Raw genomic sequence first — 137,408 nt, forward strand, 5'->3', positions numbered from 1 at the left:
AGTCTTTATTGTTTTATCACACAAGATGCCTGAATAGATCCTGCAGCCTCCTTACTATGCTTCAGCTGTAAGGAAATAGTCATATAAATGATTTAAAAATTAATTAATGGGGCCAGCAACTCGATAAAACGACAATTCTAACACAAACTGAGGGCACAAAATTTCAACACTGTATTCCACCAAAAGGACTTCCATCGCTCCTGAACATGTATTTACGTGCAGAAACACCCCCCTTTCTCTTAGCATTCAGGTACGGAGCTTCAAAGGATCTTTCAGTTTATGTAAAATGTCTATGTGAACAAAGTGAATTTACCATGAAACTAAAGCAAGTCTCAGTGGTAGACTGTTTTCACATGTCAAGACAGACGACTATGAACTTTAAAACCTCCCTCTTCTGCTTTATTGACAGGTAAATTGTTCAAAAATGTTCTCACAATTCAATAATTACAAAGACTTAGACTTACATTAAAAAAGTAAAAACCAGAAAACCCCCAAAGCAGTAGTGTCCAGCTCTAACTGAGCCCCTTTATCAAGAATCTGAGAAAAAGAGCAAGTACTGTCAAACACTTAACGTAACAGGATTAAATGTTGACTAGAACACTCAGTTTAAACTAAAGATAAGTGCACGTCCTATACAGTGTTTCAGAAAAGAACATTAGCCATTGGTATATCATTAGCCTATTTAAACCAAATTTTAAATAAGTGACATCCAACTGTCATAAAATTGGCACAGAAGGCACACTAGTGTGACAATGACAAACTGGATATGCCAGCCACTGAATTAATTACAAGCTTTTAATGAAACATGGTCACAAATCTTTGATTACTAAATGTATAATACATGGAAGCATGAGATTAAATATACACGCAAAACATCACCACTGCACGTGGGCCATAGCAAAATATACAGGAGTGTGTTGTGCATTTTTCTACATGATCAATACTTGATTAATAATCATGGGGTCTTCATGCAGGTGAGGCTACAATTAATGAGAAAAGCAGCACCCCCAGTTACACATCCTTCACGTTCCACTTTGGTAACCGATAAAACAGACTGATGTTTTAGTGCGATATAGTCCCTTAGATCAAGCAGACTTCGAGGGCAACGCGTCCACGAGAGGCTTGCTAGCTAAACAATGTAGTGTGTCCTTACACCAAAAAACCCAGGAGAAACAACTTCTCAGAAGGAGATAGGCAGGAACGAGGAGTAAAATTTTTTTCACAGCAGTAATTACCAGTATTTTAAAAGCCCTGACTAATGACTGATTGATGAGGACTAAAAAGCAGGGTATGGGTAAAAGATAACCGGCAGTAGTCCTATGTACAAGACTAAAAAGTTGATAGAAAGATAGAAAGACAGTTATGCAGCTGTATATGTAATGGCTAAATGAATTAAAAGGCCACAAAACTATAACCAACTTTTATTTGACTTCCTGGTGATTCTATTGATGTTGGAAACAACCTACAGCTTCCTAGCATTCTCCTTAAGATTTAGGAAACAAACAGTTATGGGAGAAAGGGAAAAGTGTATTCATCTGAGGATGTAACTAGACCTGCTCACATTTCCTATTTAGAGGTCCAAATTGTGTCTAAAAGGATTTCCTGCTAATGAGACATTACATCATTCTATAGAAAAATAATATTCCTGATATTGTAGCAATATTATCAGTATCTCTCTCTATTTCTTTTTCAGCATAAGAATAAGACTATTTACTGGTGGCCTTAAATGCTCCTATGCAATAAAACTGTGTCACAGCTGTGCAGAGAGGAATCAACCGTAACTGAACAGTGAACAATTCTGCATAAAAAGCTTGATCGTTATTTAGTAAAGAATTTTCTTCATTTCAATAGTTTGTATCTACAATCTGGATATATAATTATTCTTGTACAACACTAGAGATTCAGTGTCAGTCTTGGCACTAGCATCTGAGACAGCTTTGCCCTGCTCTTGAATACTCCATGGAGTAGTGGATGATCGAAGACAAAATGGTGAGAGCGGCAGTGTTATGCGTCACAGGTTGACTGGTCCAGTCCATCTAGTGTAAGCTGATTCCTATGAGGAGAGTTGGGACTTGGGGGCCCACTTGGATTTGAGCTGTTGGATGGAGTAGAGTGTTTGGTGGAGTCTGAATCAGGCTGTTAATGAGAGACATTAAAAAAAAAAATTATGCTTACTTAAAATCAATTCTTTACACTCAAATGCTTTCAAAGGCACTCAAGAATTAGGGTGAACAACACCTATGAAGCAGTGTGTATTAGATCATTTCATAGCTAAATATTCATGCAAATACTTCCATCATTGTCAACAGGCTGGAGTGCAGTCCTGAAGGCGACCTTCTGATGTAACAGGAATTATGGGAAAGGAAATTGCTACATCTCACACTCCTCTCCTTTAGCCACTGCAAAGCCTTCCTGATGGAATGCATCTATCTGTCCACTGTTGTTCTGGATTTACCAGCCTGCGTTTTTCAAGCAATTTTTATAGCCCAGGAGTAGATTTATCTGCCCATATAAACACGTAAACCATTATGGTCAAATCATCTTCAGTTTGGTGAGAAGGAAGGAAACAAACGTATGAACTGTTTACAAAACAGCAACAGTGACAAGCATGTGAAGTGCCTGACAAAAGAGTGAAGGTTGCCAAGTATCGGGCTGGACATCTGGAAACAGAATATATTTACTGGAGACACCCCACATCAATATCTAATAAAGACAGTCTATCCACAGTTACTTCCCCAGCATTAGACTGGTTGTTGGATATTTGCTCTCACAGACTGGTCTCACTTCAACAGGATGGCTGGCAAGTTTCCCACTATTTTGGTGAGTTACAACCCTGAGCACTGCACACATTCACAGCTAATGAAATACTGCACAGGAAAAAATGGTACCATCACAATAAGTTATTTTCAAGAAAGGGAATATATATTTAGCAGATAGATTGAAAGGTAACATCCTTCAAGAATACCGTTCACAAGGTTTTGCATGGCTCAAACAATAATAAGATCATCTATAACAAGATTATTCTAACACGATCCAGTTCATGCTGTGATAAAGCTAAAAGCCATGGGAAAAATAGTATAAAGCCAAAAGGTGTTAAAGCCTCCTTTTTCAAGTTTCAAACTACTTTTTTTTTTTTTTAATTTAAGAAGTCATTAGAAATTGTAAAATCCACCAAAAAAGAAAACATTGTAAAAACCTTAGAATCCATCACTACTTGCGCCTACAAACAGCAATTATCGTTGGAGCATGAATGGAATTTGGAAAGGATGCTGCAGAATAACTAAGTCAACTGACATAGTCTGTCATCAGCACCTTTGAAAATCAAGACCATTTCAAAGATACTGTGTTTAGAGATCTCTGTTTTCACATGCTGCTAATGGCTTCCTCAAGGTGACAAAGGAAGTCGGAGTGTGGCTGGGATCAGAACTCTGGACAAATGCTTTGACTTGGGGCGTACTAAAGCATCCTGCAAAGGTCTGGCTTTAGGAAAACACCCTTCAAAATACAGAAAATTACATGGGCCCATAGGTGGGTACCAAAAAGTGCTAAAAAGATGCAAAGATCTTGATCTAGGAGTTCGCCTCCCAGGAATAATTTCTAACACTTTCCTTGCACAGGCAGTACTTAAGCAAAGCTTGGAAGAAGCTATACCTATGACAAATAAAGGAAACAAGAAACATACATCTTCTCTCCTTAGATTCAGGGACACCAGCTTTGTATAGCCAGGACATTTTCAGTTTGGTGACTACTGGCACATATGTAAAATTTCTTTTAGCAAGACTAAAAGTATTTTAAAATATGACCCCTTCTCAAGTTACATGACAAAAATTCTTCCTTAAGGCAGCACAGAAAATTACTTAACTAGTCGTATTACTTTGCTATTCTACGCTAATAGCCCAGGAACATTTTTAGGAGCTCTGAGGACATTTCATCAATTAGTCAAATTTCCCTTGTCTACAAAGCTTAATCCAAGACATAATACTTCTTAAAATACCACCATAAAAAGATCTTTCCACAGCTTTGCTTTTGTGCTGGCATATCTAACTTGCAATCATATATTACAGGCTGCAGGAAACATTTGTGAAAGGAAAACATCTTCAGAAAGAACATAGCCTTTATGAAGTATTTCCTCAGAAATTTAATTTATTGGAAAAAGAAAACAATCTATGGCAACAGGATATCATCAGTCTCCATTTAATAAAAGCCACTTTACCTCTTTGTCAAACTCCTGGTCAGGATCGGACATACTTCGGGAAGGCATGGCTCCTCCCACATCACTGCCACCTGTAGAGAAAGAGAGAAAAAAGGCAGGTTTACACCTCTTGAAGTCATAAATTACAGCTCAGAACTGACAAGCTTGCTTCCAGCCTTACTTGATGAGGGCCATGAAATATAGGTTTTGTTTCTCTGCTGTTGCTGCTGCCGTGAGAGGTTAGCCGTAGACGGACATGGTTTTTCATCCTGTGCAGCAGGTAGGACACTCTACAGTTGAAATGAAACACCTTGTTAGTCAGCAACAAAAGCTATCCAACTAGGAGTTGTTACTCATGAAAACTTTACTGTGCTTTTGAAGCTATTACAACCCAGTGTTGGTAGAAAAACTCTGAACTTACTTGACCACATCCACATATTTTCAGTAACAGACACAAACCCTGAGAAAGACAGAGAAAGAACTAAGCCCCATAGCAGCCACTGGAACCTGTCAGCCAGCAAACCCTCTATGAAGGGGCAGGGACTGTACCAACAGCTCTGTTTTCCTTCCTCCTCCTGCTGAAAGGACAAATGCATTACTCTCATCTGGGCTAGCTGAGAAGGATAAGAGAAAGCCTGACTAGCAGCTATAAAACGAACATAAAAGTGTACCTTCACACCTTCCTCTTGTGGATTTAGCACTAAAATAGCTCACAAAATGCTGCATTTGTTAAATACAAAATAAAAATAATGCTATAAAGCACTGCAACTTGCATGCATTTTAGTTACCTCCACAGCATTAGTTTTTTCACCCCTTGTTTTAGTCATAGAATTGGCAAAGTGCCACAAGCACACCATTCCAGTTCCTAACAGTTTGCAGCTACTCCTACCCTTGCTAAGGAAGCAGAGAGACAGGAAGAGGAAGAAAGCAGAGGGGAGCCTTGCAGTGAGGAATGGTCACTCTGGAGAAAGATTTCAGCAGAGATAGGGCTCATGTGATAGATGTGCTCAAAGCCTGTTGGAGGTGATATCAGAGCAGAATGTCGAGAGGATGAGGAGGAAGGAAATTCATTCTGTTATTTTAAGAAGACAAACAAGAAAAAGGAAGGAGGAGAGACTGATCATTTACAAAACTACTACAAGATCCTGGCAGTGATATCCATTTCTTTCATTGTCTCATTCACAAGTCAGCTAACAGTATTTCCTTGCACAGGATTTAGAAGCAATGTGCATCAGGAAGGTTCACCTTTCTCAAAATGATTGAAAGAAGAATTTGGTACAAAGATAATAGTTGAACTCCATACAGCTCATCTTCACAGTTTTTCTGAGCAAGAACAAATGCACATATATCTCCCTCCCTTTTAAATGTATTTTACCAGTGGGAGGTCCATGAGAACCTGCATTCCATCTCCTGGTCCCATATGAGCCACGTGGTTGAAATTTGTTGGGTTAGAAATCATCTTTGACCTTAGCTCAGGGTCTCTAAGCATTTCCCTAAAAGAACAGAGTGATTTTTACTATTAGCATTCCCAGTCTCTGCATGTCATCATGTATATTAAGTCACATACCACAGTTAAATTCTTACCGCCTTTGTTGTAATCGCTCTTCCTCGGGAACCTTAAATACAAATCTTCTTTTGCTCCTAGTTCGAAGCATTTGCTTCTTGCTATTGTCAGATGTTTCTGGTACACTGAGGACAGCTCCTGCTGTAATATCACAATGCAATTTCACATACATAGGTACACGCTGACCCAGACGCATCCAACACAAGTTTCATCTCATGCAAAGGTAACACTGCTTAAAATTATTCACTTTGTATCATTTTCCCATTTCTCCCCTTGCTCAGTACTCACCTGCAAATTTGTTTTTGAAATATATTAGTCTCGGTGGTTCACAGTTCAGGAGATTCAGCGTGCCATCCGTGTTCAATGGTCTGATCTGTTTTGAGGAAGGAGGCAGAGAATTAATTCAAGCCTAGCATACACTGTGAAGAAACATCTCATTTGGCATTAGCCAATCAAGTTCTATATTCAAAGAAAATTACTTACCCTTCTCAGGCCAATAGTCTGGACCCATTCCATAGTGTTAACATCAAATACATCAACACCATACTCACTATACACTGTTACGTATGAAGAATTGCAACCTGCATAGATTAAAAACAAACAGAAAACCCTAATGTGGTTTCAGTAGTCCAGAATTGACATATATTTGAGCAAATTTCAATAGTTACAAGTTTTCCACTATGTGCAAGATACATTCTAAACTACATTTTCCCAGCTCCACTTTCAAGCAGATATTTTTGTGATAACAGATTTGCTAATGACAACTACCAGCATCATGGAAAGATTTAAAATTGACCCTTTCAGTATTTTTAAACTTCAAATTATGATCTCATGAAACTGCAAAATGGCATCTGAAGTTTTCAGATGCATGCAAATTTGCTACTTTGGAGGAACTGAGCAGTTAGCTTTTCTACAGATGCAGATTACTTCATTTCAGAAGCAGCAAACTAACTATACATCTGCTGTGTGCAGGGGAAAAGAGAGGGCCACCATCTGTGAGGTGGGTCATGAAGTCACGATGCGGATCTGTTCTCAATTTCCTTCCTCTTTTGCTAACAATTATCTAGCATTAGATATTCATGGATGGGTTGCTTTCATCAGGTTAACAGAAAAATGTCACAATGCTTAAAAAGCCCACAACCCATTTTCTCTTTTCAACTTTTTTTTTTCAAAAACCATAAAAGGCATCAGCAGACAAGTTTATTTTAGGTCAAATGAAAAGCAGAAATCCCTAGAGCTTCATATCAACATGCTTCTGTTCACGTAAAGACTGTCCTGATGTAAAAAACAGTTACTAGAAATTTATGGGATTTAATAGAGAGAAGAGCTGCTTCAATAAACAAAAGGAAAATAACCCAGTAGGACACTAAACACATCACAGAATCCTCTTAGAAGAACTGAAGTAAGGTTGTGGTGTTATTTTTCAAATTCATTCACAGAAGGCCTTGGATAGCTATCATAAATACGTATCCCAGCAGTGACTTATGGTGAAGTATTTATTATGTGGTGTCATGGTTGGCTTGGATGTCCAAGTCAAGGGAGACCACTGAGCACCAGACAGAAACACCAACTGCTTTTGCCTGGCCAGATTGTAGCCCAGGTCAGCACTTACCAGTCAGAGCTGATGAGCTTGTTCAAATCTCAACTGGTTCCTAGAGACACATCAGTGTCTGCACTGGGCTTGCCCACGTTACAGCTTTGAGACCTGCTGCCTCCAAGTCTCTGCACTGCACCCTACCCAGGCTAAGCAGCCCCACGACGCCTACACTGACTCAGCACAGAACCAGCACATTCAGCTGGTTTAACTGCAACCTAGATGGGCTGGGCCACCCGAGACAACAGAGCTGACTGTGCTAACATGAGAGGACTGAATGCCCTAGAGAAATTCTCCATCCTATCCTAAAACCTCTCTACAACATGGTCCTTTACCACAGCACAAACTGCAACGGGGAAGAACCATTTCCACTTTGATGATCTCCTGATGGGACAGTTAAGAAAAGCCACCATCACTAGTGACAGACACCAGGACTGAGGAAGGAGGACAAGGCTAATGGAAAGGGAAGCAATCCAGTTTCCTCTGACAGTGGAAAAAGTTGCTCTTTCTACAAAAACAACCCTAAGCCAACACCACTCAGGACTGCACATACAAGAATGCTATAAAATAGTTTACAGCAAGAACAGCATCTAATAATAACAGACAAAACCATTAACTAGCAAGTCTAGTTTGCTGAAATGCAAAAAACTGTAAAGCTGATAAAGGAAAAGGAAACATTAGATTTGGATAATTGTGTTTTAAAGTAAATTTGCAACTACATTGTTTCCTTGGGCCTTTGCTTCAGACTTCTGTACAGAAGTAGGTCAGAGTAAAGCAAGCAAACAATTTCAGTTCAAGACAATTAAAATTAAACAAACTGCTATTAGGGCCTGGCCTGATCAAACCAACGTGCACCTAACTGCTCACTGTACTATTTAAACACAAAGCTATTTCTTGCCTTCAATCATTCAAAACATTTTAATTACTATTTAAGCTTCAAACAAAAATCCCAGTTTTATCATGACTGCCTTTGACTACCGAATACTGAAAAATGCTCTGCATGTGCTTCTAGCCTAATGAGCTGATAAACCAGTGCTCCTGAAATGACCAGAGTGGTTGAAAAATTACCTTCCACCTGCCTATATTTTTTTGGAAATTCTCCCCATAAAAATAAAACCAAAAGGAGAAAAATTGCTGCCAGTTCTGCCTAAAGCAGTATTTTTACCTCCTATTTTGTTATCTTTATGAACCTTTAGAGTCACAGTTACATTTCTTCTTCAACTTTCTACAGTACCTTGAGTACGGGACACAGAAGACATCCTACAGACAACTAGACATTTATACTCTCTAAGGGAGCAAAAATCTTTACAGAATTTCACAGACCAGTAGTCTTGCACTGTCCTGCATCCAGAACTACTCTCTGTAAAAGTTATTTTGCATTCCATTATTCGTTCTTCTGTGTTCTGTAACAAGACAGAGCTTCTTTTCCTGCAGCATCCAGGATTTCACCCCAGGAGATCGCCAAGTCCAAAACTACCATCAGGAATAACTATGTATCCTGTTAACTCATCAAAACTTAAACTGTAGATATTGAAAGACAAACCGAAGCAAACTAGAATACAATGCTGATTATTTTTAGACAAGTAAAGCAGCAACAGGGATATGGCAACAGAAAAACATATACATACTACAGGCAACAGGAGTTGCAGGCCACATTAGTTCCTGCATGCGTGACCTTCGACCTTGCGAATCGACGTATACTCCCATATGGCTGAAGCAAAGCAGGTATTCCTCATTACTGAGCTCCACAGCACAAAGGGCATCAAAAGACTGCTGTGAGAGGAAGATAAGCGAGGGGTCATTAGGATTTACCAGGTTTATAGATTGTCCATCTCCCTGGATGGTCAACAGAGAGAACCCAGACTGGTAGCCAACACAGAGCTTGTCCTTGAACACTGTCATCCACTGTACAGTTCCTGGAGCCTGAATTTCACTGAATTTTTTATGGAAAGGTTTAGTTCTGTGAATTTCATAGCAAAAAACCTGTCGTTTGACAGCCACAAACAAACAAGTTGAAGAACTCTTCTTTAGTGTTCCAGTCGTAATCAATTGGCAGCCTTTAGTTTCTGCAAGCTTAATGTCAAAGTTTCCTTCCGACCCATCCAGAGAGGCCCAGGGGTAAAGGTGAACGTGATGGTTCCGACCGCAGACAAGGATGATAATTTTCTCCTTGGGAGCAAGCTCTATCTGGTACACCTTCTTGCAGTCAGCAGCTCGGACTATCACTGCAAAGGAAACAAGAGCTGCCGTAAGTTAAGTAAGAAAACCATCAGGCCTGGAAACATTACCTACTGATGTCTGAAAATGAATCTAAACACAAGACACATACCAGGTAAGAAAGAGCACTCATAACACATGTTCAAAGCTCCATTATTAATTCTCAGAACAATGAAACAAAGCATTCCCATAACTCTCTCTATTGATAAAAGGTCTCAATGCCACTTTGCAGGAAAAGGCTGCTTAACATCTGGGATAAACGGAGAAAAATTTTTATATCATAATATCTGTACTATCTATACACTGCAAGATGCTGTATCTTCTGAAACAGATCCCACCTTCAGGAAAATGTCAGCATCTTCAGTAAAATATGGAAGACCACAAAATTAGCAGAACACACAAGAAATAAAAAGTATTTGATGCTGATAACTGAGGATACAAAATGCTGTACTGCTGGCAAATATCTCAGACAAATACAAAAGCAGTACAGTAAGTGGGTGTTAAATACCTATATGGAAAGGCAAAAAATGCAGGTGTGTGATGGGGAAAGAAGAAATGGGCTTAAGCTGTAGGAAGAGAGGTTTAGGACAGGCACCAGGAAAAGCCTTCTTACAGTAAGGACTAGTTAAGCTACCCATGGAAACTGAGTAGTTTCACTGTTTCAAGGGTTTTTTAAAACTGGATTAGAGGCAGCTAAGGGGTTTTGGTACAATGTGTTCTGCTTTTGGGATTGTAGGTATACAGGCACGGTCAAGGAAGTAGTGAGTATTTCATGGGGTACAAACAGAAGAGACTAAGCAATTCCAAACTAGGAAACATAATACACATTAGCCAATTATATTTAAATGTCACTTTCATTTTTTCTGTTAGCTGAATGCATTCAAAATATTTGTGAATTAAAAAAAAAAAAATTAACTGGAAATTATATGCAATTTTTTCAGTAGTAGTTCAGTAACCTAACCAAGTTACCAAATTCTATAAACAAGACTTCGGCTGTTTAGATCACAAAGCCAAGTGCTTCTGTGGTGTCCCCTCACTTGCGCAAATAGATGATATGTCTGAAGAAACATGCTATGAAATAACCAGCTGTTGGAACTCTGCCACAGAGAAAAGATCGTTTTATTTTTTTCCTCTAGCTCCAACTCCAGCTTACAGTTTAGTTTATTTGTCAAGAACTAAGTGATATTCTGACCACAGACCTTTGACATAAGCAGCTGGCAGTTAATTAACACTGAAAATTACAACTGCCATAAAATGAAAAAAAATTACGATTTATGAAAGTGCTGTTAACACACAGGAACTGGCCATAGAAAACTCCTGCAAAACATCATTACCAAAACTGATAATTCATTTTCACATTTACATATGACACGGTGATGCAGATAACCATTCCTTTATGAAATGACCTTTCAAATTAAATGAACAATTTTCTTTTATGCAAGAAGCTGTACTGGAATCTCTGGAATTATTTGCATCTAAAGTTATGTTTATATCTAAGTACTTACTGAATGGTGACCACTGGAAGTTTACTCAAAGGAATGGCATTTATTACTGCTAAAATGAATTTCAAATATCTGCTGTCTCCACGTATAAAGCAGTTTCTCCTGGAATTGGGCAATGGCTTATTCTAAGCAAGAAGCAGCAATAACATTTTGCTTTTTGCCCCAAAACCACATCCCTGACTTCATTTGTTTTTGAAAGTCAAATCTTTAAAAACCTGCATTCATTGCTTTATTTTACATTGAAATGCAAGTTTTAGCATGACTTGCAATCCAACTTTCAAACAGGCACAAACTAAATTGCATTGAAAAAGGAAATTCAAATTCTTCCACAAAGGTTAAATTTAAAGAAATATCTTTTTCGAAATTTGAATGACAATGACTAAAAACAGTCAAAGGGATATTTCAGGAGTGTCTCAGTGATTTTTCCAAAGTCAGGAAAGGCACCTTTTAATTTCACAAATCTGTTATCACTGACCTCAACACCCTCAACTCCCAGATAGCTAAAGACACCAGAACAACCTAAGCTCAGAGGTTATAAATACAGGTGAAGAAAGCATTAGGCATTTTGTTAGAAACAATCCTATCAAAGAGCCAAAGCTGTTAGCTCTTATACCACAGAATGTATGGATTTAGAGTGCTGTCTAAATTTAGAGTGGCTCAGGAGTTATAAGAAAGCGTGGATTTCACAAGGCATGTTTGCTGCTTTTAAAGTCAAAGAAAAAGAAGTAACTAATATTTTCTATGGTAACCTGGAAAAGGATAAATAGTAATAGATTACTGTATTTTAAATCTGCGTTGCTTCTTAGAAATATATTACTTCTATAAATTCAGTTTAACTCAATTCAGGGTTTTTTTTGTTTTGTTGGTTTTGGGTTTGTTTTTTTTGTTTTTGTTAATTTGTGCATTCAGAATAAGAGTATCTTATTTTGGAAGCAGAGTGAAAAATTAACCAGACTTGTTCTTTGCTTTTCCATGTTTAAAATTGCATTTTGTATGGATTGATCCCAATCTATCCCCATGCTCATGTGCTAGTAATCCTCTTGGTCTCCCATGCTTTCCCTACCATTCCAAGGCATGTCTCCCATCGTTATTTGTGTTTGTGCTCAGATATTAGGTTAAAGAGAAAAATGCTTCCCTTACTCCCTAGCTGTGATGTCCAGTAATTCAGTGATAGAGGGATATGCCTGTGCTGCCCAGTGACTATGCAGCATACACTTTGCTGTGGTACCTGGAACATGCTCTTTGTGAATTTCTGGAATGGACATGGCAAGTCTTCAGAAAGAACAAGCTAAACTGATCCCACTTTTCTCAAAGCAGAGGGCAGACTGCATTATCAACAGGAAAGAAAAAGCAAGTTCAGGAGGAAGCATGGGGTCATGGAAATAAAGAGATAATGGAAAGGGGGAAGCAAGGCATTTGTCTGAAACAGAGTGTGAGTGGTTGTCAAATTTCTGGAAGAAACAGACAACAATATATGGCAGCTTTAATGGAAAGTCCACAAACTCTTGTGTTGCTTTCACTGGCTATCTAACTTCTAATTCATGGATGTTTAAGTTCTCTGATGGTGCAGGTTGGAACAAGTCTGTTTCCATGTCAAATTTCTCCTCACTCAATTCAAGTTCTATTTAGTAAGGGCCTGATAATTCACTGTGCATCAACCACTGCTGTGTGCCCTGTATGTGCTCTGTGTGCTGAAGCATTTTGCTATCTGCTATGGGAACACAGTTAAGTTGAGAACATGTCAGAATATGCCCAGCAACTCATCCCTTTAATTTCAGCCAGTCAACTGAATGTAACGATAATGATCAAATTAGTGCACTTATATCTCACATTCACTTTTCCTTCTCATCAATTAATCGAGTGCTTAATACTTACTATACATGAAGGGCTGTTGTGTAATCTATATTATAACAGCACTAAAAGTTATGGAGCTCATTATTCTGTATGTAATTACTGCATGCATTATGGCCTAACTTACCGTCACGGGTCACCTCTATCACATACAGTCCTTCTTCTGAACCAATTGCTATTCTATCTCGATCTAAACCAGGAAGGAAAAAAAAAGACTATTAATTCAGCTACACTTAATCTTATCTTTAAAACAGATTGTTTGCTTTGAACAGCTGGAAAAATTTCTGGACAAACAGATTTTCAACAGCAAATCAATTTTGCTTAAGTTCATGCAATCTGTCAAAAGCATGCTATATACCATATTGTTAAACAACTAAACAGTATTATTTACTCCAAGTGGTTGAAGAAATTTGAATATCAATGCAAGATTAGCATTTTCCCCCCATTAATAAATTCCTGTGAAGGAATTCAGCTGAGGAATTTATTTCAAGGCGTCAGTGCTCTCATTACAGAAGCCCATCTAAAAGCTCCAACAACCCTCACACACTTCTAAAAGTTAAAACAAACATACCTACAATAGCAGCAGCTAAACTTGCTTTAATAAGAGGCAGTGTACTGTCATAGGCTTCTTGTGGAATATGCACAACTTGGTTTTTCAGTCTGTTTTTGTGCAGGATAGACTGCAACCCTTCTAGGATTCCAACCCACTTTCTCTTTTCATTCTCATTTTCTGTCAGAATCAGTAGAGAACAAGACTTTGAAGGCAAACCTAAGAGAGAAGCTGTCACCTTTTAACAGACAGAGAAAGTGAAATTAATAAGCATAATAAAAGCCCTTTTTGTCAGTATTATATACTTCACAGAACTGTGAAAGTAAAATACACTTTTTCATAACAATGCAATGATGTACCTGAGGGGTATGCAACACAGCATGCAGCTAATATGGCCACATTGCTTCGAAAAAAAAAACACTCATAAGCCACAGTGGTTTTGTTTAAAAATACTCAGCCTTGATTATTCATTCTGAACCCTAAAATACGGACAAGGAACACTACATTCCTTTCCTACAATAATCAATACACGGCATTAAAATCTTCCTGCCCTGAACTGGAATCTCAGTAGCGTGTCATAATTTGTCCTGATCCCTCCCCCCACCATCTTTTAATAACTTATTTAAAAGTGACACGCATGCTGAGTCAGATGCATTTAAATCCAATGCCATTGCTATGATCAGTTCTGGATTTTGATTTTGCTACTTAATTTTCAATATATTTGTCCAGGAGGAAGAGCACGTCATATCTGCATTATAAACTCTGGAGGAAAGCAATGTTCTGATACTGAAGTACTGCATTCTCCCACTTCCCCACATTAAAAGAAAATAACTATGGCAAAAATAACTATGGCTTCACATAATTTTCAGGTAAATCATCCTACAGATCTCAAAGTAGAATGTACTCTGAATAGAAAAACTATCCAGGAACTTTCTATTGCCCAAAGTATGCACTTACTAATTCTTAATACTAGTTTTGTGTCCTATATGAAGAGATTGAGGGGTCTGTGAGATCATGGGAAATATGCCTTCAGGCACAGACAAACAGGCCATCAGCCAGTATCAGCCCTCACGACAGACTTTTAGAATAACAGTAGTTAAACAGAAAACAAAGCAGCAAAAGGTGCAAAAGGGCAAAACTGAAGGCTGTAACTATTCATACATGGAATATATGCCTTGATAAGAAAATCACCATGAAGATGGATGATGTGGTTATGCAACATACACTTCCTGAAGGAGTGAATGAAGCAACAACATTCATCTTAAAGACAAAATATATCTGAAAGTAAACTTGGGACAATAGGATGTCAAAGACAGAACTCCAGAAGTAAGATGAAAGTGAAGAGCAGTAGGAAAAGAATGGAATAGTTTGCAATTGCTCATAACTCTTATTATTCTGCATCAGGCTTTGTTCATGTCTGAACTGTAACTAAGCATTAATATTTTAAAGATGGATGGAGGCATAATGGATAATATTTCTAAATTTGAAAACCAAACAAAACCAAATCAGACTTCAGCTGTGGTTTTCCCTTTGAAGTATCACCATGTATTAGTCCTCAGTCTTTTGAAGGTGGCATTTTACATGCAGTCAAATGCAGAAAAAGTGGGAGAAATTGGTCATAATATACCTAGCATTATTCATCATATAAATATCCAGTATTTGCTATGAAACTTGAGGCTTCTCAACTCAAACTGCTAAGCTGTGGAAAGACTCCACTACAGACACTCTTACAGTATTATTAAAAATGTATTGATGGCAGCACTTCAACTGCAGTGTCTGGATGCCAGGATGGCCTAACATCCAGCTTTAAAAATTGGTTACCAAGGAGAGATGTTGGAGTCTGAGACAAGTTCTTCCTCTTCTTGGTATCACTGGGGGTCAGAGGTGGCAATATTTTAATGTTTGGCAGCATTCTGGTATTGCTTTCTACTGGTGGAAGATCCAAAAGAAATGAAAATCTGTCTTTGGTGGGTAACCAATATCATCAGGTGTTAGGTGAAATAACACGTATGAAAGAAGGACCACATTTTTATGCAGATGATGTGAAGTAACAGTTTTAACCGTTGTGTAGAAGCCACTCTATGTCATTATGTCAGCAAGATGCAAATCTAGAATTGAGAAAATAAGACTCTCTTGCATCAGATATTACTGGTTTACAGTTTTGGAAATAATCCTTCTTTTGATGGAAGACATAAAACTGAGAGAAGAGGTGGACTTTGGCAGCATCTTCTCTGGTTCCTGTCAATCAGGTATTCAAATGGATATACTCACAAACTAGGCTTCTAGTTAATTCATCAGATCACTTTAGTAGGGGATAATCTGATGACACCATGGAGAGATGATGTCATGTCTATCCATATAAGTATATTCTTAATGGGGATATTTGACAAGTTTTTTTTTCAGCTACCCTGAAAAAGTTAAGAAAAAAGTTAAAAAAACCCTGCAGATAGAAATTACAGCAGCAAGTCAGGTGGGCTAAACTGTATGGATGCCTTGTTCTTAAAAGAATCAATCAACATTCTGCATAGCTCATTTTCTTTCCTCAGAAGTCTTTCCCACAGTATTTGCTAACTTGAGAAGAGAGCAGCCAGATGGGAATAAAAAACCCCAAACATTTAGAAACAAGAGGAAAATGAAGGTAAAAGTAGTACTAAACTAAAGGATGAAAATGCACTGCAAAAAATTTCTACAAAAAAGCAGAAAAGCAAAGCCACATAAGCATTCCAGTTGCCAAGACATTTCCTAAGTAAAAGCCTAAAGGACCAAATGATTGGGACTGCATGGGACTGTCAGTTCTCTGGCTGCCATGTTCCACTGACTTGATTCTAAGTGGCTGAGGATCAGAGATGCTGAAAACAGTGAATTTCTGTATTCAAATGCAAGGAATTAGAGAAGCATACGTTAGTAGCCAATATTTATATTTTAAAATTCCACATTAAATATATTTCACATAAAACCTAGGAAAGAAGTTCCTGTCAAAAACTAAATACAGCATCAGATATAATATCCTCTTTGATGTATGTTCTAAGTAGAGTGAATTATTTTATCTTATTTTAAATTTTTTCTACTATACTTAAATGTGAAATTAAGGAAACTGAAATTTCAAATTTTTTTTTTTAAATACATGACAAGCTAGAATCAGTGAGCATAACCAAGCTTCAGCCTACTCTGTTACAGCATCAGTTCCTAAAGCAAGAGTCCTCCAAAGCTAAGAAACTAAAACCAGCATCTGGTAATACCAATGGAAGAGGAGACAAAAATATACTGAATTATAATCAAGAAAATAAAAAAGCCAAACTTTATATACAAGGAAGCAGCAAAAGGAGAACTTTACTCTTTACAGTTCAATTATAAGAGGACTATCACATTGTTCTACACATTTCAGCACCTCTTGTAAATTCTTATACTTCTTCATAACTTAATAGACATTAAATATGGAAAACATATTTCACTATCAAAACAAACACTAGTATTTAACTTGTATTTTCTTTAAAGTAAATTGGTAGCCATACCCTGAATATACAAGGGACGTCTTTACGAGTTGCATGTATTACATCCGATGCTAGGACAGAGCTCACACAAAAATCTTCATCTCTAGTAAGAAAGAGAGAAAGAGAATCACATATATGCATATACTAACATTATTCAGTGAAATCTAATTGATACCACAACTGTTTCAATAAGCTTCAATCTCCTAACACCACACAGAGGTAAAAACTGCCATCACTGCTTTGTTATGCTCTAACCATCCTTGGCCCAAACAATTCACAAGCTATGTTTCTACAGCACTCAGTACGTGCAACTCAGTTCACCTGAAGTTAAGTGGAGCGGCTTTGTGTAGTTTTGGTTTACTGACCACACCTATTCTACAATTAGCAGCAAGAATATGGCTCTTCCAGCCCAGCAGACACATTAGAAATGAATAATTCATACCTCAATGTGTAGCAAGAGAGAGGGGCCTTTGGAAAAAAAGAAAAATCACATAAAAAGCTCTTGGCAACGTAACTATAGTTTGTGGGATTCAAATAAGGGTTTTCAAAACAGCTAGATTTTATTCTCTATTACAGTAAAATAAACAGACATCAGAACAACTTTTGCATTTCAGAGTGCTCCACTCCAGAGGGCTTGTCTACACAAGCTTTTTTAAACTGAATTTGACCAAGTTGATCACCATAATTGCCAATTTTAGTGTAAAGATGACACTAATGCCTGAAACTTGCCCACGCTAGAATTTATAGCTGTGGTGGTTAACATCTACCAAAACATCTAAGAATCCTCAGAAGACAGACTCAAAGAGGCAGCTACAATAGCAGATAAAGCATGGGACAGTTGGTATAATATCTGACTGAGTTGCTTCAAGCAATGTACTGATATGAATGCCGTTATTTGCAATACTTCCACACTTCTGCTCCTGCTGCCAGCATGCCAGAGAGCTGACACTGATCGTTCTCAGAGAATAAATGTGAGAACAGAACAGCAGTACTGGTGCAACCCCACGATACTACTGTCTGGAAAAAATATAAATCAAGGTGGCTGATAATGCAAACTTCACATTCAGAGATAGAAGGTGCTGTAACATTAAAAGGTATTATACTTCCTTGACATTTCCATAAATTGAAATAAAAAAACCTTCTTGGTTTACTGAAAAACCTTCTTTACTTACTTTACCTTACTCTGATCAATGTAAGTTGCAGACCTTGTGTAGAGAGTGTTCAGTGGTTCAAATGGTTCACCATGAAAAAAACAACTCCTGTGAGAACGCAGGGTCAGAGCCACTTGCATTGTAAATTCTGAATTTACAATGCTTTTCTGAAGACTACTTCAGTTTTTTAATGTTCCTGAAATTACTGGCTATGGGGATGATTTGTGACTCAATGTTAAGGTCAGAATGCAGGGGAAAAACAGATCTACCAAAGTCTATTTGTTTTCCATGTATGCATATGGAATTCTAGGAAGAAGTATGCTAATACTGTAAATATTAGTGATTGTAGTATAGGTGACAATAAAGTCACTTAAGCAACTTGTTGAGCCAACTCGTTCAGCCTAAACTTAGCTGCAGTCTACATATGGAGCACATGGGTCTTCTCAGACCAGAGTTCTCATGATCTTAAAGGTTCTTGTGTACTATAAATAAATATTCCTGTTAGGAAAAAAATACAGAGGATTTCTACTCTGTTATAATAATACAAACCTGAGATCCAAGACTTGACTTGCAACAACTCCAGGCTGGGTGGACTTTCCTTCAGGCACATCATATAAGAACAATTTACAGTCACAGACAACTGCATAAGCCCTCTGCCACCCTTTCTTAACTCCTGTAGGCTTTGGGACCTGTGTATAAATAACTGATTGCTTATTAAATGTAAGCACATGTAGTAGACACAGAAAGCAGGGACATTTAGAAAAGCTTATACTTAGATCAACAGAATTAGAACACATTCTACTTGCCCTTCAAAACAGAGTGAAAAATGTCAAGTAATCAAGCAATCATTTTCCCTCCCTTAAGTTCAACCATTCTCTGTTACAGTTTAATAAATACATTGGGTAGTATTAGGACAAACAATGGGGCTTGTATATTCCACAAATGCCAAAATGGTAGGACAGTTTACCTTTTATATTATGCTTACATCAACAACGACAGAAATTCTTCCTTAAAGCATGCTTTTTTCCCCCCCTGCTGCTTATGAACATTGTAGCTACTAATCTACTAACCTTTAGCTCTTGTAGTAAAACCAACTGTTTCTCCCACATCTAAAGCAACGAAGGTTAAATAAGTTACGTAAATGGCACACAAAGCCTTAAGGCCTTAACACAATTTAGGAGATCGGTTTAAACATACTTAGAGGTTCCAAACTGCATAGCTGTAAGTCAAGTTTAGTACTCTTCTCTTGTCCAAGAACAAAAGACTATTACCTTGACATAACCTTTATAGGCGGTTCCTATTCCTCTTTGCACATCTACTCCAAGAGGCCTTTTGGCTTGCTCAGGAGGTATGGGGCAGACCTGAGGTGCGCTATCCTTGCAGGAAACATGGCATGCAAATGAACACACTGAGTACAAAAGAGAAAATTCACAGTGAAATGCACGTATAAGTCAATTACAACAGGACATTAACATAGTCTACCCTTACGTTGAGCAAATTAATCAATCACGCTGAAACTGGCAGTCAAATATTGCAATAGCCAACTATGCTAAAGGAGTGAACACACCTAGATATTGCATGAGACTCCAAAGTGCTTTTATTTTCTTTTTTAAGGCTATTACTTCCATAAAGGGCAGGAACTGAGTCCACATTTCAAGGCAACTTATGAAAGCATTTTCCAGAAGGAAGAGGAGTTGGTCAGCCTCACTGGTGTTAAGCAGCAATTAACCCAGTCACAGAAGAGGGAAAAGTAAAAAAAGGATAAAGGAGGAATAAAAATTACAGAGCAGTCACAGGAGACAAGATAAACATAGTAGGTGTTTAATTTGATCCAAGTATGCAAGAATACTGCAAAGACAAAGTAAAACTAAACTGACAAAAAAACCCCAGAAAGGATTAAACTATTAAACACAGGCAACAGACTTGAAACCAGGGGACAAGGACTGAAATGCTGTGTGGTGAAAGGGGCATGTATATATCTCAGAGTTCAAATAAGGAGCAAACATCTATACTAATCGTTGCATCCTTTCTTACCATTTACACCACACTGTACCACTTTGTGCTGCACCAGCAAGGCACAGAGGTCTCTAGGTCTCTTGTCTATAGAGCACTGCACACAGAAGCACTACACAGAAAAAAACTCAGAATATATGTCACTTCACATGAGATAGACTACAAAAACTGTGGAATGAACTAACATGTTGTATCGAGGCATTCAACCCACAGGTTATGGGCCAGATCTTTCCACAGATATTTGTTCTAGCTACCCTGTTTCTACCAGTAGGCTTGAGAAGGCAGTGGGAGAGTGGCATGGCACTGTGATCTATTCTGTCCCTCCTCCTAACCATATTCTCAGAAGTGGGCGTCTGGCAGATACCCTATGCACATCTAGTCCTGTAATTACAGAGGGTCAAAGGATTCCAGAGAACCTGGAAACAGCCTGCTTCTGCTACAGCCACAGACTGGGCTACAAACCGCCTCCTCACAATGCCCAAGGGAACAGCCAGCAGAGAGGGCTGCCCAGAGCAGGCTGCCAGCCTCGTTCTTTGAGCTCTTGTCTGCTCTCAAGAGGACAGGGGTTACCAAAAGTCATGGATGCAAAGTACTACAGGTGCTCCCCAAGACCTGATAATAAATTCAGCTCTTTCAGGAGGCATCATAATTATTTAGGACTGTGGATATCAAGGCACACTGGTTTCAGAATGGGGGAAAATCCACAGGTCAGTTCCACAGGCCTCTGGAAGTGCAGCTGTATTTTACCATAGTCTCCAGCATTACAAACAGTAGGAATTGGGAAAAGCAAGTGATTTGCAGTGGAACATGGCAAAGTTTTGTTCTACTGGAGTCATCTCTATTCTTATGTCAATGTGATTCTAGTTTTTTCTGTAGCTCTCAAGATATGGAGTAGAAGCGGCAAACTGGAAAGCTAATGATGCAGAGCTTAAACAAAATACATGAAGAGAAAAAAAAAGACGCAAAGTTGATAGCTACACCAAGGGAAAAAGACAGTTTCAAACTTGCAGGAAGAGATGCAAACCAAGAGTTCAGAACTGTCAGCAACAGGAGACAAAAGGCAGCCCCGGGGCAAGTGCTGGCAGAGCTCTAGGTGCTCCTGGGGAAACGCTACCACCAGAATATCTGTCAGGAGAAGCACCCTGAAGGGCAGATGAGGCAATCTGAACATGATACTGAAGGTGCCAGTAGGGAGGGTGTCACTAGCAAGAACTAAGCTGGGCACAGAAATACAATAACGTTATTTATACTGCTGAGTCTTTAACAGATTTGTGGAGTACGTACTGAATTCATGTGTCTAATCAAGATACAGGTAAGTATTTTCAAACAAAAATACCTCCACATACTCAAATATGGAATTCAATAATGACACATGCACCAGAGAAAGCATTTTAAATAAAACTAATGGAAGCAAGATGGCTACAGGCCAAAAAACCTAGCAAATGGTCCTCCCAACACATGGGGCTTATGATGAGGATAGCACAAAATAGACAGATTCATGTTACAAGAGCATTCCTGTAGTCTTCTCCACTACAGAAACAGAAAACAGTCCTGCCTTCCCCATCTCCCCCCGCAACTCGCACTGTAACACCACTAATGTTAGCAGAATAGTAATATGAAAGGGAACCATGAGGGCTTATATTAAATCTATTACTTTAGAAGTCTGGTGATGATGCAAAAGAAAGGAGAACATTCAGTGGCAGCCATCCCTCTCTTTCATTCCCTCCCCAAAGAATGGTTGTCTTAAAATACATTAGCGTTTTTAGATTATTTTTTCAGGGACTTGCTGAAAATATAAAAAGTTTAACTGACTCACCGTCACAGGCATAACCTTGTCGAAGTAATCCCACCATAAGAGAGGTGCAATGACTACACTGAGTAGGGCTCGTGAATGACTTGATACTGAGCTGGTGAGCTTTAGGCTGAAAGATACATTTGGGATAAAAAAATACTTTTCACTTTCTGTACCTATATAATGCAAGCATTTCCCTTCACCACCCTCCAGTATATCAGAGTGTACATTATGAAACCTGGGCTTCTTTTAAGTAAGTGCAGCTTGTAAAAGGTGCTGCAAGACAATGGTAACAATTTTACTTCCAACTGCATATGCCACTCAAACCCAAACCTGTAACCAACTATTTTTTGTCATCCCTTCTGAGGAATCAAACCCCATCAACTTGCATTTGGAAACAAAGATTAAAAACACAGACCTAACAAACACAGGACAAAACCCAAACAGGACGAGAACAAACATGGAGGGCTAATTTATAACTGTTATTTTTTCCTTTGTTCTTTAGAATAAGGTTAGCACAGTCCCCCTACCTTTGGTACAGCTAGAGAAATGGATTGAATGGTGGGGGAAGGAGCAGCAGGCATCCTCTGAAGCCGAATTGGTTCCTGAATCACAAAAAACTGTAATTGAGCAAAATGAGGCTTCAAGAATTTGTTTCAAGATCGGGGTGGCAAAGCTTATTGTTTTCTGATTTCTTTTTTCTTTTTTTTTGAAAATTATCAAAAATTTAATTGTCATAAACATTCTGATTTAACAGAAACAGATTGTGTTTTAAAGCACTCACAGGAAAGCCTGCACACTAACAAACAAGCAGCAATACAGAAAACATATGAAAATGAGGTGCATCAACATAAACAGAGCCAGCAAAAAGGTTTCATTTGCAACTGTTCTCAAAGCATGTGCAATTAACACTGATACATTGCAAATAAGCAACATTCAATCCTGCTTCTTCATAATGAATGCTGCAATATGTATTTATCATGAACAAGACAGAGAGACTTTCTAGTGAATTACTCTTCAGGGTAAAATAATGGCTCTCTTACTTCTTGTTGTTGCTCTGCAGTTGCCACTGAAGTGGATGGTGAAACTTCTGACTTGGGACCCTGCGCTTCCTGCTCACTAATAGAACTGGTCTGCAAAAGTGACAGCAAACATATTAGATTAGATACCACAGATCTGATGAAGTGTTCTCACATCAACAAAATGGAAACTAAAAGCAGTGCTGATTTCTATACGCAGTACACACACATCTAACAACTTTTCACTCTGAAAAAAAGTTTTCCTCAGAACAAACTCTGCCACCTGATGGAAAATCTATAAAGCTGGAAGTACTAAAATGCAAAACCTCATAGTAGGCAGTATAAATGCTTAACAGTCACCTTCTCCCAGTAAGGCTGTGTCTAATCTCTTGCATACAGGTATGGAAAGATGTCTGAGAAGTTTGGCAATCATCCATAAAATAGCTTAGTTCTTATGGCAGCTTACTACATTAGGATTTTTCTAGCACACAGCAGCCAGCAATTCTGCCACAAGAAAAATTCTTAAAGTAGTACTACACGATCTAGAAAAAAAATGGTTGGCCTCTGACATTAAAAGAATCAGGTCTACTTAATCACATTGTCTTACATTTCACTAAAATTTAAGACTAGCATCCATTACAAGCCTTCTACTAATTTCACTCTTAAATTAGCAACTACTAATTGCCAGCACAAGGGGGAAGTATGTTACAATTCCAAAGCTAAAGAAGCTGGGTGTGGAAGTAGGACACTGTATTACTGTACTCTGAGGACATGATGAAAATAATGATTAACAAACATCAGATTAGACTTCACATCAATGATGTAATTAGCACTAAAGGCAACAAGTAATGAATCATTCACTTCCCAGCCAGTTTAGAGAGGAAGATGGCTCAAGTTCCGTTAGCTCACTAAATATGTTCAGATAGTTGTTAATTTTTTTGTTATTAATTGATTGGTAGGGCTGGGCCATTTAAGATCAAATTGTACCATTATGTAATACGAAGTATTTAAAAATGCTTTAGCCATATAGATACTCAAAATATAAAATACTAAGCCTGTAAAGAGGTATTAAAAGAAAACTAAACTAGCTCTATTTAGTGGATTAAGTTATAGAGAAGCTGAGGAAGCAAAATACCTAGTTTTAGAAGGCCAATTTTACTATGACAGGTCACAACAAAATAAGGAGACAAAACTACTAGCGAAAACTTACTTCTTCCCAAAAGGCTAGCAGAGAAGATGTAGATGAAGAAAGAGAATCCTTTGTTGTAACGGATATGAGGGATAAAAACGATCACTTATCACTCACAGAAAAACTTCAGATAGAATATTAGTAAGCAAGCTAGCTAAATAAAATGTTTTATATGGCCAAATGGTATTTATTAAAACTAAATTAACCCAGAGCAGACGACACTGACGATTTATAAGTACATGTGAAAAAAACCTGTTAATGGAAGTCATTAAATACAGTACCAGCAATTTTTATGTAATTCATCAGAAAATGCCACCTGCATTTCCGTAGCAACTATATACTTATTGCAGGATCTGTAGAACGGAATCCTGATTAATTATGGGCTTGATATTCTACATGCTACTGTTTTAAGTATATCTGTTACTTTTTAAAGCAGTATTTTACCAAGGTCAGTAGACAAAAATTATTATTTGGATAGTAACATACATCATTTTTCGCTCTCTTCCCTCCATGTCATCCATATAGCACATCTTGCTGCTTCAAGCAAGAAAGCCAGTGTGGACATTTTGTGACTGGGAACAGCACATACACAAAGTGTATGCAAATATCACAGCATGTCTACAGGCTTTCTTTTTAGCAACAGTGACAATTTGGAAAAAAAAAAATAGAGTACATATTTCAGATATAAAATCTAACCTGAGCACCTTTAACTCAGCTCCCTAAACATAGCAAATTATTCTTTCCAGCTCGAGCTCTTGGTTTTATCCTGACTGTCTATGTTTTGCAAAAAGAATCCCAGAAAATCTTCATGGATCAAGAGTTCATGAAGTAAGGAAATGTGGTTCAGTGTTGCATTTAACAGCAACATTCCTCAGGGAATGCACAAACCTTTTAAAGTGCAACGCCCACTCGGAGCTGTGATTTGTATGATTAGTTTTCTAAGGATCAGAGGGTGTGTCACGATAAACTTACACCAACATCTGTGGGTCCCCTGATACTCTTCCCAGTTCCTTCTACTCTAATCACTCCATTAAGATCTGGAGCCAACAATTTTACATATCTGTTTAAACACTCCTTGAACTGTGTGAATACTTTTCCGTGTATTAACCAGCATCTTCCAACTGCAAAGCATTTAATTCCCTTATTTGTAACAGGGTGTGGCAACCTTTCCAAAAAACCTTAATATATATTATTTAGGCAAACAGTTGAGATTAACCTAAACAAAGAAGCTAGAAAGGGAAATAATTAACGTGAACTTCTGGGAATATTTCCCAGAGGTGCCATCTCTCTACAAAAAGGCAAGCAATCTGACATCTACTGGGCATCCATTCTGTGTCACACTAATTTGGCTAAAAGTCCAGATCCAAATGTGCCCAAGCATTACTTTTACATAATAAAAATATAATTCAGTTATCACATTTTTATAGTTATTTTATGTAATAACTCACTCTGAAAGTCAGATCACGTGCAAGAGGAGAGGTGTTGAAATATTCAAAAATGGAATCTTGAAAGTCTGGAAGTTTAAGACCTAAAACCCAAAGCAGAACACGCTTAGCTAAAAGGCAACATTGCAGGTGTTTATTAGAACACTGTTAAAACACAGTAACTTTAATTACCTGAATCTGTTCTGTATTTTTCTTCCAGTTTTTTCTTCAAACCTTCCATCTCCTCCAACAGTTCCCTGTTTTTTGCTTCCGATTCCTTTAATTTACTAAAGCAACATAATATGATCAAAATGCAATCTGAAACATCTCAAAGGCAGGAATGCACAGGGTTATTTATTTCTGGTCCTACATCTCAGAGTTTTGGAAAATGCCTTTTTTTTTTTTTTTTTTTAAAGACTGATTAATTTTATTTTTCCCCTGAATAGGCACCTCACTACTTGACTAGATGGTGAAAACTGTACTTGAGACTCCTGCTATCCTTGCAAGAACCTACCAAACAAAATTATTCTAATAGCAGTTTGGCTTTTAATTCCCAAGAATATATCTACTCTCCTGTTAGTCTATGAAAAGGTACTGGATTTCCTTTGAATTTGCTCTTATGCTTTTTTTTTTTTCTCAGGTGCCTGAGATCTGTATCTTATTAACCAAGCTATTTACAACGGTGAAATGTTTACTTGAAGAAATTTTTACAGTTCTCATTTGACTATATAAGAAATGTGTAGTCTGTAGAATGGGATCTTTCTGACAGAGTCCAATATCCCAGGCACAAAGGGCCATTTTAGGAAAGTTGTTACTATTCTAACCAGCAGTTTAGAGCAGTACATTAAAACCCAAACAGAACCATAGCCGTTATTACCTCTCAAAAGAGATGTTTGCATCTTTAACTTTTCGAAGCTCTTCTTGAACTAGTTGTTTGGCACGAATTTCTGCATCAAGGGCAGACTGTAATTCCAGCCTAGCTGACATATCCAACTTCTGACTGCGTCGCACTTTCCAAAGTGGATCCTGTTGCAGTAAATTACTGAATATTAACATCAACTGTCTAAAGGTATTTCTGTTCTTATTCAAAGACATAAATTAGCTTTCACACTGATTCAGAGAATGTTTTTTTAATTAGTTATGGACAGTATACCTGCTGCATGGAAATCAGTCAATAGTCTGACTTCGTTACACAAAAACAAAGTAATGAGCAATTTTTATATTGGTTAAACCACTAACACAATATGCTTGAAACCAAAATGCTGGATCACTGAGCGTGAAAGTCAAACTGAGAGAACCCATTGAAAATGGCTAGTTTTCATTGTCCAATCTAGAAGAGAGTAAAACTTGCACAGTGACATACCAGACTTTCAAACATGAGATGTCAATATTTAATGTAAACCATACTAATCTAAAACATATCAAGAGTGGCAAAACCATGAAAAAAATGAAATATAATCTGCGTCTTGAGATACCTAAGATACCTAGAACATTTGCCTAAACAATCCTTACACTCGCTAAGTAGCATACGCTATGCTTCTGCATACAACATGCAATTCCACCCTACTACCCCCAAAAGCTAATATTCTGAGCTCTTCCAGGCATTTTTCAGTGTGGACTACATTTCTGATATTCCTTAATGGATACCTCTCTAGTCACACATGAACTTGCAAATACCAGTCATGACAATAGGAAACATTTTTTATGTTGAGAAATAATTGCGTTAGATCAGATTCTGCCAAAGTTACAAAACCAGCTGCAATATAAAGAACAGACAGCGTTCCTTATTCTGGCAGTAGATAAGAAGAAAATGCCAACTACGTGTGATCCAATCTTTCTTCCTAGTAAACCTCTCAATATTATAATAATCTCTTGATGATGTAGGTAAACATTAGCTCACAGGAAGTTGTAACTTTCTCTTATTCTCTCCTATTTATAGGATTGGAAGGGGTGAGTAACTTCTTACATGTATAAACCAGCAGCAGATGGACTCTTTGCATGGCAGACTTTGCTGACTGGCACTGCTAGGGACATGAGCTTTCACGCCTAGCTGCAAATGGCCCTCCCTTTCCTTATGCAAGTATTTACTACCTGCTAAGGCAAAACATCTTTGTTTTCATCTTTGTAACCATACTGCTTTGTGAGAGCTCTTTTATTTTGCAGTTTTGGGGAAAATTATGGCATAAGGTCTCATTGTTCTTCATGTAAATAAAGCTACGTGCTCTCAGTGTGTCACTAGTTTGTAACAGTATCAACCAGCTAATACTTGTTCACAAAAAGAAAACTTACTTTGTTATCTCACTGTAACAGCAATTAAAATTATTCATTTGCATCTAACGTGGTAAGGTACATTTCTGTACTACTCTTTAATGGTTTATATTATTGTTCTCTCCTCTGTACTGTTTAAAGCAGTTTGTGATGGCAGATATTAGCATGAAACAACAGCCCCCTGTAATTATCAAATTCTGATTAGATTACCTAGATGGATTTCACAAGCAATAGATAAAAACTAGAAAGCAGAGCAGAGGATTTATTAGAAAAGAATTCTGATTATGAACAGATAGCTGAAACTAAAAATGTAGCTTCCTAGACATCCCCAGGACAGTCTGAATGTTTAGCAAACATTTTTCTTACCAGTGTTCGTGACCCCAGACTGGAACTTCTTAATGATTCTAGTTCTTCTGTCATCTTGGAAGCTAATGCTTGGAGATAGCCACGAGCATCCTTCTCATCGCTTACCCTGTTGTGCAATTACAAAAATCTGTTACTTAAGAGTTTCATGGCTCATAGCACCAAATACTGTACCACCAAATAATCAGAATGTCTGCACTGGATTTAGGGACATAACAGAAATGGACAGAGTAGGGAAAACTCTCCCAGAAACAGAAGACTGAATACATCTTAGATTGCCTGCTTTAGATTTTTCTTTTATCTGATTCTCTTGATTGTGGCAGTTACTAGGGAAACTGAAGTTTCCCTTCTGCCATCAGTAAGAGTTCTGCAGAGATTCACTGTTATTGTTTGGAACACGATCTGCATATTGCTTGCTCAATTTTTATAAGGGTTACCTTCAAGCCCTTCTTATCTTGCATGCTGAAAGCACTTGCACACAGCTTGCTAAAACAGCAAATAACAGAAGGAAGAACTGACCTGTGAATTAAGTGCAAGTGTTTGCCTAGTACAGCTAGCAAGGTGCTATATGTTAACATGGACCTTTTAAATCATGACCACCTTCCTGAATGAATTTATCAGAATATTCCAAATTGGATGATTTAATGATCTCTTTAGAGACTGAAGCAAGTTGACACCAAAACCCTCTCCTTCCTACTTAACAGCATCTGGCAATTTCAATTGTTATTACTACTCAGCAATACTACAAAGCAGATGAGAAACAGTTAATCAACACTCAGAACTGCCATGCTTTTGGTGACCCCAGTCACAGAGAAAGGGCCTAGCTATACATTAAAAAAAAAAAAAAAAGCCAATCAATATCTCAAAAGTTGAAAGTGGCCATCTGGATCTCTAAACAGCACATACCACTGAATAATTTCTGCAATCTGAGCTTCCCAGTGAGCAACAGACTCCTTCTTTGCTGCTAGGTCTTGGAGCTCATCTTCTAGCTGTCTGTTCTGTTCTGTTAATTTGTCCACAAAGGAGCAGAGCTGAAAGAAAAGATTCATTTCACTTGTGACTTATGACAGTTTCAGACTTTTTACATATGTCTATGTCTATATATACCTATAGAATCTGAACAGACAAGATCACCCTGGGCTATCTGGAAGTTCCAACACAGACCAAAGAACTGGAAAGGGTTTCTTTTTTTGTGCACCTGGAGACCAGCTCCTGAGCATAGAAGAACACATTGCCAGTTCACACAAAACAATCCAGAACAAAGGAAAAGAAAAAGCAAGTGTAGAGGTCATTGAGAGGAATGAGGTTTAACTGTAAGCCATCAGGAAGGTAGGCATTCTTTGTAAATGCTTCCCTCTCTGTGCAGCCTTCATGAGCCCTCTGAGTCGTGGGAATCAATCCTCAAAAGAGCAATACTGAGATGCTAAAGTTACTGTTTAGCAAGATCTCTGACATTTATATGGTGAAAACAATACTTGTTTTATTCAGATACTGCCTGAACATTCACAGATCCTGTTCTGATCAATAACTTGACTGCTTCAACATCAGAAAGTAATGAAGAATTGTATTTTCTAAAAAATGTTTCCTAAAATAATTACCCTCTCATTTTCTGTTGTTAGCTTTTTGTTATCTTCCAAGAGCATAGATCTTTCACGCTCATATTTCTCTTTCATTGTTCCTACTGCTTCCTCCATTTCACTGTGCCTAAGGAGAAGGACAAGAAATAGAAACATACATACTGTAACCTTGCTGAACCTGTAGACTGGGATTTTCAAAAAGGAATAAACAGAGTTAAGGTGAAATACCAATCTGCACAGATACCTATGCAATGCAATACACAAACAAAAGAAATCCATAGTTAATGAATCATGCCCAAAAGTTTACCTCTCTCGCTTTGTTTTCTCTAATTTATCCTTTAATATCATGATCTCTTTCTGAAGTGCAAGCTGATGGCTCTCTGAATCATGTACTTCCTTTTTCACGTTTTTTACTTCCAAAACATGTGATGCTTCTCGTCGGACCAACTCCTCTTCATAAAATAAGATTTTCTTTTCCAGCTCAGACTTAATTTTGGAAAGCTCCTGCTGATGTTCTAGTGTGGCACCTGCTGCTCGGCCTCCCTGCTTCAGCTGCAGAAGAGGACAAACCCATCAGGAAGAGACTATGATCTTTATATTTTGGGAATGTTATTTAAAATTAGAATTGTCCAATTGGTGACACTTGGGGAAAAAAAAGTGATTTAAAAGTTGCCTGTCTCCAAGCATTAAGTCCTGTGACTGCTCTGCTTACATGATCCTAATAAGGGGTTCAAATGAGTTGCAGAGGTCACAGATTTGGCCCACCCTGGTTTAGTATCTGCTTAGAATGAATATGAACTGGACATTTTCAAGGCATTAGTGTCCAATGAGATATTAAAATCTTTCAAGCAAAAAAGCAAATAAATCCAAACAGGTTAGGTCATGTTTCTAGCAAGGCTGTAGTTTTTAAGCCTGCCACAGGTATCAACAGTTGAGTAAGCAAAATTATTGCAGCTCCTGTGCCACGAGTAAACTTTTGTCAAAAAGCATGTAACCTTTAGAGCTTCCAGTTCATTTTCCAGTTGTTTGGAGAAGACTTCACTGTGCTCACGAAGCTTGCGTTCTTTTGATGCTTCTGCTACAACTTCTTCAAGTTGGGCTTCCAGCTGTAACAAGAGTAATTTTAAGTCATTTCAACACAAGGTAGTATTGTCTGTATCATTCATTTCCTTTCCTCCATATGAATGAGCTGCATGTTTTCCTTATTTCTAAGTTACACAACTATAACAATCTTCTCAGGATGTCACAATAATTGTTTTACCTTCAGTGATCCAGGCATCCATTTGTCTCACGCAGTATAACTATTACTGTATGACTTTTTGTACTGATACGAACTACACCAAGTATGTTCAGAGATAGCATTAACAGAACTGTGCAGTTAAGAGAAGGAAATGGCACTAGAAAGTCATTGCAGTTGTGAAAGACGAAAGTCTCCTACATTTACAGGTCAGCTCCATGCCTCAGTATCTACTAAGGCAGCTAAAAAAATCCCAACCTTTGAGCCAAATTATTGCAAAATACTTCAAATATGAACACTGAACACCTTTACCTTGGAATTATGGAACAAAATAAGCTCGATCATCCATTTATCAACTTCAGAAAGCTTATGAGAAAGACAACTGTGATTTAGTGGCAACTAAGGCAACTGTTGCAATTCAAGCAATAGTGGCGCAGTTTTAAAACCTGACAGGAAGAGTTAAGATTTATTTTTATGCATTCAATTCAACTAGCAAAGTTGTTTTAAAAAGGATTGTATTTAAAGTTGTTGGTTAAGATAATGAATTTACAGACTATTTTCTGAATAGAAGATTGATACAGCTGTTGGGAAAACAGAGGATTTTGTAGGAACAAGGAGAGGAGATTATAAAGCCCTGCATGAAAATATTTAACTGAATAAGCAACAACACTTGAATGACTGCTGCACTCTGCTCTACAGACGTGGTGCCACAGCCCTATGCATCAAATACGGTGTCACAGCCCTTCACCTTCCCCAGTTAACTACCACTTCTAATTCATGGATAAAAATCTGAGAAACTTAATCTCTTACTACATTTTCACAGACTGCCCTTCAATTTGCTAGAAGTTTTCTAGCAATGCTTATAAAGCTCTTGATTTTCTCTTCTACAATTCACCCAGAGAATACATAAAATTTGATGATTTTTCAGTGATTAAAACACTCTGTGTTAACCACAATAGCTGTTTCTTATGCCCTTTTCTGGTTATCTACTTCATCTTACGTAAAACTATAAATTGCATAGAGTACTAATTGGAAATTATCCTTCTTAAAGATATTACAGACATTCTTTACAACGACTAACTACAGAGGAAGGAAAACCACATATTTAGTCTATATCACTATTCCTCCCTCCAGCTGAAGAGAAAAATTCTGTTAAAAAAAAGAAGTCCGAATACTCTAACCTTAAAGCACATGAAGACATTAAGCTTTCTAGGTTTCAAGCTGACTATGAGTCAGAATCCACAAGAAACAAAATACAAGAACTAAGAAGCTGGCCATATACAAGAATATTTCCTCCAGATTAAAATCAGCCTGAGTACAAACAAAAAAAGAAGACTCTGTTCATTTCCTGATACATCAGTGAAACATTTAGAAACAAATTCCAGACCTATTTTGTGAACTGTAGCAAAGTCATATGGAAGAGTTACTGGGGCAATTTCTTACAGATGGACAAAGTAAATTATTGGTAACAGTCCTACTTTTTCAACACAATCACATATGAGATACTGAATAAGCAGCAGCTGAAGCATGTTATTATTAGCTATCTTATCAAGCTACCTCTTTTCTGATCTTCTCTGATTTACGGATGTCCTGTCGCATAGCGTCAATTTTCTGCATGCTCACTTCCACCTCTTCTTCTTTGTCGCGAAGTTGCCGGGACAGCTTCTGCTTTTGAGACCGCAAGTCTCCCATCCTCTCACTGAGCTCGGAGAACTCCTGCACAGCTAGCTTTCTTTGCTGGTGGGCATCCCTCAATTCTTTGGATTGCATCTTTAATCTCTCTGAGGCTTCTACAAGTTGCTGGTTTAAATAAAAAAATGTAATAAAAAAAAAAAAAAAAAAAAGAGTCATTTGAGCTCCATATATCTTTCCAAGAAGACAGAAACTGGACCTACATAAGAATGACTTGAAAGCTCATCCATCTCACATTAACTGCTAAATATGATTTCTAATTCTTAATTTACACTTTTTTTTTTTTTTTCCTAGCTAAGGAGCTGCAGTAACATACCAAGAGAGCAGCTATTCTGCTTCTAGTCTGGCAGCTCTAAGAGTACCTTTGGTGTTCCAGAAGACTTTCTTATAAATCTGACTACACAAGGCCACCTCACTTCTAAATAATTTAATTTTAGATTACCACCATGTACCTGCAGAATAGTAACCTTTTTAAAAGGAATGTTTTAGCAGACAACGCATTCACCAAATACACTGTACCAGCACCGAGATGTTGCAGCAAATCTTGTGAAATTCTTCAGAAAACTGAGGAAGATTCCTTAGAACAAACTGTGATGCTCTAATACTTTAAAGTATAAAAGCTGTTTTCTTTACAGCAAGTAGTTAACAAAAATTAAGATGATTAAAATATAAATTCAATGTTCTACATAAAATCATTTGAGAGTGAGAGAAAAAAAATAAGAAAAAGAGCAGAACTAGACAACAGAACATACGTATACTGGCCAAGGAACTTCTAAAACTTTCTGCCATTAGTAGAAGTACTGCAGGAGCATTCATTAACTTTCCAAAAGGCATGTGTTCAAACCAGGAGGAGCAGATTTGCCTTCTCTGCTACTCCTACACTCTGGTAAAAAACCCTTATCAGTGGTTAACATTCAGATGAGATTCTAGTGGACAAAAACCCCAGAGGTGTTGGCCCACAGACCACTTTTGGGTCCATCCAAATGCTCCTTGGAACAATATGGCTGCTAGACTTTTCCAAAACTATCTATTTGAATACAGGTAGCTTTTTTTATGTTAATGAAAGTGGTAAGTTGAATATGCAAACCCCTATTTTACTGCAAAATATTTTGCTGACTTAAACTCAGATACTGATACATTTTAGGAAGCAAAGGTGTAATTTACACAATAGTAAATAAACTCAGTAATTACATAAAAGTCATCCTCAGCCTTAAGCAATAATTAAGCTTTTGGTGTTACAAAGATACGTGGGATCAAGCTGGAGCAGTGACCTAGCTCTATAACTCTTTGAGAGATATATATACAGATATATATATATGCTTTTTGATATCTACAGGACTGATGACTAAGCACAGATCAGAGTAATTCCTGTGTATATTATGATAGAATCATAGAATCATATAGGTTGGAAAAGACCTGTAAGACCATTGAGTCCAACCGTTAACCTAACACTGCCAAGTCCACCACTAAACCATGTCCCTAAGCGCCACATCTACATCTCTTTTAAACACCTCCAGGGATGGCGACTCAAACGCTTTCCTGGGCAGCCTGTTCCAATGCTTGACACAACTGTTTTGGTGAAGAAATTTTTCCTAATATCCAATCTAAACCTCCTCTGGCGCAACTTGAGGCTGTTTCCCTCTTGTCCTATCGCTTGTTACTCGGGAGAAGAGACTGACACCCACCTCGCTACAACCTCCTTTCAGGTAGTGTTAGAGAGCAATAAGATCTCCCCTCAGCCTCCTTGTCTCCAGGCTAAACAACCCCAGTTCCCTCAGCCGCTCCTCACAAGACTCGTGCTCTAGACCCTTCACCAGCTTCGATGCCCTTCTCTGGACACGCTCCACCACCTCGATGTCTGTCTTGTAGTGAGGGGCCCAAAACTGAACACAGTAGTTGAGATGCGGCCTCACCAGTGCCGAGTACAGGGGCACAATCGCTTCCCTAGTCCTGCTGGCCACACCATTCCTGATACAAGCCACAATGCTACTGGCCTTCTTGGCCACCTGGGCACACTGTTGGCTCACATACTGCTGGCTGTCAACCAACATCCCCTGGTCCTTTTCCACCAGGCAGCTTTCCCACTCTTCCCCAAGCCTGTAGTGTTGCGTGGGGTTGTTGTGACCAAAGGGCAGGACCCGGCTTTGGCCCTTCTAATTTTCTCCCAGCATAACCTCATGACATCTTTGTAGTCCTCCTGACCTGCTTGCCCCTTCTTCTAAAGGTCATAAACTCTCCTTTTTTCCCCCTGAAGTCCAGCCAAAGCTTTCAGACAGGCCAGCCTTATTCCAGCACATGGGTACAGCCTGCTCCTGTGCCTTTAAAATGTCCTTCTTGAAGAATGTCCAGCCTTCCTGGACTGCTTTGCCCTTCAGGACTGCCTCCCAAGGGACTCTGTCAACCAGGCCCCTAAACAGGCCAAAGTCTGCCCTCTGGAAGTCCAAGGTGGCAATTCTGCGACCCCCCTCCTTACTTCTTAGAGAATCGAAAACATGATCACTATGTCCAAGATGGCCTCCAACTGTCAAATCACCCACAGGTCCTTCTCTGTTCACAAACAACTGGTCCAGTGAGGCACCTTCTCTAGTTGGCTCACTCACCAGCTGTGTCAGGAAGTTATCTTTCACACACTATGAGAACCTCCTGGACTGTTTCCTCTCTGCTGTATTGTATTTCCAGTAGATATCTGCTAAGTTGAAGTCCCCCAAAAGAACAAGGGCTAGCGATTGTGAGACTTCTCCTGGCTGCTTATAGAGTATTTTGTCTGCCTCTTCATCCTGGTTTGGTCTGTAACAGACTCCCACCATGATATCTGCCTTGTTGGCCTTCCCCTTGATTCTCACCCATAAACACTCAACCCTATCATCACCATCATTAAGCTCTAGACAGTCAAAACACTCCCTAACTCACAGGGCCACCCCACCACCTCTCCCTCCTTGCCTATCCCTTCTGAAGAGTTTCTAGTCACCCATTGTGTCACTCCAGTTGTGCGAGTCATCCCACCATGTTTCCATGATGGCAACTGTATCATAGTTTTCCCGCTGCACAATGGCTTCTGGCTTCTCCTGTTTGTTGCCCATGCTGTCTGCATCGGTATAGATGCACTTCAGCTGGGCTATTGATCCCACCACCTTTTTGGGGGGAGAAGCTTTAATTCCTACATGACCATTCTGAGGTGCTTCAGTGGTTTCTAACACATCAATAACACTTGTGTCTTTGCTGCCACATGGATCTCCATCCCCTACCTCCACTGAGATGGCAGACTAAAGGATCTTGCTAGTACGCCATCCCTCAAACATTGGTGTGTAACCTCCAGGCTTATCTCTAGCAAGCCCAGTTTTATCCTTTTCCCCCTTCAGATCTAGTTTAAAGCTCCTTCAATGAGCCTGCTAACTCCTGTGCAAAGATCTTCTTCCCCCTTTGAGACAGGTGTACCCCATCTCTCACCAGCAGGCCTGGTGTCGTGTAAACCAACCCATGATCAAAATCCCCCAAATTCTGCCAGTAACACCAGGCTTGAAGCCAGGTATTGATTGATCTGTTGGCTCTTCCTGTTTCTTCTCTCATCATTCCTTGCAACTGGAAGGATAGAGGAGAACACTGCTTGTGCTTCTGATCCCTTAACCCATTGTCCCAAGGCCCTGAAGTCTCTCTTGATGGCCCTCAGACTTTTATTGAAACAGTTATGAATAATTTAACAGTCAAACTAAAACTGTTCTTTAGGTGTTAGGTGTTTAGGTGTTTAGCAGAACACATTTGACATAAATAAGATGCCTATCAACTTCCAAAAAAGAAAGTGTGTTACTTTGGAAAACTACTGTATTGCTAATGAAATTAGCAGGTTCACTAACATCTCTGTATAGTTTTGAAATGCAGCATTTAAAACACTAAAATCACAATTACAACAGAACTGTTCTGTAACTACTTTACATGACCATTTTCAAATGTATCTATCTTTGGATGAATACCTTATGAAGGTCCTCCTTTTCTTGCCGCAGTACTCTGCACTGCTTTTCTAGTCCTTTCAACTTGTGTATCGAGTCTTCATGTTCTTGTCGAAAAGCCACTGCATCTGCAAGCTGTCCTTCCAGTTTACTTATATCTGTAGATTAATACATATTAAAAGTAACTGGTCCCAAATTTACACCAATAAAGCAAGCAACACTACTCAAGCAAACTGACATCACTTTGCTTTGAAAATCCACTTCTTTCCTGCTTCCACCATTTTAGACTGTTTAAGGTAATTTTGGGGCATTGATACCTCCAAATAATTTTAATTTTCTCAGCCTATTGAAGAAATCCTCCCAAAGACTGTGATCTCTAAGTGAAAAAGCCTTAGCACAGGACTTTGTTTTGTTTTTGAGGAATGCAACATCTAGTCCTTAAACACACTGAAAAAAAACTTGAGCTGTTCTAATTCCAGTTCTAGCAATTTATCTCCTAAATAGTTTTCATCGTATGACAAGAAAGGGTACAGTCAGTCATTAGTGCATCCAGCAAGACAGGAAAGGACTATTTATTTCCTAGAGTAGATAAGAACTAACAATCTGGGAAAGAAATACCATCCTGCATGAGGCAAGCTGGAGACCTGACTGCCCATATTCCTGGCAGTATGTTTTCATGGTAGTTCTCTCTCTACTCTCAAAGAAAATTAGACAAATCTGATTTGAAATTATCACCTTTTGAGTGCAACAAACTAACCACCTTTATATACGTCTGCTCGGTCTTAGAGCTGGTAAGAAAATGAGCTGTCATTCTCCATTTGGTTTTAATTACTACTTCTTTTAGAAAAAAATAAATAAGAAATTGCACAGGGAATAACTGTCTCATTCAAGTTCCACTGATGCCTGTGGCAGAACAGGAAACTGAACCTATGTATTCAGGGATCCCAAGCACTGCTGTAATTATTAAAGTATTATTCCTTTTCTCACTTCAGCACAAACTTCCTCCCATCCTACATGAACCAATACTACTTCTTAAACCAGACCATACTGCTAGTTTTCATACTTAACAGGGCACCACTGGCTGAAGAGCCAGATAAACCTGAACATTTGAAGAAGTAGTACCTTAATCTAACTATTTGGACTCAAACCTAATTCCAGAATACACAAGAATAGCTTTTTTTGGAAGGATAATCTGCATAGGAGAGCTGAGCCAATTTTTGCAATGCATGCACCTACAAAGGAGGTATATTGCCAAACTGTGGGGTGGAAAAAATCAGCACCAGCAACTCAGCATCTGAACTCACTTATGCATACTACAGGCCCCTATAAACCTCTCAGCCAAGTCATTAGGATTCAAAACACCAATTTGTTTATCACTGATTCCCACTTAAAAATTAGACACTAACAGGAGGTTTGTATGGATAAACTAATAGCATTGTCAAGCAACAGATTTTCAGTGATATGGATGAGTCAGTCTTCTCTCAGGACAGATGCCAGTATTTGTTTTTCTGCAATGCTCAGTGCTTCCTAATTAATGCATCACCAGACAGAAATACAAAGGAAGCAGGAGCTCAGAAATATTTAAATGTGAACTATTATTATACATCCCACCAGCTTTCCCCTTATGTTACTAAAGAGCAACTAGTCTTTCCTCCCCACTGCCTCTTACACCAGCCTCCAAGTAAAACCCTTTCAAAAAAATACTCCCCCCAAAAAGGAGTGAGAGAACAGACTCTCCTAAGACTTTTAGGGAAACGAACATCAAACAAAATATTTAACTGAACCCATTCACACAACTTATCGTACTCTAGACTCCCCCTCTAGTATATGCTATCAGGCCAAGCAAGTGGAAGAAGAAAGTTAAGTGCTCATCTGGAAAAACTCAAATGCCTCTTAATATTGAGCAAGACTTAAAAAAAATCCCTTTTTTTTAGCACCTCAAGAACATTAATCCTACTTATTGTAAAAACACATTACACAACATTGCTAGTAGCAGCAAAATAAATTGCATTTCTATAATTACCATGCCAGAGGCTTACCTGTTAATTTGTTCTTCAACCGCTCAATTTCTTCATTTAATTTTTTAATCTCCTTATCACGGCTTGTATTTACTGTAACACACACTGGACCTTGGAGGTTCTGCATTGTCTGTGTAGATTCTTAAAATCAGAAAACAAAGGAAAAGGTTTTCAATAAAATACATCCCAATTCCTCCTAATGAGCAGAACTAAGAATCCAAACAAATATAAACCACTAACCTTGCAGTCTTCTGTTCAAATCCTGCTTTTCTTGCTCTAATTTCCGTATTTTTTTTTCATAGCCTTCTATTTGTGAAGTGTTCTTTAAGTCCCGCTGTACATCCATATCTTTGGTTACAGTGTCAGACTGCATTGCACTCTTTAAAGTGCCTCTATCAGATAAAGAGCTGAAAACAAATACATAAGTTAGAATATTTTAATAAATACTCACAGCAGTCTATAACAGTGACATGCTGGGATTCCACTAAATACGCACCTTAAATTTGCAAGAACAGTTAGAGCAGTAATTGTTATTGTTGAGACAACTGTCAGGGTAAAGTTATTATTCCCTAGCTACTATGTATGGTGCTGTAGAATTAACACACCTACATTCAGGACTTTAATGATGCGGACGTATATTCACTTTACAAACTGCCTAAATGATTGAAAATGTTAACTCTCCTATGCCAAAGGTTACTAGTACCTGACAGTGAAGTGGGCAGGTAAGTGTACCTGCACTGAGAAAGCTGGGAAACAAACCCAAGAGTTTAAAGTGTGCCAAAGATGAATTTAAGCTAAGCCACATGATCTCACTCTGAAAAGGATGAGATGTGTGTACTGGGTTCTTTCTGAAATAGTATTGCATGATGTAACAAACCCCACCAAAGGGAAATAATGGAATAACAAATAGGGCAGAATAACCTTAAGATCAGAGACATGTTTGAGGGATCTCTGAAGTCAGATGGAGGCCATTTCAAAGATGTACAAAGTGAGCTACTTTGCTCATGCTCAGAACTATCTATGTTAACTCAGCCTACCAGCAGGACTTTGGAGCAATGACCTAATCTTGAACTGTTCCTGGCAGACATGCAACATGGACAAGACTTGCTCTCAACTTCTGAATGGAGAAACAACAATTTTATACCCAACTGCAAAGTGACACATCTAGTCCCTTAACTTCCATTCATTTCAGATAGATAAAATATTAAACACAAAAGCATCTAATCTTGACAAGCATGATCAAAGTATGTTCAGACACCTGGAAAAAAAAAAGGGATAAATGTTTATCCACAGGTACACCTATAGACATCAACCCTTCTACATCTTTATCAAAATGAGAATTTCCTAGAACTGGCTGCATTTGGGAAACAAGTTTAAGAACAACATATCCTTTGCTTACCTATCAGTTGTGTATGTAAACCCAACAAATGGCAAATGCAATCCAGAAAAGCCTGTATGAGAACTTGGAGGCACCACTTCCTGCATGAAAACAACATGCATGAAAACCCAAAAGAGAACCCATACAGAGCTAAAGGCATTTGATTTAGCCTCAAAAGTTAAAGGGAGACAGCTAATGGAAAGACTTTTCTTAGCGCATACCAACTGACAATTGGCAGCTATGCTTCATTGTACTGTCCTCCATTGTCCCCGGACGAACTTTATTTCAGATTAGGTTACTTTATATAATGACCTGAATTTAGGAGCCTCTTGAACTGGCACTTGAAAGGGCAGCATTTCAACAAGTTCGAAAGCACAATGAAATCAGTAGAAGAAAACCCAAACATCTCAAGTTCCTAATTAAACGTGACCTGGCACCAAAATGCATGCTGTTAGTTACTCTTAGATACATAATCAAAAAACATGCCAAAATATCTTCATTTCTTGGAATACAAGCTGATGAACAAATTACCACAAAAGCCCTCTGCTACTCCTGACCCAACTTTGTAAACTACTACACAACAGACATGGATGAGGGGAACACCAATGTCCCCACTCCAAAAACCAACCTCCTGGTTCTTGAGTGGAGAAGTAGTAGTGTGAGCTCTCTCACCTGGACAGCTGTAACTGCAAGCTGCATGGAGAATATATGTGTATTTCTGAAGACAGAGGGGTTTTTTCACCTTTGAAAAGGAATCCAAACACTAGCTCCTTGCAAAGGTAAACTAAAAAGGCAACTAAGTTTTTTTCTCCACCTAAATATGTTTTAACTTTGATCATGTAACAGTAGTCCATTTTGGCAAGTGCTACTATTTAGAAAAGCAGCTCACGATTTCTGATAACCTAAAATGCCAGAGATGAAAAACTTGAATTTTTCACATTTGACATCACTTATTTTTCAACTCTTACATTACTTATTTTGAAATAAGTGCAGCAAGGTTGCATACTTGCATTAGTAATATTTAAAAACAAAGACTCACTGGATTTCTCAATACATCATCATCTACGTCAAAGTTTGAGGTGTCAGAAGGACTGCTAACATCTGGAATGTAAGGTGCTTCTAGGTTTCGGATGTTATCCCAATTAAGTCCTTCAAAAAATGCATGAGACTTAAAATCCTCTATTCCATTCTGTCCCAGTCTACGCTCCCTACTGCAGATAAGTCGCTGAATAAGATCTTTTGCTTCTTCAGATACATCTGTAACATGGGAAGGAAACTGAAATCGTTCCTAGAAAACAAAACAAATAGAGAAATTTTCAGAGGAGGAATCCATTCCATAACTTTTAACAGTAGTTTCAAAAAGAACATGTTAAATTACACCAATAAAACTGGAAATAACTAGTCAAACATTGTTCTAGTTCCGGCGAGCAGTGGCAGAGCACAATGCAATACATTCAGTGATAGATTTTTTGTCTTAAAACAGATTTTAAGGACAAGTAATCATTTCTCAATTTCTGTAATACAGATCTGTTTGAAACTGCAATTACAGTAACTCTATTAGGAAAAGCAAACTTGGACATACAGGAATTTTGACACACTACAATATATTAAAGATCATACAATAAAGGCAGAGCCTCACCGGTATTCTTAGTCACAAATCCACTGATCTGAAGATGTACTCCTTGAGATTTTATTAATTTCAACTCTTAAAACCCCATGATGGTGGCATCATGTTTACAAAACATTGTAATCATAAACAGAAGATCAAAAAATTGTACTTACCACTAACATCTGAAATTATTCTAGCTAAAAACTGGGACAACTTTTTCTGTATTTTAGCTTGCTACCACTACCACTGTATAGTCAAGAGGGGCTTTTTGGTTTGTTTTTTTAAATAAAGGACAATAGCATATATATCTTTTTATAATACAACTTTTCAAGTTTAAAATGAAATCATTAGGGACCAAACCAGCATAACTGAAATTAAACTTTAAAACTTTCATTGAAAAACATACAATCATATTGATTGTGTGTCCAAATGAGATTAAAATATTAAGTCTGCAGAACAACAGCTTCAAACTTCCTCCTCAGTAGTTTAAGAGCCAGGTAGCCAGAGTTTATGTTGGTTATATTTTCAACTAGTTAGTTCACTGAAGAAATTAAAGCAAGAGAGATTAATATTCATCACAGCAAGGGTGTCAGCCCTGGCAAGGATTTCATGTCTTCTCCATCACTGCTCCCCTGTGAGAGCACAATATTGTAAACACCAGTAAACTGCACTCATCCTGGGGAGAAGAAAAAACAACAAAAGATTCTATGCAACAGCCTCTGGCTACCTAGGATGAGTATGCATGTAAACACATCCTTCTAATACAGGTCTTGAAAGGACACCATGAACCAGTCTATTCTTACTCTCTAACGTTCAAACTGCACCCAGAAGTTCCAACACTTCTCTACCACTTTGACCTTGGACAAAACCCCTGTTCTCTGAACTTCATGTTCTTCATGCAGCTCATGTCTACACTGGTTGAGTAGCCTGTTCCCTTTTTTTAATGTTATCAGTGTGACAGAAAATGTGCACAGCTGCGTAAATAATGCATTACTTCATTTCCCCTGCACAGTCCAGAGGAAACTTTCAATGGGCCTAACGTGAGAGTTGGTTTTAATTTTGATTTTGTGATGATTGCTTAGATTTTCCAACAAGAATATCAACATTTAAAGAAAAATTTCAGTTTGACAAAGAATTAAATTTCTGCAGTTCAGAAAGCAAACATTCCTAAAACCTGAACCAAACCTACACAATATGGTTCTAAGACATCGTGAAAAGGCAAAGAACTACTACCACTTCAATATCTTTAAGTGATAAGTTTCTCTGTAAATGTTATAAACTCAGTGAATATAGAGATTGAATATAGCTCTTACTTCATGATTCATAATCTTCCCATAGGTTTCCACCAATGACTCTGCATAAAAGGGTGTTTCACCATACAGCATTTCATACATGCAGACACCCAATGACCACCAGTCACATTCAGGCCCATATTTTCCCATTCCATCTTCCATTGCTTGCAGTATCTCAGGGGAGATGTAGTCAGGCGTACCCACTGCTACTGATGACTGTACCTTAAAAATAAGGCAAACATAATTCTCGTAAATTTTCAGTTTCTCTCACCAACTTTCTCACTCACACACTAGTATTTCTGACAAACAGACACACCAGAAGAGATATAAAATCACAGCAACAAAATAAATATTAAGAAAGTAACAAAGACTGCAAAGATTAAGTTCCAGTCTACTTCTATATGAAATGAGTTCATACGCTTTATTCTGAACACAGTAGAAACCCAAACTAATCACAACTATTGTGAAAGCAGAAAAAGGAGAATATGTTTTGCCTTTGTCTGTTTATACATTAAAATTGCAAGTGGCTGCCAGAAGTTGACATAAAAAATGACTAAGTCGGGAGTTCAAGTCCTATGCCTGAATTTCATAGTTTCATTTGAAGATCACAAAACAAAGGTCCTCAGGCAAGCAGTACCCTATTCTTATTATGTCAGAAATTGGTTTAATGCTTACTGCATAATGTGCAACTAGATGCAACAGGGGTAAGGTGGGGAACTGCCCTGTGCTCAAGTAGTAGGGAAGCCCTGACCATCAGGGCAGTGGCGGAGCAACTCTAATCTCTAGGAATATGTTCTCAGGTTTCCCATAAAGTTATAACGGATCCTTCAAGTTTATTTTGCATTTTAATATGGTAAATCCTTGGTAGGCATTTTACGACTACAGAATGTCACCAAGCCCTGAGTTTGTGCCAAAACTGGTGAACGATGTCGTATACCATATTTTGACAGGACTGGAAACACCCAAAACTAGGCAAAACAAACAAAAAATGTCACCAGTGACTTAGCTTTAAGGGGTATATCCAATCTGGTGCACAAGATGGGCAATTACCATAATGTTGCTCTTGCATGTGGAAAAGGCATCTAAAACAAACTGCTTATTAATTACAGAATCATAGAATCATATAGGTTGGAAAAGACCTGTAAGACCATTGAGTCCAACCGTTAACCTAACACTGCCAAGTCCACCACTAAACCATGTCCCTAAGCGCCACATCTACATCTCTTTTAAACACCTCCAGGGATGGCGACTCAAACGCTTTCCTGGGCAGCCTGTTCCAATGCTTGACACAACTGTTTTGGTGAAGAAATTTTTCCTAATATCCAATCTAAACCTCCTCTGGCGCAACTTGAGGCTGTTTCCCTCTTGTCCTATCGCTTGTTACTCGGGAGAAGAGACTGACACCCACCTCGCTACAACCTCCTTTCAGGTAGTGTTAGAGAGCAATAAGATCTCCCCTCAGCCTCCTTGTCTCCAGGCTAAACAACCCCAGTTCCCTCAGCCGCTCCTCACAAGACTCGTGCTCTAGACCCTTCACCAGCTTCGATGCCCTTCTCTGGACACGCTCCACCACCTCGATGTCTATCTTGTAGTGAGGGGCCCAAAACTGAACACAGTAGTTGAGATGCGGCCTCACCAGTGCCGAGTACAGGGGCACAATCACTTCCCTAGTCCTGCTGGCCACACCATTCCTGATACAAGCCACAATGCTACTGGCCTTCTTGGCCACCTGGGCACACTGTTGGCTCACATACTGCTGGCTGTCAACCAATATCCCCTGGTCCTTTTCCACCAGGCAGCTTTCCCACTCTTCCCCAAGCCTGGAGCGTTGCGTGGGGTTGTTGTGACCAAAGGGCAGGACCCGGCACTGAGCCTTGTTGAACCTCATACAATTGACCTTGGCCCATTGATCCAGCCTGTCCAGATCCTTCTGCAGAGCTTTTCTACCCTCAAGCAGATCAATACTCCCACCTAACTTGGTGTCATCTGCAAACTTAACAAGAGTGTACTCAATCCCCTTGTCCACATCATTGATAAACATATTAAACAGAACTGGCCCCAATACTGAGATCTGGGGAACACCACTTGTCACTGACTGACCACCAACTGGATTTAACTCTATTCACCACAAGTTTTTGGGCCTGGCCACCCAGCCAGTTTTTTACCCAGCAAAGGGTGCTCCCGTCCAAGCCACGAGCAGCCAGTTTCTCCAGGACACTGCTGTGGGAAATAGTGTTAAAGCCTTTACTAAAGTCTAGGTAGACAACATTCATAGCCTTTCCCTCATCCATTAAGTGGGTCACCTTGTCATAGAAGGAAATCAGGTTCATCAAGCAGGACCTGCCTTTCATAAACCCATGCTGACTGGGCCTGATCACCTGGTTGTCCTGTACCATGTGATGGCACTCAAGATCAGCTGCTCCATAACTTTCGCTGGCACCGGGGTCAGAATGACAGGCCTGTAGTTCCCCAGATCAGCCCTTCTTGGAGATGGGCATCACATTTGCTAACCTCCAGTCAACTGGGACCTCCCTGGTTAGCCAGGACTGCTGACAAATGATTGAAAGGGGCTTGGTGAGCATTTCCACTAGCTCCCCTGCATGGATCCCTTTGGTCCCATAGACTTGGGTATGTCTACGTGGCATAGAGGGTCACTAGCCACTGTCCCTTGAATCATGGGGGCTTCATTCTGCTCCCTGTCTCTGTCTTCCACCTCAGGGGGCTGTGTACCCAGTGAACAACTGGTCTTACTATTAAAGACTGAGGCAAAGAAGACATTAAGTACTTCAGCCCTTTTCTTCATTCTATGTCACTATGTTTCCCCCTGCATCCAATAAAGGATGGAGATTCTCCTTAGTCATCCTTTTGTTGCTAATGTACTTACAGCAACATTTTTTATTGTCTTTTAGAGCAATAGCCAGACTAAGTTCTAGCTGGGCTTAGTTACGTCCTCATTTTGGATGAGTTATACTTCAAGTCTGTCATGGCTTCTAGGTTCCTGGTCGCTTGTGATTCCAACACAGAGATAATATCAAATTCTATCCTTTTTTAACAAAGGGTCTTCGGACAGTTCAGAAAAACCTCATGAGAACTCAAATGGCCAATAGAAGAAAAGGTCAAAGACAGAAAAACGTAGCAAAGCATAACTTTACAAGGTAGCAGTCTGTAAAACAAGGAGATGAAGATGTCAAAAACGTTTTTATAAGTATATAGTTATACTCTTCCCTCAATTTTTATCATGTCAGTAGGCTTACAATCTATCACTTCCCTGATTCACACTGACAATGTCTAACATCTTTAAGACCAGCAACTCACTTACAAGGTTCCACTACCAGTGACCCAATTAAATTTTGCTTCATACATACTGTGCCATCTTCACTCATTTTCAGACAGGACCCGAAGTCTGCCAGTCGTATGTGGCCATTCATATCCAAAAGAACATTATCAGGCTTTATGTCCCTGTTATAATAGGAAGAAGTGAAAAGATTTAAATATATAGTATTAGCTCTACTTGTAAAGATTAATCTTGCATTAGAATAGAAAGAATTTTATGTTCAATACACACTGATGAAACTCTTTTTATTGCACTATTTACAACTCTCTCCTCCTGCACAATTTAATACCTTGCCTGCAATATTGAAGCCTTAGATTACATCAGATTTTCAAGATCATCAAAGTTGAACTCTGAACGGTCAAATAACCAAGCAGAACAATTACACTGAGTCATATCGACTGTAACATATAGGCAGTTTACTTCATCGACATACTTTCAAGATTATATGCATCGCAAAACATTGTTTAGAGGCAAGAAAGATAAAAAAGGCAATCTTTTAATCTCATGGTTTTTGCCAAGATTTATAGTTAACTTCTAATCTAGGAATATTTTTTTTACTGCTTCTCTAAATTTGTCCATCTTTTCTGTTGGCCAGTATTTTTCATTTGCTATTCAAGACTTTCTATGCATTATTGCATAGCACATTTGCTTCTATAGATAAGGTAACCTTTGCATCTGTGTACATGCAACATGTACTCTACAAGCCATCGAATTCCCCAGCTCTGGGATCAGGGCAAGGCCGTTTCAACAGGATACAGTAACATTAGAAAGTCTCCAATATCAAATCCTATTCTTACATATATATAGCAGGATATAAAATGGTATGGCTACTAAATGACATGGAACTAAGATTCCCACTTCATTCTAGCTCATTACTTGATATTCATTTTGATATCAGGAAGAGCACCAAAAAGGATTTACTAAAGAGCACGTTAGTTGAATTTAGTCTGCTAATTAACCATATTTTATTTCACCACCCTGTACTCAAATTCACACAAAGTATCACTAAAAGATCAATCATCCAGACAACTTAAGACAGTCCCAATACATATTACGCTGGTTTCAGGGTTTTTAAAATTAACAGCCTCAAAATATCCCAAATGATTTTTAAGAGCACCTAGCCAATATGATAGGAAGGTGCTGAAGAAAGGAAGAGAGAAGAGCAAGTGGAGAACGCAAAACCAACTGTTATGCACCAATTCTGCAGGCTAAAAGGGAGAACATCCATCTCTTTCAAGGTAACATACAGCAGTCTCCTTCCCTTTCTTTAGCTAATGCTATCCAGGATCAGCTTCCAATATGCTTCCATCATGCCATTTTGAAATATTATTATTTAACTGAGCTAGCCAAAAAAGATAAGCAAACCTATAAATGTGTTCATTTGGTGTTTTTTTCAGGAATCATATTTATTCAAATAATACTATTAATAATAAATAAAACCACATGTGCTTTACCTTAAACCCACCAGTCTTGTTGCAATATAAAATCCTGTATTTCTTTTAAAATAGGAAGCTCAAATTGCCACTACGTGTGTTCAAAAACTTAATTGTACAATAGCTTCAGCTTATTTTTTGAGGAAGTGACTAGAATTACTAGGAGCAAGGAACAGAAAGTGCTCTAACACACCTTGCTACATAGATGTGGAAGTTCACAATGTCTGATTTTTAAGGCGCTGAATTCCACAGTTTCACACTTGAGGAGACATACGAGAAAAACCATGATAGGTTTAACAAAAGGTCTTTATATGTGTAAAAATCCTGCCAATCTGGTAAATTTTTCCAACACAAACTTGAAATAACACTTTTTAACCAAGGGCTAATGCTTTGAAATCAATTACTGAAACTTCACTAATACTGTTGCTCATTAGCAGCATTAAGACAAAATAGTAAATGCTAATCTATGCCTGTCAACATAAATTAAATGCATGCTTATTTGTTATAATACGGGAAAATATGCCCTAACCCAGAAAATAAGACCATCTCACTATGCTTTCCCAGTAAAATCATTAGTAAGTTTCTATGGTTAAACTTATTCCGTACATTTCAGTTCCAGATATTGTCAACATTCCCTTACAGTCCCATAACCACAAATCAAGTTCTGTAGGTGCAGAGGACTATATGCTATATGCAGAGGACTATATAGCTTATACACAACTATACACCAATTTTTTGTTTGTTTGTTTTTTAAAGAACACTGCTCACAGTGCCATTCGAAGCATGAGCCAATCTCATCCAACACATCTCTGCTTTTCTGCTTTGCATGCAGATCTTGCTTGCCTCAGGGAACACTGTTTCTGTTCAGAAAAGCTTAATGCCTCATCTCTGAGCTCTGCTGTTTCCTATCTACAGCTAACAGGTCATATAAGCCTTTAAAGGGTCCTCGAAATCCTCTCCAGAGCAATCATGCTTCCTCCTAATCCATTCCAGTTGCCAAGCAGTAATTTCTTGAGCATTCATACATCTCCTATTCAAAGCATATGTTTTGGCCTCAGAGCCATTCATCCCTATTGCCACAACAGACATTCATTCAGCCCCAAGCAAAGATGTAGCTGGTCAGTTAGTCAGGCCACCTTCCTCGGAAATGGGTGCAATGGTGCTTCAGGTAAACTTCTGAGTCCATAACATTTTTAAATGCCCACATATTGTCCATATTTACTCACAGGAGTATTACAGAGTTTATGTATCTTTTCTCTTTTTTATTTTTGAAACAGTGATCAAAGACTGAAAAGAGTTTGAAGTGTTCTAGTTTGATAATTCCATGTGTCCTTTAAACATTAACTGTAACTAAGAATCACCTCACTTACCTAATGGTTTTCACCCATAAATTTAATAAAAGAGACATTAAAACTGTCCTTATTTCACAAACTAAGAAATCAAGGCCTAAGAGGTAAAGGGAATTGGCCAAGATGTACCTGCCAAGTCAGATACAACGCTAGTGTGAGGTCCACTTCTCCCGAGACAGGACTTTCAGTGTCATGAACCTGCCATGAGCCTACCCATATGGCCATAAGCAGTTTTCAGTTAACTGAAAAACCTCACTACTCTCACACTCTGTATTTTCTAACTTCTCTGTTTACTGAAATCAAGCTATAACGTCAGCATATAAAGAAACAACTGCAAAGGTTTCCAGAATTAGTATCATTTTGCTTTCTAACTGACGTATCATACATAGTTGTTAAATCTGAAAAGCAACGAAAGGATAGAAATTCTCACTTGATCAAGGCTCTTGCAACGATGAAACAAAATATTTATCAAGTGCCTCCCTTGCACTACTCACAGCTCTTCTAAAACAATTGCTCCAAGAGGAAGCCAAAAAAGAAGCATACAAAGTGTACTCTACCTTCCTGACCTGTTTTTTCTGACAGAGAATGAGGAATATTATATATTCTTAACTATTACAGAACACAATCTAAGTTAACATGCACAATCTAAGTTAACATGATGGTAGGCACTGATCCCGAATATACATTTTGTATACAGAAACAATTAGACTGGCACATGCCTACTCATTACAAAAAACTGTTTGAGGATGACCTCAAGTAAATAGATGCACTGATGTTATCATGGGCTTGCTGTGCATAAATTTTCCAGAATGCCTAAACATTTGCAGAGAATTCCAACTGCTTCAAACTTCTAGGCTGGCTTGGACAAAGACAGATAAATATTAATGAAGTGAATTGAGAATAAATCAAGAAGCCTGACTAAAAATAAAAGCTTTAGTAAAAGGTTAGTCAGATAAATGTCACTACTTCTAATATCAATCCATCAAAACTTGGTATTTAAAATGTAATAGCTTATACAGTTATTACACAGTATATAGTAAGCAAGTACCCACAGTAGTTTGCCTGTGGCTACTGTGCTCATTTATATATGTAGCAGTATCTTTAGGATTAACTTCATATAACTGTACATGTATCTTTTGCCAAGTGAGACAGTATTTTACCTGTGCACATAATGCAGCTCATGTATGGAATGTATAGCAAGCACCATTTCACCAATGTAGAACCTAGCCATATCTTCAGGAAGCTTGTCTTCAAACTTACTGAGAAGTGTCAGTAAGTCACCACCAACATAGTAGTCCATCACTAGATACTGAAAAGGGAGAAATAAAGCAGTCAAATACTGAGAGACATCTGGTAAGAAAAAAAAAAAAATTAAAGTTCATCAGCTAACTCCTGAAAAAAATGTTTTCACTAATCTTTTTCTGTGCCTGAGGAAATTAGTCAAAATTGGTAGTCTTTTGAATTACTTTTATTTGCTTATATAGTGTAAAAAGATACTATATCTCTTTAATAATCACAGTAAGGGTGACACATCAGCATTCAGTTCCTACCATAAAAAAACCCCCAAGCAAGATACACCAGCAACAAACAAGTAAATCAGGGTGACTTTATTCCTGTCTTAACTACAGTGTCACAAAAAGAAAACAATCTAGTATCACCAAAACTAATGTAGGTTACCAACCCTTAAACTGAGAATTTACAGAGGATGCAGGAAGAAAAAAACTATAGTTAAAAACAATACTTGATACAGCTTAGTCTAAAATATAAATTTCATTACTACTTTAATTTTGGTATCATTTCAGTACTACTAGTGGTTCCAAAAGTGAGACTTATCACATCAGCATCTTCAAACACTCATCATGCATGCATAACATAGCTGGCAGGAGCTTGATGACACTATACGTTAGGGATGCCCATGACAAGCCAGCAGCACTGTCAAGCCAGAGGCACTATAGTGGGAAATTTAAAAATCAAACATTAATGTTCTTTAGAATACATTTCAATAAAAAAGTAAACAGCCTCCTAGGCCAATCAGCCATTATCCTATCCATGGAAAGGACCAACACAGATAGGGTAATATGGAAGAAAAGGACTCAGACTTGTTATTTGTTTCTCATACCACAAAACGAGGATTACGTTTTAGTTATTTGCTAGCAACATCCACCTAAATCCAGGCTATCACTTCAAGTATGACGACTTTATCTACTACTACTAGTCTTGAGCCATTTTGTTTCATGTTCTCAAGATGATTTGATATGTGGTTTTAGGAATAACTTTGCTTATTCTGGAATCACCTTTCCAAAGCAGTCATCTTATTTTTCTCCTCAAGGTAAAGGAACCTACAATCCACTGTCCCTGCCACAGATTCATCTTCCACAAGGGAAGCAAATTAAAGAAGATAAGAACGCAAAGGAACATAAAGTGCAGTACTATTTCCTCACTATCTTCTGGCTTAAAAGAGCAACTCCAATAGGCATAGGTTTTGATATTTTCCTCCATCTTGTTCAAATTATAGCTTAATCTGATAGGCAAATGTCATCACAATGTTGAAATCAGTCAATCAGTCCGTACTGCACAATCCATCAAGGGATTTTAAACATGAGTTGGAACACTGTACACATGCAGCAATTACGTTTGAAAACAAAAGGCTACAGACAGGAACCAGCAATCTTTTAAAAGGGATGTTGTATTAAAGTATTTTCTCTCCAAATCAAGGCTAAGAGAGCCTTCTGTGACAGACAGGATATTTCAGCTCCCAAAGAGACGAGGTAATGCACCTCCCTCAGCTCCCACAGCATTCAACACTCAGCAAGAACTCAGCTGACCCACGAAATGAGGCACTTGGATCACAGGAAGATGGTGAGACCTCTTCTATAAGAAAGTAGAATTTTATTTATCTTCCAACTCACAATGATCTTCTTGCCAGGAAGCACTTCTCCCTTCACATGGGGTTAAAATAAAGACTATTCTGACACTGAAATCTAGAGGTATCACATTTCTTCCATGGAAATGACTATATCAAACAGGGGAGAGTAGTTGGAAATCAAAGGAAAAAAAGACAACAAAACACTCTCATAAATACTCAGAAGCTTCCAAGAGGCTGACAGCAGACAAACTCACAAATGCTCTTCTTCATGAATGAGACCGGGAAAGAAAATTTTTCTGGTAAGGCACAAGAAAACCAACAGATTTGAATCTAGAAGAGATTAAGAACTTCAGGTCCCATAAATGTTTCTGATATTCATGGACTAGGTTTCACCTACACCATATCTGCTTCAGCAAAATCACCAAAGGCTTACTTAACCAATCTTGACTCAAACGGTCTCTACAAAAGCTTTTTAAGACCCAGAAAAAAGCCATACCAGCATTTCCATGTAATGTCATTTAAGAGTTGGCTGTTTAGAGAATGCTTCCACATGGTGTATTTGCCTCTAAAACATATTAAAACTATGGGAGCAGAACCAGAAAATGAACCCCAGAACATAAGACATCTTGTAGACTTTTGTGTTTCTTGCTTATATTTAAGTTCTGCATCATCATATGCTCTACCAATATTAGAAGGAATAAAACCCCTATTATTTCTAGAGTCTCCAAGGGCAGCTACTACTTTTCTACCTTAACATCTTACCTTCTCTTTATTTGTCTCATTCTGAACCCTTCATCATGCAGTCAGAGGAGGATGGCAAAGCCCTAGGTGTGGGAACACACCAAGTTTCTCTCTCTGTTTCAGGGTTAGCTTACATGGTTTTGCATTTAAGAATCACTAGCTATAACACACAAACATCACTCGGAGCAGATACCAGAACCTAGAGCTTTCTCTCTCAGAGACGTGATATCCACTCCAGGTTGGAGAATCTAGAGAGAACCAAGCTCTGTTGTCTGTTCTTGTTTTGTTCTCAGCTTTGCATTTTATTCTACAAGGATCAAGGATGAACAGCGCAGCTGAAAAGTAAACCCAATCTGCCCAGGTTCTGTAACATGGCAGCATTCTCACGAGACGTGGGAAAACGTGGCTAGAAACTCCTTTAAGCTGAGCTCAGAACTGAACAGAGATCTTTTAGTCCCTGGACAAGTGAACCACTAAGATGGTTGGAAGAGAACCTTCTGTCCAGGTTTTTGGATGAAAAAATCACTTCCTGATGTGTCTCACCTTTTCTTCATGCATCATTTACAATAGAATGATTGAGACGTACACTCCATCTGTAAGCACCAGACATTAACATGAGATGGATGCTGAGTAACAGACCAAATTGGAAGGCAGCATCTCAGCACATGCAGAACCAGACCTCAGGCAAGCTGGGAATCTGCTGACTTTGGCTGCCAGGCTGAGTTGTTGCTTTCTTAGATACTGGATCTTAAATTAGATACTAGATGTCTAAATTCTACTGTCAAGTGACAATTTCAACATCTAAATGTCTTTCGTAACTTGGGGAAAAGAAATGTATTATACTGCTACAGCTTGCTTGGAACAGAATTGTATAAAATGGTATTAGTAATACTAGATCCCTCTCTACACTGTCATTATTACTGCTTGCTATCTTGCACAGCTAACAATTTTTTCTTAGGTAGCTCCATTCTTACAAGCTACTTGGAAATATGTTATAGGATTTCTTAGGTTATTTTTATGCAAGTCTGAAGGCTGTTTGGTTCTGAGGGAATTTGAAATGATGAGCTATCTTCATGAGGAAGTGCCAGAGATAACTAAACTTTGAGAGGTTGAAAATCTGGATCTATCACAAAGCATTCAACAGAAATGGCCTGTAAACTAGGGTCTAAGACCCAACTACCTATTTGCTTAAGATGTGCTTGTTATTCTGAAATACTTTTAACATGACAGTCAAAATAATTTGTTTAGTTTCAGCACCTGTGAAAATGTTTGAGTGTTTTCTAACTCTTCCATATGCTTAATTCCTGAACTCATGGGCAGCTTTTTATCATTACAGTTTTTCTTATTTATAATCATGACTTGCTACTGTGGTACTATCTAAAAAGTATTAGGAAGGTGAAAACTTCCACATTACAGCTATGTCAGTTGTTACAGAAATAGCAGGTTTGCAAACCCAGCCTCAGGTAGCCACATGGAAACTGCATGGTTCAGTATACTGCAGTATGTTAGGGCTTTAGTGACTTTGCTCCTGGTCAGTACTCTCCTGACTTCTGTGACTAAGGTAAACACAGCTTATAAATTACAGTTCTAGTGACCCATCATTAAAATATGTAAAGGAGTAATGACTGACTTTATATTATAAACAGTTGCTAAAGTCTCTCAAACTACTGAGATGACCAATCTGTTGATTTAAAAAACATATTTTATTTAAATACTTTTAAGAAATAAGTTATTTTTATCTCCTGAAGCTTTTAAAATACCAGTTTAATTAGATTTTTTTAATAAAATTTTAAATTATTTTTTCATTTTTAAACAAAATCTTGCTTCAAAAGACATGCTGAAAGTTTAAAATAAAAATATTTCTTACTTTCACAGAGTTAACATCTGTCAAATACTTTAATTGAAATGTTATCCAAAACATTAAACTTCAGCATTTTATGCAAGGGTAGATTAGTTAATTTAAGGTGCTTAACTAAAGTTCTATATACTATAGTACTACAAGACTTTCTCACTCTCCTGGAGTTACAGCCACTCACTTTGAAGTTTTTCTTCAAGGAGAAACAAGAATGTTGAAACACTGCAGCAAGGCATGAGGTGGACTGATTTATTGCACTAATATCCTTAAATGCATCAAAAATAAAGTTCTTTCATAACCTAAAGCTTTTATTTGCTGATGAATCAGACATACCAAATAGTTTTCATCTTGAAAGGCATAGTGCAATGTAGTAATCCACTGACAATCTCCATTCACCAAGACATTTCTCTCCTCTCGGAAGCAAGCTGTCTAAAGGAAGAGAGAGGAAAAAGCCATTGTCAACATCATCAAGTAGTTTTCACAGAATGAATATATATGGATGTTTTATGGGATTATTTAAAATTACTGAACAGAGGTCTCTATTCATTGGAATTCAGTCTGCACAAGTGACAAGCCAGGGAAGCTCTGCAGGCTTGTAGTCAGGCATTCAGTCACACTAATCCTGACTGTGACCTTAAAAAAAACAACAAAAAACCCCCAACCAACACACACCACACATACACCCCCAATCACCAAAGAGCCCACAAACCACTTTGAGTCAGCACTGAATCTTTGTTCCGTAATGTATTTTTCAAAGCCAGAAAAATTCTAACTTGTCACTGCAATCTGTAGCAGAAAGACAATGGCCCTAGGAAAGTAAGTCTGCTTCTTCTGAAAAAGACCTTTGCGAAAACAGTTTCATATATACTTGTCTTACATTACGCTTCCAGACACTGCCAACACAGTACAGGAAATAAGCAGATTTTACTATTACTGTCTTATCTTTGTCCAGTATAATATATTTTCATTTTCAATAATCTTTTCTCTACTTCAAATAGCACACTGCAACACTTCAGAGACGCAAGCTCTGTGCAACAGGTTTTCTCAGCATCTTTACATAAAACCAAGTTTCATAAACATCAAGCAAGTCTTCCTTAACAAAAATATATTAACGTTTTTATTGGATCAGAACCATCAAGACGCAGACCTTGGGACTCTTCCACTACTTTCAATTGAGAGCCACTATTAAGATACTTGATAGCTGCAGATTCAAGTGATTGGGTTCTAGATAATTGATTTTTTTTTGGTCATTGCCACTTATCCAGATGTCTTAGAAAATGCACTATGGAAGGAACGTGCCTGGGAAGCCCAAGTCTTACCATATACTGATTGCATCTTATAAAGGTATCTCAACCATTTTCACCCTGAAAGTCAATTTACATTTCTCCTGAAGACCACCATACTGTGGCCACATTGTAAAGTTAGTAATTATTGGTACAAAGAGATGTAAATTGTAATTAAATGTTAACTGAGAGTGGTTTAACAGTTTATGAATGCAAGGCCAAAGTATCACTCTACAAAAAGTTTGGCAGCAACAGCAGCTCTAAGTAATCCTATCCTCTGCCCACAGCACCAGAGCACAGCACTTCTCAGTTCTTCTGGCACCACAATGCAAGGAGGCTGCCAACACAGAAAACTAGTTTGTTTATTTTCGAAGACATCGGTTCCTTGATCCAGTTCACTGTGCAACCTCAAATAGCGAGGGAATGTTATGAACCCTTCAAAACCAGTAACGCTGCTGAACACTCTGCATCATGAATTCAACGTATGAAACTCTCCTTCTCTGCTTACACTAGCTTAAAAAGCCTTGAGACGTGCCTTGAAAAAGCAAAACAGGCTACCTAATCAGCCAGTCAGGACTTATTTGGAACTGTCAACAGTAATACATTAATGACTCTGTATTTTGCTGTCAAAATAACAAATACAAATGGTTCACCTTATCAACATAAATGGCATGCCTATTTTTTGCTTGCAACCCATTTACTGATGTCAGTTGATATTCACTAATCTTTCCTGTATTTTAGTGGCTTCTGACCATATGGGGTTTTATTCTTGCAGCTAGTACACAAATGAGCAGTATTTGGATAACTTTTTCCTATGTTTAATAATTCATACAAAGCAAACACAAACCAGTAAAACAACATGCTTCTTAGACCACTCATACAGTGAATAATAAAACACCTGAAGTCTGCTTTTCAGTGGAACTGCCCACTTATGAGGCTACTGTATTCTTGCAGACTTCATTTTAAAAACTAGCAAGTTTTACCACATTCGGGAAATTTTAACACCCAAATGTCTTATGAACTTTATATCCAGGTTATAAAGTCTTGCTTATCCAGAAATGCCAAATCAAGCAAGCAAACTGAACAGGAAAAGACAAAGGGGCACAGCAGAGAAGACAGTTCCTTTATTGTCCTTTGTAGATGGGGAAAATCAGTGAAAAGAGAATTTAGCTGGACTGTTACTTGTCTTAACTGTGCATTGGAGAACTATTGGTCATTATATATCCTTCTTGGTGGATAACCATCTTCCACCTCCTGCCTGCCTGAGAGGGTAAGAGGAGTTAGTCGCATAATTTGAAGACAATTTGTAAACAGCGGTCTTCTCAGGACATCTCCACATGTAAAAGTTTCATCTATTTATGTAGGCCATTTAATTAAGTCACTTCAAAAATGACTAAGTAAGCCAGCACAGCTGTATTTCCATTAAGAGTTTGGAGCTCCCTACAAGCATTTGGGTTTAAACCAATTCTATACTGACCACTGAATTAACCCAACTGAAGTCTGTGTAGAAAGGGCACCAAATTTCCCCCATACAGGGGAAGTCTTAATACAGAACCGCTGATGCAGCACAGCCAAGAGTGTGAACTCCCCTGACAGCTCAAAGAACAGCCGAGTGGCAGTGGCTGCCCCTGCTTGTAAAGAAGAGCAGGGACCGATGGATGGAGTGTGACTAAATCAGACAAAGGCAGTGGTGAAGTGGGGCTTAACAAGAGGGAGGAGATTTATTCACAGGAAAAGAGCTGGCACTGACTCACTGAAAGCAAGGGAGGGACTAGGAAGGGTAAGCTGGGGCGGAGGAAGTGTCAGGAAGGGGACAGAAGAATGGGACAGGGAAAGGTCAGCAGGCTCAGACCACAGCAAGCAGCTAGCCTTCGCCCCTTAACAGAATTGCTGCAAGTATTGATGAACTACATGTATATTCCCCTCAAATCCATTGCTCATTTACCCGCTGACTTACATAATATTACATCTGCCATAAGGTTCTCCTCTACTGTGCAAGATTAGGTATCCTAGGAATATGCCACTTCCCATGGTATATTCTTAGTAGGCCCTTTTCTAATCTGTGAAGTACCTATTCACATTTACATAATTTGTTATGACAAAGTATATCTCCTTTCATAAAAAATACCCTTAATCAGATTCACCTTAACACATTTTGGTTTACAATCTGAATCTGTGACTCCAAAATATTTAGTTTCACCAGTTATATAAATCCTGTTACAAACTATAGGATGCAAAGCTCCTTAATGTATGCTTTCTGAATGCAAGAGAAAAAAAGACGTTTTCATGTTTTTGTATACAGCTGTGAATGTCATAGTAGCACCAATCTCAGCTTTCATGTAGTCTTTAACTTGCCTTTATTGTAAACAAAAATCTGGCCAATAAATTCAGGGTAAGAACTAGGGCAGACTGTCTGGTAAACGAACACACAGCAATGCTGAGAACAACAGATGCCTAGAAGGGACTGTCAGACTTGATTGCATTAAAACAGCTTAAGAAAAAAAGAAAAAAGAACAAAGCTCCTATGTTCATGAAATAATTCTTCCTAATCTGGAAGAGCTTCAATGTAATTTTCCCAATGCCATTTTAAACATTCTCTGTTAAAGAATCATATTACTTACCTCTGCCCTTTTAAGCATTTCCCATTTATTTAGAATTTTCATTGCATAAATGCGCTCTGTACACTTCATTTTAACAACTGCAACCTGAAATAATAAGATACCTTTATTTAACAGAAGCATGGTGAGAGAAATACAATATTTAAACAGCTTAATATTCACACAAAAACATGGTCAGGGAAACACAATTTTCAAACAGCTTAATGTTCACAAAATAATAAAAAGTTACTAAGGAGTCATCAGTGATCAACTCACACATTGATAAACTACAGCTTGAGTCTTTGCTCCTTCTATATTCCTCCTACATTACTACTATGTGCTTGATCCACAGCACACCATGTGTGGTCAAGTGCTCATGATCAAGTACATGGGGGATGATACAGGAGGAGCATGAAGCTTTTCATATGAAGATGCACAGTAAAGCTGCATTGTTTGCCAAGAACAAGTGATGCTTGTACACCATGCCTTCAGCCTATGAGGCAACATTTAAAAGGGCAGCCTCAGAAAACAAGAAAGCCTGCTGTCAATAGAAATACACTACATTTGACTAATTTGTTTTCACATTTCAGGTTTCAGCAACTTGAAAGACATTTGCAAATTAACATGCTTTTGTGTACTGTATGCAGATATTTAAAAAGAAGCAAAAACAGTATTCATCTACTTATTCATCATTTTGCTTGAAGCATTTTACTATGCATCCTGTGTATTAGACTTGCTTAGACTGGTCTATTATGAACAGTAGCTGTGCACATAGCTGTACAGTGGAAGGAAAAACAGAAGAATACAAAAACTTCAAGGCTTACGAATGCAAAGACATTATTTTTACCAAGACCTGTATTATCCAAGACCAAAACTAATTCTCCTTGTAGTAAAAGCCATCATTTTCACAAAATTCTTCCAGTTGGCAAAAGAGCAGGCATCACGACTAAGACAGCAACACTTTCACAGGACTATACAAGGACTGCTTGAATATTTCTACTGCTTCTCAGTTCATCTCTATCTCAGAAGTAGAAAACCAACCAGCTTTCATTGCTTCCAACAAAGCTCTGAATAGCAGTGGGAAGAGTAACAGGAATCACATCAGCTCACCTCTTCTGTTGCCTAAAAACTCTTATCTGTAAGGGTTTCAGGAGCTACAGCAGCTCTAAGATGATGCTGACTATAAAACAAGGCTAGGTTGGAATAGTGCATCAAGCAGAGCAACAGTATACAAAGTCAGAAGTCCTGAGGAGGGAAGAGGGGAATGGAATGCCTCCCTGCACCTTACCAGGAAAGAAGCTCCAGATGAGGGGCAGGGGGATGACTGCTCCTCCAGTAACACAAGAATGGGATATTCACATTTAGACAGACACCTCACTCTGCAGATGCATACCTAAACCTTCCACCCTGCAGTGCGTGAAGCTCCACTGACCAGGTCACGTAACGGATGAGTGACACCTAGTACACTGCTGCACACAGAGTCATGGAATGGAAACGTATCTTAAGAAGAGGACTAGCAGGTATGCATCACAGGAAAGACATGGGAATCTGGCCCTAAATGCAACTGGGAAAGACAAAGCACTAAGAAGCAGCTTCTGTAACTATGCAGAATATTCATGGCTACATTACATCCCGGTGTGTCCTGGTGTACAAACACTTCTCGCAGACACTGCTCGTGCTGTGGGGGAAGGATGAGTAAGACGAGAAAGACTCAGTCAAACACATGAGGTTCCTTGGCACATATCAAACTGTTCAAGACTGACCTTCAGTAATGGCCTTAAACGTTTAGCCTTGCTCCTAGCCTCATCGTGGCCTTGCAGTTAAAAGCCATTGTAACAACCTGCCTCCATACACTTAATTGAATCATTACCCTGATACAGCTGAAGGCACACTCTAAGTCAAACCGCACATAAAAAGCTTTGAGAACTGCAAGATGCTGACATTACCTGCTATACATTTTAAACTCTGTTCCATATAGAACATGATGACTCAGGAAATACCCCCATCTCCACTGAAGGGACAGACCAGAACTGAAATTACCTCCTGCAGACGAACAAAAGCTCTGGGGCAGAAGCAATTTGCAAGCATAGCTCTGTGAGCCCTGAAGTAGCAACATTCAAGATGCGTAACACCACAACACTAGAACTGCTCAGCCATTTAAGTACAAATATAGTGCATAAATCGGAACCCAGCTATGCATCTACTGCACTTTATCTAAGGCCATCACTGCCTGAAAACAGCGCAGGATGGTGGAAGCTTGAAGCACGCTCAACTGCTGAGGAATGATATGAGCCTAGCATCACAAAGGACATGCACAGCTGAGGAGCTGTGCAAATGTTAGAACAAAGTGGTAAATGAGAACAGGCCTGAAAAAAGAAGAAAGAAAAGAAAAAGGAGGCTAAATCTGTAGGACCTATTTAGTAATTCTCCACTTGCTATCTATATTAGTGCTATTTATTTTCAAATGAAAGGACTGCTTAAAAAAGCCCAATTTAAACTTTCTGGAGGAAGGTAATTGTCTTCTGTGGAAGAAAAAGTAGAATTAATAAAAGGAAAGTTGACTCATATTTTCACATTAAGTGGTTATCAAGTTATGGCAACAGTAAACACACTGCTGTTTTAGTTGTAAGGGTGACAGCGAGACAGCTTCTTGTACCAGCAGAAAAACTCATGCAACCCTACAGCAAAATAGGTAATTCCTGAAGAATTTTATCTTTGAGAAGAAACCTGAAAGGTGCACAAGATGCCTCACAGAAGTAACAGAATTTTAGCCTGACTAGTCCCGACTCCTCAATCCATTCTAATCATTAGAATTTTTTTTTTTTTTTTAAGAAAACAAACAGAAATGCAAAACCCAAACCTCACTGATGCCTGAACTGAAACAGGGAAGCACAAACTAAGGTATGCCTTGATAAACTCAGTACTATTATAAGGAAGAATATTGTTGCAATATTGCAAAAAATCCTACATGCTTTGTTCCATAGAACACCTCAGTATTTCCTCGAGTTAGCTTTCTTTTACCTTCTTCATCAAGTGGCAGTATTTCTAAGTTTACATTTGTCATATAATGCTTTGGCTGCTTCTGAGATGCCGTGGTATAGTTGTTTTTTCTTAATTTTGTATTAATTCCTCTTTTTCTGGCATACCTCAAATTCAATTAAAATAACCACACTGACCACTTTGTGAGATCAAACCGAAACCTTTATATTGCAATTGTGCTAGCCATGCAAGACGTCAGGTTTTCAATATGATTACTCCTATACCACATACCAATCCACCACATCTAACAACATAAAAAAAATACTCAGTTGGCAATCCAGAGGTATTCCAAAGGATGTAGATTTGTCACTACTGCAAATACCTACTTTAAGAACAGCAGCACTGCTTCTATCTTCAAAGTTTAAATGTCTATTGGTCAAACAAGTGCTCGTGTTATGCACAGACTGTAAAAGACCAGGATTTAATCTGGATGCTCACTCTTCATTTCCAACACTATTACAACTTACACAGTAATAGAAGTTAAAAAAAAAAGTATGTTAAGGATAATGAACGAAAAAAAGGCACTAGCAGAGCTATAAAACAGCTTCTGAAGAAGATTTAATAACCTAAAATATTCCAGGCCTGGAAGAGATAATAGCTATGATACATACAAAACCACAAATGTCACAGAGATGAACTGAGAACAATTATTTACTGTTTCTCATAACACAGAAGTTGAAAAGCATCAAATAAAGTAAAAAGGTAGCAAGATTAAGGAAGTATTATTGTCACACAACAGTTTTGGAACTCAGCCACAGGCTGCTGTGGACACCTAAGCATTCAGAAAGTATTTAAGTACATGCTTAATACCCAGGTTAACACACATAGCAGAAGTCTCTGACTACTGACTGCTGCCTTACAGGTGTGGTTAGGGAGCCCCTGAACCCTCAGGTGCTGGGAGGGTTCAGCTCTGTTCTATCCTTGGATTCTTCTCCTACACCTCTCTACCTGGACGAAGGGATGGGATGTGGGCTAACTAAAACACACACCTTTGACCCAGAACAATTATCTTTGATACCTGTGTCAAATTAAGAATACTAAAACTTACCCAACCTGCATCTCATTTTGTTAGGCTGGAATGGAGAGTCAGGGGTTCCAAATACTCAATAATCACGGAGTGACTTAGTAGAGAAATTTAGGTGATTCTGTTTCACCAAGTCTTAAAACACTGACAAGGCAAAATTGCAGATGCAGGGGTTTCCCCCACCACTACAAGCCCCCTTCCAGGCAAGCCCATATGGGTCTGAGCTGTCACCAGCTGGTTTGATTACCTTCACTGTGACTCGTCATGCTTAAGATTCACAGCAACAGGGACACTGCAATAAAGATCAAGTATGTTTCTTCAAGGACCTCAGAAAGCCTAATGAATTCCAGTGCCTACACTTCAACCAACTTTAGACATATTTATGTCAAAAAAATGTATGAGAACTGGGGCTAAAGCATAAGCAAGAGCTAGCTGTGGTAACTACACGCCACAACACCCTATCAGATTTGTATTACTTTTGCCATCCATTTTCTTTCTGTACTTTTTTCCTCAAAGCTGTTTCACTTGTACTGCAATAAAATAAAAAAAGAACCAGTGTAGCTAAAATAACATCTTTAGACTTTGGTAAGAGCTTGTATTTTACCTCTTGAATTGTTTTACGGAAGTATTTTGCTGCATTTTGATCTTCAAAACCCACTTGATATTGACATTTAGGACTGCAATGTGCAAAGCCATCCTAGGCAAAGTTCCACCTTTCCTCATGCCCTGATGAAACCTACAGGGTAGGAATCTGAGCCAAATCAGCCTCTACAAACACAACAGAACTTCCCACCACTGTACTCTGCCCTTTGAGTGACATGATCAGCATTAGTAAGCAGCATCAAGTTACAAATTTTCTTTTATGTAAATAAGTATGGCGTAAGAAAGTGCAGAAAACATTTAAATGCAAGAATGGATTTCCAGAAAACAATTAAGATAGTTTACAAAAAGACCTCTTGGAAACCATGCTGGCATTAAATTCAAAGCAAATATAAAAAAGCTAACTAGGACACTATTCATGCTCATGGCAGGTTAAACCTTCAGGTAAAACTTATCCTCAAGGACTGGACTTTCAGGAATAAGGTGAAACTCAAATGCAGAAAGTTCTCAGGTGAAAAGAAAAGGAACAGACATATAGGTGATAATCCTCATGCAATCAACTCAGAATCTCACATAGTTAAGAAAAAGACAAACATGACTCTGGAATTCATAGGCAGATACACACCACTAGGGATGCGTAAACATTACTGCCTTGTAGAAACACAAACTCACTAGAAACTCCACACACAGCCACACCTCAGAGAAATAAACTATCTGGAGCAGGTGTGAAGGAGGACTATTGAGATGATCAAGGAACTAAAGAGCCTCTTATACTACCGTGGGAATAGAAAAAGCTTTACTTGTATGATTGCTACCTACAAATAAAATTGGAAGGAAGGACATCAGTAATAAGGGTGATAAAAAAGATCTGCTTAGGCTAATGGACAATAAAATTACATGGATAAAATAGTGTAAAATTACCATGAATTAACCTTTGGCAGGAACTTGGAATGGCTTTAGACATTTGAGCAGAGATTTTAGTCAAGCCTTTCAACCAGGAGAAGAGACAAAATGTCATTTCAGATATAAACAATTTATCTGTAATGTCTTATTACCAGATTCATAATTGAATATTACAGTCATTTCCCTCAGTTAAAGCTTGTATATGCCACTTCTACTCTACTATTTCTGTCGCATGTTATTGATACCTTGGACACCAGCTACTGAAAAACACACTGCAGGAACTGCTTTATCCTCCTGATACTCTTGGATATGAAAAGTCTTTGATATAACTCATTAGTTAACAGTTTTAATACTCCTTCTTTGAGGAAAAACTGGTCTGGACTGCTCTATCAGGTTTTTTTATGTCTATTTTACATTTAAAATGAGCAACCAGAGCCTTCTGGTAGGGTTCATATGCCAATGGTACACACGGTACACACTTCCAAAGCAAAAATATTTTTTTTTTTTTTTTTTTGAACACACAGTGTGAATCTTCATGTTGTGCAAATAAGAAATCACTTCCAAGTGCCAGCCAGAAAGGTTCTGCTAAAGAAGAATAAAGGCCCTGAATAACACCTCAGCTCTTCCTCAGCAATCAGGGGACTGCAGAGACAAATGGCTGGTCTCGCAGCAGCACTACAATGAACTGTGTCTCCAGCTTCTTGCAACCTGCCTGTCACCATAGTAACTTGGTGCTGCCATACAAACAGACACCGAGCTGGGGAGGATTAAGATAGCAACCAGCTCTTTTGAAACATTTTCAAAACAAAGCAGCTTCTCTCTTCATCCATTTCCACAGCGGAAAATAGCTTGCTTTGGTTTTTGGGTTTTTTTTGTTGTGTTTTTTTTTTTTTTTTCCCCATGAAGAACATACTGTAGAAAAGCAAAGCTAATTAAATATTTCTTCTGCATTGTATCTGAATACTTTGACTCTTTGAATAGCTGGATGAAAAGTGTCATATGTTGTGTGCAATACTTATAAATTCTGTTACTCTACAACGTAGGAAGGTACAGTCCCTGCTGGGTACCTAATACCAATCACCAAAGCTTCCGAATAGGTGAGACAGCCTTAATTGCAGTCTATAGGCTCACTGTGCCCCAGGTTAATTTCTAGAAGTACATAAAAACATTAAACTCAGTACCCTACAGCTGTGATTACAAGGTGGAAAAGGCACAAACAGCTCTGCGTCTCACTGCCAAGCACGACTGTCCGCAGGAAGCTTAGGCTTTGCATACTCACTTTTGAGTCTCACTGCACCCTTAGTCAGAATATCTCTCATTAGGAACCACATAATTTATCAGAAATACGTGGTACACAGGGGTCAGTCTTGTTCTCTCAACAATTATTTACTTTCTTCTGGAAACACATTTTTATGTCTGTTGATTCCAGCTAAGACTCTGACTAAGCATCCTGAGTCAAGGTGACATGCACTATTACTAAACTCTACACAGATCAAGTCTGTACACAACAGCATTTATATGAAAAGGTATTTCTAATCCATCCAGAGCAGTAATAATTAGGTGGGGCACATTAAGAGTTTTAGTTATTTTTGTGCTAAGCAAGACCAAGCAGTTCCACCCTTCCGCTGGAACCACAGTAAGTGTTTCTCATTCTAGAAGTCCTTGCTAACAAACAAGGGAAGGAAAACAATTGTTTCAGTCCCATGCTGCCAAATTTCCAGGAGGTGTCAGCCACATTATTCAATCCAAGTTCTCAAACAAGGTACATCTAGACACCATTTTTTCTTCAACAACTGCGTTAATCTACCGCAGCATGCCTAAATGGTCCTTTACACAATGAGGAAAGTGATCTTAAACACTTACAAGTACATTACTACGAAGTCAGATGAAGCTTGCAAAGTTTGCACTTGAAGGTGCAATATTTAGAGCCATACAGTCCCCAAACACAGGATCCTACACTTATCCCTCACCATACTGTAGCACTAGTACTGCCTTGGCATGCAGAGGCAAACACCAAGCTCACAGAAGGCACTTCTTAGTCTGGCATAAGTTTCTCAGGTAAACACAATCCCACCGAGCACATATTCTCAGGACATTATTTCATTACAAATAAGGGTCCACAGTGCTTCTAGACAGAAGGAGTAGTCAGGCACATGCAAACTTCACAGGTGGGTTTGCAGTTTTGGTGTGTTTTTTTAAAGGTCTAAAAAAGCTGGAGGAGTTTTCCATCCTGTGCTCATATTCTTTAAATTACCTCCTACAGAGTATGTGTTTTCACTAGTTAAAAAAAACAAACATTCTCATTCTTGTCTACAAAGACAGACTTCTACATTAATTTTATTAATAAAAAACAGAATTAAGATTACAGAAAACCATTTTAGTTCTGACTTTATTTCGGGGGGCTTTTTAATTATTATTAGTTTTATTCCTCATGGAGGTTGCCCCTTTGCACATGACTTATCTGCCTATATGACCTGCAAAAAGAAAGACTGAAAAGAACATTGGAGAACTCACAAAAATGTTCCACCCAGCTGGGTACACTCCCAGGTGAATACACCCTAGGAGATGGGGAAGAGACACAAGTAGTTTATCCTTCTTACAGCTAGCATTTCAAATTGTATGCTATTCTAGCTGTCATGCACTCAACATTGCAAACTTTTCTTCATAACTATGACAGTTCTGAAAAAATTAAATTATGTTCTCAAGCCAGTGACTCTAGGAGTCAGAGCCTTAAACGTTGCTGTAAAGGCTACTCAAACATTCAGTTTATCCCACAAAGTGGCTGGCTTAGTTTATGAGAAAAGGAGAACTGCCTGTTTTGGCAGGTGGCTAGAGAAGAAATCTTTAAGTTCCGAGCTAGACTATTTCTGTCCTGGCATAATAACGAGAACTTTAAGAAACATTTTTTCTCTTGCTTTTTCAGATCTTCTGTGCCATAAGAACTTTCACTCAGGTGATTTTCGATTACCAGCTGGATTTTTTTCTCGTATTGCTGGAAAAAGTGTGAAGAACCAGGTTGAGTTCTGCTAGTTTGAAAAGAAGAAAGAAAAAGGCACTGACATGCCAGTAGAGATATGTACTGGTGATTATATCAATTTGGCTTAAATTAGATACTGATTTTGCAGTTGTGTTCATAGGGACAAGCTCACACGTGGTCTCAATTGTTTCTCCAGCCAAAGACCATGTTTCCTTGGCTTACATGTTGTGTGGCAAAAAAATCGATCACTGATCCTGACTAATAACTAATATTATGCCTTTATTTTGTTTAAGCTTTCTTCAAAGCTAGTGATTTATGTAAAAGTTGAATGGTAAGATTAAAGCCCCTGAAATTCTCAAAAAAGTCCAAAGCAGCTAAACTGAGAAGAATGAAATGTAGTTTTCATCCTTTTTGAAGTCTGACCTGTTTAGCTGTTCAGGTTTAATTTAAACTACTTAATTCTAATGGGAATATGTTTAGTTTAATTCTGATTAATTTCTTTATGCATTCTAACAAATATTTTTATAAGTATTTTTAAAATTTATTTCTAGCAGATAGTTGTATTTGAGTTGTTTTGGTTTTTTTAAACAAGAACTAATGAATAACCTTATAACTACTAGAATGCCATCAACTAATTCCTAATATAGTTCCTATGTACGTATGAAAGTACTACAGAAAAATTATCTGCAGCTCCCCCATTAAGTTTTCTGAAGTGTTGCTTTATACAGGTCAGATGCCACAAGTCCCTCTCAAGAAACTACATTTTATTTTCTTATTATGGAATGTCAACTTTTATATAATTACTATTCTATAATGCTTATAATATTTGGCAGTTATAGCAGTGTAGTATATACAACGGTCAAAGGATGCATTCATAAGCAAAAAGCACAAAACATTCTCTGGCAAGTGGGATTAAAAGAGTAAGAATCAATGATTCCTGCATAATTTAAACTGATCAAAAAGTTTCAAGCTCCTACAACTATAAACTGAAACTTTTATAATTAAAAGATAAAAAATACAACAGGATATTGACAGATAACTAACACCACTGACTTTGTGAGCACTCACAGCTCTAACAGAAGGATGAAATTAAGACACTTTCACATTTCACTTCTGTGAATTTCATTTCCACTGGGGGGGTGGGGGGATAGGATGTACAAATTGCTTTCGTTAAGTTCCATGCTTTTCCAAATGAAAGAACACGAATGACATTGCTGATTCAGGCACTCCAAACACTATTAATACCAGTTTATACCCAGAATTTGTATCTTTTATACACCTTAAGACTCTTGATCTAAAGCTAAGAAAAGTCATCCTAAGCCCTCTAGCAAGTATAAACTGAAGTCTCTTTAAATTCATATAAATACTTCATCTGCTCTTGTACTGAGATTTTCAGTTGGTCAGTTCCTTAGTGGAGAAGAGCATCTTTCTGAAAAAGAACAGAGCAAGTACTATGGAAAACAGCCCTTCCTTAAAGTTATGCTGTGTGAAGGCATCCCCACTGATTCCATCTGCAAGTCGCTATAAAGGGTTCCCTTAACCTGATACCATTTTTGATAGCTATACCATTCACAAGTCTAGTTCTGAAAAGATCCAGAAACCACGTCTAATCCCACCAAAAGACAAACTGCCAAAACACTCATCTAAAATTCTTTAGGTATCAGTGGTCGCAGTCACTATAGCAAGTAATTTGGCACAGCAAGACCAGAACAACAGATGAAAGTAGCCTGTGCTGGGCCTTCCCATCTATACTGTATGCAGTTCAGGAATTTTGCTTTAGACTATCTAGCCCGGTGTCCCAGACCAAACATGCTTTGAAGCTGCTAGGAAAGTCAACCCCAGTGACTGATTCTTATGTACTCCTTGAGGCCAGAAGCACATTTGGTGCACACCTGCAATGGAGGTTCTGGTTTAGTTTCTTCCAAAAGAAAGCCAGCTCATGCATACCAAAATCATTCTGCAATAAGTGGGGGCACTCTCTTCAAAACTGTGCTACTGCTTTGAATCAAAACCCTAACGTAGAGGTAGATGGTTACCAACTACTGTCTCGATTCTCTAGGCCTTTTACCTACTCATAAACCGCTCTGGCTCAGGACTCTTTTCTGGACTTAATTTGTAGCTTTCAGCTCTTCATCACTTACCAAATTTTTTCCCATTTCTGCCTTTTCCTGCCAAACTCTTTGCAACAACTTTTCTCTCTAAAAGCCATGTTCAAATAATACACACCAGCTAGAAACACTCAAGTGAAATAACCAACTAATTTTCATGCAGTATTTCCACTACCCTAAGATAACACTTCCTTCTTTGTTACAAATGGTGCAACTCATCACATTCAACATCCACTAGAAAGTGAACTTTTGTATTACAGGTCAAGATGTTGCTATTTATCTGGACATTTTACTTAAAATGCTCAAGTTCCTTAAGCAGCTATGCTCACGATTACAAGTGAGCTACGTTACCTCATCACATCATTAGATGGTGGTACAGATGAAGAGATGTTCTTGAAACATTAATATCTGTCTTAGGTGTCCATTTTCCTCAAAAGCACTCTCTGAAGTAGCTTAAAATTAATGTGGATATGAAGCTATTACTTCACCCCCTACCAAGTGCATGTGCACATTCAAACCTTATTCCTTTCTGAGCCTAGGTCAAGTAGGGTCCTGGCATTTTTCCAGCTTAGTTTCTGGTCTGCCTGTGCTACTTCTGTCCCTCAGTCAAACCATATGTGAAAGAGTTTGATGTGTCCAGGGCACACCATACTTGGAAGGAAAGGCCTTCACAGCGGACAATACAAGACTAAGATAAGGAAGCCCAGCCTTAGCCACCAGGCTGCAGAAGTTGTAACCAAGTGCTAATGGGCTGAAGTGAGCCGCTAATGGCTGTCACTACATTTGACTTTAGTGTGGCACTACTTAAAAGAAGCTTCCTGAAAGAAGTCTAAGGGGTTTTTTACTTCTAGAAAGTCTCTAGTTAATAACCTCTTTTGCTGACAGCTACGGCCTTAGTTACACATACTTAAATGCTGGAAGGGTTGTCTTTGAGGTTCTCCAGTAGTCTCAGGTATCCTATGCCTTCTGGAGGGGACATGCTCATGAATGCTTTTGCCAGTGGCAAGCCCTATCAGACTTCTGTGACTGATGACACTTTCATCAAGCATATTAAGAAGTAAAGCTTCAGTCCAGGGTCTTGGGACTGGCGAGTCCTCAAAACACAAGGCGTTCCTATCATCCCAGCATGATTCAACTTGCTGTCCAAAAAACAGATCCAGCAGCCTTTGATCTTCAAAGATGACAGGGAACAGCCTTTAAGGCAGCCAAATGCGTCTTTCTACATTACCAGATTGCTACAGAGACAGGCAGATGGGTGGAGCAGCCTCCGCGTTCCTACCATTAGCAGCCCAGTTCTGTGTTAAATTATAGCAGCACAGAAGAGTACATATGGCAAGTGGGAGAAGAGATCCCAAATTCAGCTGTGCAGCTGCTAGGTGGGACCACCCTGTTCATACACACATTGAAGAGACACTTGTTTTGCTACACTGATGTCAGAATGAGCCAGTCACAGAAATGGCAGAACTGGACACTGGTTCCTGCTTCAAAGGGACCTTTCACTAGTACCTAGCTACATCCCACGTTTGGAACTATTTTAACACATCTATGTGAATCTTTTGTCTTTAGGACAGGTACAGGTCAACTGTAGCAAGAAATCAGATGCACAAACAATCAAAGCTACATTACTACAGCTGAGAATAAAAATTTCTTACCTCACCAAATGCACCTCTTCCAATCACTTTTATAATTTCAAAGTCATCTCGATGGAGTTGCATTTCCTTTACCAATTTTGTAAATGGTCTTGCTGTTTAAGGAAAAAAAAAAAAGAAAATTCAATTATGAAGAGAAATATTGTAAGCCAAAATAATCCATAAACCAGAGCTCAAAAGTACTCATTGCATACTCAGTGCAACAGCAGGTTTTCAACTACTATTAGAACTATAGAAAGAAGAAATATTAATTACACTATTAAATTAACACAATTTTTTGAAAAGTTCTGCCTTGCTGCCAGTGAGTAAAGAGCAAAGTAGTCTTTCAGAAGGATTTTCTCCCCCCTTTTCTTACCATTCTGTGAATCAGCGAAGGACCACGTGAAAGGGAGAGCACCGATTCATTACTGGTAAAGCCTAGAGAAAATCTGTCCTATCCTTCAGCCACCAGAATAATTATCTTCTTAAGCAGAGTTCAGCTTTACTTTTTATTATTTCAGCTAGTACCAGTTAAAGCTTTAACAACCCCTTCTCAAGAGATAGCTGTGTCTACTCAATAGCAATGAAACCATTTTCTACAAGATCTGTGGCTAATTTAAGATTTTTACTTTGAACTATCTTTTTTGTTAAGCAACATTCACCAGATCTCAACTGGACCAAGTATTGAAGTGCTGAAGCCTAAAAGATGTCCAGCTATTAACTAACCTACACTTACTTTGTTCTGGTGGTCCCACTGGGTTCAAGACTTTTCTCAAAATATCTGCTTGATAAGTTCCACTGTACCTGCAGATCCCATCAACTTTCTCCTCTCCAGTTCCCATTCAGAATATTTAGCATGACAGCATATCACAGGATAAGGATTACTGGTTAGATACAACTTCTGTTACAATTCACTATTCTAAGAAGATCAAATCAATAAGGAGAAACAGTGGTGCAAGCTGAACTGCACAAGATCAAGCATGGTGTCTACAAAGCAGCAGCTTACACCTAAGCACAAAAAAGATTGCTCTTCTTGACCTCATCACAAACACTATTAGACTAAAAAGACTGAAGTTTTTAAACACATGTATTTTTCCCATTTGCAACTGAATAAAACATCACAGAACTACTACTTGTAATTCAGCCCAGGCTCTTCTTTTACCTCACCTTACATTACCATTAAGCTAATGAGTTATAAGCCAAACAGAATTCCTACAAGAGGGGTCACTGCCTTGACAATGTATTTCAGATGCTAACACAAACAAACCAAACCTTACAAACACACAGAAGATACAGAAGCCAGAACTGGAGATTACAGACTTCAGTATGAAGTCTAACCAAGAAAGCTTGAAAACCTCTCAGCAAAAATTCATAATGGCTAATAAAATTCAAATATAGCTGTACTGAAGAATAGCCGTGCTGCTCCTTTGTACTCAGGAGAGGTGTTATTGAAAAGGTTTCCTTCACAAGTAATACCCCTTTCACTGGATGTTTCTTGCCCATCCAAATGACAAAATTTAAGAATGAGACTCTACTAGATTTTCTGCTAGATTCCCCATTTCAGCTGGGCAGAAATGCCAACCACAGTGTCCCCCACCACAAGGCCATTGACACTGTCATCCCCAAACCCCAAATTTATCCAGCAACACCAACTCAAACTAGTTCAAGATGCATACCAGTCCAATCAGACATCTATACAAGTAAACACCACTGCTGATAGCTGTGATATATATATATCAGCTAGTTTTCAAGGTTCTCTTGCCTCCTTCCCTTCCCATCAATCAGGACAGATTGAGGAAACGTGACTACAGATAAGAAATAAATGTTAAAGTTCCATTACCAAGTTATGGATAGCTACTACAGAATGCAGGTCATTAGACTAAGTTTGCAGAACACCAGCTTCTGTTATTAAAATTCAAGAGGAGGGGAAATGAAACCCAGTAATTTTACTTCTGGAGGATACTAAGCCAAGAATAAGTTCCCTCCCCCCCCTTTTTTTTTTAAAGAAATAACCAATTTTAGCAATAATTCTAGTCAGTAAACAGAATACTGAAATAATTTGTTTCAGTATTTATAAAAAATCTTGTTGCTTTAAATGGATCACAAGCAACTTTCAAAACAGGAAAACACAAACCTACACAAGTTTAAGCTGTTTCGTACACTTAAAAAAAATTCCCCTTATTTCTTTCATTTTTCTTGTTTTGTTAACTGGTGACAAAATATTTTATTATTTTGTCTGCCGTTTTCCTTGCACTGAAGTGTATCAAACTTCACCTCGCTAAAACTGGGATTTGGTTTAGAAATGCATTAAGTCATATTAAAGCAAGTGAATGCAATTAGTTTTATATTTTAAAAGGTAATAAATATTATGTATCAAGCAGAGCACATACCTAAATTTGAGTAAACAGAAGAAATAGTGTCTGCAGAGAAGGGCATTAATGCTGTCTTTCTAGGAACTGTATCCTTTGAGAAGGAAGGATTGGCAGACCTCATCTGCTTTATCACCATTTCAATTCAAAAACTGCAGGAGTCCTAGCGTGGTCCTGCTTTTTGCATCTCAATTGGTCAACTGAAGTAGTACATACTAAAATTAATTAGTTTAATACACGTAATTGAAAAAAAGTATTCCCTCCTAAAAGGAAGTACTGTTTTTAAAAGCTACTTGTGCACTTAACTAATGTTAGCTTTTAGTACTTAGCAGGTGTTGGTGTTCAGAAACACTGCAACTCCAGCAGTCTCTATCCTGGAAAGCTAAGCATCAAACATGGATATTTGAATGTACAGAAAAATTCTAAATTGGATAGGACTTCCCCTGAAATGGAAAAATTCAAGTCTTTGTCAAGGCATCCAAGATTCCTTAGAAGTAAATACAATTTGAAAATAAAACCTAATATCCACAGAAGCTCATCATCACAGAGACTACACCAGAGGTTATGCAGCAGATCGGAGCTCAGAGGAGGCAACACACCAGTAACTAATTTAAACTAATATTTACTATACTGGCATTTTGGAGTAGAACCCTGTTTACACCAGGATGTGACCTGCTGCTTTGAAGTACTGGATTAGAAAATTTTTACCTCTTAGTAAGTTAAACCAAAACACATTTCCAATTTGGTTTCCTGCTCCCCCACCTTAGGAGGTTACTGCTCCTCAACCCTGTAATACCCAGATCAGTAGCATGCACAGAACTGGCAAAATTGAGGGAGCAGAAATTTGCACCAAAAAGTATCAGAAAGCTGTATTCTTTGTGCTTGCCAGAATGATGCCAAGTGATACACCCATCACTATATAACTGGTAAAAAGCACCAGCTTCTCCTTTTACAGATCATTATTTTATAAATAGGGAACTCAAAACTTCTCTCTATATACTGGAATGAATAATTACACTTCACTGATTAGTTTTGATCCTAATATTAAAAGCAGAACTTCTGATTTGGTCTTGATTTAATACTTAATGAAAGTATTTCATTCTGGCAAACAGAAGCATTAGCTGTACTGGGGGTTTTGCTGGCAGTGATTACTGAATTTTGTTATATATACTGTTGTCAGGGTAACATTAGCTGAGAGTAATCACAAGAATTTGTTTATTCATGACTGTGAGGCTGTAATCAGAATTTGGGATAGGCGTTCTACGTGCAATATATTTGTATGTATCACTGCTTTTTCTCTCAAGCTGCTTTTGCATTACTATAGTTAACACTTGTTTGGAAGAAGGGTGTTCTCCATAAGGCCACACAAGAAAAAAAAAAACAACTAATTTTAAGGAGCCAAGAAATTTATGCTCTCAAGATTATAATACAAAACAGTGACAGTCAATGTTTTGATCAATATTCATAACGGGAAGTGAAATGCCAGCATTTATTTCTCCACTTGAAAACCAGGGTATGTATGGAAGACATAATTCTCCACCCACCAACAAATTCTATTCCGATCATATTCTCCTCTTTCCCTGATAGATGAGACTAGGATATTTTGTTTGCACAAAAAGAAAACATCAATTTCAGTAATTTGAAAACACAATTTGAAGCACAGTCATAGGTAAATAGATTTCTAATTTAGGTTTGTGAGTTGGTGCAGCTACACTGCAGCCACTTTGTATTATGCCACCTGATAAAAGATATTTGAAGTCTGTTTCAGAACAAGTAAAAGCTGCAGGAAATGCCAGTGGACATGATCTGGCACAGCAGATTGGGCACTCTGCACTGCTACCCCAGGAAGGGGTGTACACCAGCCTCTCTCAAGGTCAGAAGCATATGTCAAATTTCCTCTCATTTCTTTAAGCAGGTCAAGGAGCAATGGTAGTATTGTCAACACCACCCTCAAAAAAATAATAGGACAACTTTTCCCAAGCTAGAATGTGGTTAAAAATGATTAGTGTAAAGGTATGTTTTGGATTTTTACTTTCTGTTCAGATTCTGAACCATTCAATTTATGTCAGTAATTTACCATCTGGAATCACAAAAGCTAGCACCTTTACATTACAGTGGACAAAAGACTACCTGCTGGGTTTATGGTAACTATGGCTTCAGTGGTGGAGTTACCCAATGACTCCAATTTGAGGACTCCTGCGTATTTTGTTAGGCCATGCAAGTTTCCAGAAATTCAGTCACAAAAATCACTGAGTTGAAGCTGCCAAATATTTAAGAACATCTGATGTTTTCTATCATTGGCAGCTTAAAAGTTTTAAATAAATGTGACAACTACAAGAAAATAATACAGACTTACAGGTCTCTTTCAACAATTCAGGTTGAAAGGGACCTCAGGAGGTCTCTACTCCAACCTCCTGCTCAAATCAGTCAATATTGATTTCAGACCAGATTACTCATGGTTTTGCCTGGTCAGGTGTCAAAAACTTCCAAGGATAGAGACTCCACGGCCTCTCTGGACAATCTATACATATACTCGACTGCCCTGTACCAGACACAGTTCAGAACTGATCTTGTAAGTGATTTGGTGTTTAATTCATTATATAACACGATGATAACATTCAGGTAGATCTACCCAGAAGGTATGTCCAAACTGTCTGGTCACACAGAAATTAATCTGCCACCACACTCTCTTTATCTACTCATCCCCTTTACAAAACATTGTGGTAGGAAACTATGTGAATTGCAAAATATTAATGTCAGGGAAACAACAAAATGACGCAGATAATTGTCTGTGGAGCCATACTCCCACCAGGCAGATCCAATATTTTAAGATGTTTTCTTTGGAGGAATAACATGAAAGAGCAGCAAGTTTTACCATTTCCCTCCAACATCCCTCTTTACTTACATTCTAGAAATCAAGTAACTTGTTTGCCCTTTGTGCAGCCTTTTCAAAGAAACAGCATTCCTGTGATATTGTTACTAAAACAGTAGGCTGACAGGTTTAACAAGTTAGTGCTTGTATACATGTCTTGGGAGATACCCACACCCAGGTAGCCCCAACCTGCTTACTAGGGTGATAAATACCTGTTACAACCCACACTTGAGTTTTTAAAGTAGTACAATCCTCTTGCTACCTGATTGTGAAATTTTCCCTGTATTTTAGAAATGTAAATTTCTGTTAATTCTTCCATCCTTTGTTGACCCCAGTCTTAATTTTTCCAATTATAGATCCTTGCCTCCCTTTTCCTGTGCTGGCCTGTTTCCTCTTACTGTCTACCTCCACGAATGCTTTTTTTTCAGTCTGGTTTCCTAAGGAAATAAGGTATGTGTGATCACACTGCTTGGCAGTCTGTGTCCATTCTTCCCGTGTGGTGCCTTTTGATCCCAGTGAAGACCCTTAATATCACCTTTACCAAATTTCACTGAAAGTGTCCAAAGATACCAAGTTGCTACAAGTTTTATAAAAAAACCTGGCAGTGAATAGTATCATCTCCACTAAGGGAACGGCTGCAGCAGGAATACAGCAGTCATCTGCTTAGCTGGGCAGCCAGCACGTACTAAAGTGCAAAACAGACATACCTTGCTGTCCCTAGTCATGGAGGGACAGTAAAACAATACTGACAAAGAAGAGGGAAGAAAACAAGTGTAGAGCAGAAAAGGGAAGGTAGTACAGTGGGAAGGGCAGAGGGTTCTTCCACTGAGCCTAGTAAAGGAGGCAAATCCCAATTCTACAAGAAGACAAATTTCAAAGTTCTGTTCACAAGCAAGAGGTGACACATTCTGTGTTCTCTGACACATTTTCTGCTGGGCCTTTGACTTCTGCCATCCCTCCATCATGTTTTTATAACACACACACACACACACACACTTACTCTGTCTGCCTCTTGCTCAATGATCTGATTCTTCATCATTCATCAACATCCATTAGACAAGTAAATTCAGTGGTGCAAGACTTTGGTTATCATTACAATGACACAAGCTCCACTGTGTTAAAACCCTGAGAAGCACAACCTGGTTACCTCTTGCAAAGTGCTTACAGCACTTGCAGAACAACCTCTTGATACGGGACACTGCTTCCCAATGTGTCAGAGTCCCCTTTATCGCCCAAGCAAGGCCATCCAGTTTTGTAGTGCCTGGCTAGTCAGTACTTCCTAATTTTAAGATGTTCTCTTCTAACAGTATTTATCTGAACTGAAATGCCAGTAGAAACAGACATATACACTAATACAACACAAGAAAGTCTGAATCTTCTTGAGACTGCCAGCATTTTTCAAGAGAGTAAGTGGTAACTCTATTATTAAATATTGCATTGTGATAATCTGGTAAACAAACGTTTTTTAAAAACCTCAAACTTTTCTGAAGAAGTAGCTCACAAAGATATCCATTTGCAGCCACGATTATGGATTTTGCTTCGTTTTATTTTACACATGTCAGAAGGCTTTCACAGAGTGCCTGACCACTTTCAGTCAGATACCTTGCTGGCACTCAACAGAACTATGAGTTTGGACACGACTGGATTAGAATTACACGCAAAATCCTCAAAGGTTTAAAAGAATAAAACTGTCATTATTTTTAGGCATAAACCAAGACGGAGTGCTCATAGCGTCTACATTTTACTTCACGAGCGGCTGTATCAGTTAGAGAAGAACTGATCCTCGCATTTAGAATTTGTATACTAGTTTGTGATAACTGCATGAAAAAAATTTATCACCATGTTAAAGGGTAATGGCATCGGGAAACATTTTGAAGAAAAATATTGAGTAGTAGTTCCGGTGCTGATACTATTAGCGTTGCTAAATTTGCCAGCAGAAGAGCAAGGCATTTACCTTGAAACATCATCTGTGTTCACTGTTATTTCTTTTTGTGTGGCAAACCTCAAAAGCAAGTACCACACAGAAGGACTCAATCCACAGCAATACGCTACCATTTGCCAGTTCGTTGATGAACGTTACCACAAACACTTAATAGCTGGCTATCTGCCTGACTAGCCCATTCACTGCTTTTCATGCTTACAATGAAAGGACAGCAAAGATAATACTCAAGATTTGTACAAACTACTGAGGAACATGCAGATGGTTCCCAGCAGTCCAAGCAACAAAATGAGTTGCCGGTTTAACTCCTGTCAAGGCCACCGTGCGTCTCAGAGCTAGACAGCAACAGAGTTCAAGCAGGCGTGGGGAAGTAAGCGTTGACTATTTGCTGTACTCATATACATGTAAGACAGTAGCTTATCTACAGAAAAATAATTGTCAGGTAAAATAAAAACTACATGCCAATCAGACCTAAAGGTAATGGCATATGCTAATGCTACGATGGATGCAAGTACAAGGGAGAGGAGGCTTATATATGGGACCTAACAGAGCAGGAAGCTCACTGCCCAACTTTCTCATCTTCATGTTGTGTGAACTGTCATGGAATAATCCATAATTTAGGAAAGTACAACTTGGTCTCTAGAACCAATTCAGGCAGTGTTTGTCTTTTTTTTTTTTTAATACTGAAGTTGACCTTGGAAGACAGAACTGTTAGTGCTAAAACTGAAGAAAAATGTGACTGGGAATAGCATTTAGTTTGGGAAACCCAGAAGCGACCTACTATCCACACAAGCTTGGTGCAGCTTCACAATATGCAACATTTTAGCATACAGCTATCAGGACACAGACAGACTTTTTTTAAGCAGGATGATACATTCTGAACAAGAAAACCTGCACCTTTATGAGTACTAACCAGGGTATTTAAAAAAACACTCAGTAGCTTAAGTTCTAGACCACCTCTCACAGGAGAATTAAGAAAGCTCCTAGAGAATCTGTGTTCCTGACTGCAGATTGTAGTCCATTTTTTCATACCTCTTTTCAACTTGTCTCATTTGTCTGGGAGAGGGAAAGCTGCCACACCTCTCCAACCTCTCCCTAAGGTTCCCAGCTCTTTCAGCAGACTACACACCAAACATGGGCTCCCTGGTGGTCTATCAGCCTCTTCAGCCTTGGAGACTTCACTGATCAATCTATTGTGCAGAAGCCCAATAATGTCTGCAAATTGTCACTTTCTGAAGAGACTGAAATACGAGACCTTGCTTCTACTTGAATTTCATAAGGTTTTGAAAGGTGGTACTTTCCTCCCTCTTAAATCTTGCTAAAAAAATGCAAAGAAAAGATTACTGTTCCACAATAAAGAATCTTTTCTGCTCTTGAGTAACTGTTGATATCCAGTGCCTTCTTAAGGTTCATCTTCAGGCCTTTTATTTTCCTCCAGACAATCATACCCAGCCCAGAAGACATATGAACATCAAATTGTATACAGGCTCTTTGAATTACAGATATTCCTTGGGAGTCTGACATCCCAGACATTTGAGACAACTGAATGGGAAGCTGCACTGAGACCGCTTTAATCCAGGAAATCCATTTTGCTGCCGAAAGAGTTTGTCCTTGTTCCTTCCCACCATGTTCCACCATTCTATTGTCTGGATCATCATTAGCGTTCACACGGTATGTCAAACCAGGAAACATTTCCAGGCGAAAGCTAACTTGTCTATCCCACCCCTCCCACTGAACCATTCACCCAAAGTGACTCATATACAGCTGTGATGTTGGAGCCCCAGCCCAAGGCAGGCAGCAGGATGAAGCTGGGGAACAGCAAAATGGCCTTTTTTGGAATTGATGTGGATCTGCCTTGGACTGCAGTGAGCTCAGAAGTACTACACAGGAGTCTGTGTATAGCCAACCTACAGCACATTAGGACAGGATCTTCGAAGATACATGTCAAAACATTGTAAGAAAGGGATGGCAGAAAACACCACAGAATACAATCTCTGTTTAATATAGCTTTATTTGCACCTGAATTTTTCTGTACTCCTAGTCCAGGGCCAGATTTTGCAGATGCTGAAGATGCCATTTAAGCCACAGCAAACGGTGACCACATAATGAAGCACACCAGTAATGGAAAAATCATTTCAGGCTTCTACATGAATCACTAGTTCCAAACAGTAAAATTTCAACAATTCAGTTTCTTTCAATCCATAACAAAGTTGTAAATATTACTAAAATCCACTATTTTATTTCATGATCAATAACCTAGAAAGCAGAGTTAAATTTCTGTAGAATAGTTTGAGAATTATGACTGTCCAGAAAAAAACTTTGATATTGTCACTTATTTTTCAGATAGTTTCAAACTAGAGATTAAAAAAAAATCTCAAACTTGAGCTCACCCAAATTTCAGTAACATATGAATGAATCTAAATTTCAGACCCGGCACCTCTTGCACACCCTGATAAGAAATAAAACAATTCCAATCTGATGACCACACCGTGCTGATATAAGCTTACATACAGTTACATTAAGATGACACCACTTACATCAACGTATGAGCAAAGTTCTAGTTTTCTGACTGCATGCTTTAGTCTTAAAAGTAAAACTTAGCAAGACAAACAGCATAACTGTTTTATCAATTATTTACAGTAAATAGACATCTTTTATTGCCTCCAGATATATGCAAGATGTTCTCTCAAGTTACTAAAAACTTAATGTATGCATTATGTAACAGAACAATTCATACTTTACATTGGTGCTGTATTTACCACATGCCACCTCCTTTATTTTAAAGGTTAGAGGTTTCTATTAATAAGCTCTTCTTGAGAAAGCACCTGACACAAATGCACTTACAGTGACAGGAGAGAAATCCACCTTACAAGGTATCCCTTTTCTCTGCTTGTAAATGTAGAGTGAAGTAAAGATGTAGTTCAATGACACAACTGAAGAGGATCGCTGCAGCCAGAGGGGCAGTTTCACAGATCTGCTCTCTTCCTTGTATCAGCTGTAACAAATTCAGCTGGTCTCACCTCACTGACATGATTCTGCTCACTAAACCAGCAGAACCCAACCTACAAAGACACATAATGCAACTATCATCCTGTAGTTTAACAAATTGAATCATCACCACTGAAGGGTCAGGAAAGGCTGCTACACTAACGGAAGCAAGAAGAGTAAAGGAGCGCAGCTCTTTTTCAGAGGCCATCATCTGAAGTAGCACAGATCAATGTGAGATGAACTACCCATGTGATGGCCTTCTCAGCAGACTAGTTGCTGCAGAGGTGGCCTGCCTTGGTGCTAACACCCTGGGAGCTGCACGGAAAGTTGGGTAAGGGGGCACAGGCAAATCACAATTACCCTTTTCCTCATACTTCAGTTCTCAGCCAGATCAACACCATAAACCAGGAAATATAAGACTAAGGGGATGGGGCATTACATCAGTTTATAGTGCTACAGAACCGCCCCTGATTTTTTCTTTTTTGATGGCTCAAGGCTGCAACACTATGCATACAAATACCCTAAGCTGTTTTCAATTTTGAGAGTTCAGATAGCAACAGCTACTTTAACCACAGGTGTGGCACATCTTTCTCTTCACTTCCGTTTAAATGGTAGCAGGCAAGAGGATATTTTTTCAGACATTACTCACCCTGTTTCAGAACTTCCCTGCAGCTCCAGATCTAATTAAAAGGTCAATGAAAGTCAGATTTTTGCCGTAGGAAAAGGCCACGAAGACATGCAACAAGCAATTACTGTAACCAGGCACTAGAATATTTGAAGTAGCTCAAGTTACTCAGAAGCAGAGACGAGGGAGATTGTCTTTAAATCCGCAGAGAATAGCGGTAAATCCCATGCTAAGATTTGCTACACATTATAATGAAAGGCTCAGAGTAGCTTTTTTATTATTATAAATACTTTCACTTCTTCAGGTCCCTCTCTAGACCAGGAACTCTAGAGCCAAAGCCATTCTGCCTTGCTCTGCTCCTTCCAATGCACCTGGCTGGGAGCAACAAAGAGGAAGAGCATTTACAGCAGCACTATTTTCACTGACTCAAAGTGCTAAAAGTCACTACCAACGTAACACAGGGGAAGCAAAGCATTGGGAGCATGGTCAGCCATCTGCAACAGAAAAATCCCTGGGGTTTGGGGTACTGAGAAGGCAAGCACATCTCCAGAAGGCAGGATGCTTCCTGACACTTACTTTCTCAAAAAGGATGTAAAGAGAGTAGAAAGGGAAAAGAAATACATCTCCCAGCCTTCCAAGGTGTGATGAAAACTATCCAGATAAAGCAACATGCTTGTAATTTCACTGTGCAACTTTTCCTTAATGTCCGACACTGATTCAGCATGTTCCAAAATTTATCTGTATCTATACCCAGGCTTTCCATATGCTACACTTAAAATTTATATTGAAAAAGGAAAGTCTAGATTTTGCAAGGGAAAAAAAAAAATCTGCTGGAAATCTATGAGGAGATCCTAAACCTGGCCTTAGATGTAGATTTCTAGAAATGAAGTCAAATTGGGTGGTTCATGGATCATCAGCAGTATAGATTTTTTAAAGTGCTCATGTCTCAAAAAAAAAGCCAAAAAAATATTAAGAAATAAATGGAGAAGTCTGCAGAATTTGGTTTTAGAATATTGCCCATTTAAGTTATTGGTTTGCTAAATAGCATCAACTAATTATTTTGAAGTTTCAAACCAACCAAGATCATAACACCTGCTATTAAATAAGAATAAAAACCCACGTAAAGCTTATTTGGAAGCAGGTTTTTTTTTTAATACACATTGAATAGCCCTGAAAGAAAACAGTTTGAATAAATGATACTTTGGAATATTAGGCACATGACAGTTTATACATGTTCAAATTTTTTAACTGTCCTTTAAACCAAATAGCTGTCCTTAGGGAAGTCAAATCCTGGAACAGTTAAGAGTGAATTTTTAAAATCCAACTGATTTAGAGCATGACTAAAGAGCTTTAACATTGCATGTATATGCAAAGCATACGGAACAAGAATCTAAAAACAGAACACTGTGCCTTTTCCTAGACACATTTCCAGGTCTCCAAGCATTATAAATTCAGCCTTCTCTAGTACAGTCGGGATGGAGTTCTTCCTTCTTCTCTCCCCCTCATTCTGCATTTTTGTCACACTTCCTCATCCAACTTTTTGCTAATTTATGTACAGTACACTGAATAAGCTCTTTCCCTTTATCTCAGTATTTTGTGTATCAAAGAACACACTTTTGGTTTTGTTTAGTATTTTTAGTTCATCTTTTCCTAACATCTTTGCCAGATGTCTTTCAGAAACTCTTAAATCCAATTTCTGGATTGTGATTTTAGACAACAAGCTCTCAACAGACTGCCAGCCCACATGACACACTGTTTAATGGACATGCTTCTAGGCGTTCCCAAACCTCTTGTAGGCTCTTGGAAGCTTATACCCTCCACACTACCATTCCAAACCAGAACATACCTCCCATTACTACACGCTTCGGTGTGATCAGCAGCAGCCCAAACTCCCTGTGTTCTAGCTTCTTCCTCTTTCTTGCATATGCTTAAAGGCAGTAGGAAACAAAAATTTGTTCCCTGTCCTTAGCTGATACCAAAATTACTGCTACTAAAAGTATTTCAATAATTAGATTCACAGCTGTAAATACCACATGTCACACCTTTACGTCTTGCTCCTCAGATTTTCAAGGTATCAAGTGAGGATCATCCCAACAAGTTTTTGTTAGCTGCAGTATCTGATAGAACATTCTGCTTCTAAGCCTATAATTTTAAACACAACTTTTCAGTTTTGTACACTCCTCTTTACTTGAATTTAAGAGTAAGATTATCCACACGTCATCTTTGTTTAATAAGCACTACATCCATAAACCTTTTGCTCTAAGATTTATTTCCATGCATTTAAGTAGAGAATTCCTTTTCCTTCCTCATTTACAGCCCATTTAGACAGGTGTGTTGATTTGAAAACAGAAAATCAAGTACCAGGACATTCAGAACAAGCTTGTAACAGGCTGGCAATCTCCAATCTTCATCTATACCTCAGGCTCCATTCTGTTGGCTTCCAACCTGTTCCTTTACTCACACTTGAAAATAACAACCAAACATTTGGATGCTCAGTGCAACACCAGGGTGAGCACCTGCATGCCAGTACAGATGCAGCTAGAAAACCCTGCCAGTGTAGACGTGCTTTTATAACTTTCCATTTCCAGAGTAGGAACCAGTGAAGACACATTAACTTCCTTCCAGAAATCTTCTGTCATAGTACATGGCCTATGAGGAGACCACAAGCAGAAGATGAGACCACAAGCAGAAGAAGGAATTTCTGCCAACCTTCAAAATACTTTAAGCTGTTGCAATGTAACTGCAAACTAGTATCGACATTGAGTCAACTATTTACACAGAGAAAAGCCAAATAGTTGCCCTTCTACTTCCTTACACATCATATTATCTATATCCCATTCCCTTCTCTTTTTCCACACAGAATTTAGTATTTTCCTTTACTAATTTATCTCCAGTGTCATCTAAGTAAACCTTGGCTACTTTGCCCATTCAGTGATTGTTTTAGCTCTTAAGTAGTATTTTCCACTTGCATTGACTCACTTTAAAAAACCATTCAGTCCCAAACCACCATCTTTTAAAGAGTGTCAAATTTTCATTCTTGATACTGTAGTTCAGATAGGCTAGTTTAATTTTAAATGTTAGCACTGTGGAGCTGTGGCTATGTAATCCTTTTGTTCCATAACTTCTTTGGAATTTTCTAACAGAAAAGTCTGGAAGAGATGTAATCTTTAATTTTTTCCTTTACTTTTTCATCTCTTAAGATTCTCAGTCTTTATGCCACTTCCGTCTTCTTTGTTTTAACCTACATGAAAAAGGTGCTCAGGACTGCTCGTTTAGTAACGCATCATTCCATCTTTGGGTTGCCACTGCAAATACAGCAAGGAAATGAGTATTACCAACTCTTCATAGTTTCATGGCCTTTAAAGTAACATGCAAGCTTTGATCTGGTCTTATAGGCAGGCACACACACAATGCAAGTCTGTGACAGCAGTCTCCAAGACAGATATCATGCAGCACTGATGGGAAAGAAGGCTGTGCTTATAAAGCCTGCATTTTTGTTGTTCAAATCTTCTGTAAAGAAGCTCAAGTCTTGAAGACTATTCTTCCAGCAACCATCCTAATGTTTATACCCTAACAGTCACATAATTTCACTTTTTTAATGATTTCTTGAAGTTTAACTCATTTCCTATATAACTTGAATTTTAAAACAAAGTTCATAGCAGCATCATTTATTAAAAAAAATCTACGTCCACAAAATCTTAAAAAAGAAGTATCAGGAACAGCTATGTGTTGAACTATTCCACTGTATTATTTGCATGAGCAGCAAGTGTCACTTCGTCACAATTTCTATTATGGTGCTCAGACTGCACCACTACTCTTACCCAGGAACAAAAATGTACCTAATTATTTTAAGAAATTTTACAATAGCTGAGTTGTTTGTGCAGTTGCTGGCAAAGTTCACCCCTGACTGACTGTTCAGCTGTATTTCAAAGGAAGGAAAGAAGCCAGGAGCATTTACAACTGTATTATATGAAATAAAAATTTAAGAAGTTGTCCTCTTCTGAAGAACCACTCTATAAGAAATGCATTTTCAAAGACCCAAGAAGTCAATTCTGAGTCTCATCTTTCTTGTGTGAACATATTTTAACATATTAAAATCCCCCAAAGTCTAGTAAGAATCTTCCAGTTACCACATATGAAAAATTTTTTCTTTGAGTATCGTCAGTTCCATCTCTCCTTCAAAATCTTATTTAAGAGATATAAGCTCAACTTAAAAGTTTTCCTTAAAGTACAAGCTACCACTTCTGGAATTACCTGGTAAAGACATCTGGCCTGACCACTGTTTGTACTTAGGACTTTAAGTGAGCTTTTCCCAATCCTTTCTAATTCAGGTACCTGCTTACTTTTTATTCCAATACTGCAAATTTTAATTCAAATGCTTTGACTCCTCAACAATCTATTTTTGGACAGGTGTTAAAACATTACAAGTAGACAGTGTTGATTTCCTCTTCCATGAATTGTTACGCACAGCTAAATTTATTTCCTTGCCAATTAATTTTTTTTTTAAAAACACAAAAGTGATAACTAACAGTCTCCACCTAAGTCCCTCAGAAAACAGAGAGGATAGGTTCTTAAGTGTTATACAGGACATGAGGGGGGAAGGAGAGATGAGGGCAAGGAGACTGAAGTAAGAAGTAGGTCTTGCCCATGCTTCCCTCTCCCGGAAAGATAATCCATTATCTTTCACCAGCTGTCACCCATTTCAGAGCTCCCTGCAGAGCTCTGAAGGTAAATTACTGGAGCACATTTTCCAGTAAAGTCTCTGTATTATTTATTCTGTAACTATCAAGCATATACTTGAAGTAAGAGCTATTATTACCAACATGCACAATGACATACTACAGCCACTGACGCAAAACATCACTGCAGCAATGTGTACGCAAGCGTGCATTGCTGCATTAAAGACATCACTGCAAAGTGCCTTCTCTAAATACAAATAGGACGTAAGAAGTAAAAAGTCTGAACAATGAAGTGAAAGAGGAAATTAAGGACATGAGAGGAGGGGGATGATATTTCTCAGTAGTTTTAGGCAGCAAGACTCAGTCCAAAAAAGAAGTTATTGCCATTACTTCACTGCTTCTTTCCACAAAGTATCTGCACAGTGTGCAGGTACCTCCCATGAGGGAAGCAATACACTGCAACCAGAACACAGTGTGAACAACTTCCATACATCAATCACACACACAGCTGAGGGCTCATAACCACAGCATCTGAAACAACTATAAAACACTTCGAACAAAGTTTCTTCTGAAAAATTAACACATTATAGACTGCTCACATACACAGTCTTTGCCCCAGAAGAGTAATGGACCATTACACAGTACTGGCAATGAACGCCTCCATGACATAGCTGAGAGTGTATGTTCTCTGCAAGGATGTCTATCAAACTTCCAGGCATTTAAGAATTATGAGAACTTTTAAAAATCTTACTATTTTCCCAGGAGTTTGCTGTAAGCAATGTACTCAAAAACACAGATATAAATTCATTATAAGGAAAGTCAAGCGTCACTTAGGATACCCTATTAATAATCACAACTAAAAGGATTCAGTTCTTGGTTTTTGTCCTATTTGTACATAGTTATCCACATCATTGATAGCACTTCCCGTGCTATTTTCCATATATCAATATGATTTTGAAACACTGAATTTGTTGTGCATTTTGCTTTGCTAAGTGCACTGTCATCAAGAATATCAGCATTAAAACCATGTTGTAAATCCAACTTCATGTAAGTCATACAAGCTCTTTATTTTACAGAGGAAATCAAAAAACAGCAAATATCTCCCATTAGATCTTTACAACTATGAGGAAGGTTTGCTTCACTCTGTTGTTAGCAACTGCTTAGTCAGAGTCCTTATAATGTCAGATATAAGGATATTAGGAACAGTACTAGATAAGAGGTCCCTTTGTGATGTGAGAATATATCTAGCAGAACAACTGTATTTTTCGCAAAGGATGGTTCCGGCTTGCAGTTATGCAGGGATTGCAGGCTGTTCTGACAGCTCCACGGAACAAAGCTTTAAAATACAACTGTTATCAAGGCTGACAACGAGACATAAGGAAACCACACTTGGGAAAAAGCACTAGACGTAAAACATAGGTTCAAAGTTCCTGAAACCTGTTCTGGCAATTCTCTTCCAGGAACAAGGAAACTGGTACTTTTACTAAATACACGGCAGAGTAACATGAACAAAATTTAGTTTCCCATCATTGACAAGCCTAAAATTTAGTTAAAAGCTTGCCAATACATACATTCAGACTAAGCAGTAAAATGCCAGCCAATCAGGGTAAACACCTAAGATTACCAAAAAATGAATACTAAATTTACACAAGTTGTTTCAACTATTTTATCAACAACAAGAAGAAGATTCTATTTCACATATTTCTTTTCATTCTGAGAAGTATGAGGAACAACTGTTTTCTATTAAAGCAGCCACGATGTTAATTAAATTTGCTAACACAGGGGGGAAAAAAAAAAAAAAAAGATGATACTGAACCACAGAATAATTTTAGGTTGGAAGGGATCTCTGGAGATCAGAGTCCAACCTCCTACTCAAAGCTGAGATAACATCAAAGTTCAATCAGGTTGCTCAAGGCCTTGTCCAGCTGAGGTTTACCTCCCAGGATGGAGAGACTATTGCCTCCCTGGGTGCCTCTTTCAGTGCCTGACCATCCTCAAGAGAAATATTTTTTTCCCCTTACACATAGTCAGAATCCTCCTTGCCACATAGCCTGTGTCCATTGCCTCTCCTTCTTGGTGATGCACCTGAGAAAAGTCTCCCTCTGTGCTCCCCTAACCACTCATCTGGCAGTTGAGGATCACAACCAGATTCTCCTTCTCCAGGCTCACCAAACCCAGGTATCTCAGATTTTTCTTGCACGTCATGTGCTTCAGGCCTTGTCAGTGGTTCTCCGCTGGACTCATTTCAGTTTCCCTGTGTTTTTTCTGTACTGGGAAGCCCAGAACTGGACACAGTACTCCAGAAATGGCCTCAAAAGTGCTGTAAAGAGCAGAATAACCACTTCCCTCAACCTGCTGGCTACACTCCTGCTGATGCAGTCTGGTACACAGCCAGCCTCCATTTCTACAAAGATGCACTACCAACTTCAACTAATTGTTTACCAGGATCTCCAAATCTTTTTCTGCAAGCCTGCTTGCTAGTTGGTCATTCCCCAACTTTTACAGCTCCACAGTGCAACACTTTGCACTTGTCATGCTGAACTTTGTGAGGTTTTACAGTGTGAAGGAAATAAAATGCTGGTATGCAAAAGGTAAGGTATAGAATGTAATATCTATCCCACCCTCAAAGAGTGCCTGAAACATTAAACAAAACCTTTATGATGTTTAATACTACTCACAAGAACAGGAAGTTTATAACTAGACTATACCTGTAGCTCTGATTCTGTCAAAATCAGCCAGGGCACTTCTCTTCCTGCTCTGAGCCACTCCAATGCATGCATATCTTTAACGTTGAGGATAACAACTGCAAAGCCCGTTCCTAAGAGCAGCAAAAGCTTCTCCATCACTGAATTATTTTAAAAATTAAAAATCCCCCCCTTCCCTCCTTCTCCAAGTGTCAGGTCTTTGGTCTTTACAATTCACATCAGACACAGTCATCTTCAGGATGCACGGAGATTATTTCTAGCCATGGATGTAGACCTGACTGGGTCTTGCCTGCCTGTGTCAAGCCTGACCAGTACAGCCCTGCTGGTACAGCTCTACATCAACCCAGTAAATCCCGCTGGCCTGCAATAACAGACACAGAGTGATAACCACAGTTCAGTTGCCTTAATAACCAGTAAATACTTCTAAGGGTAAGATTACGACAGTCTGTGGGCCTGATAGAGCCTCCAGTTAGGTATCCCCACTGTATGTTGTCCTGTATTATGTTATCTGGAGTATCAGGCCAGCAGAATCACAGTTTAAAAACAACTGTTTGAAGGCTGAACTGACTGATAATGGAAATCTTCAGTTACATAACAGAGTCATGCAGTTAATGCAGTCAAACTTAATTCCTCCATGCGGCAATACCATGCCACATGACTAAGGCATTTTGCTACAACTAGTTAAAGCTGGTCTGCAAGGAAAATGTGCTTCTTCCCTGTGACACAACAGGCTAGCTCCTCTGCAACTTCTCAGAAAGCTTGCTCAGTAAGATGATGTGTTGTGAGCTTAGGAAAAATACCATATTACCCATAAAAGGCAGAAAGCTAAAATACCACAGACTCCAGTCTTCACTCTGCATTTATAACCCAACATCTAGCAGTTACTACCTACCGGGTTATTCCATTAGCACCTTTAGATCACTTTTAGCCACCTGTACATGTAAAAACTTTTTTTCTCACAGCTTCTTGCAATAAGTCCTATAGGCTGAGGTTCTGAATCACAAAAATGTAGTTTCCTTTTTTTAGGTGGGTAACTTGAGAGGGTTGGAGGGCAACAAAGCCATCCTAAAAGGAACCACTAATAGTGAGTGTACAGTGAGATCCCCTCCTTGCCTTGAAGAACATACAAACTAAAAAGAAAGAAAATATGGACAGATATGACATTCCCTTTTTGCTCAGATGGAGTGCAAATGATCACAGACTAGATAATGGAAACCCAATTCCTTAATTTAAAATTTTCAATCCACACTTCTTACTCAAATATACCTAGCCACAGAAAAAAATAAATTTGCTACTCTTCTTTGGATCCACAGTCCAAAAGTAGTCAGAAGCCTGCAGAACAAAGGCTGTAGAGCACACACACTAGGTGTCCATCTCTCAGCGTTAACAAGAGACAAGGAGACCATAGCCATGTAATCGTACCCAGAAATGGGGGTGGAGGGAATGATGACACATGACATCCTAACTAATTCTATCAGAAAAAGAACTAAATTTAAGGACTAAGCATGCATCTTAAAAAGCAAACTTTTGGAAACATATTTCAAAATGATAATAAGACCTTCATACCTAAAGTCACCCTCCTGCTGTTTCTACTCTATCTTAATTACAGTAAAATAACAGATACTCAGAACACTCCAACTTTCAATATTGATAATCCAAGTCCCACGGGAAGCAATAAAGCTGGCAGCACACAGAAAAGCTCTATGAAGAAGCCAACTTTTGAGGAAGGATGTGCAAAATGAAGATCACAAAAGTCATGCTGTAACAACCGCAGAAATACAAAAGTGTGCAAGGCAATGGAGACAACCCCAACCCACTCCCAAGGTACATGTGGATCTCCAGAAGAGGGTGGGAACCAGGGACAGAGGAATTCCTCAAGATGCCCCAGAAGTATTACCATGTAATTACTAGAAACCTCGTCCTTCCTCAGATGAGATTTCCCCCGCCTCACAACCCCCCTGGCACAACTCTAAAAGGGATTCAAGTTTTTAATGCCTTCAATTAAAAACATGGGTTCTTTGTTGGGAGAGGATATTTGTTGTCTTTGTCCCAGTACTATAGGGTTTAAACCCTGGAGGGGATGATCTATTTTTATGTACCTTTGGAGAATTTCTAGTGACCCAAAGCTTTTCCTTAAGTCTTATCTATCCAGGGAAGGCATATAGTTTAGTTCTTAGGCTAAGGACCATCAGTAGCAGGGAAATCATAACATACTAAGAACTCCCATACTTCTATAGTGGTTTCTATATTTTGGGTGAAGTTACACCATCTATGAAAAGAATGAATCCACATCCCAAAAATTACACAGTTCCAAATAAAAGTACATTATTGCCAGAATAGCTGCAACACTCCTTCAAGACTGACTTCCATATATCTAAAGTGAGTTTACAACTGGTTTCATCTTACTTATTACTTCATCTTTCACTGAATTTTTGGATAAAAATTAGAACAATATAACCCAGGCTTAAGCTGAACTAAAAGTCCAGACAAAATTCTGTATAGACTTTTCTAAAATCCTGAACATGCACGTCTCACTAAATTGGCATAAACACATTTCAGGTAGGACTTCACAAAACAATTATCCATGTTTGTTTTTATGTTGGAGAACAATTATAAATGGTAAAAAGAATTTGGGATATATCTGGCATTGATGCTGCTTCTGATCTTTTCTCTTCTTGACCTTTTCTGGGAAAGGCAGCTATACATATTCAGCCCTCAATGGCACTCCACTTAATCAAATTAAGAACTATACCTCAGCCTTCATTAATGCACACCTCATTGATAAACACCACACCTTTTAAACAATTCAATACTTGGTGAAGACATCCCCACCATTTTCTAAAGCTCAGACTCCTTTACAGAGGTCTCAGGTTGGGCACCCAGAGGTACTAGTCACATTTGAAGCTTTAGGCCATGGTTAAGTAATAACAGGTTTCAGTGTTAAGACCCTGATGACATGAATGACAGAAATTAAGATCTCAGGCACTTCAGGATGCCTAAGGCCTCAGCTGGCAATGATGGATGCACACATTTAATCTGAATGCATTCTAAGTATATCTACAGACATGATTACTGAGGTCTATGCAAAATCAGGGCTTAAGAAAACAGCATGTAGTTTCCTATTGAAGAAAGCTACATTCATTATAGTGAACAAAGATCTTTATAAATGAAAGCTTGTGTGCTGGCAATCTGCATACGCTGATGAGAAAAAATAGAGTGGAATATTTTAGTATTAGGAGACAGCTAAGATCACATTGAACCACAGACCAAATGTACTTAGAAATTCTTAGACCTGGAAAAGCTTTTTAAAATTAAATCCCTCTTCTTAAAAAAAAAAATACTAGAACTTCAGTGGGCTATATTAGTGAGCATGATACAAGCTCTTTGGTAACTACATCAAGAATGTATTAGAATTCCCAAGTGTACCTTATGAAAGACTTAGAAAGTGAAACTCAACTCTGTTTAAAGCATTATCAAAGGCAAAAATACAGTAAAAAGCTTTAACAAGTCCCTTCTATTTTTCTAAACAGATTTGCTTGTGGTCCATCATCCTATTCATCTTTTCACACATGGGTAATGAAAAAGATGAACCCATAAAATTTCTCCTAATCCTAGGCACTATATTCTGTTAACAGCTCAGATAAATTTGCGATTGTTTAGGTAAGTATTATAATTCTTCCTTTTTGTAATACCCATCTAAAACCAGCTTGAATTGCCTCAAATTACAAGCAAGGGATAAAATGTAAGTTTCATAAACTTGAAGAATCTGTAGTAGTTTAACATTCACAATTAATCTCAACTACAGATCAACATTTCTAAAACCCGAAACATTAATATATAGCCATAAAGTAGAAGCAACTTGCTAAAAAAAGCTAATGAAACAAGTCTCTTCAGTTCTGACTCACAGTTAAAATCATTTGTTTCTAGTAGGTGTAGAAGAAACTGACTCACTCCCACATGTGAATTATTTGCCAAAAAAAAAGGTTAGTTCATTTGATAAAAAAGTTCATTGCACCAAATCTGCTGACTAAACCAACATCCAAGCCATTGTCACTGATAATGCATAAGTGTGCCAAGCATGAAAGTTTTGAGGACATAAGTTAAGTATTTTTTTTGCAAAATATTATATCTTGATATTACCTATGAAAAAGCAATATGAAAATAATTTAGATATCCAAGTAAAACAAGTCAGAAAAAAATTTATGGATGCTTATGAAACCTTACTTCTCTACCTATGTATATTTTTTCTATATGAAGACAAATTTATCAATGACTTATTTACCTATTTCTGAGTTTTCATATATAAACAAAATTAAAATACATAATATAGGTCACAGCCTTTAACATACTACATAATTCCTCAATCTCTCAACTAAAGACTGCTGCTATTTATTAGCACCTTTATCCACAGGAAAAAAGCGATACCAGCTTCCTTCCATGGGACAAAAGACAAGCTTCAGCCAGCATGTCTGTCATTTTAACAGCACATGCCAGTGTATCTCTCATCCTCCAGACCACATTACTTTCCCACTGTCAAAACCTGTCTGTGGCATTCAGTGCCAATGTGTCACAGCATAAAGTTTTACAGAAAAAGTCATTAAAAGATATTGTCTCATTCTAAAAATAACAGATTAGCACAGATGTACCGTAAAGGGTCCATCATACATATAGCAGCAGGCTTTGAACCTCATGACTTCAGGTCACTAGACCTGACTACAGTGCTACCTAAGCTAACAGGGCACTCTGGGCTACTTCAAATGAATTAATCCTAACACGTATTTTTCAAAAGAACAAAACCAGTTTAGTCAAGGCAGAGAATGCAGGAAACTGGGATTCAGCAGCCATGCTCGCACTATTCTGCCAGATGACCATCAAAGACTTCATTAGCAAAGACAATCCAAGCTACAGTGTCCCATCTCCGACCACAGGAAAGCCTTCAGGGGGCAGGAAAGGGTTCCAGCTGCATTCACACTGCACTGTGCACAAAGAAACTGTGGCCACCACCATCATCACTGGCCTTTCCAGAACCTCTGCAAGGCACCTGTAGCTTCACCCTGCCCCAGTGGGCCCTCATCCACACCCTCCTGCCACTAGCTCTACCATAAGGGATTGTAACAGGCTTTGGTGGATAAATGATGAAAGTAGAGGAACTTAGGCCAGAATCTGAAATTCAGTTTTCTTGTTCATCAGTTGTCTTTATTATCCAACCACACTTACTTCACACATGCGCCCAACAGGCTTATCGCTCACTACACAGCTTTTGCCTGCACAGAGAAGGACATTAAACAAGGTAGCAAAGCCTGAGGACCCTTCCTGGCTTTCTGTGTGTATTTCTGCAAGTAGGGGAGAGGGAGAGAAAGAAGAGAGGAATTTAAGCCCTCAAAACAAGAGATAGGATATGTTATCAAGTGACAGTTTTTCCTGTTGTAACCCAAAAAGGCCAAAAGAAAAGATCCTCATAAGCAACTCGAAGTCTGACAAGTCTAAGGTCATCTCAAAAATACTTAAGGACAGTTTGTGCCTCCTATACCAGTAGCACACTCAGTTGCTCATCGTGCTCCCACCCTTACCTAGCACTTTTTTTTAGTACATCAGTGCCTGTGACACTCAGAGGACTAGGTCTACCCTGCAGCTAGTTTTGGAGATGCTCTAACGCAGGCTGGGAAGACCTTTTCTCAGGTCCACACCTACATTTCTGAATACAACTGCTTTCAGGCTGAGAGAACAGGCTCTACACTCTTCTGACAGAAAGGCCACCCTGCAAGGTTCTCCCTTCCCTCATTAGGGGACCCAGTACAATACCTTTTTATTTGAAAGGTTAAGGTGCCTCTTTAAGCAGAACCAGGAGGAGGAGAAAAGTAGGTCTGGGAGTAGACTTGCAAAGTTCACAGAGCCCCCCAAACAGCAAGATCCAAACATGAAGCACCAATCCTGACCGCGATCCAAAACTGTGAATCAGTGCACCAGCAGCAGCACAACAGCAAACCCTTACTGGTGAACCCTTCACACATGATTTTTCCAATCTATGGTTCAGCCTCAAGCATAACAGATATATACCCAGAAGTGGCAGCTCAAGGCTAGGCTAGAGAGGTTACTTTGAGCACTCTGCATGCACATTTTTCCCTCCTCTAGCCCAGATTGGGAATATATTGCTGTTACCACACCAGCATTTACTGTCTATTATGCCAGACTGCCTTTAAGGGCTCAGCAGCAGGTGCCCAGCTGGCCTGCTTGTGCTAATCATCTGCAATCTTCTTTCCTTTCCCCACAGCTTCAGCCCCCTTAAAGTTCCTCTCAGGAAAAATAAAAACAAACACCCAAACAAAAAAACCCACCACCCCCACCAAAAAGCAGAATACCAGTCTAGCTGAGTAGCAGACCTTGCACAAACTGAGAATGCAGAAGATAAGTCAGCATTCAAACAGACAGCTCATAACACATCAGGAGAAACAGTTCACAGAAGTATCCCATGCACCTGCTTCAAGGAAAAAAACCCTCACATTTCAGATCAGTCTAAACTACTGACATCAGTTTTGAGGTGTTCTCACAGAGAGGACTAGCCAGTACATACTCCAGGAGTGAGACAACACTGAATGAACCATGTGGGGACATGTGCCATCTTGCCCTCTGTAGCATGCCCAGCAGTACAAAACAGGGTCAGAGGAAACAAAGACTGGAGCAAAAGAGTCTATGCACCACCAAGAGCATTTTGAATACAAATAAGGCCCATTCCTGTTAGACTCTTCTCTGAACATGCTTGCCTACTGGCTGCAAACTCTGCCAAGTAGCTGTTCAAAAATGGAGCAGCCGGTTGCACCAGTCGCTGCTGACTGGAAGTAAGGGGCAGTAAGCACCAGCCACAGCCAACTAAGTAACTCCTGAAAAACAAGGTGATGTCAGACGAGCACGAATGTGATGCCAGCCAGCAAGGTACCCTGCAAGCAGCCATTCTAGCACAGGATTATGAAAGATTCAGATCTCTCAATACAACAAGGGACTCCATAGGGAGGAACACGCTGTGTCTGAAAGCCAGAGGACAAGTGATGGGCAGACACCTGAGCTGCCATGCTGCTCCAGCACTCCTGTACTTCTCTCCTCGTCTTGTGAAACAAAGGACAGCATGTTTTTTGCCGGAAGAGTCTTTTAAGAGTTCCCTCTGCAGTGCATGGACAATACCACCCACAGCACCGGTCTGCACCATAATCCACTGGATAAATCCAAAGGCCACACGGCCTCCTCTGCGCTTGCCAATAGCTTCAGGTAGTCTTCACTAGTGGCCTAGGTCAGCTTTACCAAGGGAAGTACCTCTACAGACTTCCAGGGCCATGCAGGCTCTTTTACAGGCTTTCTAGGATCCAGGACTGTCCAGTTCCAGCATCTCCCCAGAAGCCAGCTAGGTTGCTCTTCTGACAACTGGAAGGACAAGTGGAGTTGGTCAAGCAATTTGGCCTCAGAGGAAGGAGGGTTCTAGCAGCCCAATTTCACTGATGACTTTCAGAGAAGCATGAGCAAGTAGAACTAGAATAAACAGGACTCCTCACTGTTAGGATTCTTCACCTTTTCTCACTCTAGGAGCAGCAGATAGAGCAACAGTTTAAAAGACGCTAAGCACAGGTTTGGGAAATTCTTTCTGAACACGTAGACATGGGCTTGCTATCTAACAGACTTGGAATCAATTCCCATTAAGAATACTGAGCATTATTTCAATATCTATTATATAAACAATACAATGATACCAATAGGCTAAGACCTTATTCAACAGAAGTTATAAATAAAAGTAACTAGAAGAAAAGGGCTTTTGAACGCCTCACTTGCAGCTCAGCTAGCTCTTCTCCAAAGATACTTAGCATAAAGATATTCATATTATACATCCAGTATAAGGAAAAAATATAGTCTGTTTGAAAGCTCCGTTCACCCTGGGAAAGCTACAATTGCCAAGGTTAAAATGGCAGATTCTTACAACATTTCTAAAGCAATGGAAGCCACAAGCTGCCTCAAGGCGAACAGCCACACCCTATGCTCTTCTATGGTTAGCAAATAGGAAGAAGATTTTGAAGAAATAAGCCTGTGGCAGGACTGCCAGGAAGCAGCAGTGGGATTTACAGGACAGAAGCAATGAGATCCACCAATTGGGGCTCACCAGCCTCTGCAGGTGAGGTGCAAAGCTTCTACAGACCTTGAATAGAGAGAAGGTGGCGTAAGTCTCACAGGATAAACATGGGACTTAATTTTCTGGACTCCCTGCTTCTCTTCTCCCACAGTCACCAGCTCTAGAATACAAGTAGCATCATGCTGCTGTCAAAGAGCAGAGATCCACATCCAGCAGCTACACCACACAACTCTGCACCTCCTCTTCACCCCACAGCCAGGAAAAAACTCTGCGTCAACTACCACACCTGAACTCTTATTTTCTCTTGACAATTAAGAATGCAAGCAAGTCCATCAGCCACACTGAATCATTTCAAGGGAATTTTACATGTGTGATACCTCACACCCAGTTTTAAATCCAAAATACTTAAGAAATGCTTGTTATAAGCATTATTTTTAATTATTAAGGCTTAATTTAACCTTAATACCTATGCAGCTTATTTCCATTGTCAGTGATAAGTCTCCATTTTGTCTAAAGAAAATTCCTTCTGTCTCTAGTTGATAAAGAAACACTGATCTTCAAAGTATATCCCAAATATTTAACTACACTCTCATGCTTCTACAGACACATAACAGCACAGAAAACTTGTGCACATCAATCCAGAATATCTTCTAACAGAGAATCAGGCTGTAATTAAGACTGCACATCATGACATGAGGGAGATTAGCGTGTTTGGCATGATATTTTCCCTATTAGCTGGAGGCAGAAACAAGTTCCTTGTCAGTGGAAACATACTGTGAGGGCATTAGGACACAGATGAAAGGTGTCTCGTTGTTGGCATTTATTTGTTTTTAACAGCTTGGAGGAAAGGGAGGAACACACAGTATCAACTGTAATTGGTTTGAAGGGTATTCCTTGTTGATGGAAAACAAATATACAGCAGTCCAGATTTAGGCCCATCCCCTTACCATCAAGAGCCTGGATTATAAACTTTTATCCCTGCTCTGCAGCACCAGATGGTAGCTCACATACATTTCAATTATTTATTGAATAGGCACTTTGTTATACTAGGGTAATCCCACACTGCAGTAAGAACTACACACTGTTTTTATTGCGAGCTATACTTTTCATCAAGTCAGTAACCTTTTCACATTCAGTGAACACAATAAATAGAATTAAAAGAAGCGATTTTATAAACAATTGGATAATCGGCCTCTCCATCACACAGCAAATGACAACGCAGGGATCAATCAGTAAGACACAACCACCAGCAGTGCTTTAGAAAAAGCATATCATTCTTTGGCCTGCCCCAAATCCTTTCCTCAACTTCAGTGCTCAAAGTACCCTCCTAGTCTGATCTATCACATTTAACAGTTTGTAGGTGCTCACTCGTTCAAGCCATCAGCTTGAAAACAAGAGTACAAAACCAGATTGCCGAAGACGTACAAAGCTCCCACAACAAAACAAATAATCAATGTTCCCCAGGCTGCAGCCTTGTGGGGCAGATGTGATAAAGTGGTTAATTATTCAGTTGGCAATCACATTACTGACGTCAACAGAAGAGTCCAGGAAGTGAATCCTCTTAGTTTGTTAGTGTGTGACAAAGAGCGGTGGTCCCCGCAGAAATTAAGGAGAACCAGCTGTCCCTGCATGTTAGCACTCTGGTCTGTAGTGCTAAAGACACACATTTGCATTTACTGAAGTAAATCGGCCCCTCCCTCTCCCTTAGGAAATCCTTTGTTTTGTTTTGGTTTTTTTTTTAAGAGGGTTCTTTAAAAGCCTAATTAACTGTACATGCATGGAACAGCTGATAAACGGGACAATATACTCGTGAGCAATGATCTCTCCTCCCTCCCCTCCAATTCTTATTCCATGGAGAAGTTAAGTCACCTTCGTCATACATTATTATTCATAACTTGCTCAGCTGAATAAACCAGTCAGCCACCATGGCCATTTTAACATAAATTCATTTAGGCATGCAGCAGGGAAGGTTCTCTACTATTCACATACCTGTAGTCCATAGTTTTAACTAAACAACACTGGATAGAAAACTTTTATCCTAAGCGTTATCGCAAGTATCCACGTTTTCTTTTGTCAGCACGCTCCAGACTATTGGAGGTTTCTCATTATCAGGCTGCTTAACAGTAGGAAACCATTAAACAAAACTGTTATAAAGGCTGCCTAGAATTGCTCTGTCCTTCGGGGGCATGCCAAATTAAAAAGGCTGCATGACGAACGGTAACTGTTGTTCCTTCAAGACACACACACACGCCCTCTCTTAACAGCAACGAATCCGGCACAAGAGCAGTATTTCAAAGCCGGAGCCTGCTCCCCTCCCCCAGGTAGCAAACCCTCCGAGGAGCACTGGATTAGCCTGACGTTTCGGGTTAAGCCGAGCAGGGTTTCAGGCCAAGGACACTCCGGTGCTGGTCCCGCTGCCGGCTGCCAAGCGGTTCGCTTGGGACCGAGCGGGGCTGGGAGGGGACCTGCAGGGCTCAGGGCCCGGCTGGCGGCGGGGGTGTTCCCCGGGGAGACTCCGCATCCAGGGGCGGCGTCTCCCCACCCCACCCCACCCCGCCCGGCCGCGGACGGGAGAGGCGGCAGGGAGCGCACTCGCTCGCCGCCCCTCGCCTGGCGATTAGGGCAGCGGGGATACCCCTCCTCCCGCTAGCCGGGCCCCGTCCCTCACCCTCACGTCCCCCTCATCCCCGCGGCCTGTCCCCGTCCTCCCACCCGGGCTCACCCCACTCGAGGAAGTCAGAGACGTATCGGTCGCGGCGGAGCGGCGAGTCGCGGCTGCACTCGGCGTAGACGCCGACCAGGAGGTCGAGCAGGGTCTCCACGCTCAGCACGCTGTCGTGCCGCTGCGGCCCGTCCAGCACCAGCTGCTCCAGCCGCTTCAGCCGCACCTTGGCCGACATGGTGCCGCGGCGGCGGGCGCAGGGCAGGGCAGGGCCGACCCGCTCGGGCGGCGGCGAAGCCGGCGGACGGCGGCGCGCGAAGGCCCGGGGCGCCGCGCTCAGCCGCGCCGCACCGCCCGCGCCCCGCGCCGCCTCCCGCCCCTCACGGCCGCGCCGGGGCCGAGCGGCTCCTTCCACGGGCTCCGCCTCAGGCCCGGACGGTCCATGGGCCGGACCCGGCCACCGCCTCCCCGGCTCCGGCCTCTCCCCGGCGGCAGGGAAGGGGCAGCTCCCGCTCCTCCTCCTCCTCCCCCGGCAGCGGCGGCCCCGGCGAGCGCGGCCCGGCGCGTCCCACGGAGCAGCCACCCGGCCACGCCCACCACGCAGCGTCCGCGCGCTCCGACGTGGGCAGGGCCGCGCGAAGCCGCGCAGGAAGATTGGGACGAGCGCCGCGCCGTAGCGGGGGGGGGGGAGCGCGTGCGTCTGCCTGCTCCGCGCGCTGGCTCGGCAGATTCGCCACGGGCGGTGTGAGGGGGCAGGCGGCGGAGCTGCGCAGCTGCGCGTTCCCGTCCGCACTTTCCTGTGGGCGTGTCCCCAGCGCTGCATCCCAGCAGGGCGCCGGGGGCCGAGTCCCCGCCGCCCCGGCCAGGCAGGCTGCCCCCAGTCCCCCAGGCCCGCACCAGGCTGTGGCTTCCTTCGAAGGACGGGGGTGACCCCGGAGGCTGCCATCCCCACAGGCCGCCTTCTCTGGGGTTCGGGAACCTTCTGCAGCCGCGGCTGGAGCGGGGCCTTCCCTTTCCCTCGCTTGGCCACAATGCCCCGCTCTGCGGCCGGACTTGCCACGGTGGAGCCCTCGGCAACAGGCACACTGCTGGCAGGGTAGGCAAGGCCCCGCAGCAGGACGTGGCGACTGGGAGCTGTGGCTTTCTGTGCCTTTCGAAACGTACCCAGTGATAGAGCTTTATTTCAAAGCAGCAGCTAGCCTGAGCAAATGGAGCCCTGTGTGTTAGCTGCTGCCGTACTCCCTTGAAGGAGAAGGGAGCTCGATGTAAGGCACTCAAAACACTGCAGTGCCCTTTTTTTCGCATTATAACTTACTCTGAGAACTGTTCTCTCTGGAGGCTGCATCACCTTAAGGCAAGATGCTGAGTAGCTTGAGATGGGAGTTTACTTCTCTAGGAATGCAGCCCATCAGGTCCTGATGCAAAGCTGAACTGGGAAGGATGCCTTTTCATTGCTTGTCTCCCCTGGCAAGTAGATGGAGCACTGTGTGCTGAAAATGATCACACTGGAAAGGGAGGCAGCTGAGTGCTCATTCTGTCAGGGCTGGGAAACCCCCTGCCTCCAGGAGCTGGAGCGAGACAGGTTTGCACCGGTAGCTACAGTTGCCAGGGGTCCTTCATGGTCAGATGTGACATGTCAGTTGTCACTGAAAGGCCTGAATGTTCTCAACCGTCACCTTCAGAGACAGCAGCTGGGCCAAACCCAACCAGTGTTGCTTACGGGGAGCTGTCCTTTTCAAAGGGCCAGGAGCATAACCAGACAGAGCTGGATGAAGTACTGTGTAGCAGAAAGTGTTGTTCCCAATATGACATAGAGGTCCAGCAGATGGTTACAGAAATACTTGTTTCTAGGAGCCTTTGCCCCTCAGGCACATCTGATAGATATCTCTTTGACAGGAATACCTGTTATATCTGAGAACTATTCAGGTCGTAATAATACCGTGCTCTGCATTTGGACCTACTCCCTGGATCAAGAAAGTACAGGCGTGTTGGGACCTGTTAATTCTAAAAAATGCAATTTGATAGAAGATCCTGTGAATTATACTTTTATACCGAGAACCCACAATTTTAAAACAAAAACCACAGTGGACTAAAATAGTTTTGTTTTTCCTGAATGCCTTCTATCTCTTTGTACTTCCTTCTGCAAACATCCACTTGAAAAAATATATAATATCTCAAAATTTTCATTGTTCTCTCTCTGCGTTCCTCCCTGGTTACAGTTTTCACCTGACCTCATCCTGTTTAATATCACAGATACATTTGTTTGCAGGATCCTTAGCATTTTAACAATCCCAATCGTTTCTCTGGTGCTGTTGCTTTATTTAAAAGGAGAGTTTTAATGTTTTCCACTTATTACCACTTTGGAGACTCATTTTTCGGGCAGTTGATCAGAGTAATGGCTAGGGAGAACAGAGGTTTAAAGATCCTGTTACAATATCTATCTTTCCCCTTCTTATCTGTTTCTGCAGATGGTGACTATCACCACCTCCTTCAGCAAGGAAGAGATTATAAAGGAAACTGCAGCTGGATGAAGAAATAGCAATTTTTTGCCTATAAATTGCTCTAATGTTTCCAGTCTCCTCAGCCTGTTTTACTTTAGTAGAATTCAGGGATTTCAAGAGCTATTCCTGATTTACACCAGTCACAGGGAAGAATCAGGTCCTGTGCTGGGAAAACGACAGATGGGTGACAGATGATATTGAAGCCTGCTTTAACAACTAAGGAAGGTTTAGTATATCAGACCAGCACGTGCAGGATTATTTATGAGCGATACTGTAGATATTCCAGAATTAGTTGAAAGATTTCAAAAACTCTTTTGAAGAGTTAGAAGCCTTGTGTATTGTAAATAATGCTGGGTTTTCTCAGCAAGGTTTTCAGTTAAAAAACCCTACCTAGCTGAAAAGTGACATTCGGTATACATACTAAAAATGTATATAAGCTTGAAAATGTATATGAAGGTATTCTGCTTCTGTTACTCATCTCTGCCAATTCCATATACTAAAAATAAATGTGATCTGGCTAAAATGAGTTAAATGATCCATCTTACTAGTTCCTTTTTCCTGTGGCATATTTCAGTGGAAAAATACAGTCCCTTTTTCTGGGACTGATCTGATTTTTAAAAAATCCTCTTGTGAGAAAAAATGTAAGTGAACAGGTTCTCACTTGTATCTTTTCTGGAATCATTGTAGACCCTCAGATCTGAAGGCACAAAGTCCATATGGCTACTGAAAAGTTTTTTTGTATCCAATCAACTTAGGCCCCCTTTTTTTTTTTTTTTTTTTTTTTTTTTTTATTTTTGGCTGTACTCCAAGTAACTTAGTAACTAGTAGAGAGAGAAATTCTGTTACAGAATTTTGATGGCAACAGGAAATAGCTGTGTCACCGCTTTATGACTTCAGGAAAATCCACCCACAGATCATTTTGGAATTGAGAAGGATGAAGAAATATAAAGAATATGAACAGAAATTGCAAATATCGCTCATTAAAAATGAAGACCCCCATGCTAAAAACAAACAAACAAAAAAGGTGAAGAAGATGTTGCAGATACATACTTTGTCACATTCAGACAGATAATTCTAGAAAAAGAGAAAAAGCATCAAGTTGTAATATTTTATTTGCTTTTTGTTTTAATTGTTTTTACATTAATAAGCAAAGGGGAGACTGAACAGCTAGAAAACCTAGCTAGGAGACCTAAATATATTCTACTCATTAAGGAAATTAGATTAAATTTCTAACTGAGAGAGAAGTTGACTAATGTGCAGCAAGGGAGGAGTTTTCTAAGGATTCAGAATACAAAGCATAATTAAATTGAAATCAGAGAAAGCTCATAGTAATGAGTTCCAAAGGCAGAATATAAGAAAGAGTTAAACATGCCTAAAAGCAACATGACTGGCTTATATCTTGTTGTTATCATAGACTTTCCTTCCTGGAATTATTTTTTAGGAAACTGTCACCTTTCCAGCACTGTTTGTATTTGGCAATATTCTAAAAAATTCCTTCTTGCCAAAAACAGTGTAAATCTACAGCTGTCCATCCATACTGAGAGCCAAAAATAGTCTATCGGTGGGGGCTGTGTTTGATGACATTGCATCATGTAAGCCTGAGCATTGAGATAATGTACTCAACATTAAAAACAACAACAGCTAAGTTACCACTGGTGTGATGGGAAGTACATTGTGGTGAGAAGTACATAGGAAATTTCTCAAAGAAGACAAAGTCTCTGCTCTTTTGGTGATGAATGCTAGAACTCTGCTTCAGCTTCCAGGGAGTTCTGTCTGCTTCAGCTCACTGGTAATGCACTAGCTGAGCAAGGGAGCTTCCTTCACAAATGCTCCTGTCTTTGCACATGATGATGAGTGAAGTGGGAGGAAAGAAAAGGCAGTTGCTCACAGAGAAGTGCTGGGAAGGTCTGAGGGTCTGGTCATTTCCAATTTTCGCTAAAATGCTTTCTCATAACAATAATTTTTTAAAAAGAGCAGCAAAGCCATTTGGCAGGCTACCTTCTGTTAAGTGCATTCTGCCATTAAGTGCATTTGTTGGCAGTGCTTCTGTTTTGCTCTTCTAAGTATCTAGATTTTAGTGATGGTATAACCCAACATTTTTAACTGAAGGTGAGGCAAACTGGGACATGAAAAGATTTTGCACTTGGTGCATGCTTTCTTAAAGAGAAAAAAAAACCCAAAGAAGCAAAAAATCAAGTCTATTAGTAGACACTTCTAGGGATACTGTCACTTCTGACTGGTTTGCTTTGCAGGAGTTAGGGAGCAGAGTGCTGTCACAGGCAAAGAAACCATGCTAATCCCTCACTTCTTCCAGTCTAGATGCAGCAGGTTCCCAAGCACATTGTTTTTTTCCTCAGTATTTTTTCTTACTTGTATAGTTTTCTTACTTAATAATTTATGCCTATTTAAAGTTCACCTGAAAGAAGGGAACTTGCCTCCCTGCTGCTGTTTCAGGAAACCATCAGTCTTATTGATCAGTATGTTTCCTGATTACAGGCAGTTTAATACAAGGAGTCTGAAATGGATCACATCAAATTAACGGGCTTCCCATTCCATTCATGCTTTGAGAGCAGCATTAACTGAAGTGGGCAGCTGCTTCCATCAAAATCATTATGAGACCACTTGTTTGGTTTTTGGTTTTTTTGTTTGTTTGTTTGTTTTTTTTCCCCCCCCCACAATTTGTCTGAAAATGACTGAAGTGGAGGGGACTAGGGGTTTAGATTAGGTCATTGTCGTGGACATCTGGAACAGAATGTCATCACCACATTTAGGCAACACAACAGCTCATTTTTATTTCAGTTCTGATTTCAAGTCCACAATATCCTAAGGAAAGCATTGGCTCAATGATCCAGTCTGTTTAGGCACATGGCAGTGTTGAAAGAGTGAAAAAACAAAACATAAAACCCCCCTTAGACTCATGCTACTTCAGGGATCTTCAAAGGAGGTGGAAGCAGTGGTACAGAGATGATATTAAAAACCCCAAATACTTATCGACAACTATGACATCTTGCAGTACCATGTCTTTCTCTCTGTACAGCTGCCATTTGTCATTTAATAGTGTTGTGTTACTGCAACTTCACATCTGCCAGACTCAGATCAATCTTTGTACAAAGTGTGAAAAGCATTCTGTTGCTAGAGGCAATTTTTTGCGCCTGAGTTGATGCTAGACTAAGATTATCCGATTTTGTTTTGTGGGCTTTTTTATTTTTTGCTAGGTACTCTGGCACTCTGGTTCAGCCAAGCTGACAGTAGTACTGTTCGTTGCAGAGAATAAGATGAGTTTTAGGTGATGTGTGCAAAAAATAGATAGGAAATGTGTTCCTTTTTTTTTAGCTAATCTATAGGATTACTTCTCTTGTGTTACTTAGAGTAGCAGTGTTATTCATACTGCATTTTAAATTAATGCTGCATTTTATTAATTTTTTTATGTCTTGAGAGGAGTGACTGGACATGAAAAATAAAACTTCTCCAGTATTCTCTCTTGAACCTTTAAAAATCTGTCACTGACTTTTAATAGGAATGTTCCCATGGAGATAAGCACAACTAAGTCTACCTACAAGGAAAAGAACTAATCTGCTTTGAATGAAATATTTTTGCATTTTAAGTAATGTTACTTTAATACACACTTCATTCTTCTATAACAAAGTGCTCTTTGATTTTCAGAAACTGTATAATCAAAATAAAAAGCAAGTTCTATTGTATTCTTTTCCCTGGTTCCCTCTCCACAATGGACAATCTATAGATAATAATTGTGTGGTAATGAGTGTTGAAATCAGAAAATATTCCAGTCTATTTCTAAGATATGGGCAGAGCATAAATAGCATTCAGGAAAAATACAGTTGTACACTGCCCTAAAAGCAGCAGGAGATACTGTGCAGAAAACACTTACTTCTTCAGTAATGACAACCTGGCAAACCATTCTCAGTTGATGGTTCTTTATTATAAATTTCCATGCACTGTTCAGAAGGACAGAGGTGGGACCAAAATGGCTTCAATTTATTCGGAGTATCCTGGGATAGTGAAAAAATAACTGTGTCAACTTCAGCATCAAATATCCTGAAAAGCTGCTCCTGATAATTCTCACTTTTCTGTTCCATAAAACCTCTTCCAAAAACAAAGTGACTTTTCTGACAATGTGCAAAAAAGACATTTTGCTCCTATTCATTTGCTCCGAACAAAGATTTCACCCAAGCTTCAGGCTGATCTTGGCCACACCATTACACATCCAGAGACACTCAGTCTGGATTTACACAAATGCCACTATCGTTGGCTTCCACCTTACCCCGTCTCAGCAAAGAGCTGCGCAGAAGCCCTCCATCTCATACGTTATGCCAGCAATTACCAAGATTTGTAACAACATTGACAGCATTTCAGAAGAGAGCTGAACTTCACAGCACTGCAGGCAAGTGTGAATGCTAGCCCTGCCTGACTCCCCTTCTCCCAGCCACCGCCAGTCTCCCACCCCATGGGAGATATTTGATCCCCACTTCCCACCTCCCTGCTGTGGGCTGGCTCCCTGTCATCCCCCATGCTGGCCCCCTTCTCTTCAGGTCTAGCGATGAGCTGGTCATTCTCTGGTGGCAGATGCTGCAGGAGTGGGTAGTGGCACCCAACTGGAGTTTTCAGAGCTCTGAGGTGATCATGCTGTCTGCAGGAATGAAGGGGAGGAGCAGACAAAAATCTGGGGAGGACCCTAAAGAGCTGGACATGCACCTGCTAATTTGGGGTTGGGGGCTGAACGGTGGCTGACTATGCTCCTGGGAGGGCATTCACCCTGTCTTGGAAGGAGTAGCAGCAAGCCTTGCTCTCCAGCTTCAGTGAAGAAGGAAAGGACAACTGCTGGTCCTGCACAGGTCTCCAGCTGGCTCCGTAGTTGCGAGCCCTCAACCACTCTTGGTAATAAAAAGTTTCTGCAGTTCCCACTCCTTCATCTTGTTTTCTTTTTAGCTCTGTATAGTTGTCTCTGTACAATTTGAAATGATCCACATATTTTAGAGCAACTTGAAGTTCTGAAAATCAAATCTGCGATGAGCTGCCTCAGTTGGGATTTCAACTTCGCAGACAAGACCAAACACAGCATTACACGTGTGGGTGTAATTCCTACTAACATGGGCGTGGAGACTGTGTCTGTTAGTGTGTGTGACAGTGTCAAACATACATTTTATGGCATCACATCTGTCTTATCAAAGCCCTGTTTTCAGTGACAAAAGACCAGGCAGTGATTAACACATGGTGCCAAGAGCCCATAGTCCCAGGTGAGGAGGTCCTTCAACCAGCAGCACCATGGGAGGAGCAGTAAGGAGGGATTCCCCAAGTAGCCTTGGGTTCAGAGAGCTACTTCCCCACCGTGAGATATAAGGGCAGATGTATAGCATAAGAGGAGGCAGATGCTGTGATTATCGCTTCTTGTTCTGAGTCTGCTAGCTGTGATGGGAAAACAGGGACTTCTTTGAGTGCAAAAATGAAGACTCTGCAGTGGCCCAGTGCTTAGGCTGGACAACCCAGAAGTGCATGAAGTTGTGATTGCTCTTTCTGAGAGGATCGCCTCAAATACTGTGTGCAGTTCTGGGCCCCAAAATTTAAGAAGGATGTTAAGGTCCTTGAATATGCCCAGAGGAGGGCAACAAAGCTGGTGAAAGGGCTGAAAGGAATGTCCTATGAAGAGTGGCTAAGGGCTTTGGGCTTGTCTAGTTTGGAGAAAAGGAGGCTGAGGGTCGACATCATTGCTCTCTACAGCTTCCCAAGGAGGGGAGGTGGAGAGGGAGATGCTGATCTCCCTGGTATCCAGTGATAGGACGCATGGGAATGGTTCAGTGTTGCACCAGGGGAGGTTTAGACTTGACATTAGGAAGCATTTCTTTAGCAAGAGGATGATCAAACACTGCAATAGGCTTCCTTGAGAGGTGGTCGATGCCCCAAGCCTGTCAGTGTTTAAGAGGCATTTGGACAATGCCCTTAATAACATTCTTTAACTTGTTCAGCCCTGGAGTGGTCAGGCAGTTGGGCTAGATGATCATTGTAAGTCCCTTCCAATTGAAATATTCTATTCTATTCTATTCTATTCTATTCTATTCTATTCTATTCTATTCTATTCTATTCTATTCTATTCTATTCTATTCTATTCTAAATGGATATTGCTTCTGTTCCTGACATTAAACAGTAGTAGGGTAGATCCTCAGTTACAGTAAATTGTCATGAATTCATTGGAGTCAACAGCAAATTGCAGTGACTCACTATGTCAATAACTAAACTCCCCAGGGCTGATCTTCAGCTGGTAGAAACGGTCATAACTTCATTGAAATCCACTGATGTCCATCTGACCCTGAGGTTTTGCTATTGATTATGCTAGGAGTAGGACAGGACCTCAATTTAATTTTGTGATGGTCCAGGAACAGGATGCATTATTTCAAAGCATCCAGCATTATTGCAATTAATTGGTGCCTGTCCTGGGCAAGGCTGTCTCTTTCAATCGTTAAAATGCTGCTTGCCAGTCTGTGATTTGCCCTGCAGCTGTGAAAATCTGCACTCAGAATATATGTAAAGCAGAATGGGTTTGACTGTTTCATGTTTCATTTAGGTGTGTAGCCTATGGTTGCCTCAGGTAACACCAAGGTACTACTTAATCATGATAACATGATTAAGATGCAAATCCACATGCCTAATTTAAATACATTTGTTCTCTGAACCATCCAGCTGGGTGTTGTTTCTAAGAGCAAATGCAAAGTACTCACAGCAGGCTTCAGCTCAAGCAGAATCTCAGGGACAGCTTCCAAACGTAATCACTCACTGTCGTAGTAGAAAGTTGAGGTCATCTTTTCAAAAGTGCTGGGAGTCCAGGTGTTATGCATGATCCTCACTGCTTGCATTACAGATCACAGAATGGTTGGGGTTGGAAGGGACCTCTGGAGGTCATCTGCTTCAACCCACCTGCTCAAGCAGGGCCACCTAGAGCCTGTTGCCCAGGACTGTGGGCAATATCTCCAGGGGTGAAAGAATGTTTCCAGGGATGGACACTCCGCAACTTCCCCGGGCAACCTGTGCCAGTGTTTGGTCACAGTCACAGAGAAAAAGTGTTTCTCAGTGTTCAGATGGAAACTCCCAGGTTTCAGTTTGTGCCCATTGCTTCTTGTCCTGTCACTGGGCACCACTGAAAAGAGCCTGGTTCCCTCCTTTTTGCACTCGCCCTTCAGATATTTATATACATTGATAAGATCTCCCCGAGCCTTCTCTTCTCCAGACTGATCAGTCCCAACTTTCTCAGCCTTTCCTCATAGGAGAGATGCTCTAGTCCCTTAATCATCTTAGTCGCCCTTTGCTGGACTCTCTCCACTATGTCCATGTCTGCCTTGTACTGGGGAGCTCAGAGCTGGACACGGTGCTCCAGGTGTGACCATGCCAGTGCTGAGTAGAGGGGAAGGATCACCTCCCTCAACCTGCTGGCAACATTCCTCCTAATGCCACTCAGGATACCTTTGGCCTTTTTTGTCCCAAAGACACATTGCTGGCTCATGTGACTGCCATCTTCTCTGCGGGAAACAGGCTCTGTGCAGGAGTGGAGAGAATATTACCACTGAAGCCAAGCCTCAGTTAGAGAACCTGCTGAGACACTGCTCAGCAGGGCTGATACAGTCTCTCCTCTGAACATAATGAAGAGTGCACTAAACTAACCAATGGATCTACCTTGTCAGGTCCTCACTAGTCATGTCCACCCATCTGTCTTGCCCCAAATCTATATCTGGTGTGTTACTACTGAGAAAGCCTTGAGGAGCAGCCACCACTGAGCAAGGTTGCAGCTCCCGTTGTGGGATCCTGCTGGACCCCTAGCAAAGCATGAGGATGGCACTGGCTGGTGGCACATACAGAAACATGGGGCAGCAACCAAGGTCTGAGCCACACTGAGCCCTGGGGGACACCTATCCCAGGATTTTGACCCTGATGTCATGTAGGCAGTCTCATCTATCAAATGTGTCTTGTAGCAGCCCCTGACTTGCTGAGACGACGCCTGGTCAGACTGGCCATCTCCCCTCTAGTTTTACTGGTGTTACTTTGAGTAGCTGTCCTCTCTGTCTGGGACAGGCCATGACATTGGCAGTGAACTTGGTGGTGTTAGGTTTACAGTTGGACTCGATGATCTTAAAGGTCTTTTCCAACCTAAATCATTCTATGATTCTACGATTCTGTAATTTTAATGCAGTTGGCATGCAGTCTCCGGTCTGCAGCTCATGTTAAACCTGGATGTCTTGCAAGTTAACAGCTTGTCCTGTTCTGCCTGCATGTCCTCCTGCCTACTGCATTTCCCCTTGAGAATAACTCCTGAGGCTCCAGTGAAGGTTTGCTTCATTTTCACTACCTTGAGGCAGGGCTATGGGCCTCATTCATCACTAAGTGTGAGTTCTAATGGTGTTTTAATGGCCCTTTCTAGTTAGTGTATGACCATGCAGAAGGGCTTTTGTATTCCCATGGTCACACAGCTAAACCTCCAGGAGTTTTGCTTGCAGACTCCTTCTTTCATCATGCTGAAGGAGAGCGGCCAGGTTAAGAAGCCTGGTCCTTTAGACTGCAGGCTGGGCATATGCTTTGCATCTCTCCTATAAAAGCCCTTATTTGTAAGAAACTCAAATACACCTTGGGAAAGCACCAAACTATCATATGTGCAAATGACATGGTGGAAAAGGACTAGAAACTTGGAAAATGGAATGTTTTGGTCTTATGCAGTTCAGGCTGCCTCCAAAATATAGCATTGCAACCAGAGGAGTATCACAGCCATGCAAAAGTTGAGAGAGCTGGAATACTGTCTTTTAAAAATGAGCAAACCCATTGTTTTGTAGCAGAAGCAAGCCAGCTAGCTATGCAGTGTGAGCATGTATTATGATGAGCCTGGGTTATTAGCATTGGAAGCCCTTGGTGAATAAATTTGCTGTTTCAGGGTAAAAAGGAGAGCATGGTATCTGCTTTGTCAGTAGCCACTGCAGAAGTGAATGATGAAATAACAGGAACAGTCCCTGAAGAACTGTACTGATACATGCTGGTTTTCTCAAGTTTGTCATAAGATATGGGCAAGAGAACTACAGTGCTAAAATAGAGGAAGAAAGCAATCACTTGGTAAAAGAGTCCCTGGGCTATGAATAGTTACAAGGGAATGAGATCAGCTAACTGTGCCACACTTAAAGATATGGATGTGCAGAAGTCTGGAGATCAGGTCACTCTTAATCATGTCAATCCATTAGTATGATCCAGGACGGAGAGGGTTCATGAGGAGTAGAACCAAGGAACACTTTTTCCAGTGGATCTGTACCCTGTGCACTAACATTCATTCCTCTGCTCATCCCCTGTATCTTTCCACAGCAGCATCCTCAGATCTGCTCTCCATCCAGCACTCCAGTCCCATAACCGCCTTTCCCACACATGCTTCCCGTGCATCTGTCCTCCAGCCCTGCAGTATGCCAAAGTGTTTACCACTTCCTTCTGGCTAATCATAGTGTTTCCAGTTCCCCTCTTGGTTCCCACCTACCTCTTGTGGGCTCTCAACCAAGTGCCGTGAGCATCCTGGCTGTGTTTGTTGCCAGACCTGGTAGGTGAGGCAGTCTTATCTTTCTCTCTGGGAGGGTACAAATGCAGCATCTTTATTAAATCACACATTTGCACAGAACTTGCAGTAAGACAGCGTCTTTGCTATTTCTGTGCTTTTGCCAAATTTGGTAGAAATCGGGTTCAGTAGTTACTGGTGCAGGGGGAACACCAGACACATGATCAGAAGACAGGTTGCTAAGGAAATCAGAAACGACCAGGCGCCTGAGGAACTCTGTGACTTGTAAGAATGCCGATAGCAGAAATACCTGCATGATGAAGAAGCAGATGAAGAACAGCCATAGAAATACCCCAGAGGCTTTGAGGAACCCAAATCTAGACAGGGACATCACAAAAATGCTAAGAATAGTTTGAGGTTTTGATTGAGTGTTGTATAAGAGTTATGAAAGATGTCGGTATCTACAAGATATACACAACACGGGGCAGATGACACAAAAGGAGCTGAGGATTAACATGCAGTGTGATGGATTGTTTGTATTCAAGATCCAGCTCAGTCCCTTGCAGAGGGATATGATATTGCTGAAAGTGGATACAAAAAGCTGATAGGATGAAGCAAAAGCTATTTCTTTTGTGGCTTGCCAGACACGATGGGGCAGAGTAGAAGTCCTAACAGCATGCAAGCATTTTACAAAAGTGGCAGTGGAGGGAAGATAGCAAGTGGGACTGAGTCCAATAAAGAACAAAAATGGGAGCTTTTAGTTCTAGAGAATTCAGTTGCAGAAAGGCAGAGGAACACTTTAATGAGCTCCTTAACAGAGAGGTGGGCAAAGGTGAAGAGTAAGTGGCTGTCTTCCAGATAGCTGAGCTGTTTGCAGCAGAAATTTTGAAAAAAAAAGATGCAAAAGATTCTTGGGAAGCTCAGGACCAACAAAGCAGCAGGGCAAAGAATGTTCCTGATGAATTACTAAAAAATGGGTGGTGAAGATAAGATGAAAGCCTTTACAAGCTATTTTTATTGGCTTGGAGGTTTGAAACAATAATGGAAGGGTTGACTGTGACCTAAATTGCATGCCGTTTGGAGAAAGGAGGAAAACAAGAGTGTGAGAACATCAGAAACTGCCCTTCAAGGCCTGTAAAATGTAACTGTGACACCCAGGAAAGGTAGACCCCTTGTGCCAGGGAGCTAGTCAGGCTTTACCAAACACAGGACTCAAGAGAATCCGAGATGGTTTTGCTGCCAATAGCCCTGGAGGCCTTTCAGCCAGTGCCCTGATCCAAATGATCAGCTCTCTGGGCTCAGGCTGGGCAGCCACTGGGATACACAGGTCCTGCACTCTCCCCAAACAGCTGAGGCTGTGTTTTTAATACATCTTCCTGTGTCTGTTTCTGGATGGCCTGTGAGTTTCTTCTCTGTCTTTCAACCCTTGTCACTCAGCCACAAACACTACCCAGACAAAACCACGCTATCCAGAACAGTCAAATTCCTGAGCAGGCTTCCCTATATGAAACATATGTTTACTGCGTCTTAAAGATCCCTTAAATGGAAGAGCAGCATAGAAACCTACCATAGCTCATGAGATTTAACCCAGTCCTAAACCAGCATTTATGGAACTACTGATTTTGTTTTGTGCTGTAATCTCAGCAAAACGCACCTACCACAGGCCATATGGTGCAGATTCTGCATTCAATACCACCAGCGATGGCGTTATTTCTCCCAGTTTTATTGCAGCTACATACAATGCTGATGAGCTCAAAACTTTTCTGAATAGGAGTCCCGAATACTTGGCAGTGTATTGCATGACAGTGCTATTTGCAGCTTGGCACTTCTCCCTGATTTATTGTTTCACGTTAGTCATCAACATTAAAGCCTATCTTTCCTTTATTGGCTTTGGGTCAGACTGATGCCCTGGTTCACTTTGTGAAGCACCTAACTCTACAAATATTCCCACTGACATTCAAGGATCCCCAGTTCAGTTTACAGAGCAGGTGGTTATGAAACTCATTTGCTTGTACATGAAATATAACCATGTAAAAAAATTCCACTATGTAATTTTCACAGTCACCTTTCAGAGCAGAGCTGTATTGCACACAGACCAGCTCCCTTCCTGCTTATTAAATCCGACTGTTGTCTTAACCTGCAAATTTTGGTAACTAATATTTAATATCCCAACCTAGTCTTTTAAAAATACAAGACTTTACAGATACTTGAAGTCTTCAAATCAAACGTTTGCTGGTTTGCTCATGTCCTAGCCTCCCCTCATAAGCTGTTTTTAAGCCAGTTGTCTATCTAACTAGATGCTTTACTGCATTATCATACCACAGCCAATAATTAATTAATCTTCAACTTTTCTCTTTATGAAGTGCTTTTTTAAAATCTTGGCACAAAATATCCTCTCTATTTTCTCTTACTATCATCCCACTAACAGCTTTGAAACATTGCAGCAAATTAGTTATGCAAGAGTTCTCATCATTTCACATCATCTGTCTCATCATTGTAAATAAGGCACTGAAGCTCTGATTTACCAAGACCTGTCTCAAATAGATTACTGCATCCTTCAGAAATAACAGTATTTTCTTCCTAATACATGTTTATGTTGGGTTTCCCCCCATCTATATTTGACTGCATTTTTCTTTAGGGAATATTGTCTTACTCTGACAGGATCTGTTCAAGTATTTTTGAACTCTGCAAATTCTATGCTGACTTGCTTTTAATTGTCTCTGATGTCTTGCACCTTTTTGCTGGGCTGGCTGGCAAGTTCAACCAGCTCTGCATTCCCAAGGTAAAGAAAATCCAACAGATTTCTGCAGCTTCTGTAATCCTTCCCCTCAGCAGTGTTGCTGAAAGGCTGAGGAACACCAGCCTTCGTCCTGGCAGCATATCATTGCTTAAGTACGCTTTATAGGTACTTCAACTGCTGGGACATATGGTGCAAAATATGTGCCGGCAAATCATTTCCAACTGTCACAGTCTTTAAGGACCTGAGATACCTTGTTCAGCAGCCTAGGCTGCGACAAGCACATTGCTATGTCCTGTGGCATCCTCCTTTTCCTGACTTATATCCACTTGAGCAGAAGGAAAACAGTAGCAGCAGATTGATTGCAGTATAGTTACCACTTTTCAACACAGAAGGTTTTATTTAAAAATTACGTTTGCCCTTTATCTTGTATCTTGCTTGTACCTGTCATGTCGATAGTTACTAGGTAGGGAAAGGAAAGAAATGCAACTCCAGATAACTCAGCAAACAAGCATGTGATGGGCTAATTTTTACTGAAGAAGTTTTTCCACTTTACAATTCAGCAGCAGCTGCCGTAAAATCTGAATATTTTAATTTAAGGTTTTTTTGTAACAGTGGAATAAGTAAGGAGTTATTAATGCTCAGGAAAAAAGCAACCCAAAACCCAGAGATTTTCTTCAGCTTGCTAATAAACCTGGCAGTTTACTGTTCCAACAAAAGTAATATATCTAGGAAAGCAGCAAGTACAATTAATTCACACTTGACCTAACGCAAGTATCCAAGGTCACAGAGTGATCTGAGCTGCAAGGCAAAAGCAACTTAATTCTTGCTTTTAGGACACTACAAAGCAAATAAAGTGCCCTGAAATGGCTTTTACACGCAGGACACAGCCAGGCCTGCCCAGCAGCTGCCCGTGGCACTTGGCAGGCGTGTAGTGCACATGGGCTCATCCTTTGCTTCGGCGCGAGCGCTCCAACTTAGTTCACTCAAAGCTGGCCAGGCTCCATCATAGCTGGTAAACCAGCAATCCTCTTCCCTCCAGGACGCTGGCACGGTGTGCCACATGGCTAAGGGCTGACAGCTAGCACTTTCGGGATGTGTGACTGGCACACCGTGCCAGTGTGCAGAGGTGGGCTGCAGCCCGCTGCTCGCCTGGCTGAGCCCAGACTAGCCCAGCCGCTGGAGCCTCTCCTGCTTCCCCATGGGCTGTGGTGGCTGAAGGAGCCTTCTGGTCCCGCTTCACAGAAGCCTCTCTGAGCATGAGCAGGAGGTACCAGCCCAGCCACTGCTCCTCATTGCTGGCTGTCGCTCGCCACACTGCAACAGCAGGTTTGGTGCTGCAGGGAACAACCTGAGCCCTGGAGAGCTTGGGGCCTTGTCCCCACTGGTGCAGACTAGCGCATCCTCCTTCCCTACCCCATGCTTTCTACACCGGTGTCTTTTATTTCAGCTTGAGGAGAGCAGCAGAGGAAACCAAAGTCACTACAAGTCCCTGGAAGGGAGGGAGGGTGGGCTGAGGTCCCTGTAACACGGTGACTGCTGCAGCCAGCAAAGGCAATGCTCACAGCTCTGCTCCCTCCTAGGTGAGATGCTACCGAGAGCTGGCATGGCCAAATGAGCTCATGGATCCTTGAGAGTCAGGGTGTAACTCAGCAGGCAGTAGGTAATTTTTTCTAGTCTGAGGTAAGATGGGCATCTGTAGAGAAGGGAGATGGGATGGTCCAAGTCACCCCATGGCCAACTCACCTGCGGGGACTCATGCCTATGCACAGGAACAGGCAACAGCCAGTGACTGCAGAAATGGAGGAGTGCAGGGCAGCTGTGCCTGGTGGAGCCTGGGCTTAAGCTCAAGCTGCAGCCTCAGTCTCCTGAGACTCTCTCTGCTTGCTGGAGAGAGACGGACTCCTCTGGGGCTCAGTTAGAGCAGAAATCCAATTTGGATGGCCAGATGTGCCCTCTCTTTCTCCTCCTCTGTGAGCATGAAGGAATCCTGCTTTCTCTGAGTATGTGTGCATATGTGTGTGTGACACAGACAAGCCAGTCTCAATAGAAGCTCAGAAATATTTGAAACATTAATCTGAGCAGTCGAAATCTGAAAGTAGACACAGAAATAAACAGAAAAAAAAAAAAAACAGAAATACATAGAAAATATCTAGTCAGGAAACCTACAGATGGGAGCAATTTTGAGTTAAAGACCACTTAAAAGTGTGATGGTTACTTCAACCACAAAAGGGCTGACTATTTGGTCTTATGCTGCAACAGTCACAGTGTCAGAGCACATGAGAGATGCTGGGACTGAGCGCATATGATGTATCTGAGTCGTGGTGGGGAGAGAGAGAGAGAAAAAGAGAAAGATGAATTTAACCTTCAGGTTGTGATTGCATAGTACCAGACCTCCAGCAGCAAAACCTCCTCCTGCTGCTCACTCCTGTGTGGGGCTGGGTGCATGATGCTCTGTCTCTGCACCCCTGCTAGCATGGTTATTTGTAGCTCCTCCATCCATTTTGTGGTGAGAGCAGGCAGGGACAGGGGCAGAGGGGGCAGAAACCACTGTTGTGTCTTAAGGTCAGGCAGGAAGCGAGCAGGGGCAGGGAGATACCTGCAGAAGCACTGCTGCCGGAGGCAACATGCCCTGGATTCCCGGGCTTGGCAGGATGGTTTCATAGAGAAGTGAGGCACGAGGCATAGGAAAATATCTGGGTTTTCTCCCCCTGGGTGATGGAGAATGTTTTGTGATTAAACTGAAGGAATTCTTTCATAGCAATTGGAGTGACAATTAGTGACAATGGCAGGCAGCTGTTGTACTGTGACCGCAGCTTATTAAGCTAATCATAATTGTCTCCCTGTTACCTTGTGCTCCTCCCTGTCTGTATGGGGCATCCATCTGTTGTCGCTTGTTCTGTAATTAAACCGGAAGCTCTTTGGGGCAGGGACCATCTTTTCATTATGCCTTGCACAAGGGGGTCCCAATCAGAGCCTCTAGCTGCTACTCCAGTGCAAATAAAGTGGCAATAAATAAGGGAAAATACGCTACTTCTCTTTGATTTGAATACCAGTTACAGCTTAGAAAACATTTCTGCTAATGAGATGTGGTTTGCGAGAGAGAAATATGCTTTATCAAAGGAGGCACACACTTTGCTGCTGGTGAATGCTCAAGGGTTGTGGTGAGACTGACCCTCCTGCAACCGCAGGGTGTGAGATCTGGTGTCCCATGGGAGGGTGAAGTCTTCGCCCCTAGCTGAGTGCTCAGCTGTTGGTGGAAGAGGCATCAGTGAATTTGCCACAGGTCACTTACCCCTTGGGTCAGGGCTGGCCCTGATCAGCTGAGGGAACCCAGGAGCTGTAACCCTGAGTGCCCCTCACAGCCTTGCTCCTCAGAGCTGTACCCCCTGAGAGCTGCTGACTGCTTCTGGAGTGTGTGGCAGTGGTACCCTGTGTGCTGATGTGTGGTGTATGCACACGTGTGTGTGGGCAAGACATGGTGGGAGGACGTGACATGTGGCATCCTGCAGCTGGGGAAACGCAGAGCAGTGCTGAGCCAGGGAGGCTGGCCCACGGTGCCTGTGCCAAGGGCAGCCATGCTGCTCCAGCTTGGGATGGCACATGGGCAGCGGCTGGACCACCTGCTCCCGTGGGGACACCAGAGCCGAGGTGGGACACCAGGAGCCTTAGCGTCAGGCCAAAATAGGGAAAAAAAACCCTCCAAGTGAGGGCTACAGTGCAACCCCTCAATTCATGCAGTTCATCACTCACATCTCTTTCTAAAGGATCTTTTCCATGTCCCTATAGAAGTATATTACTTCAGTGCTGTGTTAGTAGTCTGCTTCAGAGGCAGCAAACAAAAGTCCGCTCTGCTAGTTCATACTTCCCCAGATGTGAAGCTTCGGATGTGTCAGTACTCTTATTTTATTTGAAGCTTCAGGAGGCTGAGAGTGTGCTGCAATTAGCATTTTATTGAAAGCCTTGTGGAGCCAGGACCCATCTCTTTCTCCTGCACCACTTCACGGTGCAGCAAGAAGGGGTCCCAGGTATGGTGGACGCAGCAGCCTGCGCAGTGCACGCCATGCACGCACCGTTTCTGGTGCTGCCGTCAGCCCCTGTGGCGTCCCCTCCGAAAACAGGCGCTGCCTTTGCGATCGCTCCCGCTCCCTGTGAACCAGCTGGAAAAAAAATTCTCTGCTCCCGTAAGAGAATACTGCCAACCCGCCCCAAGAGCGCTGCACATGTTATGAATATTAATACTGAAGGCTTGTGGAAAAAATAACCCGAGTGCCCTCTAGTGACACAGGATCCGAGCCATGCCGGGGCTCCAGGGGGGATCAGTGGACTTGGGGTGCAGGGGTCTGGCTGAGGGGTGGTGGTGGGAGCCCTGGGAGACCTCAAGGGGTGATTTGGGGGAGAGGCCTGGCAATGGTGAGGGTTTATAAAAATAACCAGTGGCCTTGCCACTGTAGCCTGCTGGAAACCCTGGCTGTCTGCGACAGCCATGCAGCCTGTATGTGCAAGCTGACCACTGAGAAAGCCCACCAGTAAGATACCAGCACCGTCCCTGACCTGTCTTTTCCCAGCTGCCCTGGCTCAGCAGCGGCAGCAGCCCTGCTATCCAGCTTCTCCAATTCTTCAGCTTTTTCTTGCCTTGAATTCATACTCCCCTGTGACACAATATTTTCCATGGAAACCAGTGATAAAGTCACAGACAAATGTTTCTCGCAGTTCTGTCATCAGCTGCCCTTTCAAATAAATGAGGCAAGAGAGGTGGCCGGCGGTACCTTAGCAAACTGCCTTTGCCTCCACAGCAGCAGGACTCTGAGCCATACCCCACTGCCCCAAGCATAGGCATCTCTCCCCTCCCTCCCTGCAGCCCTGCACACAGCCAGGGCAAAGAAATCTCTGTTCTTCCAGCTGTCCTCTGCATGGGGACTGTATCTACCCAGGCAGCTCCCTAGTTGTTACCAGGATTTTGGTGTGTCTCTCCATTTGCATTATTGCAACTGCAGCAGGCTCGGGTAGGAGCCTACCTGTTCCTTGGCTTCCCGGTGGAAATCCATTTACTGGGATAAGTCAAGTGAGATGAACAGCTGAGCAAATTGCCAGTGTCCTCAGCTGGCAGGCTTTCGCTCTGCGTGCAGGCTGCACCAGCACTGCCATTGCTAAGATGAGGGAGTCAATTAAAATGAGCGGCTTGACTGCCAATATATCTTCCTGATCCAATGTGGTTGCTTGGAATAGAGAGAGGCTCTCATGCGATAATGCAAATTATCATCATAAGTCAAATAACAATAATAAATAGTTGGGGGATAATGCTGATTGTAATTATTGCATTTATTATGGCAAAGCAAGACAAGAATGAAACACCGCTGAACTGGTCTTGAAAACTGTCCTTGGCCTAAGTGGGCTGCAGTCCCAGCACACAGCCCTGTGCAGCGGCAGAAGGATGGGAACGTTCCAATTAGCCACACACAGTTCCTCGGGAAAGTTTATAGGTTGCGACCTGTTCAGTCAGAGATACTGGGTTGTCTAATGCACTCCAAGTATTCTGATGTTTTTCCCCATTTTGTTTTAAAAAAGAGCTTAAAATAAGTGTGATCTGAGTGGATTATTACTTGGCTTTAGTCTGTTGAAGGATGTGGCTTTTAATATGCATGGCTAGTTTGCAGAGCTTTTTCTTTTCCACTGCTCTTTTGCAAAGCATTTAAACATATTGACTTGGAACCATAAAGCAAACCCCCAAACATTAATTCCAGACAAAAAGCCTTTTTTCCCTCAGGAACTCTGATTGGGAAGATGTAGCCAGTAGATGCACTTGATTTATAAAAGAGCATCCTTGCAGCTCTGACCCCTTGAATATCGCAGCTGCCTTGGGAATACGATTTTTCAAGCCCTGACTGCCCATGAGAGGCCAGGATGTGACTGCTGTGGCCGCTGGGCCGCGTGTTATCCTGGCGGAGGACCCCAGGGTGGGTCTCTCTGGGGTCAGGAGTGGCAGGCCTGTCTCTTCCCAGCCATGGGGACTGCACAGCAGCGCTTTCCACCCTTCAGCTACTGCCAGCTGCAGCCTGCATTGCACTGCAGAGAGGAACAGGCAATCGCTTCTGCATGTCTGTGTCCATAAACTGACTCATAAATCACCCCAGCAGCAGCCCAGGGAGGGGACGGGAGCTTGTGATAGTATTTATGCATCATTTCCAGCCAGAACCGTCTTTCCAAAGGGCCATTTTCCCCACTCTTAAATCCAAATCCAGTGGCCTTTACAGTGCCTTGCTCAGCACAAGCCGAGGTAGCGCATGATTCTCCTTGTCTGCTGCAGACGCTGCTTGCTGCAGCGGAAAACCATAACTGTGCCCTCTAACCATGGTGGGTATCGTAACCACAGCCCTGCATTGTAACCACAGCAGGAGCAGGAACCGTGTCGGCAAGGCTCCTGGCTGCTTTCTGCCTGTCAGATGTTATGTCTTTCCAGGATGTTTCTTCCTCTGTAACAGTTAACAAATAAGGTGAATGAATCGAGCAATAAGATGCCACACTGCTGCCTGTGACTGGACTTCTCCAGCCTGACTAACTGTAAATGGCCTCCTAAGTCAGTGGTCCACAAGTCCCCAGAGAGTTAGTCAGAGTTTCCAGCACTCAGGATTGCTGCAGACAAAGCCACGGTGCCACTCGTAGTTTCATGCAAGCTGACATGTGAGCACAAGTCTGGGCATGGGGATGAGCAGAGCATCCAGCTCGCAGCCACCAGCTCTTCTAAGCAGCCCTGCATTTATAGATTCAAGAGTCCAGCTTTGCAGCTCATCACCAAAGATGTAGGCTGAAATATTTTACTTTCCCCATCTCCCCCTTGCAAATTATTAATAAAAAGTAAGTATGAAAAGGAAGGAAAGGTGACTTTTCCGCTGCATCGTAAGGTTGCCATAACACCAAGGCTATGCCATTTTGCCTCTCAGCTCAGAAGCCTTCCTCCAGCCAGACCCCAGGCTCTGTCTTGAAATCACACACCCTGCTGTGTCCCCCCTCAGCCACTTTTCTTCCTCCATGTAAGCTATATTGATGTCTGATTTGTGGTCTTCTGCTCTTTGTGGTTATGCTTCTGCCTTCCCCCTCAGGAGCTGCTAGGAAGCCCTGCCCAAATCTGCGTGCTGGCTGCAAAAGTCTCTCTTAAGTCATCTCCAAAACTTTCTAACAAACAGAGGTTTTGTGATGAACCAGGACAAATGGAGAAGAGTTTAACCATGGGCAGCAAAGGGGCTGGTTTTACTGCTGCCCTCTGCTTTGTGCCATACTGAAGTCCCCTGTCCCATCCTTCAGCATGAAGACCCTGGGGGAGGAGGGGACTGTCCCTGGGGGTGTCTTTGCACAGCACCTCACCCTGCATGACCCACCAAGGAGCCCACCAAGGCAGAGTGAGGGTGGGTGGCATGCACACCCAGCAGGTTCAGAGGGACCACCAGGGAGGGTTCAGCACAGAGGTCTGGGCACGACCATTGAAAAAATCCCACAGTTGTGGGGAGAGGAAAGCATGTGCTTGTGTCTCCCCTAAGTACCTGTTGGTTGCCTCTTCTGGGCACAGGCTAGAGAGGACTTTGGCCATTTTGTATAACATTAAGTTGAAAAATAAATAGAAAAAAATAAAAAAAAACCCTGCCTTTGAAACAGGGTCAGTGCTACAGTGGTGAATAAAAGTAAGCAATCACCCCTGCTTGGGGCTCTATGCACCTGGTGAAGAAGGAATGAGTAAACTCTCACCACCCAAATGAGAAGTGAATAAACTCCATTTACTTGCCTTTGCCGTTGATTTTGATGTGCAGAATGAAAATCTCCAGACTTCCTGCACTGATGGAAACAGCACAAAGATGCCAAAACTTCCTCAGGACCCTTGTGGTCCTGCAATCTCCCCTCCTTCCCCTGCTCTCTGCCCGTTTATCCACTGATCAAACATCTGAATTCAAAGAGGCTGATCCTGGGGTAAGCATTATGTCTTCACTCGTTTCTATTATACATCAAGAGAGTATCTGGTCCTCTGAAATAAAAATGGATCCAACAGCAAAGAAATCAAAAGGCAGAGCCCAGCTCTGGCTGTGGCCTTTCTCCAACCAGGAGACCAACACCCAGCTCCTCAGTGCTGCTCCTGGGCAATAAATAATTCCTGCCGAAGACAAAGGAGATGGGGAGAAGCAGACAGAGAGCACATGCTGCTTCGTTTAGCAGCACATTCCCTACTTGAAATGCATCGAGCAGCCAAGCCACTGGCCAGCATTTACCCATCCAATAAAATAATGTGTTGGGAAGTGGATTGCAGGCAGCCAGGATGGAGATGGCAGCGTTGTGAGTGGCTAGTCTCTCTGGCAAACACTGGCAAACGAATGTCATATGCCTTCCCCTGTGCCCGAGCCGCATGGGGGTCTGTGATAGGGTTGGTCAGCAGCAGGAGTGAGGGCAAGGAAAGGGGTTTGCCAGCTGCTGGCCTTGCAAGGGGCTGTGCCTCAGTGTGGTTGCTCTGGCAAGGGTCAAACCTGGTGTCTGCAGACTGCAGTGGGAATCTGGCAGCTGGGTCTGGTGGGAGACAAGCTGATGCTTTAAGCTAGTAGCCTGGATCCTCTCAACATGGCCAGCTCTGAGCTGGAGCCCATGCCATCAGCACTGAAAACAAGCCCCACACTGATGGCAGTGACAGCAGGAGCAGGCTCCTCTTTCCCATCTCATGATGGCATCTCATGAGAGATGAGAAGCCTTCCATCTCTGCTAAAAGAGGAAAGAGTTTGCACTTTCATGGCAGTGGCTGGTCAGTGGGCAGTGGCTGGTGCTGTGCTGCCTGAGGTCAGCTCTCCACTGGTGGTGCTGGTGGTGGCTTTGGAAGGATCTGTTGGAGAAAGGGGCTAGCACCAAGCGAAGGCTGAGTCTTTCTGTTCACCTCTCATCTCCAGTTCTTCTCTCCTCCTTTGATTGTTCTTTGGGGTGGTTGGAAAGGCATATTTATCCTGCCTTCAGCCCAGCACCTTGCATCTTGTCTCCTTTCAACTGGCAGAGCAGGAGGCCAAGGCTAGGTGTGAGGTGTCTTGCTAAAAGATGGCATCATTCTGTCAAGAGGGAGCATGGGAGTCAAGAGGAAAGGAAGGCAGAAGAGAGTCTAAGAACAAGAAGACAGAAACCCAGAAACAGGAGAGAAAGGGGAATGCCAGAAGGAAGAGAACAAGGAAGAAAAAGTGGAGTTGTGTGAACAGAAAAAAACAGAGTGAAGGAAGAGCCTGCAGCAGATAGATATTTATATTGCTTTTGACTTCCAAAGATTTCAAGACATCTCCCTACTGACTCACTGTGCTGGACATGCTTTAAGTAACTGCCTGACCTTCCTTCCTGGCCATCTGACTTGTCTTCTGCTGCAGCTGGCTGCTGTTGTTGTCCATGATACATAGAGCCTCAGGGCCACGGGTGGCTCTTGACAGTGAAGTTGGCCTCGTGGGGCAGTGGAGTGCCTGGGAACTGCAGAAACAAAACATGTCGTCCTCAACAGAGTGATGGCGAGCTGGGGAGATGCTTCTTGCCTGTGCTTTGCCCTGTGCAGACCCTGCTTGCTCAGGCCCAGCTAGCTCACCCACCTCTTGCTCCAGATGTGCAGCTCAGCTCACTCCCATCACCCTTTCCTCTTTCTCTTCTCCCAAAGGCTATGGGGTTTCCTGCCCCCTCTGCTTTTGCTCCTTTTCAGGCAAGTCTTAAGGAAATCAGAGAGCTGCTCCTTTCACAGCCCAGCTCAGCTATTCTGTCTTGCTCTCCATTTTGTTGCAGGCTACTTCTTGCAGATCCTGGCATGCCACTTCACTAAATAACATATATGGTGGGAATAGCCACATTGGCTTTCTGGTCCTCATGCATAAGTACCTTTGTATGCAAGTACCAGCTTGTGCTGTGGGAGGAAATCACAGGGTCCATTGGGTGGACATCCCATAAGCTGCCCAGTATTCTACCTTGTACTTTATTCAAATTTTGTCTCAGCTTTTGTCTGGTCCCACAGAGTGCACAAGACTGTAAAGGCACATAAAGCCCTTGACATCTATTACATGGGTTTAGAAACCTGGATTAGGGCTGGGTATAGAGATGCACCACCTTGTCCAGGGTTGGTCCATAGTCTCTAGCACAGCTGGGCCTGAAAGTGCAAAGCTGAGGGCACAGGGACTCAGAAGGGACAAGGTGTCCCCAGGCATGCTGAGCTGGGTGGGGGCAGCAACTTTGCAAGCTCTCCTGCTGAGCCACCGGTATTTGCTGACGTTTTCTGCATGAGGACTTTGTTTCCCCGCTGCGAGCTCTCCCCAGAGGAAATCCTGCCTCTGACAGAACTGAACGTCTGGAGTGCTGGAGCAGAGCTGGGCTGGGGCTTCCTCTGGCGTCTTTTCAATAGTTAATGAGTGAGGTCAACACAAAAGCATTTCTAGCCTCACAACAGCCCATGTGCAGTCGATGTTGCTGCAATCTGGATGATCAGGCCAAAGAGACACCAAACCAGTCAAAGCAAAAACGATTTCCTCTGTCAGCTGTGAACTATCTTGCTGTCTAATAGCCAAGTTCCATCTTCATGGGGAAACCCATCAGTCTGAATGATAACATTCATAAATAGCCTTACTTTGTTTTCCAAAGGCTTCAGACTTTTCTAACACACACAATCCTCATTAAATTTTCCAAGCAAGTGACATCTAAGTAGTGATTGTTGCAGAGAAAGAACGTGTGTTTTCCACTTCACTTACACCCTTTGTATCATGAGGCAGAGGAGCTCTTGGATGGGTCTGGGTCATGGAAGGCCCAGCTGCGGCCAGGCATGCTCCTTCTCGCTAAATGCACCAGGGAGCCCAAAGAAACCTAACTGGTGAGAAGGGCAAGGCAGAAACATCACCAAATGGTATTGTTCTCCATAAATTTTCAGTACTCAGTGATTTATGTTTCTGAATAAAGAACATCAAGCATATTGGATGGCTCAGTGGCTGTTCTACACCAAAACACTTTCTAGTTCCTTTTTCACATACTGTCACTAAGTCTTATGGAGTATCTCACAAGTGGAAAATGAGCTGGAATTGAAATAAATTGTCCTGGAGGCAGCTGCAGGCTCATGGGTGTTCAAAGTGTAAAATTCTAGTAAGCATCGCTTCACTTACAAGATATCTATTTGCTAAAGGTTTATTTTACAAGCTCTATATGCTGCTGTTATTATTTGTGTTGTTAGCAGGCCTTAGGTTTGCTCAGAAAAAAAGAACCTTTTTGAATCTGACACCTTACCACGAGAGAATAAGAAATTGTCCTGCACTCGGCAGCTTAAGTTTGAAATACAGGGAACAGATGAAGGAGGGAAAGAAAGGCATGGGAAGGTTCAGTTACCTACCTGAGTTCATGCAGCAAAGCAGCAGACCCTAATTTACAGCCCCGCAGCTGCAGGCATGTCCTGAGCCTTACGCCAGCTCTGGGTCCCTGGAGCACCTTTCGGTGGCATGGCTTGTCACTCTTCATTTGTGTCTCAGAATGAGTCACGGCTGGAATAAGGCATACAGCTGGGACCGAAACATGAAAACATGAGGGGAAAGAATAAAAGGAAGGAGTGAAGGAGGATAAGCACATTTTCAGGTGATTTAGGGTCACAGGAATGAAAGGAAGGGGTCAGGCAACAGAGGCAGACAGCTGTGCTGACAGTGTCCTGGCAGACAACAGGGTAGAAGGTGACAAGAGAGAAGGAAGAGGGGTGCAAGGACTGCCGAGCAGGTGCTAGGGCCACAGCTAGTGAAAAGGAGGTGAGAGCCAGGGTCAAGTGGGTCGAGAAGGGGCAGAGGAGCTGACAGACAGGCTGGGAATGAGGAGGAAGGTGACAGCTCTCTGAAAGCACTGCAAGCCCAAGACTTAGAGGAAGATTTAAGCCAGGTTGTGGGGTAGATGGAGGATGCTGCAGAGACAGGCAGGCCCAACCCCATGGGGCAGAGGGAAGCAGCAGGGGATGGAAATGCAGCGACACGGCCAGGGACACAGCTACTGCAGTTTAGCTTGAGAGAGTGCAGGAAAGGGCAGAGGAGTGAAAGCGCATCTGTCCCTAAAACTGCTGGTAAGGCGTGAAAGCAAGAGCATTAAATGAGCGACTCCCCCATGGCTGGGGGCATGGGCATAGCTGTGAAAGCGAACACACCCTGAAAAACTTTAATTACTGTATTTTACCTTGCAGCTAGAACGATGCACCTGGCCGGGTACCTCAGCCCAAACCGCAGTTTCATTTCCCACCCACCGGGAGGCGGGGGGTCCCCGGCATCGGCCGCGGGGCCGCCCAAGTTGTGCTTTTTAGGGAGGCCCACGAGAGGGAGCCAGCAGTAAAGGAAAGGCGGCTGCTGCCTCCGCCGGGGTCCGCTGAGCTGCCGTCCCCTTGTCCCCCCACCCTCCCCGCCCGGCGGCTGCGGTGAGGAGCCGTCGGGGGGCTCCGCCGAAGAGGCCCGACACGCCTCGCACCCCCCCGGCCCCAACGCACATCGCGACACGCGCGACCTGCACAGCTAGGGTTTGGCCCCCAAAGGGTTAATACTGTATTTACACATCATTTGGTGCTTTAAGCAGGAGGTAAAAGCTGCAGGCGGGCTCGGTGACATCCCTGTGAATACCCACAGAATAAATTTAGTATGTAACCTCTGCTGTCAAAGGCTAAACCTGATGCAAGTGGCTCCCAGCGCAGGGGCCAGCAGGCTGGGGGTGGTCCTGTTAGCAGTCCCTGCGCCAGCACCTTCCCCCTGCCTGCCATGATGAAGGGAGGATGAGGAGGTGAGCATGAGAAAACCCAGCATTGCTGGTACGGATGAAAGCTGCTTTCTCCGCATCCACTGAAGTCTTTGACTTTTCACATTGCTGGGAACTAAATGGGGTTTGGACTTGCCCGGGGATGATCCTTCGAGCTCTAAGCTGGTGAGGAAGGTGAGCACATGCTTGCGTTAAGCCTCTGTTTAAGCACTTTTCTGAATCTGGGCTACAGAGTTCAGCATGTTGCAGGAGGAGATCTGGACTCGGAGGAGCTACATCCACTTATTTGGGGATCAGTCCTTGTATTGCTGAAGTCTGTGGGAGATGTGGTGTCGGCCCAGAGAGCAGGGAGGTCACCAGTACCTGTGCACCTCCCTGCGTGGGCTACAAAACACTGCCGGTGCCGCAGCAGGGAGGCAGCAGCTCCGCTGACCAGGGAAGGAAGCTCTTGAGGCTGCATCGGTAACCTGACACATAGAAATTGCTGTTTTAAAAAGTGGCTACAAAGGAAAAATACAGCCCTTATTGAAAGGCAAATTAGCAGCAGGCTCTCTCCAGCAAGTGTTCAGGGAAAGCATACAGGGCCCATGTTGTTATTACTCTCCTGAAGCTTCCTACCACACTGTGAGAGGCACAGCCAGCACTGGATAAATAATACATCATAATTTTCAAGTCCCAGAGAGGTGACTTGGAGGTAGTTCAAAAGTTCAGTGAATTATCAGTTCCCCTCGGGTTCTTTATTTCTCTTGCAAAGGATGCTATCAATCTCGATAACTCACTAGCTTCCAAAAATAATAATAAGTAAAAGATCATTATGTTGAAATATGTGTTGTAAAGCAGCATAGCAATTTGAAAGATTAATTCTGTCCAGAAGGGGCAATAGCTGCTGGCTAGAGATGGGCTGGACACCAATTACTGCTCTCACTCATTGCTTCCATGGGCAGGGATTGGGAAAACACCTGCAGTGCATGAATAATTCTCCTTGAGTTAATATGCTTTCATTCAGTGCTGATTAACTCTATTTATACCTCATCTGTGGTGATGAGAGCAATGTGATTCATTCCTTTATTTCTGTAACTCTGTGATAAACTGCATTTATTTGCCACCTCTGACCTCCTCACATGCACACTGCCTATTAATCCTTCTCAGCTCGAGCTGCTGTTGCCATCCCAGGCCATTCAGTAGCCATCAAACAGCTGCTTCTCATTTTCTTTCCTTCGCTTAAAAGCACCTGCTAGAAAAATGTGGGTCAAGGGAGAAAATAGACTGGAAATTTCACTATGATGATGGAGGAGAGGGGATATATTTTGTGCACATAATATCTAGCTCTGTAGGGTGCTTGTCCTATAGTGAAGCGATAAGGTACTACTGAAGAAACAATGATCAAATGTGATCTATTCAGGGTATTCAGTCCTGGGTGGGTGACAGCTGCAAGGTAAGGCATCCTGACCGTGCCTTGATATGCAAGGCATGACCAGCTTGAAATCAAATGTTGCCATTGCTGTCACTGAGGACTAGCCTGTGTCATGGGATATTTACTTTCATTTTTCAGGTTTATTTTAACTTTTATTTCTCTAACTCCTACTCAGTCAGGGCTACAGGGTTCACGACCTGGGGTTTTACTCTTCCAGCAGGCTGATTGGAACACATTATGGCCAAACACTGCCTCCTGAGGCTGTCAGGATGAAATCTGCAAAGAGACCCTGAATGGACAAAATGTTACTGCCCAAACCCAGCACTAAAACTTGTCTTAAAATGAGATGTAAAGTTAAAGTATCTGATGGCTTATAAGAAGTAGAGATGCTCTTTTGCCCCTTTGCAGGTAGAGATGCATTGCTCACTGGAAACACTGGCTGGTAAAATCCCTCACATTCACAATGGGAGCACAGACATGTAATCTACCCCAGTCTGCGAGCAAACTGGGGAAGTTTGACTTTGGTTGTCAGAGTCATTCTAGGAATGACTTAGATTTTGCTGAGCTGGCGGATGGCTTGCATTTTCTTGTAAGCTCTCTAAGTCCAAGTATTGAAGTGCTTGGGTTTCCAGTACAGCAGACAAACATCTTAAAACTTTAAAATATTACCCTGAGATCATTTCAGCTCATAGAGTTACAGAATCATGAAGCAATTTAGGTTGGAAGGAACTGCTAGAGATCATTTGGTCCAACCCCCCATTCAAAGACTAACTTCAAGATCAAACCAGGTCACCCAGAGCCTTTCCCCATTGAGCTTTGAAAATCTCTAAGGATGGAGATTGTACAACCTCTGTAGCTGACCTTTTCCAGCATTTGACCACCCTTGCTGTGAAAATTTTGCCTTTATATATAATATCCTAGTTTTTACACATCCTTCCATGCCATCCTAAATCCAACATTTAGGACCTTCAGCATTTCCCATAATCTAGGCAGGAGGAAACTTGGCCTTTCTGTTCAGCCCTGCCCATGCTCTCCCTGCAGCATAAGCACATGTTTTCCTGGTATGGGACAGGCTGAACCCCCTGGAGAAGCTGAAATACCTCCTCTAATATCTGATCCCCACCACTGAGCTATGAATCTTTTCCCTCTGACTTTCTGAGGGCATGTTCCTCTTTTGCATTTTCCTTTGATCATTGTTTCAAAATCTTGAGGGGATTCAGCTGCCTGCTCTGTTTATCTTGCTACCCTTTCTTCTCATTCAAGGTCTCCAAACACCTTCCCTAGGAATGAGATAAAAGCTTGCACTGAGACCCTGGCCCTTTTGTCTAATTCCCCAGTCTGCCTGGGTCTCCTCACCGGGCTTGTCAGGCTTAAATGTCATCGTACAGTTCATGTAGATGTAAGAGAGCTCACTGTCCTCTGTTTCCCCGCATTTCAAACCACACTTTTATTTCCAGTGTGTCCAAGGTCTTTCCTTTTCCTGGTAGAGAGCTGTGCTCAGCAGCCCACTCTGCTGTGGTGGCACTTCAGAGCCAGGTCACTCTAACCAAGCCTTCAGTGAAGAATTTGTTTGAAATGGCCTCCTGCCACTGATGGCTGTGGTTCAGGCAATGTATTTGCCAGTGCTTTTGGTCATCATCTGGTACCCATCAAATTATAACCAGAGGGTGGTAGAGGCTTGTTGCACCAAGCACGTGGGTGCGTTTGGGGACAAGAAGGTCAGAGCTGGCAAAGGTGGCTTAAATCGACCCTTCATCATCACTGTGGCAGTGCTGGGTGTTCAGCTGCAGGGCTTGCTGGCTTCAGAATTAGCAGCTTTGCTCCCTCCCTGTAGGCTACAAGGGAAGACCTTCCCTTAGTGCTGCTCCCTCCCAAATCTGAGAGAACCCCTGAGATGCCAGCTGGCTATTTGGGAAGAATGGTCAGTCCTGTGGAGCAGGATTGTTTTGCCACAACATACTGCCTTTACCTGCTTTGGAGGCTGAACACCGAAGTCAGTCTCCCTTTGGCTTCTCTTGGCTTGTTTTAGTGTGATCTCTTCAATTCTGTCTCTTTTTCCTGAGGCTTTTCTCTCTTGAAAGCCATCGCAAGGCTTCCCAGAATCAGCCCTTCCTTGACAATGTGGAGGATTAGCTCTGACAACAACACTCCTCGCTGCCCGCCACGTGCTTCCAACGCTCTTCTCCCCACGAGGTCCCAATGCTTGCCCAGGCTGCCTGCTCTCGACGTGGTCCAGGTGAGGTTGACAGCAGATGCAGATCAAACACCATTTGATTACACCAGTTTGTGGTGTCTGAGACTGGGACCTGCTTCTTATTCCTACCCTGAGCAGCTCAGTGCTCCCTGCTAGTGTGAAACTGCCCCAAGCCAACCAAAGGCATGTTGCATCTGGAGATGTTTTCTGCCTCCAGAAGACCAGCAGAGTGTCAAAGGCCTAGATAAGAAAGAGGAAGCCCCTTAAAATGAGCTTCTGTAGCCCTGCTGTTGCACTTTGGCATGGCAGAGGGATGTTTCACATTTAGGTGAGGTCAGATAACCACCAGCAGCACATTGGGTGGCTGAGGGAACACCGACAGGCTGGCCAGGAAAGGCTTCATCAAAAGACACTGAGATTTTCACTTGGGAAAAACACCATAATTTGGAAAAATTCACATAATTTCTTTTTTCCAGGCATGCTGTTGAAGGAAAGTCATCAGTACTGAGAGACAGTTAGATCTGAGAGGTGGCACAACTGTCCGCAAATGGATGGACATTGGAGTCAGGCTGTATGGGGAGCCTGAAAATAACCTGCTGCAAGCCCAGAAAATAACTGTAAAGGGATAACACAGCTGCTGCCATAAAAAGAAAATCTCTTAACTTCTTGCATGATCCTGTGCATGGTGTCCCCGTCCTCTCCATCCCTCCTCTCGCTCCCCATGAGCGCTGCCGTAAGGCACATCCTGGAGCCGTGGTTAATGGAGAAGTGATTTGTCTCATAACTGCAGCTTTACACAGTGTGCTACTGTGGGCGTTACAAATTGCTAAGCAGATTTAAAGTGTTCTTTGAGTTTCAAACTGCAGTATTTCTCCACATAGTGATTATTATTCATCTTTTCCAAGACACCGTGGGCCTGATCCTGCAATCTGCACTCCTATTAAAGTCAGTGCTGTGGGAGTACTGCCAGCGTACAGACGGCAGGAGTAAGACCCAATTAATGTATCCACAGGGAAGAGCAGGGCAGCAAACAAGCTTTTTTTATTTTTTCTTTCTTTTTTCTTTTTCTTTTTTTTTTTTTTTTCTGTGTGTGTATGTGAATTTTCTTGTTCCGTGGGCATTTTCAGAGACGTGTCCAGGTGTGGGCTGCTGGCCAGTGCAGTACAGGTGTGCTTGCAAGCTTCCAGGCTTTCTGGGGACACATCCTCCCTTACTCTGCCTCTTTCTTTCTTTCTTTTTGGTCAGACAACCAGTAAGTCCTTCTCAATGGAAACGTCATCAAAACTGGTTCACAGCCATCAAAAGTTTTGCTTTGGTCCAGCTGATGTTGTCCAACACCACCATGTTTGGTCTAAAACAGGTGCACCTGTTGTGCTATAGAGCTGGTAATCCTTGTTCTTCCTCCTGAGCCATAAGCATGGTGGGAAGGGGCACAGTAACAGACTTAAAATGCTATGTTTGGAAAAGCAGGGTGTCTAAAAATGTGGTGTGGGTGTATGCCTTGAGCCCTGACCTGTACCAGCAGCCCTGCAGGGGCTGGTCCCCACCAAGATCATCCCCCATGGGATGCTGCAGAGAGCATTTATGGGTCTGTTCCTGACCCAGCACCAGGGTCAGTCTGTGGGAAATCTGGAAAAAGCCTCTGACCTCATTCATCCTTTTCTGAGGAAGACAGCTCAGACCTCTTCTGAAGGAGAAAGCAACTCTCCTTCAGCGTCTGGCCCTCTGCTCTCCCTGCACAACAGTGACACCAAGGTGGTGAGATACTGCTGCACTTTGAGGAGCATAAAACCCAGGATGGCTGCCATGATGGCCCAGCCTCTGGGCTGTCCCACTGGTTCTTATGTCACGGGAAGGTGGCTGCTGCTGCAGGTCATGGCTGTGCCACCAATTACCTTCATCCAAGGATGGAAACCTTGCACTGGGCTCCGTTCATGAGTGATGAGGCAACAGTGAGCCTCGTGGCATGAGGTGTTCATGGAAACGTGTGTTGCTAAGCAAAGAGGACATTGTGCTTTGTACCAACTAGAATGTTTTTAGCTTGTGAGATTGCATCGCTCAAGGAGGGTTGTAATATCTGAGTCTAGGAGCTGCAGATACATGGTCTTGAGGCCAAGGATGAGCTGGAATCGTCCTGCCAGGAGGAGGGTGTTTGTGTGTCTGTGACACTGGGACACTTGGTGTCCTTAGCAAGGGCTCCTCAAGTCCTGCTGGGCTTTAGATAAGGGCTTCCACCATGTTGGGAAACCTCTGCCTCCTCGTCCCAGACCTCAGCAGCACAGAATGATGGCTGGGTGAAAGCCAACATCTGTCCCTTACTTGCTTCTGAAAACTCTCTGGGATTTTTTCTGGCCTCATGTAAAGCCATGACAAGTCTCCTGTCCCCTCCCAGGGAGGCAGTGCCAGACAGGAACATCTTAGGGAGTGAAAAACACTCTGTCAAAAACATAAGGAAAAGCAAGTAAAAAAAGGTCAGGATTAGTTACTTTTCTGCCATGTGCATGTATAATAGTGAACCTTGGGAGTGAGGCCATGTTAGTCCTAATTACAGTTCCTTAAATATTTATATAGCTTAATCTGTTCACCTTGTTCTTTGGCATGGTCCAACATATCTGTAGGGCTGACCTTTCCAACTCAACCCCTTTTGTATACTTTACCAGCCTCTGGGTAGCTATTACTTTGCTTTATCTGCGAGAGGGAAAAAGCATCACACCAGAAGAGTAAACCTCAGGTAATAAGAGTACAATGTTAAATAAGACCAAGAGGGTACAAACACAATCTCCTCTCTCAAAGTCACTTACGCAGATTCTTAACTAATGCAAAACCGGGAGATTTCAGGAAAATTAGCCACCAGATATGCCCTGAAGAATCATCTGAGACAACCACACATATTTTCCTGTGTGACCTCCATCAAATTGGAAATGGTTCTCCAGCAACTGGTACATTAACACCCTCTTTCACCTCTCAATGCTTCATTACAACAGGTGTATTTAGATGTAATGGGAATGGCTGGGAGATGGAATAGATGCTCATGACTATGATGTGGAATTAGCTGTTCAGCCAATCCCTTCTTTAGCACTCTTCTTCAAGTACTTCTTCAAATACCTTTCTTTTAACAGACCTAGGAATCCCAGGCTGATTTCCAAAGAACTACTCATAAACTAGAGGAGTGAAAACCTGAAAGAATGCTAGTTAATATCCTCCAACCTTGGATCACCCCCATTCCCCATTCTGTATGCTTACCATCTAGGGGGTAAGTCTGTGTAGAAACTTTCCCATAATGAGTCTGTGAGGAATCTGGCAAATTATGGGCAGTCTATAACACCATCACCGAAATGACAATCAATACGTACAGAAGGGCTGGGCAGCTCTGAGGATTTTGGTCACCCTGGCAATTTAAAGAACCTCTAGTGTAGCATACTTCATCCTGAGCACCTTTATGAACCTATTATGCAGGCAAAACAACATATCTGTATCTCCAGGTGCTTCCACAAAACCTTCATTAAGGAGAGGTTACACCAGAGGAACTAAATTAGTTTGCGTAAAAAGTGCCTGATGTCCTCATGCTGCTCACTTCCATACCAAATTTGCTGGCTAGTCTAGGTCTGAAATAATAAATAAAATCAGGTCAGGGACCATTCTCTGGCCCTGAAACTAACTGGCACAGATTAGCAGCTTCCAGTCCATAACACATCTGATTCTGTGTCTCATCTGGTCCCCAAGTGCTGCCCCTGTGGCCCTAATATGACATTACTAGTACTATCTTTTTCTTATTTTTTTTTCCCCACAGTTCAAAGCATCTGAAATAGTGTTGCAGTTAAACAGGGTGATGTTTCATTACTATGAAAATGGGGGTATGGAAAAAGTGTCGTGCTGATGGAGAACTGTGTGGGGAGGATGGTGCTGAAGCTGGTGCAGCCTTGCCCCTGCCGCTCATTTAGGAACAATCCTCAGTGCATGCTGCCCTCCATGTCATGCCATGGCACCAGCTGGCACCAGGCCAGGGAGCAAGACAACGATTAAACAGCATGGATGATGGCCTGCCCCTGGGGCCTTTCATTTGCTCATGCCAATGGACACATAAGAAACCCCCATGAATAGGTTCTGGTTGACTTCCCAGTGAGGCCATTTGCTCTCTAGGGTCATGGAGACTCATTTCAAACTATGGCTGGCTGGAAACTTTCCAGCAAAGTTTCAGGCCAACAACTGCTGTCTTCAGGTCTTGAGTGTCTCACGTAGAACATGTTAGGTTCAGCTGACCAAATCTGAGGTCAGGCTCTGGGGTGCCTTCCTCCAGATCCCTAACATCCCCAGGCTGGGGGTACTGCAAACTGTGGGGTCAGAAAGATGTATTTGGAAAGTCTTTTGCCAGGCTAAGAAGCCTTGAGGTTATGGGTCTTTGGCCCCAGTTTGTTGAAACTCTGGGCAGGGGGAAAAAGGGCAAGAAGAATGTGTTTTGGTGAACCAGAACTCCTGATCTTCAGCCACCTCTGGTACCAACATTGCCACTTCTGGTAGGTTTCCAAACATTAACTAAGTGATACTGCTCCTTATTGGGACTGACCTCTTCAGTACCCCTGTGTACCCACCACAGCTCCAGTGACATCTTGACCAGATGCCAGCTCTTCAGTGCTATAGTTTCCCAGTGCTTGAGAGGAGCATGTTCATTTAACAGCACTGCACAGCTCCTCTATGGACCCTGCAGGGCCCTGGTGAGCCTGCCTCTCCAGAGCTGTATGTTCAGTCTCCATCTGGAGGAGCACCGCAAGGACAAGGAGAACCACAGGAAAGGGGTGGCCCTCCTGGCACTGGTCCAGTGCTGCAGGAAGGCAAGACCGCTCTGGCAGAAGTGTTTGCAGGCAGACAGTGATCCCACTCTTTGTTAAGCTTATGAGAAGCTGAACTATCTGCAGATAACATACCTGATATTACAGGTGTGCTGTACAGATTATGCTGCCAGACAGGACAGTGGTGGCGTAGACCGTTTTCCCAGAACCACCCTGTTGCCAGTGAGGAGCAAGACAAAAGTAACCCCCAACATCTTTTTTTTTTTACCTCAGAAGTGCCCCAGGGTCTGACAAGGTGGACATTAGCAAAGGCAGCCAGTGATGGGCAAAGACCTAGCAGATTTGAGCAATGCACTCAAATGCTTTGAGAAGAGCTTTGCTGAACATAGTGCAGAGAGAGCCTCCAGTAGTAGACCTGTATAAATACATATACATTATATAATATATATTTAAATATTTAGACAATATATAAAACCTCTGTTCTCCAGGTACTGGCTCTTTATTTGCTTAACATTCAACCCTCTTTTCCTCTGTACATGCACCACACAACTCAAAATTAAGTCATCCAAGACTTACAGTTTTGCTGCCTACCATGTTGACCCTGAAGCTGTTAGCCAGACTCGCTGCCCTCCCGTCCCCTTCCTGCGTTACTGGCAGTTTGCTCAGCCCCTTACACCTGCAGCAGCTTACACAATGCAGGGTTCAGCACACCATAACACATTGGTTAAATAATCAAGCACACTGTGAAACTAGTATGTGTATAATAGTAATACATCCCAGGTAGAAAAAGTCTCTAACAAAGATTCTCTGGCTTGTTATTTCACTCAGGTGATTAGGAAGGTGAGCTAACAGTGGTGAGCTCCTGCAGCCGAACTACCGAGGCTGACTAAGGTGCATGCAGATTTCAGGGTACTGTGAAGTGCTTAGGAAGACTGCTGTGAAACTCAGTTAATTTGCAGTGCACTTGTGCTGATCTGTAGGTCCTGTGTAAGGGAAATCAAAGCCCATATGGCACAGCGTCCCCTGCAAGGCAAAAATGCTCTCCTGGGAGAGACCTGGCTCTCCCCTTCCACTCCTGCAGGCATGAGGAGAGCCAGCCTGGCAGACACCAACTCTCAGTGTGGTCCTGGCATGACCGTTGCCTCTTTGGATGAGACCTGTTTGGGGTCTGGGGAGTTTGTACCAAGGTGATATCGTCCATCTACCCAGAGCTGCCCCATTCACTCAAACATTTGCCCTGAGGGCGTGGGCAGCACTGAGCCTTTGCTGTAGGGGTCTATCCTTGAGGAAGCATCACCTCCTCTTGAAGGGAACTGAAGAGTGGGAAGAAAGGAGTTGAATGGCATTCCTGAAATGTGGGAAAAGAAACATTTTATCATGGTTGCCATAGAAACTGGGAATGGACAATAAGCACTTAGAGCTTTTATCATTTCTCTTAGCACTTGTAGCACACAACCTGTGTGAAGAGGAGCATTATCATGCATAGGGAGGCTGACAGATACCTGAATGGGAAAAAATGTGTGAGAGAATCTGTGCCAGGGCCGACTGAACACATCCCAGAGGAGGGGCTACAGAGACAGCAGACAGATGGCACTTCCTGAGGTGCTCCCAAAGAACGGGAATGGGGCACCCTGGAAGGAGGGATTGTATGGGCAGCATAGAGGCAAACATCTGGGAAGACTGGATTTGTCAGAGAGAACCTCATGCAACCCAGAACACATACCATCCTAGCAGTCTTGTTACTGCCAGCCCTGGGTTGGCACCTTTCTCTGTGGTCCTGTAGATCCTCAGTCCAGCCAGACATCTCTTTCACAGCTGTTATGTTTGTGTGTTTCCTCACTGCAGTCTTTGGGTTTTTATTCAGTACGTCATGTATTACTTTCCTCACTCAA

The 137,408-nt window shown here is 41.2% G+C and overlaps 1 protein-coding gene across 13 annotated transcripts; it reads right to left on the reverse strand.

Moving 5' to 3' along the window:
* Window positions 1–374: 374 nt before the first annotated feature.
* CDC42BPB (CDC42 binding protein kinase beta) lies at window positions 375–100,167 on the reverse strand. 13 transcript variants are annotated; one of them, XM_074825167.1, is made up of 40 exons: window positions 99,674–100,167; window positions 70,689–70,780; window positions 58,410–58,493; window positions 54,839–54,934; window positions 50,204–50,352; window positions 46,293–46,386; window positions 42,949–43,149; window positions 41,066–41,314; window positions 40,048–40,127; window positions 38,889–39,055; window positions 38,670–38,789; window positions 36,655–36,788; window positions 32,552–32,794; window positions 30,753–30,863; window positions 30,065–30,309; window positions 29,779–29,884; window positions 29,087–29,211; window positions 28,184–28,289; window positions 26,427–26,575; window positions 25,742–25,836; window positions 25,574–25,653; window positions 24,147–24,194; window positions 22,961–23,050; window positions 22,448–22,537; window positions 21,942–22,047; window positions 19,384–19,520; window positions 18,662–18,801; window positions 16,983–17,064; window positions 13,492–13,708; window positions 13,048–13,110; window positions 8,979–9,575; window positions 6,240–6,337; window positions 6,045–6,129; window positions 5,777–5,897; window positions 5,568–5,685; window positions 5,082–5,264; window positions 4,614–4,652; window positions 4,374–4,482; window positions 4,214–4,284; window positions 375–2,136 (listed from the first exon to the last, which is right to left on the reverse strand). In XM_074825167.1, exons 1-40 carry the CDS (start codon window positions 99,849–99,851, stop codon window positions 2,005–2,007), a joined length of 5,430 nt encoding a protein of 1,809 aa, XP_074681268.1. In that variant the 5' UTR covers window positions 99,852–100,167; the 3' UTR covers window positions 375–2,004. The 13 variants fall into 13 exon arrangements, with proteins under 13 accessions (XP_074681268.1, XP_074681273.1, XP_074681271.1 ...); XM_074825172.1 differs by lacking the exon at window positions 24,147–24,194 and having other exon boundaries at window positions 5,777–5,894; window positions 22,448–22,522; XM_074825170.1 differs by lacking the exon at window positions 24,147–24,194.
* Between the last annotated feature and the right edge of the window lie 37,241 nt (window positions 100,168–137,408).

This window comes from Strix aluco, chromosome 4 (assembly GCF_031877795.1).
Source record: "Strix aluco isolate bStrAlu1 chromosome 4, bStrAlu1.hap1, whole genome shotgun sequence".
Classification (NCBI taxonomy): domain Eukaryota; kingdom Metazoa; phylum Chordata; class Aves; order Strigiformes; family Strigidae; genus Strix; species Strix aluco.

What these genes read in the sequence shown, in the direction of transcription:
- CDC42BPB (XM_074825167.1), bottom strand. Translation starts at nt 99,851, where the DNA reads ATGTCGGCCAAGGTGCGGCTGAAGCGGCTGGAGCAGCTGGTGCTGGAC. An exon ending in AAATGAGTGAAGATGGCACA is followed by an intron (nt 43,150 to 46,292) that starts GTATGTATGAAG and finishes CTTATTTTTAAG; the next exon opens with GTACAGTCATCAGTAGCAGT. An exon ending in TTCTCATGGACCTCCCACTG is followed by an intron (nt 5,265 to 5,567) that starts GTAAAATACATT and finishes TTAAAATAACAG; the next exon opens with AATGAATTTCCTTCCTCCTC.